Source organism: Lacerta agilis, chromosome 6 (assembly GCF_009819535.1).
Source record: "Lacerta agilis isolate rLacAgi1 chromosome 6, rLacAgi1.pri, whole genome shotgun sequence".
Classification (NCBI taxonomy): Eukaryota; Metazoa; Chordata; class Lepidosauria; order Squamata; family Lacertidae; genus Lacerta; species Lacerta agilis.
In genome coordinates this window covers 56,788,811-56,931,037 of record NC_046317.1, presented here as the reverse complement: position 1 = coordinate 56,931,037, position 142,227 = coordinate 56,788,811, and the positions used below count along the sequence as shown (strand labels likewise).

Here is a 142,227-nt window from a genome sequence, read left to right as displayed (position 1 = left end):
GTACTCTGGTCCATGGGGTCACGAAGAGTCGGACACGACTGAACGACTGAACAACAACAAGTAAATCTTAAAGACGCAATATAGTATTCACCAAATCATATCTTTGTAATTTATAAAGAATATATTGTCACTTTCATTAATAAAAAGACGTTTGGCTGATTTTGTACACGTCTAGCCAATACCTACTGGAATATAAATGTGTTGGTAAAGAGCACAGTGCAGATATTTGGTGGCAGTGGTTAGGAGGTGAATCAGCAGTGATAAATAAAAGCCGGTTCTCCAGTCCACTTCCACATAACCAAGCATAGTGTATATCAAAATATAAAACACTGAGATACGTGGGACTCAATCCTTCCCCTTCCACATGCCCAAATCTGACATGCATAACAACAAATGACTTCCTATACTGATGGCAGGTGTTACTTTAAAGAAAATAAACTTTTACACCCATATTTAATTGCAATCCCACAAGATTGCCAAAGCGGGGGGGACCTTTGCTAGGAGCAAACTGTTTCACCTTCCCATTTGAGTTGAGCACTACTTTGAGTTAAAATAATTTAGTTATAATATGCATTGCATGATTTTTCTTTCCTTTGCTGTAGATCCTCAAACGTGACAGTATCTCATACATTTAGCACAGGTGTATATATAAATCTAATTTATTTCTCCAGCAGTTTCGTTCCTTGTTGAGCTAAATTCAAGGTGAAACTGTGAGGCTGCTTAAACAATACTTCTATTTGCACTTAATAATGACTTATTAATCCTAATTAATAAGTTATTAATCTTAAATGAGTCAAATGTGGCTATGAGGTAATGCAGGGTATACATTTGGAATGACTAGGCCACCCTAATAGGTCTCACAACACAACCTATTCTTTGAAACGTAATGTATTTTGCTTCACTTGCAATTTCTTCTGTAGCATGAAAAACTATTTAATTATTATTATTATTTTGTTAGTGTTGTTTCCTTCATTATATCTTGCCTTAGTAAAGAATGAAAGATCCAAGTAGTTATTAAATGCTATCTTTCAGAAAGTTCTGTTTCTTTTGCTTGGCATAGTCATGTTGGCAAACTTCAAGAAATGGTATAAGATACTTAAATTGCAAAAAATTGATGATCAAAGCAATAAAATCATAGTTTGCTTCATCCGGTCCTTTTTGTGGTAGAAAAAACTGTATTTGTTTCTCAGAAAATCATGCAGCTATGACTCAAAACAAGCTGGAAGGTAGTATAGATTGAGTATGCAATCTTTGTAGTCACGTTCTAACCACAACCACAGACTTTGAAAGTCAGGAGCGATCTTTTACTGTGAGTTCCCATTGCTATCAGAAAAGAGATGTTTAGCTTTTTGCACAAGCTTGGAAGATACAAACAACAGATTGTTCACCTTAAAACTATATTGTAATGGCAAATTTTATTATGTTTATGTAAGTGAAGACACAGGTGTCTTTTAACTTGATTACTTGCAAATGAGTGCTGATTACTCCTCAAATGCTCTGGTTGGGTTGGGAAAAGCACTTATGGGTGGCAACTGCAGACATAAGTCTTGAGTTTTGTAGTAGGTAGGGGCATGTGTTTATAGGCCATGATTTTGGAAGCAATGGGACTGCTTTATAGAAAAGCAGTGATTCTCTGGGTTCTTGTCTGCTCGTCCATGGTCAACATGTATATTTGCTAAATATATAGACATGCTATAAGCCTGCAGCACTCTCTGCTTGCAAGAAATAGCTGCCCCTGTATATATGTAATGAACAGGAAAGTGTGAAGCACTGCTCAATAAAGCAATGCAACTAAATAAAGGATTTCTTCTCCAGACACATTCAGTTGGGGTTTGTTGTTGCTGTTTTGCCCTCTACTCTTCAAGGTGCACCTCAAAATTAGGAACATTGTAAGCCAAATCCAGATTCAACAGTACTGCTGAAATTTAGTCCCACTGAAGGCAGCAAGGAGCTTGTTGTTGATTAAACCAATCCAGAATTTCACTCTAGACCATATGCCATTTGATTGCTGTCCAAGTCATAGGCAATCTGACCCTACAAATTGGCCTTAGCCGATAACTGTATTGCTGCAATTAAAACCATGCCAAATCTAATCCGAGCACTTCAGAGAAGCATCAGTCTTATCTCGCCTTCCGCATCTGACATAACAGAAAAGCAAGCCAAAAACACATTAGTTTTCTGTTATATCAGAAGGCAAAAGCATAGCAGTGGATTGTTAGCAGATGCCATTGCATAATTGGTAGTAGGAGACACTGCATTTTCTCCTAGCTTTGCCTGAATGGTCTTAAGGGTTTGAAACAAGGCCATAGAATTCACTCAAATCATAGCCTTAACTCCGGAAAGCATGGGAAGAAGACGATTAGATTAAATTACCCAAGTTGCTGGGGAAAGCCCAGCCAGATGGCCGGGGCATAAATAATAATTATTATTAATTATTATTATTATTATTATAATATGTTATGCATAAAAATGGAATAAGGCCTACATTGTCTACCCTGTTTTAAAGAGTTCAGTGAACTTCTGCTAGTTTAAGAAATCAGGTGGATATTTCCCCCCCCCCTTGTTCTTTAAAACATTTCACAAGAACATCAAGACAATGTTCTGGGAGTTTTCCAAAGGCTGCAACTGTCATTTTGGGTGCATTTTAAAATTTTGCAACAATTTTTATATAACTTCACTTTTTGCAACATTCTGGTTGAAAGCAGTACAAGTGAGACAGTAATTGAAAGTGATAAAAAAGAAGAGAGGCCTTTGGCTGTGTGCAAAAGTGTTGACTAAACCCATTACCAATATTGTCAATGGTGAGTGCTCCCACAGCAACTACATTTGAGAGCACTGGATTCAAATAACCTCTGTGATATTCTGCAAATGCTTCTGTAAGCAGTAATGGAAGATGTTATGTTATAGCTGGCAGTTCTGCAGCTAATCTCTGCCTTCCACTTGTAAAAATGGAAGAACATCCTTGGATTTAGTTTCACTTTTCTGATACAACATTGTATGTGATATATGCAATAGCTGTGAATAGGCAACACCTTTCATTTGCAGAACAGCACCTTGGTTTCGGTACAACTAAACATATTTCAGCTTTCATAGCTTTTTTATCCTTTTGATATGGTGATTTGATGTTTCAGCAGTAACAATGTACAAAAAACAAATAAAAGTGAGCAAATGTGATTTTTGATCCTTGGAGCAATTGGGGACAGTAAAGCAACACTTTTTCTAGGGTCAACAGAAAAGGACAACGAGGTCCCATGAAAGTGGTTGCAAGTTGGACATTTAAAAAAGGAGTAAAAAGACATTTCTGATTGAGGGTGTGAGGGAAACCAAGACTTAAGTCTCAAGGAAGCAAATGGTATAAAGTACAGAACAGGCTGACTTGTGCAGATGGGACAAGCTCCCTGGCTTGGGGTTACTTGCTTCCACCTTCTAACAGGGCACAGGGCTCTTTCTTAAGCGGTTCAGTGTTGGTGGGTTCCCATGAGGACTGACAGGGTGGAAATCACCGAAGTCAGCAGTAGATAGAGGCGATGAGGGTCACAGCCAATGAGTTCTAGTTTCTTTCCATTTTCCTCTCTGTAGAGCTCTACAATGACAATGCTGAGACTGAGGAGAAAGAAGCTGACAGGTAATGCCACCCCTGGACTGCTTTTAAGTAAGAAGACAGGGCAAAGGGAAGCTGGCAGAGGGCAGACTTCAGTTTGGTTGGGCAGCACCCCATTCACCCTAATGGACCAGACAGTCTCCATGGAAGCAGTCACAAGGAATGTGAGGAAGGGCTGCTTAATATGACCAGCATCTTGATTAGCTGCTTCCTGTAGTATGAGGATGCCTCTTCAATATGGCTAAATCAATAGTTTTCAGGAACAAAACCAAAACCACAAGAAAGAATATTCAAGCCTTTGATTATTTAAGGGCACTTGGCAGACATAGTGGGCTGAATTCAACTAAATAGTTGCACTAGTGGTTTCCAGCGCAATGAGTCCTTCTTAGAGCAATGGGGCTACAGAGTAATACTGGCTTATTATTGCAACAGTGCACATTTCTCTACACACATCCAATGCTGTTTTCAGTTGCTCCGAGAAAGCCCAAGCATAGTTGTAGTTCTTCAGTGAAGACAAATCTTACTTGCAAACAGTTTTCGATTTGCAATATGAATCTTACTCACAAAATGCTTTCAAACAGCTACTTGAGTTCTTAACAATTTGGCTCCTATGAGTGATCATGAGAACGAAAGTCTGCTAGCAAAAATTGGCAGTATGTGTTTGGTAGGCTAGTGATGAATTCCAGAAAGGGCAGCTAAAATGAACTGAAGGAGATATATATTTTCAGGACCTATCCTATTTTTTTGTGACTGCATTTCAGCTGATTCCCTGGTGACCCACTGGAATGCAGAGTTAACCAGGGCTATTGACTGTCTGGCTCTCTCCAATTGCATGGAGCCTGGACAGCCCCATGGTTTTCTCTAGAGCTGAGGGCGATGAAACAATCATTGAGATGGCTAGAGCGCTGGTGGCAGAAAACTCATTCTGAATCTGACCAGACAGGGGTTAGAGCTCAACATCGAGCCTACCAAGTGGTGACAGCGACAGTGAAGAGGACCTTCTTCGCTGCCTCTATTGCTTCTGCAGAAAACAGCAGCAGGAGACTGTTTCAGGTGGTTTGCAATCTAACGGAACCACCTCCACCATTAGGGCCTGGTTAAGACCCCAAGATCTCCTACAATGATTTTGCAAAGTCTTTTTTTTTGCAGATAAAGTCACTCAGATTCGGAAAGAGGTAGACTCTACCATGGTAGTAGGGCCAGGGTGGGAGAGTACTAGAGTCCTGTCTAGTCAAGTTGCATGGGATCAATTCCAATCTGTTACCTCCGAGGATGTGGACAGGCTGCTTGGACGAGTGAAACTGACCACTGTCTCCTTGATCCTTGCCCCTTGCCCCTTAAAGCCCTAAACGGCCTCAGCCCAGTATACCTGAAGGAGTGTCTCCACCCCCACTGTTCAGCCGGACATTGAGGTCCAGTGCCAAGGGCCTTCTGGTGGTTCTGTCACTGCAAGAAGTGAGGTTACATGGAATGCCCACCCATCACATGTCAAGGAAATAATCAAATACTGTATCCGACTTTTAGAAGACATCTGAAGGCAACCTTGTATTGGGGAGTTTTTAATGTCTAGTGTTTTACAATTTTTTATGTGCTGTAAGCTGCTCAGAGTGACTGGGGAAACCCAGCAAGATGGGCAGGGTATAAATTATAAAATTATTATTAGTAGTATTAGTATTATTTTGTAATGCAATTTTTTTTTTTAAAAAAAACTGTTTTCAATGTATTTTAAATTGTAGTAACCCACCCTGTGACCTTAGGGTGAATGCTGGGTAATAAAAATAAAAATAATAATAACTCCTTTTCAGTCTTGTTCTTTTGCACTCAAAAGCTCATCACAAAGAAACTGACTGAAGAAGTGTTCTTAGTGCCCGAAAAATTATTTTTACACAATTCTGAAATACCATCAAATTTTGGTATTTTTGTAAAATGCATCAGAAATCTATGCTGCCACGTTACAGCTGCAAACACCATACCATTAAGTCAACTGCAATGTTTTCATAACATCATAATGCAATACATCATAGATTGGATCCAGGCTTGCTCATGCTCAGAGTAGATCCTTTGAAATTGGTGGGAATTAGGTTAGTCATAGCTAATACAAATCCAATATCATGTGTTTAGTATTACCGGTTGAGATAGAGCTGACTGAAGTTAACAAAGCAATTGTTGCTAGTTGGATGGACAACTAGCAAATCAAGACAGTGCTTGAGAGTGGGGAAATGCTGGTGACCAGCTTGTTCCTCTCCACAAAATACCTTCTATGTGCTTGTATATAAATACTATCTGGAAACTTGACCGAGAGGAAAGAAGAGTAAGAGCAAGGAAGACAATCCATGACAAACGAAGAAGTTGGTTTATAGTAGCAGTGACTTCAATCTTCTTGCAGATACAAGGGCTCTGATGCATACTCAGAATTTCCCCACCTTCAATTTCACTAGAGTGCTGGCTCTAGACTGCAGAGCTGCCCTCTCCATTGAAATAAATGTGCAAACCTGCTAAATGGAAGCTTTATGGGCATATCAAGTTCTGCAATCGTCTTTGAGCTCTAATCTTCATTCTCCTCTGCAATATTTTGCAGCTAAGACATTTCCTAGTTGCATTTGATGATATGGACTCTAGTCTACAGAGTCTATGACAATAAATTTGTGAGTCTTTAAGGGCCAGATGGCTCTTTCTTTTTCTTTTCTTAACCTAACAAATGTGCTGCTGTCTTAAATCCATTAAAACCACTTTTCTGGTACATCAACTTGATTTTCTGAATGATAATTTATCATTGGTTCGTTGTGCATCAAATAATTTGCACAATGTTTTTGCTTGTTGTGAACTTGCAAAAATTGGCATACCAAGCAGTATCATTTTTGTAAATTAAGAATGCTGCTGATATTGTGTGTGTGTGTGTCATTGCAAAAAAGGACAACAAAACAGTTATAGGAATGAATAGACCAAGATAACCATTTAGACTTTTAGGACCTCATTACTCATTTCTATGGCTCCTTCCTACCAGTAAAAGCAAAGTCCAAAACCACAGCATCTCTACCCACATGTCAGCCTCAAAGTACATTAATGATTCAAAACTTGCTCAACAGGCTGACCCCTCATTGTACTAGGCAGACAGAAACCACCTGTTCATTGGTTCCCCCCCCTCTCTTAACGTTTGTAATCTGAATCAAGAATGAATGAATCAGTCTGTTAGCCATTCATAAAGGCAGGCAGCCACCAAAATTGAAACTTATACTTTCAGTAATTGCTTGTGAGTTGTAATTCATCTTTCAAACTGAAGTATTGTTTTCTTCAGAATGTTATCGGCACCTGCACCTGGCATAAGCCAACACTAAGCTAGGAAGCATAGCACATAGGGAAGATAATGTTTTCTGGCTGAGTAGGGATTTGAACCCTGATTTCCCAGCTCCTTGTCCAGCACTTTAACCACCACACCATACCACACAACAACTTCTGAGTAGGTGTACCAAGTAGAATTGCATTGTCCATGTTAGATTGTCATGAGTACCTCCACCTCCTTTCTTTGAGGGAGGAACTCAAAACCCACTGAATTGGGAGGAAAAGATTCAGGTATCAAAGCAACTAGGATAGAGTAAGATACACTTTGTGCCCGTAAAGCTCAGAATTGATTTTTTAAAAAGTTACAATGCTTCAAATCCCAGGCTTTCAAACTTCTCAAGATGGTTTTGAAAGGAAGGCTTATTTGCGAGTACTTGGTGAAAGATTGATTCGTTTAAGACAATGGTTAGTGGTAGAGTAAGAGATATTAAGCCAGAATTAAGATTGCTGGAAGAATATCAACAATCTCAGATATGCTGATGACACAACCTTGATGGCAGAAAGTGAGGAGGAATTAACGAACCTTTTAATGAGAGTGAAAGAGGAGAGCGCAAAATATGGTCTGAAGCTCCACATCAAAAAAACTAAGATCATGGCCACCGGTCCCATCACCTCCTGGCAAATAGAAGGGGAAGTGAAATATACTCGGAGTCGAGTGTGATACATAACATGAAGAAATGGAGGGCAGTGAGAGATTTTACTTTATTGGGTTCCATGATCACTGCAGATGGTGACAGCAGTCATGAAATTAAAAGATGCCCGCTTCCTGGGAGGAAAGCGATGAAAACCCTAGACAGCATCTTAAAAAGCAGAGACATCACCTTGCCAACAAAGGTCTGTATAGTTAAAGCTAAGGTTTTCCCAGTAGTGATGTATGGAAGTGAGAGCTGGACCATAAAGAAGGCTGAATGCCAAAGAATGGATGCTTTTGAATTATGGTGCTGGAGGGGACTCTTGAGAGTCCCGTGGACTGCAAAAAGATCAAATCTATCCATTCTTAAGGAAATCAGCCCTGAGTGCTCACTGGAAGGACAGATCCTGAAGCTGAGGCTCCAATACTTTGGCCACCTCGTGAGAAGAGAAGACTCCCTGGAAAAGACCCTGATGTTGGGAAAGATTGAGGGCACAAGGAGAAGGGGATGACAGAGGGCGAGATGGTTGGACAGTGTTCTGGACGCTACCAACATGAGTCTGACCAAACTGCGGGAGGCAGTGGAAGACAGGAGTGCCTGGCGTGCTCTGGTCCATGGGGTCATGAAGAGTCGGAAATGACTAAACAACAACAACAACAACAACAACAAGAGAGATTATATTCAGGTTCCCCTTGCAAGATATAGGCACCTGACTGCCCACAGTAAAAACAGGATGCTGGAGTAGATGGGCTTTGGCCAGATCCTGCAGGGTTCTTCTGATGTTTTTGTTATACCACAGAGTCAAGTATCAAGCACTAGCTCTAGTTCCACCACCACAGGGACACATCTACCACCAAAGCTCTCCAAAGCTTCAGACTATTATGCTTCAGGGGGTGCCCTTGGGCCACACTTATTGCAGAGAGTGGGGTTCCAGAGCAGCATAGTTTCAACAAGTGTATGTCAGGCAACACTCAAAAGCAGGTATCTTCAACCTTTGCAGACCCAAGACTCACTTTTTAACCAAACATGCATTTGGGGACCCATTTCTTAATCTTTTGCCATATATTCGCATGGTAGTAGTGCTCCTGTTGCGACCTACCTTGAATTAGGTCATGACCCAGTTGTGGGTCCCAACCCACCAGTTGAAGACCTGTGGTCAAAAATCAATTGTACAGCGTGTTCAGGCAATGTACAGCAAGGTGGGTGTCTAAGAAGCCAGAGACCTGTGTTGTTTGCAACAAATGGAAATGCTGTGGCTTCCTAGACAATGCCCTAACAACGTCCACTGGAAGCCAAGCAGTTCCAGAGATTGCTTGCACACAAATAGACATCCTTACTCATGAGCCACACAATGACTTCGGGTCTGTTAACACATGCTATTTCATTGCTCTTCAAGGCTTCTTCGGCTGTCTGTCACTAGAGGGGATCCTCAGTACTGGTTCCAGGAGACCCTGCGTGCTCCATAAGGTCTTCAACCTGTGGAGTGTCTGGCAATAGGTCAGGACTAGGGCATGACAGCCCTACTTGGATATTCCAGGATTGAATCTGTAGCCTTTTGCATGCAAAGCATGTTCTCTTGGACATGCTTTTGTTGTTAACTTTGCAGCTAGCCACTCAGGAAACATGGGGTGGATCTACACAAGGGAGGGCCCTATAAATAAGTCAGAAATTAGATCATTTTCACACACACACACACACACACACACACACACACACACACACACAAAACCCCTATGGAAAAACGTGTATAAAAATTTCCTGCTCTCTGGCGCCATCTAGTGTTGCATGTTTATAGCACATTCAAATCATCGTTTCTTTACTAAGTCCATGGCCTCCCACCCCATGCATCAGCAATGTCACCTGAAAAGAGAGACGAGCTCTCCTTCCCTTCAGTTGGTTAAGTATTTTAAATGCCTATTGGTTTGGTGGGAGAGGTTTAAACGAATGTTTAGCACTCATGCTGTGATCTTAGCAGCCTTAAGAAAAGCTTCACCTGGAATCATGGAGTGTACTCATAGATGCTCAATAGTCATAATAAAAATGTTATGTACCACACTGGAGACAACTATCTTGTTTTGGCAAACTTCAAATGTGCGACGTTGATTTATAATGTTGTATTACATAAAACTAATGATAAGAAATCTGTTAGATACTTGCCAGTAAAGACCATTATCATAGCCTCTCATGTTATACCATCACAGCCTCTCATACCACCTGCAAATCCTTGTACTTAGGTTTGAGCTGGCCCAAAACAAACACGCTTCTGGCTTGCCTGCCTTATGACTCAGTTCATTAGGCAGAGCCTTGGGCAGGCATAAATAACACACCTCTTCTTATAACATGTCATGTGTGTTGAAGCAAATGCAAAAGGTAAGTGCACTTTGGGCAACCCCATAAAATCCCCTCACATCAAACAAGAGGGAGCCCCCTTGTAAATCACATTTGCATGAAATAGCAACACAGTGCATTTAAAAATTATGGGAAGGTCACATGTTGTTACAAGCACTCTCAGAATTACAACATCTGTCAGCCATCTTAAGCCACAGGTGCAGAAGCTGATTACTCAATAGGAACCAGGCCTGAGGGACTGGCGTATTCATTGTGTTCCAGTCAGATGTTTGGGGGAAATCTCTAAGCAGGGCATTAAGGCACTATCTCAGTCCTGTTTCTCCCGGCATGATCTGGATTTCAAGGTATACTTCCTCTGAAAAGCTAGGCTCTGTTTAGCTACCATAGACGGAGGCTGTGCACACATCACCAGCTTAATTTATTTATTTATAGCATTTATTTCCAACTTTTCTCTCTGAGGAGCTCAAGGTGGTGTGCATGGTTCTTCCCTGTCATTTAGTCCCACAAACAACCCTTTCAAGTAAATTAAGCTGAGAGACTATGAATTGCCCACGGTCACCCTTCACGACTGAGTGGAGATTTCAACCCTAGTCTCCCAGGTTCTAGTCTGATGCTCTAACCACCACACCACACTGGCTCTCCTATGCTGCTAGGTTCTTTTTGTCAATTTGGATCAAAGCTGATTTGGGAGAAAGCACATCAAGGTGCAGTATTTCATAGGAAACAACAGGGCATATATGGATTGTGCCTAATGTCATGTGTGCACAGCTTCCCAAACCAGCAGTGGGAGCACACTGGATCCAGATTAAACAGGAGTGTGTACACCACCCCATTCTTCATGAATCTAATGCTTTTTTGAAGTCATTCTCTATACATTCTTGGAGCACTGTTGCTTATGTAGCTAAAAGAACACCATGCAGACACTCAAAGAGTGGATATCAGCAGATCTGTGAGGTCACCAAAGTCTGTAGAAGTGCAAACAAAAAAATATTTTTTTGGGGGGGGACAATTGGGGAAGCATAGAAACTGCCTAGACTGTCCTGGACTGCTTGTATATATTATGGGAACATATGTCTTGCTTATGTGAACAATTTGGGGTTGGCTTTTGCAACCCAACTCCCTATCAGTGTCCTCTAAGTCCATTATTGGTCAGAGAATGGATGGAGGCAGGAACTAGTCAAAGCAAAGCAGATCTTAATTTTTCTGTTGCAACAAAGTTGTGCAGGGCACGGGGGGGGGGGGGGTAGACAACTGTGGGTGTAAATCTGTGGGTCTAAGAAATAAACCCACTGGATAAAGTTTGAGTGTTCACTTGTAGTTTTATGAATCATTTAATGTGCCAACACAAATACAAGTTATTAATATTGCAGTTGCTGTATAAGGGGTTATTATTATGACCGGAATGTAATTGAAATTAATAAGATTTTGGAATGCAGAAATAAAGAAAATCATCAAACCATCAATTCTAGAATTATATAATTCGGTATTTGAATGATTGGTATTAGTGATTGTATTATATTAATTGTGTTACAATGAGGCTTTTATTGGATTGTAATTGAAAACTAATAAAAAATTTATCAAAAAAGAAATAAACCCACCAGAGCTCAAAGATCATATAACAGTGTTTGCATCAGTTATGTTCTTGAGGTCAAATTGATTCTAACGGCTGCTTGTGACCTAATGTTCTCTAAGCCATAGATTCTGGTCAACCTTTTGAAGCAAATGCATGAACTTCTGTTCATGAAGGCATTATGCAAACAAAGATTACTCAATCATATACTCCCCACCCAAACTCCAATGTGAATGTGAACAAGACAGTGAGTGGCATTCAACTAGGTTTTACTCAGAGTATACCCATTGAGATTAATGGCTCTTTATTTGAATGGGTTGTTTAAATAAATAAATGAAATAATAATAATAACAATTTATTTATTTATACCCTGCCCATCTGGCTGAGTTTCCCCCAGCTACTCTGGGCGGCTTCCAACAAAATATTAAAATACAATAAGTTCAATAGGTGAGTAAAACTTAGTTCAATACCACCTAGTACATCTCACCATAGTGGAGAAGACATTGTGTGCCTTGTGTGCTTGCTCAATCTGCTGACCAGGCATTACTACCTGTTGATGGGCAATTTCTCCCATTTTATGGTTCTTTAGCTTTGCACCAGATTTGAACTGGATAACCCTTAAAGAGAAGATCCCTACAAATAGAGGACTGCCTCCATAATGTAGGACACATGGCCACACCACCAAGAAAATGCATGGGGTCTGGCTGTAGTCATTTTCCTCTCCCCCACCCTCTGCATCCCTCACAAGCCTCTCAAATGAGCTCCTAGCATATTGATTTCCTAGTTCTTGTTCAGATTCTAAGGCTGGGTAAGGTGTTGTTTTTTTTTAACAGGTCTCTTGTTCGGCTTGAGATGGTGGGAAGAGCAGGGAATAAAGATGATGTGATGTGATTCCCCCTCTTCTCTTCTGGAGAGAACAACCTAATCACATTTGGTTGGACTGCAACTCCCGGCATCCCTGACCATTGGGTGTACTGACTTCAACTGATGGGACTGTGACCGATAGCTGTGGACACAGCATAATTTTAAATCAACCTGCCCCCCCCCCCCTGAATCCTGAGAGCTGTAGTTTTAGGATACTAGAAATTGTAGCTCTGTGAGGGGTGTACTATAGTTCCCTTTGAGGGGGGGAGGTGATGCTCTTCAAGTGTATGGTATGTCTGGAGCCCTGCAACATCTGAACAGCTGCTGGTTAGCCAACCCTGGTGTATGATGAAGGGAGTGGGGGATAGGATGAAAGTCATACCAAGATGGAGAGGTGGAAAGGGGAGAACCACCTAGAAGGAAAAGGGAGCTCGTACCACCCCCAGAGACTGGAGCAAGTCCACAACTGGTGGACAATGAGTGCCACTTCCTGAGCTCTAAGAGAGATTTCTTCCCCTTCCCATTGAAATTAAAATAAAAACCCCGGAAAGTGCATTTCCAAGCACTGCAGTTCCCTCCCTCTTTGCAGTGGCAGCGTGAATTAGCATTTTGGATTTTAACTGGTAAAATAGTGCTGTATTTTATGCCAACAGGGATCATAGTTTTCACAGTGGATATTGCAGGAAGATTGTCAAAGCAGCATTAAAAACCCTTAGTGTGGAAACAGCTCATGCCTGTCATTGATGCGGGCAAAGCAAGTTGTGTCCTTTGGCTTAGACTGTATAAAAGGTAAAGGTAAGGTAAAGGACCGCTGACGGTTAAGTCCAGTCAAAGGCGACTATGGGGTTGCAGCACTCATCTCGCTTTCAGGACGAGAGAGCCGGCATTTGTCCACAGACAGCTTTCCGGGTCATGTGGCCAGTATGACTAAACCGCTTCTGGTGCAATGGAACACCGCGACGGAAACCAGAGCACATGGAAACGCCGTTTACCTTCCCGCCGCAGCGGTACCTATTTATCTACTTGCACTGGCATGCTTTCTAACTGCTAGGTTGGCAGGAGCTGGGACTGAGCAACAGGAGCGTACCCCGTTGTGTGGATTCAAACCGCCAACCTTCTGATCAGCAAGCCCAAGAGGCTCCGTGGTTTAGACCACAGCGCTACCCGCATCCCTGTATACACATTTACTGGGTTAAAACATCACTAGGTTGCTCTTTTTCTCAATTTGAATAAAAGCTGGTTGTGGGTGGCGGGGAGTGCGTCAAAATGTGGTATTTTGTAAGATATGACAGGACAAACATGGGACAGCTGTGAATTGTGACTAATGTCATGTGTACACTGTTTCCCAGAACAGCAATGGGAATGCACTGAATGCAGAGTAAATGGAAGAGTGTTCATAATCTAACCCTTGAAATCTCTCTGTTCTCTGTTCTTTTGCTCTTATACCAAAGAAGAAGCATACAACCAGGTATGCCAATTTCACACCTGGTCTATACTGATCCTCACATGTCATGCTTTTAATGAAGTGCAATGACATGATCATGAGCTATTTTGTGATACTCTGGCCACTGGGAGGTAGGGTTGCCATATTTCAAAAAGCCAGAGTTAGGGTAGAAGATACTGATCTGGACCAATGGCCTGATTTTGCATGAGGCAGCTTCCTATGCTCTTCATGGACACCTGCACCTGTCAAACTGTTGCTTGTTACACAACTGTTAACATCACAGAGACTTGGTTTTCATGGCACAGTAGGCCAAACTTGAGCTTACTGGGACCATGCAAATGTGTGGGCTCCCAGAGAGCAGCTTGTAGCTGCTTTGCTCTTCCACAGCTGAGCTTAGCCAAGGTTTGGATTAGCATAACATCGAAACTTTGGCTCGTGGTTAAGCTTTCTTCTCTCTAACCAAAAGCCGGAGCCAAGGTTTGTTCACAGTTTGGCTTACTTTATACTTTATACTTTCTGCATAAAGCTATTCTTAGGTCTTTCTTTGCATGCTTCTTTCTGGGAATCAGCGGGTCAGGTTTGTTGGGTTTTTTATAACTAAACAGTCTTTGGGAAATCAAAACCACTCATTCAAATGTGCTATTTGAAAGTATAAGTATGTGTCCATCCCTTTTCTTTTGTTTTACTGTCTGAGTAACACTTTAAAATGCCATTTTGTCTTTACGGAATTTTTCACCAGGAAATAAGAGAGGGAGAACCCCAGTGACACTGTTGAATGCTACCATGAACATTTTACAAACCAAGAATGAGGAAAGTCCCTTGTTAGAAAAGTATTTCTGATATAATAATAATAATAATAATAATAATAATAATAATAAATTGCCCTATACCTGGAGAGCTCAGGGTGGTTCACAGAACAAAATCAAAATATAAAGCCACAAATATATAATCAAAATAAAAAACCCAATAACTACCCCCCCCCAAATCGACTGCTTCCTTCAAACTGGCAGGGACCACAGAGGCATTGTTCACCTCCCTGACCCAGCCAGCTGTTCCCTCCCTGCTGGTTTTCATCAGCCAAGAGGGGCAAGGGTCTAGAGCAGGGGTCGGCAAGGTTTACCGGCCATGGCCCAGGTCACTCCCACGGAGATCGTCCATGGGCTGGGCTGGTGCAGCGCAATGCCAGAAATCGCATCTGCGCATGCCCAGATGCTGAAAATTGCACCTGCACAGAAGTGATTTTCAGCATCTGGACATGTGCAGACTTGATTTCTAGTATCTGCGCGTGCGCAGACGCAATTTCCAGTGCCGCTCGGCGAGTCCCTGTGCTGCGCTGCGCTGGTTTAGTGCAGTGCGCAGGGGACACAACGAACAGGCAGCTCAGTTCAGGGGTGGCTCGTGGGCTGGTAAAACGGTCTTCGTGGGCCGCACATTGCCGACCCCTGGTCTAGAGCACAAGTGGTCACCCTGACTGATGCGAGCACTTTGTCCACATCCTCGAGCCTTACCAACTGAAAGTCATCCAACACAACAGGACTAGACTGTGCTCTGGACACCCCATGAGATTCATCTGCTATAACAGCAGAATCAAGGTTAGGGTGGATGCGAGCCATTTTATCCTCAAAATGCTTTGCAAACAAGTCACAGCGAGCTACTGTTGGTTCTATCACCTCCTTTGGGCCAACCTGCAAAGGGCCCCATACAACCCAGCAAAGCTCTGCTGGATGAGGATGCAATGGAAGCAGCAAAGTATGCCTTCTTTGCTGCCTTCACTGCCACTAGGTAGACTCGATAATGAGCCCTTAACAGTGTTCATTTGCATTCATTCAGATCTTTCCTCCACTTGCGTTCAAGCCGTCTCCCAGCTTGTTTCTATAAATATAAATATTACTGTATGCAAAACCAATGAATTTTGACTATGTTTCTTCGAGCTTTCAGTTTCTCTTAGCTAAATAACACAATATTATGGGGAAATTATTTCAAATACATTACCTGGATATTTATTTAGGGATATACAGACTGAGCATAGGTAGAGGCACAGCTTTAAGACACCCAACAGACAGCCCAGTTCACTGCCCTGCATCTCAGATAGCTCTGATGCAGACAAGGAACATGCATGTATGCAGTGGCTCCATTATTAGGCTCCATGTAGTAATAATTATTGTTTGTTTGTTTGTTTTTACCCCACCCATCTGACTGGGTTTCCCCAGCCACTCTGGGTGGCTCCAAACAGAATTAAAATCACAATAGAACATCAAACATTAAAAACTTCCCTGAACATCCCTTTGCTGCTTATTAAACTGAATGTGGCAGCCAGTCGGTGGAAGAATATCCTGTAAGTAGTATTGGTCTTGGACAGATGTGTGAACTATGTGTTCTCTCTCTCTCTCTCTCTCTCTCTCTCTCTCTCTCTCTCTCTCTCACACACACACACACACACACACACACACACATTACAGCTAACGCTACAATAAATCCTTACGTTGTCCAAATAAACAGGACCTTCTATCGCCCTATTGCTCTGAATCTGGTGAACATGATGATACAGGAAAATCAACATTCCCGTTGAGCAAGAGAGATCGATGTATCCAGTTGATACGGACATGGGTGTATTTGCATCATTCTGCTCATCTGAACCTCATTAAACCAGCTGGATTTAGATGTGGGCAGAAATGTGCATCTCCGTTTAGGGCCACTAGCGGTTGTACCTAGTTAAAGCAGGAGTGGAGCCATTGAGTTGCAGAGTTATTAGAGAGCATTCACCGAGAAAGTCTTTCTACATATTTTTATGGTTTAAACCTGGGAAAGCTTTTGCATACTGAACATTGATCTTCAAGAATGCAGATGGACACAGGAAAGAAAGAGCGTAGTGGCCAAATTGCTCATAGGTCATGATTATGAAAAGGGAGACATCACAGCTTGCCTTTCTAGAGTCACTTGGAATGTACACACAAACATCAATATGAGTCATATTTATTTGCTTGACATACATATACAAAATCCAGTTCCCAGGAAAAACAATTTTTGTGTTTGCTAAGAGAGAAAAAACCCACTGATGGTGTCTAAATGCAAAGGGTACTGCTATTGGAAATTATTAGTCATCGTTAGAGAGGCCAACTCATTTTAAATAGATTGCTTGACATATTACTTAAAGAAGATGAATAATAGGGAATTCTTGTGTCACCTTTCAAGACATGGAATTTGATATACCAAATTTCTAGATATAGATGTCTTAGTAGATAGCAAAGAATGAAAAGGCATGAGAGAAAGAGGCACATTGATATGTTACTCTGGAATTCTAGGGGATTGTTTAAAGCAGTTATATAAAACAAAGAACACTGATGACGAGTTATTTCAAGGAGCATGACAGGCACTGTAAAATCTCCCAGTCTTTTTACACAATAGTCTGTCACCTGTTCACCCTGCAAATATAGGAACCACTAGTTTAATTTTAGCACAATCACCAATTCCCAACTTTACTTGTGGATTTTCAAAGAAATGGTAATATAGGCACCAATCATTCCCTGGTTTTCAATAGGGTAGTTTCCCCTACCTCTTCTTTTGACTTTTCAAAAGTGAGATTGTAGGCATCAAACATGTGCCAAGATTCTTTAGAGCTTCTGGTTTCAAGTTTACATTGTTGCCTGACTTTTAAACACCCTTTATAGCCATGGGGTGATATCCAATTGCAGAGTCCCACACTGCACAGCTGACACCCAGGGCTGGATCTAGACACGTCTAAGAAGCGTTTCAGTTAAACGCGTTGTAAACTTTGTATGAGAAATCAGGTTGGCAAAAACGGAACTCCTCAGCACCATCTGGTGTCACAATGTTACATTGCATATGCAGCACATATAAAATGTGTTTTCTTTACCAATCGAGCTGAGTCCCGGGTCTTAAAATTGGGCATATCCTTCCTCTCTTTCCCTATCCCATTTCATTCAAAATCTGCTCTGGAGGGTTGTGGGATCCTTTGTAGTAGAGGTGGGTAGAGGAAGGAAGGAAAGAAGGGGAAGTCCTATAGTGGTGTTAGATCTTACCCATGGGATGAATCCTGTGCAAGGTTAGTCTGCTGAAATCCCAAACAGATTAATTCTATACAGGAATGCTGCCTCACTTTGCATTCCTAAGCATGTTATGTACATGGACGTATGTCCCATTGAAACCAATCAGATTTTTTCTATTTTCAAGAAAATGAAAATAAATAAAAGTACATGTTGTTTTGTATGTGTACTTTTATATTCCTTTGTCTTAAAACAAAAAACAAAAAAACTCAAACACAAAACCCTAAAATAGCAAAATATGTTGTTGCTGTTATACAAGTGTACATGCCACATAATCAAAAGTTTCTTAAGTGGTGCACACGACAAAATCTTATAAAAGAGTATAAATTTAATTTATAAAATTCTCCCAACAGTAATAGACCGTTTGATGATTAGCGTATTCATATTTACTTCTAATCTTTGTGTGATATGTTTGTGTCAGGGCTGAGGAGGGCTGCACTGAGGAAGAATGGTGGGAGCCACCCCCTCCCCCTGATCCTGAATCTTCCCAGGAGCAGGAGGGCAGCATAGATTTGGAACAGTGGTTTGCAGAGGGGCAGAGTTCAGAAGGCAGAAGCTGGGAAATACTGGATGGGGAACAGCTAGGTAAAGAAACACTAGGAGAGAGTTAACAGATTCACAGTCTCTGGACAGCATTCACCCCTCCTCCTACAAAGACACAGAGAGCTCAGAAAGTGTTAGAACAGAAAGCACAGAGGGTACAAATTCAGATTACAAGCTGTAAGAGTGACATAGATTAATAGGGACGGCAGGGGGAGTGACCCTTAATTGGGAGCACCGCCATTTCTAGGAGACGTGTTCTTTGTTCTTTCACTGTGATTATTAAAGATTCTAACTAGTAAGACTTTCCTTTCGTTTGATCTTCTTATCTACTGCCACGGGGGAGGAAGCCAATTCCCTGAAGCCTGACAATTTGTTTGCTTATAGTTCCGTTTCTTCCTTTTATTCTATCCAATGTTTTTCTTAGCTGTTCCAGAATATATGGTGGAGTCCATTATTCCACACTGGATGTGCACAATCAAAGCTGCTTCTAAAGCAACATAGTCTCTGTTAATATATGTAATAGGGGTCCTGGTGCTCCAAGTTTCACATTGGATCTGTGCTTCTTTCTTTTTTTTAAGGACTTGTTTCTCAGTCCCTCTGTGCTTTGATCTGAGTTTCTGAGTTGCTTCCCATGCTGAAATTAGGCGCAAAAGAAACATTCTATTGGAGCAAGTTTAATACATTGTGGTGTATGCTTAGTTGCATTATGCACATTTGTTCAACACTTTCCTTGGTTTGCTAATATGCCCATGTGTTCCAAAGGGTTGGTGAACCCTGTCTTAAAGTAATGTGAAAATATTGTATTGAAAGGATGTTGATTTGCATAAAAACTGGTGGGAGGACTGAGGTGTTCAGGCCCTCCGAAGTCCCACCCACCGCCTTCTCACACACACAGATTCACACCCTTTGTTGCAAGACCAAACTATGTTCACTCTGTGGAGCCGCCTGAGAACTTTCCACTAGAAGCTTCACAGGAAAGCAGAGTGCGACCTTCCAGGGCACTGCAAGAGGATGGTGAAACTAAGTCATTTTGTATGTTGTAGTTACAATGATTCTTGGGATGTGAAAAGTGAAGCTAAGATGAGTTGCAGTTTGCATCATTCATAGCGCATGAGGCTCATGTTTTGCATAAAGAGTGTCCTTTGTTCGATCCCTGGCATCGCCTATTGTGTTTATTTATTTATTAAATCTATTTTCTGCCCTACATCAAAAGATCACAGGGCGGGCTTGCAACATACAACATAAGTACCAATACATAACACAATATCTATACAATGTAAACATCAAAACAGTTATATAAATACAATAAGTACATAATAAAATACAGATTCCCATAGCAGGGACAGCATACAAAGAATAATGGAGGAGAAAATCAGCAGCTGGATATCTAAAATACAGAACAGTGCACAAATGCAGGATCTTCTCTCTATCCAAAAGTAGCTCTTAATCCCGGCCACCACAGAAAATGACAGACCCTCCCAGCTCTCACCTGGGATCCTTCCTGTCATTTCTCAATCTCTCACCTTGGGAGATATTCATCCTGCAAGTCCAGTTTGCCTATTTCTGTGCCATGGCAGTCAGTTAACACAGTCCTGTGTACCAAACTGAATCAAATCAAATGCAGCTTTGTTGCTCCAATCAGGCCATAAGCCTACACACACCATAAGGCAACCATAATGTGATATCCAAATTAGTACATACATGCTACAATGCCATAATAAGATCCAATTGTAAAGTAGTCCATTACAGTGATTCAGTGTCCTGTGGGAAATGTATTGAAATATACTCAGAGTCACATAGTGATTTCATGCTCTTTATTGCAGCTTGTAAAACAGTGAGTGAATTTCTCCCCCAAACCTTAGGCTTTATATACATTATTTACACAATAGGTTCTGTCTGATTGGCTGATTCTGCTTCACTCCTGGAGCCTGATTGGGCTGCTCCTGCAGGCCAATCAGTTGTTGCATTCTAGGATCCTACCTGCCTGTTCTTCTAGGATCCAAGCTTAGTACATAACACCCCTCCCCTTTAAGTTCCCGTTGCAGCCGGATGGTTAGCATCTGTAGTTGTCGAGGTATGCCAGTCGCCTATGTATGCATTGTGGTCTGGGGTGTCCCTTGGTAGGGGTTCCTGTTTCTGACTCTTGTTCTGGGGCTGCCGGCAGCAATGGGGCTGGTTGGTCTGGCACCATCGGTTAATGCAGTCGTGGCTCTGGTTCTTGTGGCCACTCGGGCTTGGGGGTCACCTCTGGCCTTCCTAGTTCTGCCTCCCTTACCCGCTCCTCATGCTCTACTGGCCTCCTCACTGTCCCCTTGGGATCCCTCTGTCCAGCCCTTCTCCTGGCTTCCCCCCAGGAATTGTCACCATAATTTAGCGCAGTGGTGATGCCAGCCTTGCCCTCCCTCCATTAGCACCTCGTACGACACAAAGCCAGTCGCTCTGGTGACTGTGGCAGGTACCCATGCCGGGCCTGCCCCAAAGTTCTTTGCATACACTGGGTCCCGGGGCTGGAAGGTCCGGGGGTTCGTACATAACATGTATATTATCATCTACAATAAACAACTTCAGCTTCCCCTACAGCCAGTTTGACAAATTTTGCTGTCCCATATGAGGTGTAATAATCAGTGCCAGTCAACAGGAATAGTGTTATATTTGGAGAAGAATTGTTACTGATTTCTGCAGTAAAGGGATTGATATATCAGTTCCTCAAATCTGAGTACAAGGGGCAGTTAAAAAATGTGTACCATGGCCTCTGCCTTCAGCCATCTAGCTGGACAATATTTAGCCATATTTAGCCATAGTTCTCAAACGGTTTAGTTGTCAAACAAATTGGCTCCCAAAAGCAACAAACCCGGAAGTAAGTGTTTCGGTTTGCTAATGTTTTTCAGAAGCCGAGTGTCCAACGCAGCTTCCACTTGAGTGCAGGAAGCTCCTGCAGCCAATCGGAAGGCGTGCCTTGGTTTTCGAACAGTTTCCGGTGTCGAACGGACTCCCAGAATGGATTAAGTTCCAGAACCAAGTTACCACTGTACTGAGAGCCCCACAACATCCCTTCACCTTTATCAGGCAACAGGACTGGGAAATACATTTGCCTGAGATATTGGATAGCAACTGCCTGGCAGACCAGGCTATATTGGGTGAAGTAAATCAACTGCAGAATTGTTTGATCAGTAGTTCTGGTGACTCCTGGGCAGAAGAACTGCTATGTTAGCTTCCTGGCAGGTGGGTTGTTGTTGCTTACCAGGAGAAAAAGGGAAAGAGCCAGGGGGTGAGGAGGACAGCATAGTGCAAACACATGAGCAGGTGCCTCAGATTGACTCTGTTGTTGTTTGCACCATGCTGACTTCCCCACCATCTCATCCTTCCCCTCTTCTTTCTGGTAAGCAACAGTGACAACACCTGCCGGGAAGTTTGTGCAGTGGCTCCTCTCCACTCAATAAACTGCTTCTGCCTCTGGGTTCCTTAACATTCAGTAATGGTGAGAAAGCTTTCCTATGAGATAATTTGCACACCACTCTTCACTTTCCATTTAGCACCTACCCACCCACACTCTTTTAGATCACTAATAAACTCAGTCTTTTGGTTATGATTTGTGTAAATGCCCTCAGAGCCCTTTGCAAGCAGTTAGGCTTCCTTGTGTCATGAGATCCACGTTACTGTCAGCCTTGGACTTGGATTGGCAGGCTTTGACACAGGAGAAGAAAGAAACAGAAGGAGGCTGAATGGTAGAACCTGGGTTGGAGGAGAGGGGGGGGACACTTTGGAAGGGGGAGCAGGGAGGCTGGCTCTCCTCTCTGACCTTCCTGTGGAGCAGACAGCCTCGGAGAAGGAGCGGGTATGGGGGTTGATCAGCCATTGGGGGAGCATGAAGGTGGCAGAGACTGAAATGGAGTCTGAATAGGAGGGTGCAGCCTTGTCTCCTGGAACCAGACGCTTCCTTCACAGATAGGAGCAGACCCACCTGCCCTGACAGAGTGCGCTTGAAAGCTTTACATTCTCACAATACATGAGAGTTTCATGGGTGATCACACCACACTTCGTCTTTAAAAGCTGGTGGGAGAGGAGCTTTTGGAGGACATCTTTGTCTCCTCTGTCCAGTTCTGAACTTCTTGTCCTGCTGAATTGTGCCTCCTGAGCACTGTCTGCTCCTGAGCCTATACCATTACTTGCCTGAGTAAAGATCTCTTACTTATAAATAAGAGTCTCTGCTTGCATGTGTTGGGCAGGAACCGGGACACCTTGACAGATTATTAGGGCTTTTTTGGCAGATGATGGGAAAGGAATGACCCAAAACCAGCCATTTTAAAAACTGTTGCATTGCATCCAGTCGCCTTGGTTTTAATTCAATTATTACATAGTTCATCTGCCCCAGGTGCAACAGAACCTCCAGTTCTGTCTCTCCCGTATCAGCCTCTACAGCCACAGCAGGTGCTGTGACCTTCCAACAGTTTGACTTCACCCTCAAAGGCTCCATTGTCTCCCAAGACAGATGGATATCAACCAGAGCAGAGTTCTAAGTATAGATGTAATGGGATGCCAGGCACATATTTCCTTTGCATGAGCTTTTCCCGAATGCCGCATCATGCTTATTGTGTGCTTTTATTCTGTGAACCACCCTGAGATCTTATGATGAAGGGTGGTGTATATAGTTTAAAATAAAATAAATATATCATCGGGTATTTCCTGTGCTCACAGTAGAAAATAATGACATACCAGATGGTATTATTTTTCATTCTGAAAATGTTTTTGGAAAAAATTAAAAGAGAGAAAGAAGCCATATTATCTAACTTTGTTCTTGATTTCTGTTTCACCAAGTACACAGCAGTTGTCAATTTGAATTGCAAGTATGCCAATAAGCAAAGCTTAAGAATTAAAACTGAAACTGCACTGTTATGATCTACAGAAAATAGTAATGTTTTTCCTATGCATCATACCAACACATCTTATTCCTAAAGAGCATACAGAGAGGTGTGGGTGTATTAAAAAATGCTTTAGGATACAAAGAGTACAGTGCAGGGGTGCCAACTTGAATAAAATATGGGGGGGGAGGTAAGCCCCGCCCCATATAATAGATCACATTACATGGCTCATGCACACCATTGGAATGGCAATATCCATCAACTTGGGGGGGGGTACAGGAGAGTTAGATTGAAGGGGGGTGGAACTGTGGAGAAAGGTTTGCAGCCCCAGAGCCCCAATCTGATAAACACATGTCTACATATATGGTTGTCAAAAGTGGTGCACTTTGATCCATATCTTGTTTAGTTGCTTCCTAAATGAACGTAGTATTATGAGAGGATTATTCCACCACACCCAAAATGCTGAATGACACAAAAGAACTGGGTGTTTTAGAAAACCATGATGCAGGAGAAAAAGTTGAGCGTCATATCAGCATTCTGCGAATACGAAACTAACATGAAACTGCGGCAATCGCACACGAGGCTAGTTTGATTAGTGCTTTCTCTTTCATGAAAACCAGAGCTAGAAATTGTCGCTAATAATATGTTTTTTAATCCAACCACAAAGCAGGAGATAAACAAATACAAAGATTGTGTTATACTAGAAAAATGGAAATGCAAACATGCTGTGTTGGAGAAAATTGTTCAAGTGTTCAGTTCTCACATTTTGGTCACATGTGTTCAGACTTATATATCCAGAACTGAGCAGAATGCTTAAGGTTATTATAAACCTTTCTGCTTCTGAGAAACTTCAATGACCTACAAATGTATGCAATAACCTACAGGTGTTTATAGGAAGGCACTGTCTCAAACAGCTAGGTGCTGGAGATGTAATGCTGGAAATGCCTTGTTGAGACTTATGACAAGGGCATGTGCAGTAATATTCTTTTCGGTCTCACATTGTTGACATATCAATTTTATACTGGTAAAACCCTTGATATTTGCAGGTGCTCATGTATTTTAAAACCATATTCCAAAGGGGATTAAAGGCTGGACAACAAAAGTAGACTTTGTGAGCTATTATGGTGAATAAGAGATTTACATTCGTACCTCGTGTTACTAACGCTGCATGTTGCGTTCGTCATGGATTACGAACCCACCGAACCCGGAAGTACCGGAATGGGTTACTTCCGGGTTCAGCGGTTCGCGCATGCACAGACGCGTCAAATGACATCACAGGCATGCACAGATACGCCAAATCACGCTGCAAGCATGCACAGATACGGTGCTCAGGATGCGCATCCAGAGGTACCAGTGTGTGTATGTGTGTGTGTGTGTGTGTGTGTGTGTGTGTGTGTTTGCTACAAGGAGAAATACCCACTGTCTATTATGACAAACCTAGACAGCATCTTAAAAAGCAGAGACATCACCTTGCCGACAAAGGTCTGTATAGTTAAAGCTATGGTTTCCCCAGTAGTGTTGTATGGAAGTGAGAGCTGGACCATAAAGAAGGCTGACTGCCAAAGAATTGATGCTTTTGAATTATGGTGCTGGAGGAGACTCTTGAGAGTCCCATGGACTGCAAAAAGATCAAACTATCCATTCTTAAGGAAATCAGGCCTGAGTGCTCACTGGAAGAACAGATCCTGAAGCTGAGGCTCCAATACTTTGGCCACCTCATGAGAAGAGAAGACTCCCTGGAAAAGACCCTTGTGTTGGGAAAGATGGAGGGCACAAGGAGAAGGGGATGACAGAGGGCGAAATGGTTTGACCGTGTTCTCAAAGCTACCAACATGAGTCTGACCAAACTGCAGGAAGAAGTGGAAGGCAGGAGTGCCTGGCGTGCTCTGCTCTGGTCCATGGGGTCATGAAGAGTCGGACACGACTAAACGACTAAACAACAACAACATTACACAATGGTCTAATGAACTCACTGCCCTGGCTGCATCCAACGTATTTCACATATATGTCAATTCTGCGTGGATACCTATTTTGGTATATGGCAGGCTTATATTAATTTATATGATTCATTTAATATTCATGAACTTATGGTAACTGTATCTGCAATGTGAATTGATTGTTGTTTACTACTATTAGTAGTATTAACTGTATATTTTCTTTCTTTCTTTCTTTCTTTCTTTCTTTCTTTCTTTCTTTCTTTCTTTCTTTCAATTTCATTTCCCCCTTTCTCTTCTTCTACTTTACTTGTTAAATTTACAAATAAGATTTTTTTTTTAATCATTCAAATAAGAGGCAGCTTTTGGAGTATTCCAATCATCACCAGTCTTTCAACAGTATTTATTTTATGTAAGCACTGGTGATTGACCACAGTGGTGGCTTCCAAAATATTTCAGCAAGCCAACCATGTCACAGACCAGAAAACTGTCACACAAGGCAGTGTGTACAAAGGAAAACATTTATTTGCATCAGCCCTCAGCTATTGCAATATATTTCCAGAGTACATCAAACATAAAAATGCAACTGAACACATAAAATTGCCAGATAAAAAATTATACAAGTTGAGATTCAGAGAGCACCATAGTGGCCTTCATTTTAATGCCAACTGTTAGAAATTTTGCAGCATATGAATTTCCAAAGAGTTGCCAAACTGTGTAGAATAACTGTTGGGAAAGACTTGGTAAATCAGGTCCTCCCTCACAGAGGGTACATGTTGCGGTACGACCTTGCAACCAGACCCTGTGTTGTGGGTGGGGATCGTTTGGATAGCCACAACACCCTATTGGTGGGTCCCTCAATGCTGGGTGCAATCTGGCCAATGGGACGCAAGTAAAGGGCATTGAGGGACCTATTTAAGCCCATGCAGGTGCGCCTGAGCTTCCTCTTGGGGCTGCTGCATTGGAACACCCACGCACCTCTCCCTATATTTAGGGCTTGCGCTTGTCCTTGTTATGCCGTCGTGTGTCGTCTGTCTTTGGGGCAAGGGCACGGCAGGAATTTTCCCCACTTGGCTGATTGACTGTTGCCACTTGGGTTTTGCCTGCCGAGTAGCAAATCGTCACAACTTGTAAGGTTGTGGATAGGCTCTGTTTCAAGTGATAGGGGTGGCAGAACGGTTTGGCCACTCCTATGCGAAGGGTATTCCGGTAGAGGAATCCTAGGGACTCATTGGTTTTATCAACCCTGAAAGGGGTTGTGCCCGTTCCCGAGTCCGGGGGACATCAGGGTGGCTGACTGGCACTCCTGTCCTCATCTGTCCCTGGTGTTAACCCTTGGCTGACCTACGATTGCGCTCTGGGTCAGCGCTGCCTGCAAGAGTGCTGGGAGCTAGTCGAACCAGAGCCTATGCAACCACTCACTTGATTGTAATCAATAAAGTTGTGGCCTAAATTCTGCCAAAAACCAAACCACATGTCTGAGTCCTGTGTGAATTTATTTCTAGGGAATGGTTAAAAGGTCTAAACATGCAAATAGCTTTGAAATCTGCCATTCTCACTGTGTCCAGTATCACATCTTGGCCACACCTACTTTGATATGCATAACCCATAAAAGAGGATAGGTATAATTCAACACATTCCGTTAGATCAAAAACAACGATGGAGAGAAAGAAGTGTGGGACAGAAGCCAGGATAAAAACACTGCACCATTCAAAGATAATGTGAAAAATTCAATTAACTTTTTTTTTCATATTGGGCAAGACTCTAGCAAATATAGAAAGCTGCTTTCTCCCCCCACCCCCGTCTAGCCCAGCGTTGTCCATTCTGAATGGCTGAAGTATTCCATCACATGTTACATGGTCTTTTAAACTTGATGTAGAACCTGGAATCTTCTGCATGCAAAACAGATGTTCTACCTATGGTCCGTCCACCAATATGGAAAGATTAGTGCACATTTTTTGATTTATGAAGTACTGACTTACTCTCTCCTGCAGCCTCTGGCCAGTGGTTGCGAACCTATGGCATGCATGCCAGAGAGGGCACTCAGAGCCTTCTCTGTGGGAACGTGTGTCGTTGCCCCAGCAGTGCCGTAGCTTCCGTGAGAGGGGTGGAGGAGGAGGAGGAGAGGAGGGCTCGCACGCACCGTCCAAAGCATGCGGCACCAGGGCCTGGCGTGCATCGAGGGGCTGAGCAGGCATTGACTTTTGATGTACCAGGGCCTCCCGCCAGTCTGTTTTTCCTACTTGGAAGTAAGTTCAGCAGGGCTTAACTCCCAGGTCAGTAAGCATATAAAGACGGCAACCTAAGAAGGTGCTGCTGGGTTTACATGTTCGCTGGGCTTTCCTGCGGAAGCCAACAAAGAAATTCATTCTGTGGAGGCTGCAATCAAATGGCAGCCAAAGAAGTGGCATATATATATATATATATATATATATATATATATATATATATATATATATATATATTCTATTTATTTATATTCGTATGTGCGCACGCAGACAATCATTATTATCTCATATTAAAAACTGGGAGAGGGTGGCTCTTAGTGCAGCCCTCCGGTGTACACTAGTGGCCAGAATTGTGGAACCTTCTGGGGAAAATGTATTTCTGAGGTTTGATGGCTCATAACACCACTTTGCTTTGGAGAAATACCAGTGCTTTTTTCTGTGGGGACACAGGGGGACGCATATTATTTTTCCCTATTTGAACTGTATTCCCCCCCCCCGGTGGTAATTTTCTTGAGTCAAAATGAGAGTACCCCTAAACATTTTTTTTAAAAAAGCACTGAGTTATACCATAAAATTATATATCAATGGAAAAATAATTTAATGAAGGATTATTTATTACAACAGTGGTCACAAAGAAGAAATGTGAAACACACAGAAAAAATGAGATATACAGGTTAAATTGCCATGTTGGCACTTTGCGATAAATAAGTGGGTTTTGGGTTGCAGTTTGGGCACTCGGTCTCTAAAAGGTTCTCCATCACTGCTCTGGCCCATAGTTTATCAAAGCCCTGGGAATGGATCATGGCCAATCGTACTTTTAAGAATATGACTAGAATGTAGGTATTGTTTATAACTATCTTATTTTGAATTGCTGGGACAAAAAAATAGAAAATGCTAGTGCAGTTGTATCTGAAAAAGAAACCCAGTCATTATAGCAATCAAGATTCCATTTTTGTTGATTAACAGCACATATTTTAAATCTTAAAATATCAAATCTTAAAATCCAGTTTGAATGATTACTAATGCCATTATAACTGCCATTAATAAAGCAAAATATGGAAGAAAGCTTTCCTATAGACCAGTCATACATTTGTATATAATAATACTCCAAGACTAAAGGGCTTGTCCATCATGCATCAGAGTTTAGGCATGCTTAAGACCAGTGAAATCGATAGGTTTAAGTGACAGAAATTTCACATTGAGGCTGCAGTATTTATGGCCCATGGCTGTATCAGAGTTTTATTTATTATATCAATTAGCATCTTGAATTGTAAGTAATGGGAGACCAGCATAAATATTAGAACTTGTGAAGTGAGGTGATGGCAGCAGTAGTAACAGCGCTCCTCTTGCCACTATGGTCCGCTTTCCTGGTTTATATGAGTGTGCAGACTGAATCCCTTTTCCCCTACCCATCTAATTTTCCACCCCTTTTGTTTCTTCATTACACAGTAGTCCACCACTGCAAGTATATAAAATACACAATTCCCTCAAGGGGCTTTAAAAAGACCACTTTAAGATGGAACATGATAGAGAAGCAGTTTTAATGACACATTCTGAGAGGCAATCCAGTTACCCCAGTATAATGCTGTATGTGCTGACATCTAGTAAATGATTCTGGGAAAGAGAGAGAAGCAAAGGAGAACATATGCTATAAGCAAAGCAAAGCAAATCCATGCTGAAATATTACTGGAATCAACCACAAACACAAAAATTCAGATTCTACAAATGTAAATTTCCTCCAACACCCTCTGCAGAAAAGGTTAGAACACACACATTTCATGGAAGAATGTAAGAATTGCCTTACTAAATAAAACTCAGCAGTGACCAGCCAGTGGCCTCTGGAAGCTCACAAGCATGACAGCAAGGTGGTGGTCATCCCTTCTTGGTTGTCGCCAGCATCTACTATGCTAGGTGCATCTGCCTCTAGATATTACAGAGGTCCCATCCAGCTATCACATCTCAAATCTATTGACAGATGTTGACATACTTATGCAAAAACTGTCTGCAAAGCACAATTATAGTCTCCCATTCACTTCAGGAGCACTTTGTACTTGCCTGTGGCATTTGTTCCAAACATAACATTTGAAAGTATGCCAGTAGGAGTTTCTCCTAGCCGTCCAAAGTACATATTGACAGCAGGACAGTGCTGTTTTCCCAAAGTCCTGTGTTTATAATTTTATAATTGTCAGTACATTTAGGATTGCAGCTTCTAAGTCCTACTGAACTACACTGGACCAGCTTCTAAGCAAACATACATAGGATTGTACTGCCTGCACTGTGAGTTTGCGAGGGCCTGGAACAGGGTGTGCATTCCGAGGTGAGGGTGCTTGAAATATGTGGCTGGGAGGGAGACAGAGTAAGGAGGACTCACAGATAATCAAGCATGCCAGTGGTTTGGGTAGGGGGAGAAGAGGACATGGCTGGAGGGGGGTGGGTCAGATGGAGACTTACAGATACGTGCATTATGTTGCTTGCACTAACCACCGTCCCACCTATGGTATCATTGGAAGCTCATCTGCTGTGCCCAATGGACTGTTGTTGTTGTTACTGAATGCTAGGCTGGTTCATAATAAGACCGTGTTGATCCATTTTCTTATTGTGAATAAACAGGCTGATCTAGTCTGTATAATTGAGATGGGCAGGGGATGTCCCTAACCTGACATGGTTGTGCCCACCTGGGCACTCTGCACAGCTTCAGTTCTGACCGGAGGGTTGGGGAATGGGAGGCATTTGCCACGGTGCATAGAAGTTAACTGTGCTTTACTAGGAAACCTCTCTGCATAGGAGCTGCGCTGCATCGGGTGTGGGGTCATTGTCAAGGCAGGAGTCGGGAGCAGGTTAGCAATAACTCAAAGAGTTTCTATGAAGTTAACTGGTGAGCACAGCAACTGTTCCCAGCAGGTCTTGCCCCAATGAGGCAGTTGCGAGGACTGAAGGTCCCCTCCTTCCCACTGCTCTCTAAGACTCCTCCGCCTTCAGGTCCTTCCCAAGCAATCTAAGGCTCCTTCAACTTGTCTTTCTTTGTCCAGGGAGGAGGGGAGCTGGTCACAGCAAGAGGGGGGCACTCCCTGGCTTCTTCAGCAACCACCGCTGGTGTGGTGTAGTGGTTAAGAGTGGTAGACTCGTAATCTGGGGAACCGGGTTCGCGTCTCTGTTCCTCCACATGCAGCTGCTGGGTGACCTTGGGCTAGTGACACTTCTCTGAAGTCTCTCAAACTCACTCACCTCACAGAGTGTTTGTTGTGGGGGAGGAAGGGAAAGGAGAATGTTAGCCGCTTTGAGACTCCTTCGGGTAGTGATAAAGCAGGATATCAAATCCAAACTACTACTACTTCTACTACTCCTCTTCTTCTTCTTCTTCTTCTTCTTCTTCTTCTTCTTCTTCTTCTTCTTCTTCTTCTTCTTCTTCTCCTCCCTCCTCTCCAGCTTCCAATCTGATTCTGACTCTGGATGGCTCTCTGCCACAGCCTCTTCCTGCTCATTAAACCCTGTTACCTCTTCAGCTTCCAGCATCTCCTCCTCCTGGTCTGCTCCCTCTTCTCCCTCTGACCACTCATTGTCATCCCATCACCAATTCCTTGGTCTGAGCCATCTTCCCTTGGGGGTTCCCCAGCTGGTGCCTCCCACTACTTGTTTGCATCCAGCCAGTCCATGACAGTCATGGAGGCAGGCTGGGAATACTCTTGGTGTACCACCTCTCTGTCTGCTCAACAGCCTCCCTTACTGAGCTGGTCTCCAGACTGCCTCCAGTGTGGTTTTGGAAGAACCACCCAGGTCTCTTGTCCTGGGTGACTTCAGCGTGCGTGCTGCACATGCCTCGAGGCCAGCCCAAGATTTCATGGCCTCATGGCAGCCATGGGACTGTCTCATACCGTATGGTTATCTGGCCAATGCACAGAGCAGGTGTAGTCTTTGCTCCCAGTAGAGGGGGGGGGTCTGGATAGAGTGGAGTGCCTTACCATGTTGTTGTGGTGAGACCACTTCCAGGTGAAGTTTGGCCTTTTGGTGGCAGTCTTACCTTGTAGCAGTGGAGCACCAATTCAGATGGTCCACCCCCAGAGACCAGTGGAACCTCGTAGGCTCCTCAGTGTTGAACAGGGATAGTCTGGTCATGGTGAAAACAGCCCAGAGCAGAACTATGCAGTGCTCAACAATACAGAAAAACACACACATATATATTTAGAAAAGTGCAAAAATTTAAAAGTGCCAGGAATAATATTTGCAGTTGAAATGGGTGATATATTAAACCCATGGATATTGTTTTACAATTAATCTCTTGTGTTATTTTTGTCTGTTTAATCCTTATTTGCATTGAGAAGTATATGGGGATTTTACATAGTTGGGGAAAACCTTTACGCTTTTCAGAGATGTGTTTTAAAAATCTGAAATTGATTTGCCTACCAGTTGTGGCAGTTTAACAAGAAAAACAACAATTTAATTGGGTTTTCAGAGATTTAAATAATGAAAGGTCATTTTCTCCCTTACAATAAGGAAATTTACCTAAAATTTAGGAACTAAAGGAACAAAATACCACAATGAATGAGAAAAGCACCTTTTTGTCTTTCCATCATACTGTAATTAACATAGCACAATCTTTCCTTTCTCCTTTACTACATTTAAATTTACAAGAAGGAAATTATGTTAAAAGGAAGGAGGAATGGGTCTCAGCAATTCATGAAAACCTTTTGATGGGAAGAGGTTGACCTTTTGGTTAATTTGAGTACAGTACCATATCCTGCGAAATGAGGAAGGAAGCTGCTTTTTTGGATGGTATAAATTAGGAGCCAATCAAGGTGATGGGCATTCAGATCTGGCTTTTTGCCTCTTGCAAAATTGAGCTGAACCACAAAGGAAATCTGTGAAGGCATGAACTCTCTCAGAGCCTTTACTCTTCTGTCCCTGGTGCTCAACCTCAAGAATGCACAGGGCCATCTCTCTGAAAGCAGCTGTAAGCGTTTTGCAGACATCCTGCCTCACAAGCTCCGAGAGTTGCGGGTCACGTTTCATGAGATTAGAGATTATTTTGTGAGTATGACGATCCTTTCTTCCTCTAGCAGCTTCCATTGCATCCAGAGTTTAGGAAGAGTGGAGGAAAAAGGCTTCGCTTCTTCTTGCATAGCAATCAAAAACACTTAACATAGCTTACTGTGCTATTTGTTTTTCCATGTTTTGAATTTTTTAAAAAATGTTTTCAGTTGACATGTTTTAAGCTGCTTTAAAAAAATCATTGAATTGTTTTATTATTTTGCTGTTTGCCATCCTGGGCACTTTGGGGAAGAAAGGTGAGATAGACATTTAATAAAATAAATAGTTTGCTGATAAGTACAAGAGATGCATTGCTTGGGACACAAACCACCAAGAAGTTCTCCTGTGCAAGCCCCAGCAAAATGAATGGGATTCAGTGAATTTTCTGGTGGATTATGCCTTTCATTTCAAATGCTGTCTAATGAAATTATGTAAACAGTTGTGATTGAAACTGACAAGAAAAACTTTTAAGGTTAACTAATTTTCTGATCTGGGGAAGGGGAGAAAGCTTATTAGGAACCAAATGTTTCTGAGGGGGTTTGGAGTAACGTTTATGTTATTCTATGTTACCATGAATGTCCAGATATTTGGAGAAAATTGATATGCATGTGTGAAAGACAACAATAACAGATGAAATGTATGAATAGCTGAAACTCTATATCCATTGCCCCATTTTTTAGACATGCATGAGAGAAGGCTGCTGATTACATTTAAGTGTATGTTGCTTTCACTGGTGTATTTCTGAGCTTTTAGATAGCCATACATTTGAAATCTGAATTTAATCATTCACAAAAGTTTAGGCATATACGATACTATTGTGTGTGTGTGTGTGTGTGTGTGTGTGTGTATTAAAAGCTTGCTGCAACAATATTTGTCATAGCTATTATCTACCAGTGGATGCAGTAGAGAGGGAAGACCCTCAGATAAGAAGTTGCATCAAATCTGAATGCTCACATGTAAAAGACACTGGGTGATACTAGATGCTCTAAACTCTTTGCTGATAAGTGGGGTCAAACTTACCTGAGTCTTCTTCATTGCATACTCTTACAGCAAGCCAGAGATGATGAGCTAGAGATCATGCTGTTGAAAGAGGATCTACTGGAAGATTTCAAGGTGAGATTTCAATTGTCTTCACGCTATTTGGAAATACCATAAGTCCATGCTGATCTATGGGGTCATGGAAAGATGTTTCTTGGCAGAAATAAACTATGAGACCAATGTTTTAGACATCATGTCAGGCAGGAGGGTCTTTCTTATATTGTAAACCATCCTGTGATCTTCGGATGAAGGGTTGTATAGAAAACAAGAACAACAACAACAACAATTCACAATAATATGAATCTGCCCGTGTATGTGTGTTGAGAGCTAGAGGACGCTGTTTTGAAATGCATGTTATTATACGCATTTGTGTTCTAAGTCTATACTGATAAAATTCTTCTCTGCACATCATCTCCCTTAACTCCCACTTTCCATTTCCACATACTTACTTGTGAGGAACTTGTAGGGGAAATTGCAACAGTGCCAACCCTACAACAGTCAGCATTACTGTATAATATTTAGGTTGTTAGAAGCCTGATTAAGAAAAGCAGTATTCGGTATACCTTTGCCTGAAAAAACAGTTCTGAACAAAATATCCCAATAAGTCATTCCCTTTAAAAAGTGTTGAGGCTACATGGGGCTTTGTTCAGTTTATGCATAGTATGGTCTAATGAACAGACAGTAGAAGCCAGAAATATCTACTAGGAATGGCCAAAGTCCAGCATAACTCAGAGGAGTCATTCTCTCACTTATAGCAGCACTTCTTCTTTTGATCTTAAAGAGCAGGCAAGTTCAGGTCTCTTGTCAACTGGGAGTAATCAAGCAATCAGGAGCTAAGTAAGGCTTTCTCTGTGTTGTTATATTTTCAGGGATAATAGGAGTTTTAATGATGTTATAGTTAATTTACATGTATCAATAAGGTTTTTTTTATTGCCATGCGCTATGATGGAGCAATGGAAAGACGTTAAAGAAAATTTGCTTAAATAAATAAGTTGGCAGTCTATGGAGTCACAATTTTTATTTGTATTATTATTTTATTATTTTTTACATCAGTTTCCAAGTATGTAATGTGTGTGTTTGGGGAGAGTTTATCTAGGCTTATCAAGTAGCACAAGGAAACTCTGAAGTAAGAAAACATTGTTTACAGTGACAGAATTGTCATATGTGTACATCATAATGAGCCATCTTATTTCTGAAATGCCTTATTCATGCGCTCTTACCATTATTATTGTCTCCTCTACCTTTAGGGGTACTTGGGCTGTCAGTCAGTGGCAGAAATGATACAGTTTTATCTGGAAGTTGTTTTGCCCAACGTAACCACTGGCAGCACCATTCAGCGGACTGTAGACTTTCTTGGAAATAGGCTGCTGGATCTCAGACAGACAATCAAGCGCTGTGTAAGTCGGCCCCTGTTTCCTTTCCTAGGCCACCTGCCATGCTCCCAAGCAAAACTGCAGTTTCCTGCCTCTGTGGAACTGTTCAAGAGGAGTAAAATATGGCATCCAATGGTGCTTAGACCCTAGAAACAAACATTATGTTCATTATGCAAAGTTAGTGCTCTACAAAATGGGACTAAAGTGCAATATATTATTTTGAAAGAGAAGAGAATAGTTTCCACTTCTATTTGTAAAAAGTGTTGTGGGGACAGCAAATATATCCCAAAACATGGGTCTCCAGCTGATTTTGGGCCTTCAGTTCCCATCATCCCTGAGCACTGGTCCTGCTAGCTAGGGAGTGGGAGGCCCAAGTTTGGGAAACCCTGTATTAGAGATTTTTAAAATGTAGGCATTGCCAAGGTGCCTTCGCCATTTCTTCAGGTGTCAGAGTCAGTGTTATGTATATTCTGGGCTACAAAAAAGATACAAATGTCTCCTCCCAGGTAATCACAATTTTGTCCCAAGAAAAGCTTAATCCATAATATGTATAAATTATGCATCGTAAGCATACTATGTGCATAACTTTGCTTATTTTGCCAAATTAATTTTGTTTCTATTTAAGCAAATGTAAAAAGTCATTCAGGGCACGTCAGAGACTGGAAATCCAGCACAGCCTGTCCTCTAGATTTAAAGTTTCACTATGCATGACTTACACCTTTTCAAACAGATCTTCACAACCTTCAGGTCTAGAAACTAGCTTTAAAACAAAATTAAATTCAAGATTCTTTCTGTACTCAATTCTGCACCCAGTAACAATTTCTGCACACAACTGTAGGATGCACATGGTCTTTGACATAGCTGTATTCATTAAGAAGTGCAGTGTTGTAGTTCCTTCAGGAATGAGGTTAACTTCTCTATAATGGTGACCTCATGACAAGATTAATAAAGCACAGAGATAGATGATTATTATGTATGGGACTGCACAAACTGACTATTTTATCATACAGCCTATGGAAAAATATGTAAGTTAAGTGCTGATGTCTTCCTTCATAAACCTTACGTAAAATTCTTACCTAATAGCTGCTGCTTCTACAAAGGCATAACTGCAGATGACAGAGCTATTCAGTGCCACATCCTAACATTACCGGTACTTTGCTGTGGTGTCCTCACTGTGTCATCTGGTCACAGTATGACTCAGAAAACAAGCACACAAGGCCACAAGGAAACCCTCTGTGCTTAGCAGAGTTGCAAGAGGAAACTCTCAAAGCTCTTCTCTAGGACTAAGGGATATTCGTGAACTTACTCATCAGAGTTTGCCAAGTAGGGAAAGACATTTGCACTGAAACAAAGCAGAAGTTACCCTCCTTCCTCTCTGATTTTGTGTTCTGTGGTGCACATCCGCACCAGGCCAAAGATGTATCCAGCTTGTTCCATGTTGCCTGGATGAGCATCACCAGTGGAACACATCTGTAGCCCTAGTATAGACAGCATGGATGGCTCTTCTTCACACTGATGACTTCCTTGCTGAATTAGGTCAATGCGCAGTAGAGCTCTTAGAATTTTCAAGGATAACCAGAAGAAAGCCACTGAATTCATGGTTCCTCTGCTTCCTCATTTCAGCATAGGTTCTTCATCTGTGAAAAGGAAAGCAAAACAATAACGAACATCAAAGAAACCTATGCAAAGGTAGGTTCCTATATCACATTGCTAAACACCCTTGTTTAGAGGCTTTGCACAGTACATCAAAGAGCCAAAACAATTAGTGTGTGAGAGTCATGCATCCTTTTGCCATTCTTCTGGATTAATACATACACTGTAGATTGGATCCTTCCAAATAGCTCAGCGGCTTGCCAGTTTAAAAACATTTAAAAGCTGAGAAGACTAGCACTGTCAAGTGGAGGTTAAGGAGAGGGAACTTTGTGGTGCAGGCAATGCAACTTTGTATTTGCACCAAGGCTTTTAGGTGTCCTTCTGGGCATGCAATGTACACCCTTGGGCAGGTTGCCACTGACTACAATAAACACACATATAAACCAGTTGTAGGTGGTACTTAATGTTTTATTTTCCAACTCAATCAGCAAAGCTGATTCTTCAGTCTGGAATGAGCATTCAGTTTCAAACAACCTTCTTTCATTTTCTTTACCATCCGAGTAATGTCCAAGTGATGCATATGCTGTGTACTGTTACAAATGAGGACTTGCTTCCTATTATGTTAAGAATGCTGCTAAAAAGTGTCCTGAAGTCCAATTTGTAGTTTCAAAGCAGATTCCTTCTGTGACCTATATCCTACACTGATCCAGTAATGTCTGTAAAGAGGAATTGTGTAGGTTGCTTGATTGAGATAGATTCTTCTTACACTAGCAATTTGTGTTAATTGTCCCAAATGATGCACTCAGAAAACTTTAAATATCAGTGGTTTTTCATCTATTACTCCATTTGTTCAAGTGGCATGTTTACTTAGTCTTTTGTTTCACTGGAGACCCTCGTTTAAAAACAATTCTTCTCCTTTGTTCCCTTCTTCAAGCCGGAATGGAATAAAGACAGGGAAATGAAGGCTAAGCTTCACACAATGGTGCCGAGCTGTGTTGTCACAGGGAGGGCTTAGCAGTCTTGCTCTGCCAGCCCATCACTTTCCCAGTCCTGTTCCCCATGCTTTCCTTTAATCCTGGTCAACAGTGTTCAAAATTCTGTCACATGCCAAAACTTCAGAGTAGAATAAAGATGATGGAAAAATGCATGCATATTTATCTTGCAATAACTATTATTCCTTCAGTTTGTAATTAATTATCCCTCCTCTTCCTTCCCAGCTGCAAGGCAAAGGCATCTATAAAGCAATGGGAGAGTTTGACATTTTCATTAACTACATTGAAGAATACCTGGCAATGAAGATGAAAAAATGAAACTGTTTTTTCCACTCAGGAAAACTAACTTCTGTAACTGTAACTGGAATATACTTCGCAAAGTTGTTACAAGAAATCAGTATTATACAATACTATATATTTTTAACTTAAATTTATTTATTAACACAGATACCTCAGTTTTTGTCAGTGTTTTATACATTTTTATAAAGGAAAAGCTATAACGTAATTTATTGACCTGTTTTTTGCTTCTCCTTCTCCTTTTTACATAGCGTGTTTTTGTCCTTTTAGTTTTCTCTTAGCTTAGGAATGCTCCAAATTGTAGCACTCAAGGAAATGCTTTTTAGGAAGTGAGAAATAGTGAGAAGTGGATTCTAAATCTGTATTACATTTGAGTCAGCATTTTGGATTTAAATGTGAGCTCCGTGATCCAAAGACTTCAAACAGGTTGCTAATTTCAGCAAGGGGACTGTCTGCTGGAACAATATTAAGTACATCTGAGCGTGTCAGTTTCCATTTCAGGTCAGATGTTAACAACTGATAGTTTGAAAGTACAGCCACCAGGCTGCTAGCTCCAATCAGTCAAAGGGAACACATCCCAACAGGGCTTAAAGACCCTCACCAGCTCGAAGCACAATTCAAAGTGTTGGTGCTTACCTTTAAAGCAAGGGTAGTTAACCTGTAGCTTTCCAGATGTTTTAGACTACAACTCCTACAGCATGCACAATCATTGGAGATGATGGGATTTGGAAGGGTACAGGTTGGCAGCCCCTACTTGCCCAAGCACTGGGACCGGTTTTGGAGTATCTCTTCAAGGTGCCCCAACATCTGAGGCAAGATGGGTAGCAATTGCAAAGAAAGCTTTCTTGGTTGAAAGCATCCAAGTTACAGAGTTCTCAGCTCAGGGAATCTAATTCATTGCCTAGACTTGTGTTTGGTGTTTTTTTACTTCCAGAGATTGGGTCAAAACTTTTTTTAATTACCTCAGGTTTTTTCATCACTGGTATATTTTTATTTCTGCTGAATTGCTTTTAATGCTGCCTTTGTTTTGTTTTTAATAATTCATTGTTTTTATTGGACTTTTCACAGTATTTTGATGGCAATGCCCTTCTGAATGTGATTTTTAAAAAAACAACAACCATTGAAGGATAGGGTGGGGGAAGCTTGTAAATAAATAAATAGGTCAAACAAGGGCAAACATGCACTTAAAATATTTTAAAATTTAATATCATTGGTTTTTTTGCTCATGCAAAAATAATATCTGCGTCTGTGAGCACTAGTGCATGACTTCTTGTACATTTTAGTGCCTATGCTAGCAATGCATCAAATCACAATATGTTTGTGCATTTCTGTGGAACTGGGTTACAGTTGCCTTGACAAATGTGAGACTGTTACTGCCTCTGGTTTTGCATTTGTTTTTTTAAACAGGAACTAAATGTTTTTTTTCCTGCATCAGAACGATTTTTAACCTCAAAGTAGATGATCAAGCACGTTTGCCTTTTTTGTTATGTAAGCTTATAAGGAAATGTGAAAGCTCTTGTTTACGTCCAACACACTCTGATGTCATCAGGCACCCCATGATGAACAATAAAAATAAAGAGAAACAAAAAACCTCATCTCCTGATACGTATTCATTCTTAATTTGCTGCTATATGGAAAGGTTAGGAAGAGTGAAACTTGGAATAAGAATATTAAAAGGTTGCTTTTCCAATCTCATCTTCTGAGTCATGGTTCCTTCTGCTGGGGGTTTGCTGGGATGTGATTCACTCAATTGGGCTCTCTGGCCTTCTCCCCCTTCTTTTTGCGTTGCTGTGTTAGCTAAGCTGTATCCTCCTTGCTGGCTACTCCATCCCACTCAGCACCTTGGGGGGGGGGGGGGTCCTCAGGTTTTTCCAGCTTTAACGTTGCTAACATCACCACGGCTTCCTGCAGTGTTGCAACTGCCACTTATGCGAGAGTTTGGTTCTGGTGGTTCACAGAGAAAGGTGGCGCTGACCTTTAAAGCCCTAAACGGCTTCAGCCCTGTATACCTGAAGGAGTGCCTCCACCCCTATTGTCGGACACTGAGGTCCAGCAAAATTTCACAAAGTCAGGAACCCCCAAAACTCCCCCGTCCCCAATGAGGCAGAGGGCTGCTTGCTAGGCTCTGAGAAGGAGGCACAAAGGTTTTGAGAGCTTCCCAGAGCCCTCCCACAATCTATCCAGAGCCCGGTAAGCAAGGGAACCCCATTGGGTGCATGGGTAGGGAAAAAAATTAAAGAAGTAGAGAGCAGGTAATGGCGATATCCTCCCACTCTCCATTTAATTATTCTTTCCCCTGCACCCATGTAAAGTTGCAATCGTGTATGCAAAGTAAACATAGGTTGGAGGCCGGCTGTACTGGAGACCTGCTTCTTGTTAGGTCTCTGTGATCGGATTGATGCATCTGAGACGTTTTAAGGTTTCTGGGCATATGTCCTGGTAGACTTGAATGGGAAACATTTCAAGCAGCGAAAGCTTTGGAGTAAGAGGTTTTATCTTCTCTTTCATTTCGTGTGACATAAACAAAGTTGTGCTGCTGAGCCATGGGAGACCGCTAACAGTGACTTCCACAAAGACCTCCGTGATCAAGCAGGGCTAAAAGGGATCAGGCAGTCCTGGGCCCTAATTGTTGTTGTGAGCCTCGAAAATTAAAGCGAATCGGCAGCCAGTGAAAGCTTTTGTGCGCTTGAGTTTAGTGCTGGTGATAGCCTGTTCTTATCAACAGTCTAGCACCGGATTTAAGGTGCTGCGGGCAGTTTCCCTGCACAGGGTACCAAGTCGAAGGAGAACAAAACTAAGAAGATCCATAACTGAGAAGATCCATTTGGGGATGCAAATGTTGACTGTGCATAGGGTGCCATATTACAAAAGATCACCAAAGTCCTCCCTTGATTTAGCCACACCAGCTGGGTATCCAGACCAGACCTAATAGTAGCCTCATATAGAATGCACTGCAATAATCAAGTCTTGAGGTTACCAATTCATTAATAACTGTGTCCAGGCTAAATAAAACAAAGGCAGATCAAGTTGCCATATAACATCTTCCACTAGCTTTAACATGAAACATGGAAAGCAGGAAAGGTTTTGGTTTTTCCCTTTCCTTTGAGAGTGAAAAATGAGAAAGCGCTATCAAGCACACAGCGGGAAACTTCCCCGCTTGAGGACGCAGAGGATGTCATGCGGTTTTCAGGAAACAGGTAACCAGGAAAGCTGTGGAATGCAGACAACTGAAGAGATGGTTTGCAGAATGAAAAGACACACACTAATAACCCTTGGCAACCTTAAAAGTAAGGGAAGCACCAGAAACACGGGCAACATATGCAAACAGAATTAACAAGAAGAGAAGTCTGAATCACAAGAGTTTATTGTACAAGGGAATCTCCATGTAAATAGTGGTGGGTTGATCTTTAAAATAAAGCTCTCCACCCAAACTTCCCCGAGTTTGAAAATAAACTACAATGCAGTGAAAGTCATATTCTGTTCTTATGCATGAGGAACAACAGCATCAAAAATAACCCAGGAGAAAGGAAGTATAAAGGTGAGGTATAGGTAACTGATAAGTATAGGTAACAGGTTCAAGGATTTAGATTTGGTGGATAGAGTACCTGAAGAACTGTGGATGGAGGCTCGTAACATTATACAGGAGACAGCAACGAAAACCATCCCAATGAAAAAGAAATGCAAGAAAGCAAAGTGGCTGTCCAATGAGGCCTTACAAATAGCGGGGGAGAGAAGACAAGCAAAATGCGAAGGAGATCGTGAAAGATACAGGAAATTGAATGCAGATTTCCAAAGAATAGCAAGGAGAGACAAGAGGGCCTTTCTAAACGAGCAATGCAAAGAAATAGAGGAAAATAACAGAATGGGAAAAACCAGAGATTTATTCAAGAAAATTGGAGATATGAAAGGAACATTTCGTACAAAGATTACCACAATTAAGGACAAAAGTGGAAAGGACCTAACAGAAGCAGAAGACATCAAGAAGAGGTGGCAAGAATACACAGAGGAATTATACCAGAAAGATATGGAGGTCTCATACACCCCAGGTAATGTGGTTGCTGACCTTGAGCCAGACATCCTGGAGAGTGAAGTCAAATGGGCCTTAGAAAGCCTTGCTAACAACAAGGCCAGTGGAAGTGATGATATTCCAGCTGAACTATTTAAAATTTTAAAAGAGGATGCTGTTAAGGTGCTGCACTCAATATGCCAGCAAGTTTGGAAAACTCAGCAGTGGCCAGAGGATTGGAGAAGATCAGTCAACATCCCAATCCCAAAGAAGGGCAGTGCCAAAGAATGTTCCAACTACCGCACAATTGCACTCATTTCACACGCTAGCAAGGTTATGCTTAAAATTCTACAAGGCAGGCTTAAGCAGTATGTGGACCGAGAACTCCCAGAAGTGCAAGCTGGATTTCGAAGGGGCAGAGGAACCAGAGACCAAATTGCAAACATGCGCTGGATTATGGAGAAAGCCAGAGAGTTCCAGAAAAACATCTACTTCTGCTTCATTGATTATGCAAAAGCATTTGACTGTGTCAACCACAGCAAACTATGGCAAGTTCTTAAAGAAATGGGAGTGCCGGATCACCTCATGTGCCTCCTGAGAAATCTCTATGTGGGACAAGAAGCTACAGTTAGAACTGGATATGGAACAACTGATTGGTTCAAAATTGGGAAAGGAGTACGACAAGGCTGTATATTGTCTCCCTGCTTATTTAACTTATATGCAGAATTCATCATGCGAAAGGCTGGACTGGATGAATCTCCAACCGGAATTAAGATTGCCGGAAAAAATATCAACAACCTCAGATATGCTGATGATACTACCTTGATGGCAGAAAGTGAGGAAGAATTAAAGAACCTTTTAATGAGGGTGAAAGAAGAGAGCGCAAAATATGGTCTGAAGCTCAACATCAAGAAAACTAAGATCATGGCCACTGGTCCCATCACCTCCTGGCAAATAGAAGGGGAAGAAATGGAGGCAGTGAGAGATTTTACTTTCTTGGGTTCCATGATCACTGCAGATGGTGACAGCAGTCACGAAATTAGAAGACGCCTGCTTCTTGGGAGAAAAGCAATGACAAACCTAGACAGCATCTTAAAAAGCAAAGACATCACCTTGCCGACAAAGGTCCGTATAGTTAAAGCTATGGTTTTCCCAGTAGTAATGTACGGAAGTGAGAGCTGGACCATCAAGAAGGCTGATCGCCGTAGAATTGATGCTTTTGAATTATGGTGCTGGAGGAGACTCTTGAGAGTCCCATGGACTGCAAGAAGATCAAACCTATCCATTCTCAAAGAAATCAGCCCTGAGTACTCACTAGAAGGACAGATCCTGAAGCTGAGGCTCCAGTACTTTGGCCACCTCATGAGAAGAGAAGAATCCCTAGAAAAGACCCTGATGTTGGGAAAGATGGAGGGGACAAGGAGAAGGGGACGACAGAGGATGAGATGGTTGGACAGTGTTCTTGAAGCTACTAACATGAGTTTGGCCAAACTGCGAGAGGCAGTGAAGGATAGGCGTGCCTGGCGTGCTCTGGTCCATGGGGTCACGAAGAGTCGGACACGACTGAACGACTGAACAACAACATAGGTAACTGATAGCGCCTGTTCTGGCTATTATTTTGGGGGGGGGGAAGTTTTTTTTAAAAATAAATAAATGAAAAAGAGCATGTTTCTGGCACCTCTTTATCAGCATACAGAAATAGTGCACAAAGGAAACATTTTAAAATGCATTGCTAACAGTTATACATGTGACCCCCCAGCACCTACATCAAACTACAAACAGAGTTAAGTCCAGTCGCGGACGACTCTGGGGTTGCGGTGCTCATTTCGCTTTACTGGCCGAGGGAGCCAGCTTACAACTTCCGGGTCATGTGGCCAGCATGACAAAGCCGCTTCTGGTGAACCAGAGCAGCACATGGAAATGCCGTTTACCTTCCCGCCTATTTATCTACTTGCACTTTGACATGCTTTCGAACTGCTAGGTTGGCAGGAGCAGGGACCAAGCAACGGAAGCTCACCCGATCACGGGGATTTTAACCGCCAACCTTCTGATCAGCAAGCTCTAGGCTCTGTGGTTTAACCCACAGCGCCACCCGCGTACCAAGTTTTAACTTCCTTGCCTTGCCTTATCATTTGTTTAAATCTGAAACTTGCCCACATAAGGTTTTCTGTTGCATGCTGCTTTTTATCATCACATGTTCACATAATTTAAATTTAGTTATTTGAATGATAGTAGATCCCTTTGCCACAACAGTGGCAGAATTCAGCAGATACCCTAGTCAAGGCATTGGCAAACTTGGTCCTCCAGATATTTTGGGACTACAATTCCCATCATCCCTTACCACTGGTCCTGTTAGCTAAGGATAATGGGAGTTGTAGTCCCAAAACATCTGGGGGGCCAAGTTTGGCCATGCCTGCCCTAGTCCATGTGACCCTGCCATGCATTTAAGGCAAAAGTCTATGCATAATGGTGAAAAGCAAATTGAAAAATATGCCTCATTCAAGTACGTCTTCATTATTTTAAGATTAAGGAAGAGCAAGAGACCAACCCCCTCCCACCCTCAAAAATATGAAACTAATATAATTTTGAAGTTTTAATTGGCCTAATGAACATATTGCTCTAACATGAATTATGGAGGAAAGTCAATCACTTTTACTTCCCCCACAAAAGACCCTGGAGGGGGTTCCATGCATGCAAATTATGTTGGCATCTGATTCTGTTAAAAGGGGAAAGGTTTTCGCTGATTTTATATTCCCCATAAGAGTGAATGGGGAACACAGAGCTTCTTTTTACACAGAACAGACAGACAGAACCCAAATCATGAACAGAAGCTGAATGAACACAAATACAGATACAAAGTGAAGGGCTGTGTGTGTGTGTGTGTGTGTGGAGGCATAGTCGTTGTACCAGAGTGTCACACATAATGCAACCCAGCAACATAGACTGGATTGCCATTCATCATTTGGTTTCTCTGCTGCCTAAACTGTCTTTCAGATTTAGTTATAATACTGACAGCATGAGCATATTTTCATTATCAGTACTCTAATCAGCCTTTCAGTTAGTGTTAAGGTGAGTGGAATTTCCTGATTTTTTAAAATGCATTATCAGCGTCCGGGGGGAATCGGCAAAATGACAACTTTTTGTGTCTGGATTTTTACTTCTTGGAATATGGCAATCCTACATTATTATGTATGAAATGGGGAATGAAATTCTACTTTGCTTGTACAGTGGAACCCCGGGTTACGTCACCCCCGTGTTGCGGACGTCCGAGTTGCGAACACCCGCAACCTGGAAGTGTTTCCGGAGCGCGTGGATGCGCAGAAACATCTGCGCACTTCGCGCATGTGCAGAAGCGCTCAAATCGTGCTTCTTCCGGGGGTTTTTCTTTTTTTTTTTGTGCGTTCGTGATACGCACGCCCGCATTACGTACCGCGACCCGAAACGGATCGCTTACGTAACCCAGGGTATCACTGTAATGATCTGTCTGCAAAATGAGTCCTGCTTTTACAGGAGAATATGTATCCATTGTTCCTGCACTTTATGGAAGAGCTCACGTCTGGCTTATGGAAAGGGACCTCATGGGATTATGGCCCACCAATCCTGGCTGCAGTTTCCTTTTGCTAGGGAAATTGCTGGCTAGTTACTCAGATTGGGCAGTCTCCAGTGATCTCTCCTCCAAAAAGGAACTCAAATTTGAGTAATGCTGACCCTGGAGTTCCTCACTAGTTGGGAAGATGGAGGGGAGCACAACAAGAACATTGCATTTATTTTCCAGAGATGATTATGTGATCAAAAACTGATAACAGGTTCAGAAAATATCCCATAGACCTTTAAAGCCCTAAATGGCCTCGGTCCTGTATTCCTGAAGGAGCGTCTCCACCCCCATCAATCAGCCCGGACACTGAGATCCAGCGCCGAGGGCCTTCTGTCGGTTCCCTCACTGCGAGAAGCAAAACTACAGGGAACCAGGCAGAGGGCCTTCTCGGTAGTGGCGCCCGCCCTGTGGAACGCCCTCCCATCAGAAGTCAAGGGAATAAACAACTACCTGACATTCAGAAAATACCTGAAGGCAGCCCTGTTTAGGGAAGTTTTTAAACTGTGATATTTTAAATGTATTTTAATGTTTGGTGGAAGCCGCCCAGAGTGGCTGGGGAGACCCAGCCAGATGGGCGGGGTACAAATAAGTTGTTGTTGTTGTTGTTGTTGTTGTTGTTGTTGTTATTATTATTATTATTATTATTATTATTATTATTATACACATTTGGAAAAACCACAACAACAGGATGAGGAGAAGAATAAAAACCCTACAGACAATCTCCAAGTCCTTGAGACAGATGGCATAGCTGATGGTAATGTGATATACTTCCTGTGCCTTTAATACAGAAAAGAGTCACAGGCAGAGACCGCAATATGGGGCCCAGAAGAGGGGATCTATCTATGACAAAAACTAACAATAGACAAAATCCAAACTTGCATAATTCTGGAGGCTGTACTTTTCATGATTAACCCATGAGCTAGGGTGATATCCAATGTGAATCACTATCACTTTGTAAGAGTTTAGGTTAGCTCTTTCTGGAAGAGCATCCTGGCGAGAAGGATAAAAGTAGAGTAGTGTCAGGGTTACTCTAAATAGGGAAAAAAACATTAATAGATAACACAAACTGGGAATAAAGACAACTGGTGACTAACACGAATCATGTGGGTGGGTGACCAGCACAAGAATCAGTGGGTTGTTGATGACAAAAGATGTTGGTGGCCCATCGAAGAGGAATCTTGGGCCTGGGCAGACAGAAGTTGCTATGCTGATGGTGTATATGCTTGAGGTGAGAGGAAAACAGTGTATTTAGCAAGTGGTACTTGGAAGAAGAACGGAGAACAAAGATGGAGATCCATCTTGGGCTGGCTGGCTGAAGGCTGGCTGGGAGAGATGCCTTGCACTGCTGGGGGGACAAGCCCTTCTTGAGATGACAATGCTGTAAGATCTCTAGTCTCTCCATGCAGACTGAACGGGTAAATGTGTGAATAAATAATATTTCTTAAAGCTACAACAGTCTCTGCTACATCTTCAGTTCTCCAAAGGAGTGCAGACCCTGGGTGAGCGCCTGGAACCTCCTGGGATTTTTTCACCCCCTGGCAAAGAGTGGTAGTGGAGCCCAACTTTATTAACAGCATTTTGTTGGGTGTTGGTGGCATTAAAGAGCATATAGGAAATTTAGGTTTGTTGAATTAAAGTGAATTAAAATGCTCCTTTACAACAAAACCATTCTCTAAAATGACTTTTTATGGTTGGGAAAGAGGTGAGGAAATGCACTGAAAAGTCTATGGTTATTATTAAGAAGAATTTATTATCATTGTTATCAGCCTTTGCATGGCAAGGCAATTTACAAACATAATAAAAACAATTAAAATGTTTTTAAAAACAGTGCAAAATAACAACGGAAAACAGATTTTAAAGCAGTGCAAAATGAATTCCCAAAACAGAGACCTTTTCATCCAGCTGGAAATGCTTATTGAAATTGAAATGTTTTCCATAAAGGACAGATAGTGGGCATTGTGAACAGGAATGGTGTTCCAAGGAACAGGGAAAGCCACCCTGAAAAGCCCTGCTTCTGATACCCCACATGCAAATCAAGATGAATTCAGGATGAAAGTTCATTGTGGTATAACCACCCCACAAACAAACCAGAATTAATGCTGATTAAATACCAGACATACTCTAATATCTGTGCAAGCAGGATAAATGCTCACTAAACAGTTCATCTGGAGGTGCCCTTTGTCTCGCTCACTTAACCACAGAAATGCAATTAGGGACAGTATCATCCCCTGTACTGGATATTTTCTTCCTGGCACATCAAGGAACACATGTGTTAATCATCTCTTTGTCACATCCTTGTTGACAAATCCTGGAAATATCTGGGGACCAAAAGAGGGGGATGGTGCATAAGAACATTGTTGGGTAGGTAGCAACTTCTTCAAATTAATATGAAAGATTAAAGGAAAGTCACGTTCACTTGTTTGGAGAGAAAAGGGGGAAGGTGCTGCCCTGATTTGAGTACTCTTCCATTTGTGCAATGTTCTAAAAAGAGGAGAGATGATCCTGCCTTGCCCCACTCTGCTTTCAGGCCACAAGAGCAAATAATGGGGGAAGTTGGAGAGCTGCCACTAACACAACACCATGGAAAAGCATTGCAAGGTAGGCTGCTCTCAGACCTTCTCCTCAGCCTTCTAATCAATCCACAAGTCATGAATGGGAGCTAGTATTAGTTGGCCTACTCCTCCTCTAGGTGATCATGCTCCATCTCTGAAACCACAGCAGCAGAAGACATAATGCGCTCTTGTGTGCACACTTTCCCTAGTGTGAATGGTCCTTCCTAGCCCTCTACAGCAGACATGACAAACCTGTGGCCCTCTAGATATTTTTGGATTCTAACACCCAAGAGCTCTAGCCAGCATGGCCATTAATCAGGGTTGATGGGACTTGTAGTCTAGCAACATCTGGAGGTCAAAGATTAGCCACCTCTGCCATACAGGAAAGGGCACCTCCAGACATTCTTTTTTATTGTGCATTCATGATTATATGTATTCTTGTTGCTATCGGGACAACCATACACAATCACATTTTCAATATTTTAAAAATGTTGTAGACTCTCCTTCATCGGAGGTTTTCAAGCAGAAGCTGGATGGTCAACTGTCATGGGTGCTTTAGTTGCGATTCCTTCATTGAAAGGGGTTGGACTAGATGACCCTTGGAGTCTCTTCCAACTCAACAATTCTATTATTCTATTATTCTATGCTGCTTCATTTCCAATCAGTGCATATCCAGTAAGTAACTTCTGAAATCCTGTAACCTTTTCTACCACAAATGTTCTGACTTTGGTTGCACGATAGCACTCTCAGCAGTGATAGTGTGGTAATGAGGTAAAAGCACTGCAGAATAATCTGAAGCAGAATAAATCTACCTCTAACGTACTGTTGTGTCAAGCAGATGGTGCAAAATACACGTGTGATAAAACACAAGCCTGGAAGCGTCCAAGGAGATACCTGTGCAAGCTTCTCTCTGTGTTTCTTGCTTCTCTCTCTCTTTCTTGCATTCACACGCACACACACAAAGCAATGAGGCCATAGCTGTGTGCCTGTACGTAATAAATTGAGATACCTGATTTATACAGGTGGCAACATTTTGCTTTCCATAGCAAATAAACTGTGCAGAATGTGAAGGGAGTGGATTAATGTAGCAACCACACGGTCTTGAATTTAATTATCGTAATTTGTTACATCTTTTTATGGTGTTCAAAAGAATCTGTGCAAGCAGGTGACCACAGACTATCTTTGATCTGTGTTCCAGACATCACAGACCTCTGCAGAGAGTCTGAGGTTTGCATAAAATAGGTCAAATTATGCCATTGCCTTTCATATGGGCTTGACACATGTGCTGTTGTAACAAAGGTTGATAGAGGAAGAGGCCTCAGTCCATGACTTCCCTCTGCACATTAATATACTCTTTCTTACCCCTGCCCAGCCTCCAAGTCACTGGCCCAACTAAAATCAATTGCTTATTAAAGTTAAAATTGCTCGGGTTACAAACTTTAAATTCTCAGAATGATTGAAGAATCCAGTAACAGTAATACCATCCAAAGAATGCGACAGATGATGGTGAAATTCACCACCTTTGCACACTTTATTAGTGGGGTGACAGAATGAAAGTCTGCCGGTGCAGCTTCTCAAAACATGAAATCGCAGTGAAAGCAAGAAAAGCAATAATTGCTTATATCCTGAAGAAAGCCTCTGTTAGGAAAAAGAAGATTGCATTGCTACCATGGATGACATGCTACAATTCTTTTTGTTTCATGAAGAGGAGCAGCACAGGCTCAGGCCATTTTCACACTATCCCACTTGCAGCACAATAATATAGTTTTTCTCAATTCGGAATTGTTCTCATCCTCAAAATGCTGCTTTCCATCTAGGTCGATTCTAGCTCTTGCCATATACAAGGGTGGGTATGGTTCTGAAATACACATTTCTACAACTTGGTCAACTATCATGAATATTTTCTTTGTCATCATAGCAACAGAGTGACAGTTAATATATTCTGTGCAGAAAACGTTTACTCTTGTTTTATCTCATTTAGAGATAAAACAAGAGTAAAAGAAGAGTAAAAGCCAACCGAGAGTTGCTTGGCCAAAACTGGGCTGCTGTCTTTGGTGCACTTTCTCAGTTTTGTAATGATAAAGAAAACCACACCTCTGGACCTTTGAGACAGATGCTTTTTTCTCCCTATGAAATATTGCAACTCTACCCTTAACGCATTTTATTGCTCGGGAGTATATTACTGTCCTTAGGCATCTTTGTGCAGTGTCTGCTGCTTGTATTGGGATGTGGGCAGCCTTGAACTTCATGAATCTGGGGGCAAGAGGCTATGCATTAATGCAGACACAACAGCAGCAGGTTGGTCACCAACAGGCTCCAGAGCTCTTGATTTGTATCGTTCAGCTCTGCTGTCCCTGTTTCTTAGGGTCAGCCGCTATTACCAGACAGCCATCCTTACTGTCTGTAGCCATTACTGTCCATACTTCACCTGCAGGAATACTGCTTTTAAAATGCTAGGGTTCACTCATTTTCTTCCATTCCCACATAATGCAAACACTGCAATTAGTCTGAGCTGCAACTCTGGCTACTTTATCATCTCTTCAGTCCTTACCTGCACATTTCATCGTACGTGTCACGCTCCTCTCAGTGTGAAAAGCATTCTGCATTTGTCACCAGAGAGGCTGGTGAAAAGGCAGAGAGAGGTACAAGCAGATGGGAATTCACACACCTTTGAAAAATGCCTTTCTTAATGAACAACTATTGTGATGTTGTATCAGAGCAAAGTAGGAATATGCATGGCTGGGTTGGTGTACTCAGGGGAAATCCTGGAGAGAAATTTCCTAAGCCTCCCTTAAGGTGAGGAGTGAGTTCATTCTCGTCCACCTGTGAGGGTCTGATTAGGGATTAATGTGGCCTGTAGCTATCAGGCTACAAATGAGGGGGGGGGTGTTGTGTTGTGATCCCAGCTGCATAAGGCTCTCACTTCAGGAAGGAAGGCCAGTAGGAAGAAGTCATGGTTGCTGGTATGCATCTACTCTTTCTCTAAAATTATTGGAGGCATAGCAGGTAAGGGAAGGCCACTGACATTTTGCTGTCAGTTTTCCTGTTGCCTTTATCAGCTACTATGCCTTTTTTCCCTTTATTATATACAGGCCACTGGGGGCCCAGAAGTAGAGGGATGGTTATCTCATTCTGCTTGTGGGAAGACAGTATGTCTTATATAAGGGAAGTGGTTGTATGGGGGAAATCTGTTCTGGGTGACAACTGCAGGGAAAGGAAGCTAAGCTTGGTAGCAGCACACTGCTACGTAAAGTTTGTTCCACCTAATGCAGTCCCCATGCATGATTTGTAATCTTGCAAATACTATAGGTAGAATGTGCTGTTTCATTCTTAAACCAACCAAACCAAATTAAAACATCATTTTTTCAGCCAGAAGCTTCTCTGCTCCACCTTCATCTTTGGACAGGGAACACGTTGTTGCGTCATTAGATAGCATGAAGGAGCATGACAACAGTCAATGAGGGAATCTGTCCAGACTAGTATGACCAGCATGTAATTATCCTGACACTGAGGTGCAATGATCAGAAAAGTATTTTTGGTTTCTGCACAAATTATGTTGTGGTTTCCCCCACATGCCTTTAGTCATTTTCTCATAACCAGGATCATCCCCACTAACCCTTGCTTTCATATAAGTCCTCAACCATTATATCCTTATTAGTTATTTAGTGAACTAAAGAAGTAGTTGTTGAGTTGTCAGTATTGTAAAGCAGGGTAGTGGAGCATTTTGAGGGCTTCCGTTTGGTTCCATGAGTCAGATAAATTGTGCTGGCTACTGTGTGGTACATGAGGTCAGGGCTACACACATGCATAGTCAATAGGCAGCTTCCCAGAAACAAAGCTGGCTTCAATTAAATAATTTGAAAAGAAATGTCTCGACACAAATTGGTTTACCAAAGGGTCATGTGCCTTACTCAGCTATTCACGTGTGAATTAAAGTTAGAACACAATTTGGGTGAGTGTCCCCTGACCAAAAGAAGTCTGAGTGGGAATGCCAGCAGTATAGTAACCAGTGAGGGGTCTCTGAGGTTTTTTGTTAACAGATACAGAAACTTTTTCCGTCAGAGATAAAAAGAAACTTCACTGATGGGTATCCGCTTTCTCACAATTTGGAAATTGTCTCTAAGCCTTGGTTAATGAAAGGATGCAGTGGGCCTCCCACAGTTACCTCTTCCAGTCAGGTGATAAGCACTTTCCCATGTTACCAATGTACAGTAAGTAGGAAGACAATGGCTGAGAAACAATTTTACGGCAGCAACTCTCAAACCGCACATGTAAAACAGTGCGATACAATTTTAACAGGCATGGCTCCCCTGCCCCAGATCCTGGGGGCTGTAGTTTGTTAAGAGTGTTGTTAGGAGACTTCTACTCCCCTCACAGAGCTGCAATCCCCAGAGCTCCGCAGGAAGATGAATATATGGTGAAACCAATTTGGTATTTGTAGCACCGTGACAGGAATAAAAGTCCCCTAACAACTCTGTGGGTTAAACCACAGAGCCTAGGACTTGCCGATCAGAAGGTCGGTGGTTCGAATCCCCGCGACGGGGTGAGCTCCCGTTGCTCGGTCCCTGCTCCTGCCCACCTAGCAGTTCAAAAGCACGTCAAAGTGCAAGTAGATAAATAGGTACCGCTCCAGCGGGAAGGTAAACGGCATTTCCGTGTGCTGCTCTGGTTTCGCCAGAAGCGGCTTAGTCATGCTGGCCACATGACCCAGAAGCTGTACACCGGCTCCCTCGGCCAGTAAAGTGAGATGAGCGCCACAACCCCAGAGTTGTCCACGACTGGACCTAATGGTCAGGGGTCCCTTTACCTTTTACAGTGATACCTCAGGTTACAGGCGCTTCAGGTTACAGACTCTGCTAACCCAGAAATAGTCAGAACAAACAGCAATTGGGCTTTCAGTGGATTGCTATTTGCTCTGAATCAGTGGTAAAGCATGGGTTTTCCAATTATTCTCCACAGTGTCTTCGACTGCTCAGAGGTTTGCTAGATATTCACCAAACATTTGCTTATGGTATCCTTAACTTGCATATCCATATCCAGTTGATATTTCATTTCAACATTTGATATTTGACAGTGTTTCATACTTGTACAAGCTGACATGGGCAGCTAACATGGACAAGCAGCATGCAATGTTTGTTGACATTAAATTATATTTAGCAGCTGGCCACACTTGTATGTTATATAATCCCTAGTGTAGCAGGATAAGACCTTTGGAGCAGGCATTTAAAAAAGTTTTTTATGAACCGCCCTAGTAGGGCAGTAATTGTTCCTTGATAATTTGTCACCCCCCTCCATGATGGAAAATTGCACAAACCACCCTCCCCGCCCCCCACTTCCTATGCCCCTGGGCCAAGGAACGAGAGCTAAGGTGCAGTATTGTAATGTATACAAGCTTTTAGTCACATATCTTTTAACTGTCTCTTTCTGCCAACTTACGGTTAGCAACTCATTATTTGTCTTGGCATATTGGTGCTGGTAAATGTTCCTGGAACAGTGTTGTACTGATGTTGTTAGATAAAGCAGTAAGCAAGTGCCATCGTGGTCACATCGGCTAGCAGAGCAATTTTTAGGCTAGGCCCATTGTGTTTAAATGGCATCTTTCCATACACAGGTGGTGACCATTTCATGTAGGGGTTCTGTTCCGTGTTACACGCTCTTCTGGGTCCAAAAGGACCTGCACGTTGGTGATCACGTGTCATGCCTAAATTGCTCATCACCTGTAACTAATCTAGATCAACATCCAAATAGCTTTGGCAAACATTTCAAGATTAGAAAATCTGTAGTAATTAGTGAGCCCCATTGCCATTATATAAGAGAACAAGGGAGATGTTCGTGATGAGTTATGGCACCTCTTTTTCTTGAAAAATAGCACTGGTGCTATGTATTAAATCACTTAGTCACCTTTCTCAAAAACTATGCAACGTGATTTACCGTACATTAGATAGCATCAGACAAAATTTGACAACCATCTGCCATTATAGCAACAAGCTAAGGTACTGCTTATAGTCAAAATGTGTTTGCAACAATTTTACCTGGAATTGCATCAGCCATATGCAAACAAGAAACTGGCGCAAGTACTGAGAATTTAGAGGATTCTGTTGAAAACTAAAGTTGTTAATCTAATAAACATTTATTGATGTACCGTATTTTTCCGTCTATAAGACTAGGTTTTTTAAAGCAAAAATTTAGGTTTAAAATTGGGGCTCGTGTTATACACGGGTAGTGCTGAGGGGTGTTTTCTTAATTTGGAGTCCCCCCAAATAGGGGGCGTCTTATACATGGGGGCATCTTATACACGGAAAAATAGGGTAGATTCTTCCATAAGCCCTCTGGTTAGGAGTTTAGGGTGGGGGAAACTGCCGCCACTATACATGTATGATGGGGAAGCATTTGATTTTACTTCCCAATATCACATGCTATTGTGGTTTGGAATTTAAAATGTGAGTTGGCCTGAGTGAGTCTATAGGACAGTGTTAGTTATATAACACCATAAATGGCATTAGAGAAGACTTCTCTCATCAAACTAGCTGGCTACCACTTCTGCCTTTCATGGGGAATATTTTTAACTGGGATAGAATTTAGGCCAAATAAAAATATGCTGATTATGGATGACAACTTTATTTGTCATCCATCCTTTTGATTGTAAGCCTGAGGGCAATGGCCATCTTACTACTGCGTTTGTTTGTTTTTGTACACCACTTTGAGGTCTTTTTTGGCTAAAAATTAGGTTATCAGTCTACGGCCACACGCTCAATCTCATCTGATCTCGGAAGCTAAGAAGGATTAGGCCTGGTTAGCACTTGGATGGTGAAAAGCACGTTATGAATAGGAAGCATAGGAAGCTACATTATTCTGAGCCCAGCCATTGGTCCATCTAGGTCAGCAATGTCGGAACTTGACTGGCAATAGTTTCTCTAGGGTTTTCAGGTAGGGATCGCTGGGCCTTACCTGAAGATGCCAGGAATTGACCTTCAGGATGCAAAGCGGATGCTGTGCCACTGAGCTATGGCTCTTCCCCATGGTTTCAATCAATTATTCTAAAGTGGAATCAGTGAGAATTTTTTTTTCCTGCTCAGTGCGAAGCAGTGGTCTCTTTATGCTACCTTGAGCACTGGAAAGACAGCTTATACTTTTTAAAACTATAGTTATGGTGCAAACGAAGAACTCATTGCGCATTATCAAATAAGTAGGTTTGTTAAGAATTGGAAATCCAGTGATGGAATTAGTATTATTTATTAAATTTGTATACTGCCCTTCATCTGAAGATCACAGGGGCAGTTTACAACATAAAAAACACAAAATGAAGATACAAAATGCTTGAAAAAACAAAAGCCAAGCAAACCAATAACCTCCCCTCCCACAGACACATTTTAAAGCTCATAGAATGTTAATCAGCCCAATGCTTGGTAGAAGAGTTTTCGCCTGTCACCTAAAGATGTGTAATGAAGGCGCCAGGAATGTAGGAAGGAAGGTGAAAGGGTAGAGAAAAGAAGTGTTGGGTTGCATTAATACTCTAGTAGAGAAGTGGCCTCCATTTATGGTACCTTATTTTGGGATACATTTGTATGTATCCAAATGACGTTGAAAAACCAGAAGTGTTTATGTCTGCTAAACATGTGCTTGCTGGTTGGGGTATACTTTCATTACAAAATAGAACACAGGGAATGGGAGTAAACCTGGCACCTGCACTCTCCTCTCCACTTTGAGGACTTTATTCCCAGTAGACTCACTTCTGCTACTGGAGATAGACTGGGGGCGGGGAATTAAAGTGTGCAGCACAGCGGAAAAAGCAGTGGGGGGGGGGAGTATTTTACTCCTGGCTCCTATCCATTTAGGCTGTGGTCCTAACCCCCACTTATACAAGAGTAAGGTCCATTGAATTCATGTCTGCTTCTGAGTAGGCATGGTTAGGATTACGCTGTGAGTGATAAATAAAATAATAATAGACTCACAGGCTATTTTTTTAGCCAGACAGTGAGTGTGTGTTTAGCAAACATACTTATGTGTCATTTGGTCCTATGCATTTTAGTTCCAGAGTGATTTAATATTTGTTGTGCTGTACTATCTAAACTTTACTTATTATCACTTTGTTTAAAAATGTCTAAACTTACCCACCAATCCAAGTAATCTGATAACACAATAAACCATAAAACATCATAAAACAGTGAATACTAAAAGGCAGCAGCTTAAAACCCTTTAAAATGACACTGAAAACATTGGAATGCCAATTCAGCCCCGCTAGGGTGGGAATTTCAAAACCAGGGTGCTACCACAGAAAAGGCACCTTTGTGCAAGTATAACTCACTTCAGCAAGTGGCGGCATTCAGAGAAAGACCTCAGTCAGCAATCCTAATAATCATAACACTATGTTAAGTTGTCTCTATACTTATCAGCCTTTCTAGGGGGGAAAGGGTGATGATGTAAAACAAACAAACCCTGAACATAGTTATTTATAGACATATGTACCATCTGATAAAACTCATTATCAGTGTTCTAATAAATATTCCTTCCTCCCCACCTACAGAAGGTTGTTGTGTCCGTAATCATTGTCATTAGGTGAAAATAAAGCATCCTCTTTGCTCAACTTGTTCCAAACACAGTCATAAAATGATATATTTATCGCACAGCTAGCCGTGACTTCCAGTTATACTTATGATGCAGCAAAATGGCATCACGCCTTCATTTTATCTTGGAACATATTGTTTGGAAATTACCTCCGGTTTTCAGTAGAAATTTTAAACCAGTACCTTTTAATACAGTGAATTAAAGGTCAACATGAACCCAATAACTTAACGAAGGTAATTAACACACTGTAACATCTGTCAAGCATTTGTAAACACTGTTTATAAACACAGTTTTATACCGTTTCCTGTTCTGAGGTCAGTTCAGTGCAAATTGCATGCAGACAGGGGCTTGGATGCAAAAAGCCCCACGTGCCAGCGGAAGGCAAATCCCTCCATGTATTGCAAGACAGTGAGGCTGCTTATTTTCCATCCCAGACTGCATACACTTTTGCAGTGTTAAAGCTGGTGTCAATGTCTTTCCATACTTTAATAGGATCCCTGCTTGTAATTCAAAATTCTTAATTCTGACAAGCAACCAATTAGATAGCTTACCTAAAACCTGGGGTGCAGAACCTTTTTGGCCTGGTGGGCTAACTCTTCATCTACCCCCTCCAGACAGGCACAGTTGCACAGGTGGCTAGGGCCACCAACCTCTCCCTCATCTGATGTCATGATGATATTAGGTGATTGATAGGTGGGTGGTTTCAACCGCTTGCCAAAGTTGGCCTGTGGTTTGGAAGAAAGGGTCTGCTTCATCTGCACATTCCCCACAGAATGCATTGGAAAAGCAGGATGGCTAGGAACATTTGCTCGAGAACTTTGATTCTCATTCAACTGGACTCTGAACCTCCTGAACAAGTTCACTTCTACATTCAAATTCTCACCACCTCCCACTCATTGACAAAACAGTTCCTTTGAACAGTGATGCCTTCACAGAAATGAGTGCCATTTCATGTGCTTGCTACCTCTTCATACATATTTGTTTTACTATCATCTAGGAGCAAAGCGTGAGAAAAAGGGTGTGTTGCTACTTCCATCAACAGAATTGCAACCCCCAAGGATGCCACCATTCTAACTCATGAGACCAAATTCAACTAAATAGCTGCACTAGTAGGATCTAGCACCATGACTTCCAGTAGCACAATGGGGTTTCCCCCTCTCCTCCCCCTGGGATCCTTGCTATAGGCAAGAATGTGCCCAGAGAAACATTTGACTATTTTCTGCATTGGTACCTGTTTTCTTACAAGCCACTTTTGATATTATGCGGGGAGCGGGTACAGCCACTGACTGAAACTTAGTCAAGGAAGCCAAGAAACACCAGACTCTCTTTATGCCAACTTGGCACTCTTCAATAGAATTCACATAGAAACAGATTTCTACAAGATTACCCACAATTCATGCATGGTATATCTAGCAAAATAAATGACTGTTAACTCGAATTCTTGGATGAACTGCATGCAGTCTTCTTTGCACGAGTTGAAATGCAGTAAGGCCATAACAGTTGTAGCTACTCTGGTGGAAGTGAGCAAAAGTGTGCATTTTTGTTTTGTTTGCTTCATTCTTATGCTGTTGTTATAATCTGTTGTGTTGATAAAATACCTCTGTAATAATATATATACTGAGAAAAGGCAATGAAAGTGTTGAAAAAAATAATAAGTGGAGTTTACCAGCTCAAAAATAATGTATAAATTGGCCTCTGCTTGTAAACCGCCTTGAGTATCAGATAGAAAGGCAATATACAAATTATTATTATTATTATTATTATTATTATTATTATTATTATTATTATTTAAGGGAATGAAGGTCCAAGCAACAAAAAATAGGCTGATGTAGGGTGCATCAACTGCCATTAAATTTATATTGAAGCAATATACTTTAGCATGTCAAAAAAAGAAAAAATCCATGACATGACATTTTAGCATGTTTCTTAAATTATGTCTGTCACTGAATGTGTACAGTTATGCACATTCAGCCACCACAAACCTGTGTGGTGTACACAACTGATGAGGGAACATGCACACATCCTTGCACAAATTGCCATGTGTTCCTATAGCTCTGTGGGTAGCTTTTTTTTTTTTTTTTTACAAGGCAACAAAGCTGCTGGAAGTTACAAATCTGCCTATACAATTAACTATAACGCTGACTTTTCAACAGCAAGAAAGAGGTTTCTCTGGTTTCCTTCTGCGTCACATTGAGGTAGTTGAGCTGTTTCATCCCTCTGTTCAACTCATGGCTTCCAACTCTACAATTCGCCCCCAATGACAAATGCTGATTTCAGTGCTGTTTGCTCAGAAAATGATACTGGCAAGCCACGGTCTTTTCCAATGGCAGCCATACATGAGCTTTCACAACATTTTGTGTGTATACCGATAAGTGTTGCAAAGGCCAAACTACAATGCGTGTGCTGGAAAAAGCCTAAATATGTCTGGTACCTTTGCCCTTCCATTTGTGTGCTCGCAAGTTAAAATCTCTTGGCCAGATTTTAAAAGCTGCATGTGACATCGGCATTACTGAAGCAGTGTCACAAAATCCAGGAAGTACTCTCTTCGAAACCCAGAATGCTAACTTAAAGCCAGTTTAAGGGCAATGGATTCACCAGAGCTAGACAACTGGCTCTGTCTAGTGGAGGCTTCCTGTCAATATAGAGCAGATCCACACCATACATTTAAAATACAGAACTTCTCCCAAAGAATCATGGGAATTGTAGTTCCCACTCACAAACCTACAAATCCCAGCACCCTTAACAAAATAGTTTCTATAAATCTTTTTTTTCTGACACCAGTGTAGCACACCACTCCAATCTCTGGTGTGAGATTCCAGAGGTTCCAGGTACTTACCCTAGGGTACATGTTTCCTTTTGGAAATGAGGCATAGCAGAGACTTCACAATATACGGTTTATTTACACATATATACAGCCTGTGCCTACAATGGAGGGGCAGACTGAAGTTAGTGGCACATTGTTCCACCACTAGGTCTGCCTGGGAATTAAGAAGAAGAGAAGAAGAGTTTGGATTTGATATCCTGTTTTATCACTACCCGAAGGAGTCTCAAAGCGGCTAACATTCTCCTTTCCCTTCCTCCCCCACAACAAACACTCTGTGAGGTGAGTGGGGCTGAGAGACTTCAAAGAAGTGTGACTCGCCCAAGGTCACCCAGCAGCTGCATGTGGAGGAGTGGAGGTGCGAACCCGGTTCCCCAGATTACGAGTCCCCTGCTCTTAACCACTACACCACAATGTCAGAGGCCTTGCTCTCTCAATGCCATCTCAGGAGGTTCTCATTGGCAGCATCATATACGCTCCCCAACTGAATATTGTAGTAGATATCTGAAATATATATTATTGGCTGAAGTGTAATGTATATGATGCCGGATCCTTTTCATGTGGCTCTTCCATGCCAATATTCTCCAAGTAGCCATTGCTGCTATATGTCTGAAACTCCCTGCTTGTGTGCCATCTTTAGTACAATCCACAACTCATTGTATGTGGAAAGCTGATCTGTATTAAAATCATAACTGCTAGAAAACTCTTTGATCACACTTCTGTCTACAGATATTATTATAATAATAATTTATTATTTATACCCCGCCCATCTGGCTGGGTCTCCCCGGCCACTCTGGGCGGCCTCCAACAAATATTAAAATACAATACAAAGTATTGTATAGCCAGCCCTTCCTGAGCCAAAGCCTGTTTTGGCTGCTCCCACCCCCCACCATGGATTACACAAACACAAACTCTGATGTATTGGGTGTCTTTAATCCAAAATGGGAAAAAGCAGAGCAAATAATTTTTTTTTCAGCAATGAGACACCACCAACAACAAAAATTAAAACATTTTTTTTTACAAATTAAAATTTCATACAGTGTCTAAAATGTCACCTAAAAGCTAAACCTTTCTTTTTTTAAAAAGGGAAAGAGTGTGTTTTTAAAACACTAGTATGCCAGTGAAACAAACGTGGCAAAAGATATTCATTCATCGACTAAAGATATACAGAAAGAGGCAGAAAAAGAGATTGACCGCCAGCATAATGAGGCAAAAGTTTATGTGAAGGGATACTTTCCTGCTTTTCTTCCCTAAGGTACAGGTAGAGTAAGACTCAAAGAGAGCTTTACTTTAGACAAATGTGCCCAAGTCTGCAGCACATGTCAATTCCCTCCTTCAAACTTCAGTTGAGACCTTTTTGATTTTCTAGGCAGAATTCCCATCATCATATTCCCATACTATTAACATTTGTGCCATCTGGCTATTCAACACCCAAAGATGCTAAGGAATCCATCTAATAAAGCCTCATTTTTATGGTACTGTTTCTGTTTTTTCTTCACATCAGAGCATAGCTGTCAACTTTCCATATTTTTGAGGGAAATTCACTTATTACAGCGCCGTTTCCCATTGCAAAAAAAGGAAGGTTGACAGCTCTGCATCAGTGTGTGAATGTGGCAGGTTCTGTCCCACATGAGCTCCAAGTTATATTCCAATGAGTTGCAAATCTCAGATTTTAGCCTTTTTGCTATGTGCTGCAAATAGTTGCAGTTTCCTGGTAAAGTAAAAGATCAGGATGGCTAGCAACACAGAACAATGATGCAACACAACAAATGATGCCACAACAAAACAGCTGGGGTGGAGGATATGAGCCTGCAACCTTACAGCATGAGATCTTTAGAACTGCATCAAGGTCTTAAGCTTTAACACTGCACGAGATGGTGATGGAAACTGGGCAACGGGACATATTCTGATGTAGTGCTCCAGGAAGGCTGCATCAGTTATTGAAACAGTTCAGCCATGAATGTCTCCACTCAACAAACACCTACTTTCCATCCCACCCACCCACCCACCCAAATAACCCTGAGATCATAACTGAATTCTGGGTGCTTCATGGACCCTCCCCACACACTATCCCTCAAAAATTCAAGGTAGAATACAGAAGGGGGTGGGCCTTCCTGCCTATACTTACAATATCCATCCTATCACATAATTACATACAATCCACAAACGCACAAGTGAGAGGAAGTCAATCCTGTGATTGCACAGTTAGAGGCAGAAGGCTTTCAGTTTAAGGAGCCCTATTGTACTTGGGACAATAACTTCCCAAACTGAATTTAAGGTCCATCAGCCAAGGAACAGTTCCTGGTGTTAAATGAAAACCCCAGTATCGTCAGTGCCTTTGTTTTCAGGTGGAATTCTTCAACAGCCCTGGCCTTTTGTTGTTGTCGACACACACTGAAAGCCTTTAACTCTAAAACAACAACCGCTGTACTCAGCACAGGACTCCTATCTTGATTTCAGCTCTACAGTAGTTTTAAAAATATAGATTATATATATTTTATTTATATTATTAACCTTTAAATGGTGATCACAGGAATTTCAGTGTCTCTGAAGGAGAAAAAAAACCAAGAGGGGGATGTTACTAAACAAATAATAATAATAATCTGATTACCAGAAATATTTCCCTACAGGACCAGGGGCTGAGAAATAACATAAAAGTATGTTTTGTACATAGAGCAGCTGTCTCCTGCTGGACCTCAGAAAGGTTAGAACCATGAGAGGCAGCTAAAAAAAAACACTAGTCTGGTATAAAGATCTGAATTCCATGTGTTTGATATGACAGTCTTTATCTCCAATTTGTTTTAAAAATATATAGATATAGTTATTGCTTTCACAACCACCAGGTTTGGCTCTACTGAATCCTCAATGGGGGAGTGCTGTAGGTTCAGCAGGGTTTGCTTTCTTCCGCCTCTTCATAAGCAATGGGTTGGATGAGTCTTCAATTTTCTTAATCTTGATTTGTTCATAATCCACTCTCATGGTGGCCAAGGCACTTGTCATCTCCTCCTACAAATGTGATGTAGAGGAAACAAATTAACATCTGGCTAGCCAAATTATTCTAGCTTCAGGCATTACTGTCATCCAGAGGAAAGATCCTATTTGTAACTTTACAATGGGCACAAAAGCCAACTTCCAAGTTCAGATTGTGGTAGAGTTAGGAGGGCCTTTAAGTCTGCACATCTGGCATTACCTACTACAGTGGAACCTCAGTTTTCAAATGTAATCCATTCCGGAAGAGCGTTCAACTTCCGAAATGTTTGAAAACCGAGGATCAATGGGCAGTTGGCAAAATCCATTGGGGAAAAAGAAAAAAACACACAGCAGAAGCCGTTCAACTTCCGGGTTTTTTGGCATTCGGGTTGTGAATCGTTCGGCTTCCGAGATGCTCGAAAACCGAGGTTCCACTGTACAGGCTAGTAGTGGCTTGCAACACTGATGAACAGGCTCACAATCACTTACACCTGGAGTTGCGTAACCTTCATCCATGCTGCTTAGCAGTGCGTGAGATGAAACTTGCAGACAACTTACCTTAACGTCCTCCCAAAGATCTTTCTCTTCTTTCAAAACTCTGCTAGTGTGCAGCGGGGTCTGTGGCACTTGCATTGATTGCTGCAGAGGGAAGACAAATGGTGCTTTAGTCTAGGGGTTGGGGAGCCTCCGGCCTGGGAAACTCCATGCTTCTCTTTCCAGCCCTTGGGACTTGCCAAGAGTTCTTCTGTCCTTTTTTTGACTGGTTGGGTGGTGATCGTGCCTCTTGCTTAACTGGATGTAGCGGTGCATACACTGTAGAAGCCTTTGACTTCTGCATGGCTGGAATACAGCCTACACCCTGTGCTCTGCCCACTTTCCCCTCTGGCCCCATCCACTTTTGCCTCTCTTCTCCTCCGCCCCCCATCCCCTTACTGGCATGCAGCTGCAGGAGTTTTCTCACAATGGAACTGGCGATTGAGCTGAAAAATGTTTTTCCCCCCCCTGTCTATAAAGCTACCTCAGACTCCCTGCTCTCATGTTTCTCAGCCTAGGCTTCTGCACCCGTTTTTCTTCCTGAGAAATGACAGGTGGATTCTTTTTTTTTTTTTCTCTACCCAACAGAAAGAAATTATAGCTGAGTTGACTGGAAGTCATGCACAGGGTGGGGTGTGGGGTGTTGGAAGGTGGTGGGATGACAGGTGGATTCTTACCATGATCCAAGGGTGATTCATGAACTCCATTATAGTCATTCGCTGGGTTGGATCTGTCTTCAGCAAATTCCGGATCAGCTGCTTAACTGAAGGTGGAGGAAAGGCAACAGCATTAACAACAACAACAACAACAACACACTGTGTCTCGCCACCTCATTCCAAAGCTCTCTTCAGATGTTGCAGAAATCCTGAAGCTTGCACGGCAAAAGGGGAGACAATGTACACAAAGGGATGGGTCTATTTTAAGGAGAACATGCTTTGGCTTATATAAAAACCTGAAGGAACTTCTCCTGAGCAAATACGTTGCTTATGGAGATAACACATGAAAAGCACTCTGAGGACTCTTAATACTAATTAATGTTAGTACATATGATGAGTAATGTACTTGAAAGAATTGTCATGTGTGACATTGTGGGGCCTAGCCTTTTTGGGGGCGGGGGGCGTGTTTATTTTTATTCATTTTCCCACTCTCCATGTTGCATCCTTTTTATATCATGCATGCACAACATAACAAAGGCAGTGAGGAGAGTCAATCTGGCCACGGACTCTTAGGGTGTGGAGGTCCAGGGGGAACCCTCACCTTGCCACAGCCTCCAAACACAGGAGCAGAATCCCCCTAGGGGAAGGAAGGAAAAGGAAGAAGAGAAAGGCAGGGCAAAGGAAAAGCAGAAGCCATGCTATGGGGGCAGCAGGCACCTATTCTTCCCTGGCAGCAAGACACTCCAGGTATGGTGGCCCAGAACAATTTCTCTGAACCAGAGCAAGGGCTCCTCTTGAGCCATAGCTTAGTCACAAGTAAAAAGGCCACTCATGAAAGGCAAGATAGCCAAGGAATGAATAAGGTTAGTGCAGGGGTGGGTAATGTTGGGGGTTGTATTCCAACAACATCTGGAAGGCCACAGGTTAGCCATCCCTAAACCAGAGAATCACATTTTTTTCAGGTTTTGAAATCCCCTTTTTCCTTTCAGAGGAGAATAGCAGCTTCTGTTCACAAACATTTACCTTCCTCAGATACTTCTGACCACTCTGGGTTGGGAAATTCGTACTGACCCATCCGGATCCGTTTCTTCATGCCCGGGGAAATGGCCAGACCATGGTTGGAATAGAAAGGGGGGTACCCGCACAATCTGGGCGAAAGAGAAAAATAGAGAAATGACATGTAGAAGAGAAGTCCATTTTGAATGCCAAACTGATTTAATGTGCTTCTCCCCCCAAAAAAGGTATCATTTTTATTGTTTGTACTATAAAAGGCCGTCAAGTAAGAGAGTTGACTACAGCAGTGGGGAATGTCTAGCCTAAGGCTCTAGTTAGGTTTGCTAGACCTCTCTCTGCCTTAGGCCTGTGAGGCCATTTTTGGCAAACCACGCCTATCTGTCAGTCACTTGGCATCTGTTATCTCCAATCTAAACAATACAGTGCTAAGATGAGAGATAACTCTGTCTCTGAACAGGAAGTTGTCAAAGGGCTGGCAGCATTTTCCTGATCTTCCACCTTAGCGCTGTGAGACCACAGTCCTAACTTCCTAACAGTCCTGCTCCTGCTGTTTACTATCAAAGAGCAAACAGAGACTTATCTCTGGTCTTCATGCTTATTGGGCCTGGGGAATCATCTCCGTAGTTCCACTGTACTTCCAGGCACAGTACAACACTATCCCTGACCCACAGCTCATAGAGAAAGGCTGAGGTCCCTCTTGCCACACTTGACAGAAAGTGATGGAACACTCCCCATGGCAAACATGTAAAGCTGAATTGTGAACTTTTGTGAACCTGGGTGATGAAGGGCCCAGGGGAGACAGGTTAAGGGCACAGTTGTGCTATACAGGGAGCAGCAAGAAAGCATCAGTGGTCACTATTGTGTCAATACTAGGGCACTGCCCTAGCAATGGCATAAGGAAACACGTCATCTTGTACACATTTGTTTAGCATGTTTCCTGCCCTTCTCTTCAGCACAAATGCACTCCAAGCAGCAAACTAACTAAAAGGACATTAGGAAAAACAGGTTCCAAGGTACTTTAAATGTTAAAACCACTTTGAGGTGTGCCATGCTGCAAACCTTCTGCTTAAATCAGGGGTGCCCAAACTTTTTTCAAAGAGGGCCAGATTTGATGAAGTGAACATGTGTGAGGGCCGACTAAAGTTGTTGAGCTTGTTGCTGCCACGGGGACCAGATTAAATCGACCAGCGGGCCAGATTAGGCACCCAAAACGGACTTTGGATATGCCTGGCCTAAATCCTATGAGCCATTGTGTCAGTGCATTAGTAGCTCATCAACTGGGACAAACATTTTAGCAATGACTCAGCATATAAAACAAGCAGTACTCCAAGTTCAGCTTAATCATCCCACATGTGCATGTTTCTTGCATGCACGAATTCAATTACAAAAGCTTGGCTCCAGCAGCAATAGCCTTGCTAGCACAGTTGCAGGAAGGACTAAGGCAGAAGGGAAGAGGGAGGCAGACAGAGAGAGATGCAGACAGAAGAAAATGGCTGGAATGGAACTGCAGCTTCTGCCTGCCTCTCCTCCTTTCTGCAGGCAAGTGAACTGGATTTCTTCTTCCTCTGCCTCCACTGCTTTGCTGCTAGTCTTGCAGCCAAGGGAGCCAGGGTATCTTCTTCCTCTGGCAGCAGCCTTGGAAAAGATTCCCAATTTCATCTTCCCACAATCAATGCATCCAATTTTATTTCTACCGCCCAGGGCTTGTTCGTAAAGTGTGTTGAATCAGCCAGCGTAATCTGTGCATTTTCCCTCGATATCGACAAAGGATCTTCCTCAATGACTCAATAAACAGAACATGCTGGAAGCACAGCCCTTCCCAGTTAACTGGCTCAAGGATATCCCAGGAGCAGACTGAACATCCCTAACTTTGGAACTTTCTGGAATCCTACCAGGAGCAAGTACACACAGAGGAGAATGTACAAAGCAACTAACTGTGCCATGCAGTACAGTGCAGAAGAACAGACTTACAAAATATACATGATGACACCAAGGGACCACATATCACAGGACTTATCATATTTCTCTGGGCCTAGTACTTCTGGAGCTAAAGGAGATGAAAAGAAAACACAAAGTCAACTTTGTCACATGCTATCAGTACAATTTTCAGACATTTACACTTCAAGAGGACAGGCTGTCCCCCTCTCTGGGGAGCTTATTACCCTTGGAACTGTGCCTGGAGTACACTTGCAAAATAATTTGCTGTTTGCCAGTTTACCTGGCACTTGATATTAGTTCTCAGTTCATGGGAAAACCTCTGACACCAAGGCTGTTTGACATAGAACATTTATAAGAGTGCCAGCAAAGGACATTAAAGGGTCCCACAAAAGTACCGTATTGGCCCAAATATAAGCCACACATTTAAAATTGGGGGGGGGAGAGAAAAGAAAAAGAAAAACTACCCAAATATAAGCCGCTCCCTTCCTCGCTGCTTCTGGCTGCATACTGGGGGGGGGGCACGCTGCATTGCTGGTGGCCTTTCCCCTTCCTCACTCTCTCCCTTCCCAGCCTTGGGGGAGAGAACAGGGGACTACATGTGGGGCAGGTGCTGCTCCTGGCTGCATACAGTAAGGTCGCAAATATAAACCGCACTTTAACTTTTCACGGTTGGAAATTTGCGGGGAAAGTGAGGCTTATATTCAGGCCAATACGGTGTTTAAAAGTGACCAGAGGTCTTAGCCTTTGAAACTGAATGATGCATTGCTTTTCTCTCTTCCATTTAAAAATGGACCAGAACTAAATCCCCAAACTAATAATAATAATAATAATTTCCCACCTTTTTCCCAGGCCAGAAACTGTTATAGGATGAGGGGGAGCACCTGCACAACTTCAATCTGGTCGCCACATGATAGTGACACCTGTGTTGGCTGCTTTTGTTAAAGGTTTCACCCTGTGCCAATCCTTTTACTTTCCCGAATACTAAGTAGGCAGCACCAGCAATCTATTGGAAGCACGGAGACCAGCTTTTGAATCATGCTCACCTGTTTGCCCAATCAGCTGCAGCCCAGTGCTGAGGTTTTAAACTAGAGAGATATGCCATGTAGTTTAAATGATGTAGCAAATGCAATAAAATGATGAGGCTGCTTGCTTGAAAATCTTGAAAACCCACCCCTGCTCTTATTACAAAACACAACAGCAGTGCACATGTGCCCTGAAGCTCACCACCACTATTTCTATGAAAAAGAGAGGTGTTGGAGGTTGCAATTCTTATGTCTCAGAAGTGGGTGGTGCTCTCCAATGGTTTACTTACCCACATAGTATGGTGTGTAGCATGGTGTAGCTAGGGAGTTATGTGTGGTGGTTTCTTTAGCAAATCCAAAGTCGGTGAGTTTTAATACAGAGTTCGGCCTTTTTGAGGTGTATAAGAGGTTTTCTGGCTGCAAGACATAATAAGCAAAACCAGCTTAAGAGAAAACTATATTTGGCACCACCCTGCAGAGCCTAGGCTGGGCACATGGTAAGAACTAATGCACCAGGAGTCCATTAACCTTTGCTTATTGATTTATACGATTTCCTCATGCATCTGCAGTAAAAATTACTCCCAAGGAAGCCTGACAGTCATTTCAAAGACATTTAAAACAGTAGAAAATGAAGCACAACTATGAATAACCATTGAATAAAAAACAGGAACAGACTAAAACACAACAGCATTACCAAATGAATTTTTTTAAAGACCTGGGGGAATGAAAACAGTCTTTGCCTGGTGCTAGAAAGGCATGCTAGTGATAGACAAGCATCCCCAACTGAAAAGGCCCTCTTAATAGCTGCAATTATGCAGATGCCATTACACATCAGTGTACATTAGGTATATGATCCAGATTATATTGACAATTCCCCAGAATGCTTATGCTACTGAGTTTATCTGCAGTCCTCAAGGCATGATGCATTTTATATTTGCAAGGTCAAAGCTTCAGAGAGTCTTTTATGGCAGACACCAGGACACTAGTGGAATTTATAGAGGAACAGAGGAATTAAACACATATTTACAGGGGAAATAGTGGTATTGCCAATTTACCCTCCAAAATTAAATAAATACCTAAAGCAAACATAGTCTCTGAACTCTTTATAAGTGTTGTCCACGAGGCTCTTGACCAGTTTATTGAAATGCACTGTTCCTTATTGTGTAATGTTATGTCATGTTTATTAGCACAAGGCTTAAGGTTGTGAACTTTTGCTGGGCAGGAGTTCAGCCACGCAGGGAGTAGGCAGCATTACATAGAGTGGTCAGTATTAATACCTAACCACGTTTTAGTGTTAAATGGATGAGCCTCAATGAAAAACTGCCACACATACCTGTTGAAGTCATCCAGTTGCTTCCCTGTGGCTCATTCAGGCTCAGCCACAGACTGCTAAACTATGGTTTTGCCTTAGGTGGGAACATGGTCTGTATGTGAAAATCTTTGGGACTATACAAGTGGCATGTTAATGGTGTGTGTGTGTGTGTAGTAGTAGTAGTAGTAGTAGTAGTAGTAATAGTAATAGTAGTAGTAGCAGCAGCAGCAGCAGCAGCAGCAGCAAGAGTAAACCAGAATGTGAATGGCTTAGATTGAGAAGATATATGGGGGAGGGAACCTAAAACTACCCTTCACACTTGAGAGTGTACACCCACCCACACCTCAACTTCTATCAGTGTATGCAAGTATATATGTCGTTTCAGAAAGCATAAAATGATCAACATATACTTTGCACCTTCAATATTATTAATAATATAGACCAAGATCCACAACAGGCATGTGTGTCCATTGGAGAGAGCCAATATGTATCTAGAGCTCTGTTTTCACTATTCACAGCTGCAGATTATGCTGCCAAAACAACCAGATCCCTGTTCAGTGGGGGGCAGGGGGAATAGTTTTTAGATGTTTCAGCAGTGGTGCAGTGAAAGCAAGGCTCAAGTTGTCCACAGGGTCCTCTTCCTTACATGAATACCCCCTTCTTGATATTCTTTATCTAAATAACATGCGCTTGTTCCTGTGTCTCCATAAAAGAGAAGAGCCAAAACAACAAGACTGAAAATCCGGTTCCATAGCCTTTGAGGACTTGAAATTTCGTCACCAGGAAACACACTTAGGAGAGAAAGAATGTTCTGGCAGGTGATGTGGAATTATGTAACAGGCAGCGAAAGGGAAACATTTTCAAGCCCATCCTATTGCCTCATGGGCAGTGGATTATAATTACAGCAATTGGATTTTTCCCAGCCTCGTTCTAAATCTAACAAAGAATCTACCTTTTATTTATTTATTTTTTTAAAAAACATGTTTGGGAGCCCCTTCTGTTAAGAAGGTTTCTTAGTCCGAATATCCTGGGGGGTAGGTTCTAGACAAAAGGAACCACCTAACCTAATCAGCATTCTTCCAGGAATTCACTAGCTTTTCCTGACCATGCTGAGCTGCACAATTGCTATTCCTTAGTGTGGTTGCATTCTAGACTTTGTTCACATGTCCCTGCTTAGCTGAAAACCGCAGCCAGAGAAGATTCTTCCAGAGCACCTGCCTACATGAACCTAGTACAGTTACGCTGGAGTTATTAATTTTACCCACAATCACTTCAGGAATTAAATTGGGATTGCTCTGATTTAAATATGCTACCCTTGCTTTGCCCTCTCTGTTAACATGACAAGTGAGCAAGGGCTGCCTATTTAAACCAGCACAGACAAACATGTGCCCTCACCATCCACTCATAAAGCATGGGTGGTGCTGTGGTCTAAACCACTGAGCCTCTTGGGCTTGCCGATCAGAAGGTTGGCGGTTCGAATCCCTGTGATGGGGTGAGCTCCTGTTGCTCTGGCCCAGCTGCTGCCAACCTAGAAGTTAGAAAAGCATGCCAGTGCAAGTAGATAAATAGGTACCATTGCGGTGGGAAGGTAAATGGCATTTCCATGTACTCTGGTTTCCGTCACAGTATCCCGTTGCACCAGAAGCGGTTTAGTCATGCTGGCCACATGACCCAGAAAGCTGTCTGCAGACAAACGTCAGCTCCCTTGGCCTGAAAGTGAGATGAGTGCTGCAACCCCATAGTCGCCTTTGACTGGACTTAACCATCCAGGGGTCCTTTACCTTATGCATAGTCACAAGAAGTCCCTTTTGATAGAGCATCTAGGTGCAGCCCTCCATGAGTTAGCATGAAAGGGGATTGTGTAGACATTCAATTAAGTTCCATTAACTTTCACAGTTCATGTTGGGTTGAGGTGCAGCAGGGCAGATCTCTCTTGACCAGAACAGTTGAGTAGGGCAAGGGGATAAGAGAGTTCTGCAGCACTCTCTACCAATGGCTGCCATTACTAGTCAGTGAGAGGATGAAGGGGGTCCTCTTTCAGAGACCAACACAGGTGGAAGGGCAGGTGGGTTTGAATCTACATCTTCTCAGTAGCTTTCAAATCATGAAAATAAAGGAATATTTCCTCCTTTGCTGGCAGACACTACTGATATCAGAGGTAAGTAGTATTTGTTTTGTGCCACTGTTCGGTTCAATTAAATTTTAGACCTCCTAAATCAAATTGAGTACTATTCCAGAAGCCATCTGCTGCTGGTATTTTATTGCTGGTACCACATGAATTGCACTCATCGCATGAAGTGTAAGGATTAGATGCAATGAAATAATTCAATCCTACTCCCACCAAACATGCATAACCCCAGATTTTTAGGGTCAAACTGGACATGAAATTATTTGAAATAACAAATTAGACATGACATTTGGCTTTCCAGAGTTTCCACCTAATAAATAGCCAGTGTACTTGGGGGGGGGGGAGCCAGACCGGGCTCAAGGCATGTGAGGAAAAGGGGAATTAACTCTTTGCTTCTGCCATGGTGCAAGTCCCAATCTCCCAGTCCCCCAGTGCCTTCTATTTGCAACCAGAAGAAAGCTCACATTGGCATAACAATGAATTTCAGGAGCTGAGAGGCTAGAGCAATTTGAATAAGAACCATGGCAGGGGCAAATAGTTAAATCCTCCTCCTTACCGGACTTCCGGCGGCGACGCCATTGCGGGTGGTCGTGGGCTGCTTCGGCTGCGAAGCGCCCAGTCCATCCCGGGGGTTAGGAGCCCCGCCACCGCAAAGCGGGGCTCCGGTTGGGGTGCGGGAAGAGCGTCCCGCACCCTGGGCTCCCCGGCTGTGCCCGTTGTGGCTCCGAACCCTTCCCCCGCTCCCCCTGTAAAGGGGGAGTGGGGGTGAAGGGACGACGGAGCCGGGCTATAGGGGACATGCCCCAACCGGGATGTAAATGCGGCGACAAAGCCTGTGATGAGCGTCTAAGTTCTACCTGTCTTTAACGAGCTGATAAGAACCCAGTGGTTGTGAGTACTTGACTGACTTTTTTTAATCTTGGAACGATCTGGGGGAAAGAGGAAAGGCAGCCTGCCTCCCTTCCCTTCGGGAGATGAAAGAGACTAACCAGTTTAAGTGACTGCTGCTACAATAATTGATAGAAAGTATCTGGAATTTGAAAACTGAGACTGCTGAGATTTCCCTTTGGGGATTAATTGGGGAAAAAATATCTCCATTTGAAGTTTTGGTCTTTACACTCCGGCTTCGGAAAAATGGCGACGATTTGGACTGTCGTGGGAAAAAATTGAAACAAAGAAAGGAAGAGACAGGAGCTGAAATTTGATACCCACCCTCCCTTTCAAAATGCTGGACTTTGTGCTCGCACTGGTATTGAACTCTGGTTTAAAAGATGAGGAAATGCTCACTGTCTTGAAGCTGGAACTGCTTGATCGGAAATTACAAGTCTTGTGTGGGATTTTAAAGAAAATGGATTTAACTTCCACAGAGGAGGCTTTTCAAAAGTTTTATACAATGGAATCGAACCTTGGCAAAGAGCTGGGAGGGGTGCTTGAAGGATGGTTTGAAATGGCTGGGCAACTCCGGGAAAAGGAACCGATTCCTGGGGGTGGCAGCCCCGGAACGGGAAAATTTATAATATCCAGACCCCGAGGTGGGAGCTCGGGGGCAAGGGACATGGAATTAAGATTTCTACAAGAAGAAGAAATATGGTACAAAGAAACGGAGGAGCCCAAAAAAGAAGTGATGGACACCCTGAAGCCTGATGCAAGGTCTGTTGTGAATGTTGCCTGGATCTGTGGACATTTAGAAGAAGAGAATTGGAGATCCGGTTCTGGTGAAAGACAGAGAAAGACAATGGACAGAGGGGGAGTGGGTTGAAGTATTAAATGTATATCCCAAACGGTCTGTCATGGTATCTGAAATCGGAGAGTGAAGTCTGTTAATTATAAGTTTATTTTAAACAAGTAGGGAGATATTGAATTTTAAGTTAAAAGCAGCATGATAAAGGATAGAAGAAATAAGTTTAGTCTTTATAAGAATATTTGGTTAAGATTTTTGTTATAATAGAAAGATCAAGATAATTGTGTTATTTTTAATTAAAGTTAAAGTTTCTTTTTCTTTTTTTTTTCTTTTTTTATATAGAGAAAAGATGTTAGGAAAGTAGTATATCGATGTAAAACCGAAGGTGAAAAGGCGGGGGAAGTCAAAAGTCAAGATTCAGAACTAGAATTTTTTTTTTATGTAAGGTATACAAACAAGAAGAAGAATCCTGGCATTATGTGTATTTGTATTTGTATTTGTTTTTGTATTTGTAGGTGTGGGTTTGGGTTTGTGTTATATTATGAAAACGCTAATAAACTCTGATAAAAAAAAAATCCTCCTCCTTACCATGGTCCTTTTGCCATGCACCACCACACAAGGGCAAGTGTTCATATGAACAGCATTGTGTCTGGACCTTAGGGACACCTTCATTTGGTCAGAGTCTTTGGAAATAGTTAGTAGTCTTGTGTGGACCACATCCAGGAAGTTAGAAAACCATCAGTCGAGGTTGATGGAAGTCCTAGGCTGTGATGGCCAAAGGTTTCTTATGTTGTTTAAAATGGGATGTTATGTTTGGAAAACATGTGTAAAAACCAATAAAAATTATATTAAAAAGAAGAAGAGTACCTTAACATCCCGGTGTGCAATGTTGATTGAGTGTAAATACTGAATGGCTTCTCCGATGCTCTTCATTATTTCAGAAGCCTCTGGGGAAGATAAGAAAACAATAGCGGGTCATTTTACTCTGCAGCCAAAGAGGCAACCGCCACCTAATACCCAGATTACAAGGAGTTAGAGGGAACAACATTACTGGTCAGGTTTCAGAGCAGAAACAAATGTGACGAAGAACATGAAGCTGATGCTGTTCTATGGTGTGGTCCTCCTTTTCGCCACCATAACATCTACATAACTTACCCCACCCACCCTTGATGTTTCCTTACCTTTCTTCCACATCACTGGGTGCTGTTGGCAAGAGAACATGGCACCACGTTCCTTACCACAGACTTAATTCAGGTGCTCAGAAACAAAAGTATGAGCTCATGGTTTCCTATCCATGTAATTTCTAGCCATACGTTGTCATGACATCCAAACTGGCAAACTGAACACTAGTCCAGAATCGGAAATCCACTTCAACCCTTTACTTGCAGGTTCCAGTTTGTTTGTCCTTTGACATACAGAGGGCCAGTGGTCCCCATTCTCTGCCTTAAAAGCTTAGCAGTTGTGCCGGAAGTCTTAAGACTTTAATTGTCAATGCTTGTTAAGAAATCTATTGTAACCCTTCATACCTCTTTCTGTGAAAGCCTGGTCTCCTCTGTCTTGAATTCGACTGAAGAGTTCCCCACCATCCAAGCTGAAAGTCATAAACAAGTGCAGTTACAAAAATGGAGGCAACAAGAACTATTGCCTAAGCAAAACCACCACCAGGCTATGAGTACATTTCCATGCATACACACTTCACTTTCCCAAAGCCTCTGGGTGAAACTCAGATCCATTTGGAATTAATCTGAGCCTTGAAAAGCACATACAGAGTTGAAAAAGAGAGTAGGAAAGAGCATCACTCTTCCTCCTTCAGCTCTATGTAGTTTTCCAAGGAGAAAAAGGTAACTACCATCACCACAATCATGACCAAGGGACCTGGAGCTCAGAGGGTTTGTGGGCACCAGGGAAAGACATCAATAAAGTTACTTGGGTCAGCACCCATCCCAAGAAGCTTGCAACGGCCACAGTGCAGTTAATAAGCATGGAACGATATATCTGCTCAAATGTCTCTGAACAAAAAGAAGAACAAGGCAAGCTCTAAAAGACTGAAGATCCTTTAAAGATGTAATGCATGGAGATTAAAAGAAAGAAACATATTAAACTGGCCTACAATTTGACTTTAACTATCTTGATGAGAATCTCTCATATATGGGGCAGAATGGGACGCACAAAAGAGCAAATTCCTAATAAAGTAATAGTTCTATTAGCATCTAATGTAGATTCAAACTTTGCTTAGAAGTTTTACATTGTTCAAGATGTTTTGCCACATAAAACACTGAAGAGCTTTCTTCTGTCTGTCTGTTTCTGGAGCTACCTAGGACTTTGACTTGCCCTGTACAATCGCCTATTGCAGCCAATGGTTACAGAAGCACCAAGCAGTTCACACAACCTGTATCACTCCACCCTGCAGCCCCTCGTAACTCAATAATCTTCTCCAATCAGTAGGGCTTTGTCACAGGGTGTAAGGTGGGAGTCTGTGGAGCTGGGTGGCCATCAGGTGGAGCACTTTTTTGCTAGCAGAGCTCCCCCTGGTGGAAGCTCCCTCAGCTCACATTCAGGCACTTCCCCCACCCCTGCTTTTAAAAGTCCAGCAGCGGGACAGGATTCCTAGTGTTCAATCTCTTCCCTTCTTGGATAGGAATGACCTTGCCATGATCTAATCATGTCAGGATTAGATTGCTGCAGTGCACTGCACGCTGCAGTTCCTTTGAAGACCACTCAGGACATTCAAGTTGGTTCAGAATGCAGCGGGAGGTCTGCTAATGTCAACAGCCAGAAATCCATGCATTGCATTCATCTTTCAATATATTTATTGTGTTTCCAATTTAAAATGCTCGTTTTGATCTATAAAGCCTTAAATGGCCTAGGTCCAAGGAATCTGGAAAAACTGCTTCCTTCCATAGGAGCCTGCCTACTTGCTTAAATCTACATTAGATTAGGTGTTTGTGTCTTTTCCACTGTGCCGCCATACTGTATCCCACAAAACATCCAGGGATGTTCTTCTGTGTTACTATACATCTAAAAGCGTTTCACAAAAGAAATCCACAGCTAGTATTTAGACACTCAATAAAAGACCTGATGATTTGCCCCAGTTTCTATCTTGCTACTTCCCTGCTTGGTGCTGCATTCTTTCTCACTGCGTTGCACTTCCTTACTATGGTTTTGTTGTTTTGAATCCGGTTCCCGCCCCCCCCCCTTGAATTTGTAAGCCACTCTGGGCATCTCTCTGCAAAAAGCAGGGCGTACAGATGTTAAGCAAATAAAAGCACCCACCCCATCCCTGGATTTAAGCAAGAGTAGCCATCGTTAATTTATTTTTTAAAAGTAAATTACAGCAGCAGCAACAACAACAAAAATCATCTGGAGCACTTTACCCAAGAGAAAAGTTTAGAAAGCAGGAAATGAGCTAAAAACAAAACAAAACACCCCACCTCTATCATCTCTCCCTGATTCACACCCTGCCCACCCACCCACAACTCTGCCAGTTTCAGCACCAATTTACCCAAGCAGAAACACTTAAAATCTGTATAATAAATAAGACATTTTTATTTGTACCCCGCCCTCCCCGGCCGGAGCTGTGCTCAGGGCAGCTAACATCATAAAACTAACACAGTATACAAAGAAAACAAGAACATAAAAACAGGCAACCAATTAATTAAAATACATCTTAAAATTAGTTCAGAGCAAATTAAAATCTGGACAGATGGCAGTCCATGGGTGAAATTGAGAGTGGTTAATACTCTCCAGGGCCAACTGTTACCACTGGTCTTATAAAGGACCTGTGAGCAGACTAGGAGGCCTCTTTAATGCGTGTTCTTATACAGAAAGGAAAGAATCAGACTGAACCCCGACCAAAAGCCTGGCGGAACAGCTCCGTCTTGCAGGCCCTGCGGAAAGATGTCAAATCCCGCAAGGCCCTGGCTCTGGTTGAGGCCAGTCTAATCTCCCTGGGGCCTGGGATCTTCAGGGTGTTGTTATTTGCAGACCTTAAGGTCCTCCGTGGGGTATACCAGGAGTGGCGGTCCCGTAGGTATCAGGGCATCTTCCTTGCAAAGAGTTAGCTATCTTTATGGGACTACCCATAAAGGTGGGTCATATCCACATTTAGGGAATGTAGTGAAAAAACAGCATTTCTGACTACAAAGCTCTGTGTGGTGTGTAGCTGTGAGCAGTGGTTAAGCATGGCAAATGGCATGGCTCGCTTTGTCCCATCAAACCACAACACTCACCATTCCATGACTATCAGGAGACATTTTCGACCCTGGTAAAGATTTTCATAGACGTCTATAATCTTCACGATATGAGCACACTGAGAGGCCCTCCAGTGCAGCTCCACCTCCCTGCGAGCTTTCGGACAGTCTTGCAGCATCTGGAAAAGGAAAGAGAAAAAGGAAGTATGAGCATTCTTTTCTCCCTTGCTTTGATTAGCATGCTAGTCGATATCATCTTTGCCTAACAATTAACATCTTACCAGCAATCTTTACCCCAGTGTACAGTAGGATAAAGTTTGCGTCATGAACCACATGTGGGACTCAGATTTCACACAATCCCCCAAAAGAACGCAATCTCTCTCTCTCTCTCTCTCTCTCTCTCTCTCTCACTCCTTTTTTCAAGTAGTTTGCTTCACAAATCTTTGCATCTGTCATGTTCACAACAGCTAGGCAGATCCTAAGTCCCATTTTACAGACTGGGAACTAAGTGACCTCCCATAATCAAGTCAGGAGTGGCTGGGGTGGTAAGTGCAAGGTGGGAGCTACACCGTGGGGTTTTCTTGGTGTGCCCACAAAGTCCTGACCGCACTGTTATCTTGTCCCTATACCATCCTGGCAAGTGGCAGAGACACTGTTTTCTGTAGAATGACATAGCACCATTCCACTATGCCAGCCACTCTTGGCTTAAGTGACAAACATGAAGTGCATTAACAGGACCCAATTCAATAATTTGCTGAACATTTTGTCCCCCCAATTTCTTCCAAGAACTTTAGGATGCTACTGTATACTTTCTCTCTTATTTTTCCCCAAGAAACCCACCAAAATGGGATGAAAGATGGACAAGGCCATCTTGAAAACTTCACAAGCAGGGGGTTGAACCAGACTAAAACCATGAAGTCTGATGTAACGTTCAGAAGAAGTTGTATTTGAATCCCTTACAAATCTTCTCAGCCAGCAAAACAAATAAAATATCAAGGTATACACTGCCAGCTTGTGGTGAATACTGTAACTGCAACTCACGGCCCTTGGCTGGAGCAACCAATTGTGGATGTTAGCAAACCGTCTCCTAACTATATCCCAGGCTATCCTTCCTGAATCCCAGGATGGTTTTTGACCTTCTAAGGGGAAAGTGGATATGATTTTCACTGTGTGACGGCATCAAGAAAAATGCAGGGAGAAAAATCAACCTCTATATACAGTTGTTTATTGACCTGACTAAGACCTTCAACATTGTAAATCACACTGCCCTGTGGACTGTCCTTCTGAAAACTGGCTGCTCAAATAAATGTGTGAACATCCTTGGGCTCCTCCACAATAATATGATGGCAACAATTCAAACCTGGAAATAAGTGTTCCAGTTTGCGAACGTTTTTCGGAAGCCAAACATCCGATGCTGCTTCCGCTTGAGTGCAAAAAGCTCCTGCAGCCAACTGGAAGCCGCGCCTTGGTTCTCAAACTGTTTCGGGAGTCATACGGACTCCTGGAACAGATTATGTTCAAGAACCAAGGTACCACTGTATTTTTATCACCATGATCCTACACATTGTCGAAGGGAAACTCCCCATTGGGGTAGAAATCGTATATCAAGCAGATGGAAAGCTCTTTAACCTGAGTAGGCTGAAAGCAAAGAGTAAGGTTACCACAACTTCCATCGTACAGCTTCAATATGCTGATGACAATGTAGCGTGTGCACACTCAAAGGATGACCTCCAAACCATCCTAAATATCTTCACAGGAGCTTACGGAAAGCTTGGCCTATCACTCAATATCCCAAAAAACAAAGTGCTGCACCAACAAGCACAAAACAACCCCTCCGCGCCACAAATTCAACTTAATGGTGTAACGTTGGAAAGTGTCAATCACTTCTCCTACCTGGGCAGTTATCTTTCCACGGGGGTCAACATCGATGCCGAAATCGAGCATCGCCTGAGTTCTGTGAGTGCAGCTTTCTCCCAAGTGAAGCGCAGAGTGTTTAAGGACTGGGAGATTCTCAGGGAAACCAAAATGCTTGTTTATAAAGCTATTGTACTACCAACCTTACTGCATGCTTGTGAAACATGGACCACTTATGAATGCCATCTCAAACTCCTCGAAATATTCCACCAACAATGTCTCTCAAAATTTTTATACATCACTTGGGAAGACAGTTGAACTAATGCCAGTGTACTGGAAGAAGCAAAGATCACCAGTGTCAAAGCAATGATTCTTAATCATAAACTTCGTTGGACTGTTCATGTTGTTTGGATGCCTGGTTATCATCTTCCAAAGCAACTACTCTATTCAGAACTTTAAAATGGAAAGCGTAATGCTGGTAGACAACAAATGAAGCTTAAAGATGCTCTCAAGGCAAATCTGTAAAAATGCCGTATAAGCATGGAAAATTGGGAAACCTCGGCCTGTGAGTACACCAATTGGAGAAGAGCCTTTACCAAAGGTGTCATGGGTTTTGAAGAAGCACGAACTCAGGGCAAACGAACTCAAGGGAGAAATGAGCTACAAGGAAGTCACATTTGGCAAACCCTCACCATTATCAACTCCCGCCTGGAAACCTTTTTCCACACTGTGGAAGGACGTGTGGATCCAGAATCGGCCTCCACAGTCACTTATGGACTCACTGTTAAGACCCTGTTCATGGAAGACAATCTTACTCGGCTACAAGTGATCGCCGAAGAAGCAGCAGCAGCTGGGTCAGATATGCAAATTCCATCTTGGATACAATACTAGAAATTAATGTGCTTAATTTAGTCCAGCAAATAGCAATTATATATGCAGTTAGAGAAACATTTAACAATCAGAAACTCTTTAAGTATTTAATTGAAATAATGGGGGGATTAAACCTATTAACAACCAAACAGATCAGGGGAAAACCATACCGCAACTAGAGAATAGCTTCATTTGCACTGCAAAAATGAAAATAGCGGCAGAAAATAACATGATCTGATACTCCCACTGGGTACTTTAGGTTCTATCCGCATTAAGTTCCCAAAGCCTTTATTTGCCAGTCAAAATAGAGAATTAGGTAGTGCCAGGTGCTACTCAGCCTGTTTCTTGGTAATGAGCACTACTGATACCCATGTGTAGTGCTAAGCTGCTCCACTCTTGTCAATGATGCTGCATCCCCCAAGCCACGGCTCTCCAATTCATTTAACTTAAGCTACAATTGAATGATGCTGCAAGAATCTTAAAGATGCCTTTGTGAACTGACTATGCTGTACTGCATATTAGATAGGTGGAAGACAGCAAGCAGGAGAGGCTGCTGTGGTGGGGAGAAGCTATGGAACTGGCATCAGGACAGGCAAGGAGAAGGCAGCAGTGGTCAGGTTGGGGCTGTACAGATGCATCAGAGGAGACCACCTGGTGCTTCTGAGACACTTTGGTACTTCTACCAATGCATACATGTAGTCCCGGCCTCACCACCCCCCCTGTCGCACCCAGGTAAGTTCCAGCGATGCCAGTGGCAGGAGGCCAACTCCACAGCTCTGCTCCACCACACCAGCCGCTACTGGGAGCAGTTATGTTCATTCTTCAGTCTGCACTGCTCCTTTAAATCTAGACCTCAAATGACAACAGGCTTCCTCAACCTTGGCGCTCCAGATGTTTTGAGACTACAATTCCCATCATCCCTGACCACTGGTCCTGCTAGCTAGGGATCATGGGAGCTGTAGGCCAAAAACATCTGGAGGGCCGAGGTTGAGGAAGCCTGAATTACAAGGATTGGAGTGGCCACAGTCGTTTTGGCTTCTAGTTTAGAAATCTAGCAAGTTGAGCATGATTTGGCTACTTGGGGGTTGGGGGGTTGAGAGAGATGCTTTTAAGATCTCCCCCAACATTTCTCTCCTAATTCAAGCACCCCACCCACCCAAGGATTGCACTAAAGCCAGAAGGCAGAGCTCAGGCCCTTCCAAGAAGAGGATTCAATCCTGCAAAGTTAAAGCAAGCAAGAAAGTATTTTGTCATAGCAGTGCTCTCTAGTGCAGATCAACAATTCACAACACACAATGATAAAATAACAGCCCATTGAAATCTATACCTATCTAGCTATCTATCATCTATATAAAGGGTCAGCAAGGTTTATCTTGCCTGGGCCAGATCGGTCCTGTGGAGATCCCTCTATGGGCCAGATTTTTGGTGTCTGCGCATGCACAAACACAATTTCCAGAGCCGCAGAAGTGAGTCCCCACTCCGCGTTGCAGCAGATTAGCCCCGTGCGCAAGCAGGCAACTCAGTTGCAGCTTGTGGGCCGGTCAAACGACCTCTGCAGACCGCTTCCGGCCCATGGGCTTTAGGTTGCTGACCCCTGATCTATATCTATCAACAGCAGCAAGGAAAGAGCAATGCATTGAAAACTACCTCTTCTGAAAAACATGATTATGTGGCCTGTGGTGCCACCTAGTGGCTGAGATTATTCAAAATTGTTTCACTCCTAGAATTGCAACATAAGACAGACCTCCCCTCAGCCCAGTAAGTCCAGGGAGGACCAGGTTGAATCCGCCACATTAGGTTACAGTGACATGAGGTTACAGTGACCTTGGACCAGTCACTCTCTCTCAAGCCAACAGTTTGGAGCTGTGCTGCTGCCTTCCTAACAGTCATTGTTGCTGCCTCTTACTGTGAGGTAGCAGGGCAGGGCAGCAGTGGAGACGGAGGTTATACACCAGCAGAGCCAATCCAGCGCTCTCACACATCCCTGACTGCACCACTGCCCAGCCCTAGTAAGTGCAAGCAGCATCACTATTGAAAGGGTAGCGGTACAGCTTTCTTGCTGAGCCCCTGCCAGCTCAGATGATATTGATGATGATGGTGATGATTCAGGGTGGAAAATCAATGGGTTTTTTTTATTTAAAAAAAATCGGATTTTTAAAATTTAAATCAGATTTTTTAAAATTTAAATCAGAGTTTTTAAAATTTAAATCAGATTTTTAAAATAAAATGCTTTTGGAGGAAAAATAGTTTTAAAGATAGGATTTGTTTTAAGTTTTTCAAGTGTGCTAAAATTCAATCTAAGGTTTTGGTTTTTTTTTTAATTTAACCACATCAGTTAACAAACATGGATACATATGCTACAATATTATTGTTTTAGTTAAATAAATTGTTTAAATTGTTATTAAGAAAATGATTATATTTCTCCTTCCAATAAAGTACAGCAGACAAGTTGTCCAGATAAAAACAGTTAACTTATTAAACCTACAATAATTTCATAATTATCTGTCAATGTATTTCTAATAGTATAACCAAATCAGTAATTTTTGATATAACTGTAAAAACTACTCTGAAAATTTATTATTCCAAAAATGAAACCTTTATCTGGTTGTACATATTAAGATTATACCAGCAAGAATGAGTCTTTCTGTAAAAAAAATGATTTAAATCAATCTTACTGACTCGTGATTGAAATTGATTTGATTTAAACCAAATCCACTCTGTTACTATTATTAATAATAATTTCCACCTTTCCTCCCAAAGAAGCCCTGTGCAGAAACCAACAAAGCAAAACAACAACCACTTTTTTAAAACAAACATTGAAAAAATATATAAAACAGATGAAATATCCTTACAAGTGTTAATAATATTTCAAGGTTGCTGAAAAGTTCTATCTAAACATCAATAACAAGGGAGATAAAGGGGCCTCACTGGAGACTGTATGCTATTTATATATTTGTTTATTTAACAAATTTCATCTAGTTCTGTCAAGAACATTTTTCTTTAAATTATAGTCCTTTGGTAACTCCCCCATTATATTCATTGAGAAGACTTCTAATGCTTTGGGAAATGTTTCAGATCTCAACCGAAGTGACGTGTTTGCTGAAAGTTCTGAACTGAAGGGACCCCACTATCTGAACTGTGCTCTGAAGGGTTTTTCTTTCCTTTTCTGAGCACTACTCTAAGTATATATGTGAAGCTAAGGTTTCCTTTTTGCCCCAACATGCATCACTTTACTCTAAGGACCCATTTGCTCTGCATACATTTAAAGCATCATCATATCACCTTAAGCATTCATGGCTTTCCCACAAAGTATCCTGGAAACTGTAGTTTGTAAAGGGTATTGGGAGTTGTTAGGAGATCCCTATGATGCTTCTTTAAATGTATAATTCAGATGGGACCTTAATACAGTGGTACCTCGGGTTAAGAACTTAATTCGTTCCGGAGGTCCGTTCTTAACCTGAAAATGTTCTTAACCTGAGGTACCACTTAAGCTAATGAGACCTCCTGCTGCCACTGCACTGCCGCCGTGCGATTTCTGTTCTCATCCTGAGGTAAAGTTCTTAACCTGAAGTACTATTTCTGGGTTAGCGGAGTCTGTAACCTGAAGCATCTGTAACCCGAGGTACCACTGTAATTAAATTTGTAAATTCACCTGAAGAACACACAACAGTACACAACATAAAAATGAATAATAAAAAAGGAGTAAAAACAAAAACTAACCAATAACTCCATTCCTACAAACACATTTAAAAGGACATAGAATGTTTCATTAGCCCAACACCTCACTAAAGAGAAACATTTTTGCCTGGCACCTAAATATATGTAATGAAGGCACCAGGTGAGCCTCCCTGGGGAGCGCATTCCACAAGTGGGGAGCCACCGCAAAAAAGGCCCATTCTTGTGTTGCCACCTTCTGGACCTCTTGTGGAGGAGGCAGATGAAGACAGGGCTCTGAGGATGATTGCTGGGTCTGGGTTGGTTCATATGGGGAGAGGCAGTCCTTGAGGCACTGCGGTCCTGAGCCATTTTACACTGAACTGAAACTGTCATTATGTAGCGTATTCACCCAGTCTATTTTATAAATTCATTTTATAATCTATTCATAATCTAATCTATTTTATTTGAAAAGATTCAATTTGAAAAGACCATTTTGGAGCTCCTTTTTTTTCTTTTCTTTTTTTAAATAAGAATTTATTGGATTTTAATAAAAAACATACACAAAATACAAATACAAACAATACAAAAACTACAAAACAAAATACACACAAACAAAACACTTATTTATCCATACTTATCCTCTTTATAATCATAAATTTGGGACTTCCTCACGTCCTCTCTTCTGCGTTCATTTCTAATCTTCTTTAGTAACTTTGTAACATTGTAAATCTACTTTCTAACACCTAATCTTAATCTTACAATTATCATCAACATATCTTAAATCTTATTCTTATCAAAATCTTATTCTTATCCTTTTTTTCACCACCGGAAACAATCTGGTGTTGACAGAAAACCTGGCCACCCCATTGCTCACCCCAACCCTAGAACCATTTCATATTCTGCCACAGAATACTTATTTGTCATTTTACTAGGCTGCAGCAGGATACATTTCCCAACTTCTCCAGCAGGAGGAGCCCATTGCTTTAAACAACACCACTTTGTTTCTTTTTCAAAGGAATTGTTTCTCAGCCCAGCACCCCCTCCTCCTTGCATCAGTTGTGTGTAGCTAACAGTTTATTGCCCTTCGGGAGCATAAACAAGGCAGTATTAATTATGCCCTGCATGTTTGCAAATACAGAGCATCAAGGTGTCTACATCTGATGCTGCTGACGTGTGTCCAATGGAGCCCAGACTAGATGTCTGGGCTCCATTGGACAAATGCTTTGCAATTGCACCCAGACTCTCAAGTGTATTTTGCCTTTTAATTTTTTTAATCAAAAACTTCAGAGGGACAGTTTTACACAGCCTGTCATAAGACAGGAAACCCCTCCCCGCTTAAAGAGGAAAGGTCCCTTTCATACATACATTTTTAATTAAAATCCTTGACCTAATATCAACATTTCACATGTGATATTGTCAGAAATTAGCAGCTAGCAACCAGAGTTTTCATTTCTGCATGGAATACAGTGTTAAAATGGAGAGAGCTGTGGTAATAGAACAGGGGTATACCACACACTTTCAATACACAAATGTCTCAGGTTAAATCGGAAAGACTGTGAAAAGTTGTTGCCAGTTGGAAGAGGCTAAACAAGGCTAGATGAACCAGTGGCTATATATGAGATTTCATATGTAAATTATCCAGTATTCTCAGATTGAAGGGTTTGTTTGAAATACTGATGCATAATGAATTCCCCTACTGTTACTTTGTGAGCCCAAAACAGGAGTGCTACCAGCCAGCATCTCTTTGTTTATGATTTTACAAATCTGTAAAAGGTGGATTTAATTAAATTCCAGGATTTCATTAAGCATGTATTTTGACACCCTAGTCAGAAATGCAATGGGGTAGTGCTTGCCTTAGATTCTCAAGATGCAAAATAATAAAGCCTGTACTTCAAAAGCAAAAACAGCTAGAATATTAGATAAAATATTAGATACGTCAGCACAGTGCTATAGCAGCATGGAGCAGAAACCCATACAGATGAAAGGGCAATTTTTTTTAATTTTTTTTTTAAAAAGCTTCTTGCATGCCATCTCTGCTCTCTGGTTTATGTTAGTAGATGCAATGAAAAGATCGCTCCCCCACCCCCAAATCCACGAACACATGTGGACAATTTTTATTTTATTTAGCAAGAATTACATGCCACATAATTTAAAAAGATCTCTAAGAGAGTGACATAAAATAGTATAAAATGTTTGCTTAATTCCCTGTTGAGAGCCATTCTTAAGGAACTGCATCATCTCTGACACTAGGACTTGCATACTGCCGAAAGAGATTTTCTGTTCATGCCTTGGTTTTAGCCAGAAAAGGGATGTTGTTCACCTGGCAACAAATGCCGACTTATCACTGAGGTAGCAAACCTGTTGCTGGGCTGTACCACTTAAGACTGTATGGGGGGGGCCCTCACAGGGCTGAATGCTTCTCCATACCCCTCCATACAGAAAACTAACATGTCAAGGAAGAACAGTTGTGGCTTAAGCTAGTTTTCAATAGGGATCTTTGACACACACTCTCTCTCTCTCTCTTTCTCTCTCTCTTGGGAGGGGGGAGTATGGAGAAGCATTAGATTATGTGATTTTTCAACTAAAGTCTGAAGTGGTAGGGTCCAGACACAGGTTTACTACCTGGATGAGAATTAGGCCAAAGTTGCAGCAACAGAAATAGAAGATTACTCACCCTACATTGTTTGTGGAGCATTTGAAAGAGACAGAGGGGGATGCACATATAAGGAAATGTTGCCTTATCTTCAGATCTCTAAGCATTTGTTTATGGCTTTGAAGGGGGAAATTCACCATGCTCTACTGCACATACAAACATGCATAAGGTAGTAGTATGTAAATAGCACATAAATCACTTCTGTTAATCATGGCAACCAAGTCGCTCACATCTTATAGGAATCAGTTCATAACAGCAAATCATAGTTTGTGACACAAGTAGTATCATGGTCCAATATGCCTGCCAATAGCATCATTTCATGTGTGACAGCTGACAAAGGCAAGGTAACTTTGAAATGTTCCTCTGTTACCTCATGGCAAGCTGTTCCAACTACGTATATTGAAGGTTGCCAGGTGATGCCCCAAATAATCCATGCCAACATAAAAAGCAACTCATCACATGGGAATAGCTGCCACACAATTAAATGTAAAGACTTTACATTGGTTTTACTCAAGGGCTATTTTGAGGAGAATAAGCCAGGTCTCCACTCCCAGTCCCCAGGCCACTCCATAGAGGAGGAGGAGGAGGAGGAGACGAAGAAGAAGAAGGAGGAGAAGAAGGAGAAGAAGAAGAGGAGGAGGAGGAGGAGGAGGAGGAGGAGGAGGAGGAGGAGGAGGAGGAGTAGTAGTAGTTTGGATTTGATATTCCGCTTTATCACTACCTGAAGGAGTCTCAAAGCGGCTATCATTCTCCTTTCCCCTCCTCCCCCACAACAAACACTCTGTGAGGTGAGTGGGGCTGAGAGACTTCAGAGAAGTGTGACTAGCCCAAGGTCACCCAGCAGCTGCATGTGGAGGAGCAGAGATGCGAACCCGGTTCCCCGGATTACAAGGGGAACCGCTCTTAACCACTACAGCACACCTTTAGGACAGCTGGTTCCAGACAGAGGCGGATTTTGGGAGCATGACCGGTTCACCTGCATGGGGTGCTGAGCCAAGAGAACGCTGAAGGGGGCGCTGCAACAGTGATGGAAGGTGAAAGGCAGGGGGGAAAGCTGAATTTTGGCGTTGCACAGGGCACTACTGAAATATTAAAGCCCAAAGTCTGCCATTGGTTCCAGAGGAGACTATGCTCTTGAGGGGGAAGTGGATTTAGCCAAGGGACCACCAGGAGAAAGGGAATGGATATGAAAAACAGTTCACTCCCCAACAGACAGCAAGCAACTGTTATAGTAAGCTTTTCCTTGGCTTAGGGAGATTCGGGCCAAGTTCAGCTGTCACTTCCAAGCCTGCAACCGTGCCGTGGATTGGTCTATTTCACACTTTTAGTTATTTATGCATAACTTCCCACAAACCATATCAAAGCGATTTCACAATAAAATCATAAATAAAAACAACTACAGAATTCCATATTTAAAGCAATTATAACAATGTTTTTTTTAAAAAAATGGGGGGGGGGGTCAAATTAAAAACAATTTCAAATCCAATACAGATATATATACTGGGATAGTCTCTCCTCCATTTCTGGATTTCTTCTAACCACAATTTTTGGCAGATTTTGTGAGTTGTTCTATGTTCATTAGTTCCTATGAGATTTCTTTGGGATCACGTATGCTGGTGCCTTGAGAAGTCCCACAAAGCCACTACTACTACACTTTCCATACCATTATTTCCCGTCAAAGACTCCCGAATAATTTCCCCCTCAAAAATGCAGGTCCCCCAACATTCCCCTCAGCATATGCCTACTTTGCCCAAAGAACGACTGGAAGCAAACCCTAAAAACCATTTTAATGCTTGTGTCACCACACTTCAGCCAGCATTTTCCCAAAAAGAAAAAAAGCTTTAAAAAAAATTGTTCGTGCACAGGAAAATAGATTTTTCATCTCCCTCTCCCATCCTGGCCCATGAGGCTTGGTACAAGTTACTGTATAAACATTCACAATGTTAAGTTCATAAGTAAAGATGGCGGGGGAAGGGAGAATGAAAAAAGGGCAACTGCATTCTCTTGTTGACCACAGGACACTGCCGCTTTTTTTTTTGGTGCTACTGTTAAAACCCCAAAGGTTTTGTTTAAAATCCCTGCCTGAAGGCAGATAAAGAGGCTTCCCTGGAATCCAAGCTGCAACCAGCAATGCCAGACCAACAAGTCTATGACGGCTTGTGGAAAGAATGCAGCACATGGCCAGCCGAGTATGCATGAGATAGAGTCAGCCACCAGGCATACAATCCGCAGAGGGTCAAGAGAGGAAGAAAGGAGGGTGTCGGTTGAGGCAAAGCATTGGCACCACACACTGGGAGAGAGGTGCACACCGACAGACACTGAGACTTCAGGATACTTCATGGGCAAGCAAGGCAGAGAGGTCTTTGCTACAAATTAAAAAGGGAGAACGAAAGAAAGAGTTACTCTGGATCAAAAGGTTATCAAGACAATCAGTGAATGCATGCTCAAATAGCCTTTAATAACCCCCCATTCAGATACAGTAGTGTGATGCTCCATTCCAGAAATTATCCCTCCAACTCGAAAAGGGGGGGGGGGGACAGAGCTAGTGTGCTCATACCCATCCTCCTTCACTGACCTGGTTCACATGTAACACTAAGCCAAACCATGGCTTACTCTGAATGTGCAGGCTCCTGGAAAGAAGATAGCAGCAGCTCTGGTTCTCCTCCTATCCTGCTGCTTTGAGCTAAAGCCTGTATTGTTTATCTTAGTGCTACGGTCACACCCAGGTTTGCAGTTTACCTTGCTCCAAGACATACCATAAGCTGTAGCTTATTGCTTGTGGTTTGTCTGAGGGAGACAAACTGCACACCTGAGTGCAGATGTCACACTACAGGTAAGTAAAATCTCACAGGAGCAGCAGCATGCCCACCAAGATCTTCTCTCTGGGAGCCTGCATATTTCCTCGTTTATGCTAAACCATGGTTTAGCATTATGAGTGAATTGGGTCATTGTGTGAGAGATGGGAACATGAATATAGGACTGATGGTTAAGATTTATAAACCTGACATTATATTTGTTTCCCCATCAGTGGTGACAACAACCGTCCAGCATGGGAGCAACAGAGAAGCAGATTGTAGCTTCTCGATGCTACCATGGACGTAATTTCTTAAGACAGAAAATCACAGGAAAGCACTATGACAGCTGCACCAAAGACTCTTGTTCAAACCCCCTGGCCTCCTTAGCAACACTGACTTCACTCATTGGGAAAACACAGCAGCACTACAGTAACTAACTACCTGTTTCATTGGGAGTCAAAGGCTTCTATAAGCTGTCATTGCACAGCATCTGTGGAGAGGGAACCAGGATGAGCAGAACCGAAAATGATTTTGTTCAAGGAAATACATCCACGAGGTGTGTTTTTATGGGTGGTCCCATTTTATCTAACTCTGCCATTTGAGGACCTTTGTGTCATATGTTGTATTAAAGAACCTTAATAAAGCACATTTGCTCTCAAGCAGCCCCTGTAAATAAGATAAACATGGTGTTCCCTCAAAGCAGTTCAAAACATTAACACTATAAACAGAGAAGGAAACAATAAAGCCCTAAGAGGCTGGAGACAGTCATTTCATAGTCCTGTAACAGCCTGCGAAACGGGGAGATCCCCACCTGAAAAGTATGACCTTTGAAGTGGAAGCCCACGCTGTCAGAATAGTTCCCTGGCTATTAATAGTGTACAAGGCAAAGTCATAACAGTCATTTGAGGGGGTAAAGAGGGAGTGGGAGCCCTAGACCTTATTATAAAGGACAAAGTTTACTCAAAGGAGAAGTTTTTCAACCATATTCATAGCATTTCCCCCAAACCAAATACTGTAGTAGAGCAGCCAAACACTCCAGTCTCCCAAACCCGGTGAAGCTCTTTTCAGCATGCTATCACTGGATAACTCTATTAAGCCTAGGTACCTTGTACTGCTAAAACATGGGGGGAATGCTTTATATTGTATGGGGCTGAACAGAATAATCAGCCAGCAGCACTTCTATACAGTGTCTTGGGTTGGAAGCAATTAACATTTAAACAGTATAACACTTGAACCAACTGGCTGCAGCCACACAGGATTGCCAGCTCTTTGCTGTTTTCTGAAGCTTTGTCAGGCTTAAATTCTAAAATGGAACAAAATGGGAACTGAACAAGTTCTCCCAAAGGGTCCCTTTTAGAAAGGGAACTTGCTAATTTTTTTATTCAAATGCTCATGCATGTTTTCCATTGTTTTATTTCAAGGGTAAGACAGTTCCATAAAGAAAAATGTTGCTTCTTAAGAGCAAAAAAGCTCTGTGACATTTTCTACCAGGGTCTATTCCAGGCCTAGATCAAGGAGGGTGAGAGGGAGTACATGCCCCCGGTGGCAGGTAGTGGGGTGGCAAAACAGCAACCTGCATGAGAGAGAGGGGAGAGATGTGCTGGGGCCACAGCACACATTTGGGTGGAATCTACACACACATAAAAAACGCTTTGAAAATGCTTTTTTTTTTTAAGTGTTGGAAAGTACATAGAATTTTGCATAGCTCACTTTCACCATCTGGTGTCACATTTGTATATTGCACTTTACAACACATTTAAAACTTTTTATTTTATTTTATTTTTGCAGCTGTGCAGCTGAGTCCTTGGTGCCTCCTTACATTCCAGAGACCAGGAATGTAAGGAGTCACCAAGTGTGTGCTTGCTAGCCTGCAGTGCATCTTTCTTCTCTTTCTCCCACACTGCGTCATTGTCAGGGGGTGGGTGCTAACTCCTCCTCTACGTTCATGCTGAACCTTTGCTTACCCCCTGCTGCCATGACTCTCAGCAGCAGCAGGGGAGTGTAGTGTGGGAGGCAATGCAGACCTAAGGGTAAAATTTACAGATTGGTCACTGGTTTATCTTTCTCCACTAAAATTTTGCAACGCATGGCAAGCAGGGCAGCCAAAATTTTGGTCCTTAACTCTCAGGTGACTGATGTGGAGTGTTTCATACTTCCCTTCTGAAGGAAAAGACAGAAAACAGGCATTTGCCCAGTTAAATCCAGAAACAACAGATAGCTCACTTGTTGGGGGAGAAGAGATGCTGGCTTGTCTTAAAAGTCTGCAGAGATACCTTTACTCAGGTATCAGGAGAGAAAATACTGTTAAGGAAACAGAGTGGACTTACACTGCAAACAGTTCCACTACAGTCAGATTCAGCAGAGAGATGGTTTTGACAATGCTGTCATAGGCAATTAATAAGCAGTTAGGCTCAAAGAAAAAGATTTCAGGGAACCTGTTTTCAAAATGCTGCATCAGGTAGACTAACCACAGCTAATCTCTCCCTTGGGAGCTGCCAGCATTAGTGCCTTTAATTCAGTACTGCAGGCCATTAATTAAATATGCTACAGGTCACTATGCATAAAAGCCACTCTTTGAAATCACTTAAGAGCTTAAACTACAGGACAAAATGTAGTTCGGCAGACACAAAAGAATCTGAAAGTCTGAAGAAATCATTCCTGCCCTCCTTTTTATTTAGATTTCTTTCCCATTCGAACTAAAGGGTTGAAGGGCCCAAATTAATACTCTTACTCAGACTATGCCTGGCATACCTTTTGGCCAAAATTCTCATCAACCCCAACCAACAGTTGGGCAACCTTACATAAGTCACCCAAGGGCCAGTTTCTTTTCACAGGTTTTGTTCTCTCTCCCAATCTTTCTGGTTGGGCATGTGGTCACATAGGCAAGTCATGTAGACAAGTGGACTGGGTGGTCGAGGATATGGCCAACAGCCACTCACATTGTCACAGTGGCATGCCTGACACCCACAGATCAAATATAGTGTTGTCAGGCAGGTGTGCAACAATCTGGCTTAAATATCATTGCCTCATGAAGTTCAGGTGTCACCTTTCAAATAATCTTTTGCCAGCTACTCTAGTAAAGCCTTTATGTATTCTGGGAAGCTTTTGCCCTGCTGGGCACATGATCATTTTATCTAAAGTTTGTACTTACCCATTGTATGTTATATTATGATATTGTAGTTTTAGTTGCTTTAAGCCTCCCTGAATGTTACACATGCAGGTTAGAAAACACCCTATGAGTAAGAGCTGAGGAACATTTATCAACTCAAGGGCCACATTCTCTCCTGGCTAACATTCCAGGGGCCACATAGCAATGGTTGACAGGGCCAGAGGTAACAATTGGGCACAGCAACATCCATGGTTCTTAACCGTTGTTCAGTAGACTATATTCCAGCCACACAATTTTAGAGGCTTCTTTCTGTACATACATGCCCTACACAACCCTCCCTTCTTCCAAGTAAGAGGCATTGTCAGAACCTTCATACACCGGTTGTTGTTGTTGTTTAGTCATGTCCAACTCTTCATGACCCCGTGGACCAGAGCACGCCAGGCACTCCTGTCTTACACTGCCTCCCGCAGTTTGGTCAGACTCAGGTTGGTAGCTTCGAGAACACTGTCCAACCATCTCGTCCTCTGTCGTCCCCTTCTCCTTGTGCCCTCAATTGTTCCCAACATCAGGGTCTTTTCCATGGTGTCTTCTCTTCTCATGAGGTGGCCAAAGTATTGGAGCCTCAGCTTCAGGATCTGTCCTTCCAGTGAGCACTCAGGGCTGATTGCCTTCAGAATGGATAGGTTTGATCTTCTTGCAGTCCATGGGACTCTCAAGAGTCTCCTCCAGCACCATAATTCAAAAGCATCAATTCTTTGGCGATCAACCTTCTTTATGGTCCAGCTCTCACATACATCATACATACTGATGTACAATAAATATATGTAGTGTAAAATGTCTCTTCATAGCCATATTTATTTTCCCTGGTGATTTAAAGCACTACATTTCCTTTCATCGGTACGGCATTTGTGTGGGCCTACATGTCAAGAGCTTAATTAATACCACTAGTTCTTTTCAAAAGGGGGTGGAGAGAGAACAAAGGAACTACCCAGGGCAGGCAAACAAATCAACATTTCCCAGCTAGAAAAATCAAAAGGCAGGAAACAATCTAATTACCTTCCTCCATAAAGAGGATAAAATAAGAACATACATCTGCTTTCAAGAGGTTTCTCGGTATTAGCACAGAGGTTCTTTTGAATTAGCACAGTGAGTTACTAATGACACTGAAAGACATAGGCCAGGTGGAGCAAGACGTCTTTATGGAAGGATGCTCAAACATCAACACCTCTTCCAAACATGTACGGAGAGCACGTTTAGAGCATGTACATGCTGCAGGGCTTCAGCCTCAGCCCCTCCCTTTGCAGAAAACAACAAGTTCCCACAACTAGTTCTTAAAAGTCTGCAATTGAGATAAAACAAATACTTATACCTCTCCTCCAATTTCCTGCCTCGCCGGGGAAATGAGGAACAATCCAGCCCAAAAAGGAGGGAACCAGATATAAATCATCAATAGCAACCTTGTGACAATGTTTGCTGTTCTTGAGGAGAATGCCCTCGGCCCATAACTCAAACTGAGTAATAACATCAGGATCTGGGAAACTGTAATGTGTATTTCAAACAAACAAACAAACAAACTAGTTTTGATTGTAGACATGTGTGTGTGTGTGTGTGTGTGTGTCTCTGTGTGTGTGTTTTGCTTATATTGAAACTCAATAAAAATTATATACTAAACAATAAAAACAACGGGATCTTAAATTCCGAGGCACATTGATGCCATTATCTTTCAGTCAATGTTTTTATTGTGGTAGTGGATGGTAGCCCAGCTGGAAACCCTTGGAAGTGAAAGAAACAGCTCCCATTTTGAGACTAATTGGCTTTGAAGCACAGAAAATTAGCTTTCTCCCTAATGACAAACATAAGAGCATTTTGTAAAACAAAAAAAAACAAAAAAGGTAAATTGTTACGAACAAGCCAGAACCAGAAAAGAGTGTGGTCTAATTATAAGGCCATTTTGTAACCACAATGTGGCCAAGACTTGCTAGATGGACATTTGGAGGGTCACTTCGGCTATTACTACACTACAAATGCATATTGGTTTTATAATGAGTTAATTGCTATGGTTTCCCTAAAAAAAATTCCTGGAAATAGTAGTTTGTGATAGTGCTGATAGAGCCAAACTCAGAATTCCTTGAGAAGAAGAAATAACTATTAAACTAGCTTAAATCTGCACCAGACTTATGTCCCTCTCCCCTCCCTCTCATGTTTTGGTTGCCTATTTGTAAAAGTGTTGCATTACCTAAGGAAATGGCATGCAGAACTGGCTCTTCATTACTTAGGTATTACAGAAACTGAGGCATCTTGTGTCCAGTCTCTCTGTCGCACAATCTGTTTTCATCAACACTTCTGGATTCTATCACAGCACTAGCACACTCATTATCTCAAAGGCCTCCGGATGTAACTGAACTCCAAAAAGGATAGCAATCTTGCTAGCAAGTTTCCTGCCATTCTTGTTCCTATTCTTAGATGCTCTCCTAATGCCTCTGCCACAGGTCAGCCATTCTCTGCATACTCCTATCCTCAACCTCAGTGCACTTTGAACACATCAGGTCACAAATCAGCAAAAGTCAAACGGGGATTTTTCAGGAGGCTTCCTACAGAAAAACCTCAGACCACATCCTTGACAACAAATGCGCAGAGGCAGGCAGCCTTCAACTGATTCACCATGTTTCCTGCTCCAAACCACTCCTTCCCAACCTTCACAAAACTTCCCACTCTACCGGAGGTCAGGGGCAGAGAGCACAGGAGCCAAAGTGTATGTGGCCCTTTTGCGTGTTTAGACCTTTAACCTTCCCCAAAATAAATTCACACATGACTCAGATATTTGGTTTGGTTTTTGGCAGAATTTAGGCCACAACTTTATTGATTACAACCAAGTGAGTGATTGCATAGGTTCTGGTTTGACTATCTCCCTGCACCCGTGCAGGCAGCCCTGTCCCAGAGCCACGTTCGTAGGAGAGACAAGGATGAACACCAGGGACAGCTGATGGAAGGTTCACCAATCAGCCGTTCTGATGTCCCCAGGACTCGCCCACTGGCCGGACCCCTTTCGGGGACCGACAAACCATTGAGTCTCTAGATTCTTGTACCGGAATATCCTGCATTTCCATAGGCGTGGCCACATCACGTGCCACACCTATCACCTGAACCAGAGCCTATCCGCAACTTACAAGTTGTGACTTGTTGCTACGCGGCAGGCGAAACCCAAATGGCACCAGCCAATCAGCCAAGTGGGGAAAATTCCTACCGTGCCCCTGTCCCAACGACAGACAACACACGACAGCATAGCAAGGTCTACGCAAGCCCTAAATATAGGGAGTGGTGGGTGGGTGTTCCGATGTGTTAGGCCCCAAAGAGGAAGCTCAGCAGCCTCGCATGGGCTTAAATAGGTCTCACGTTGCTGCATTTTACGACACCCCATTGGCCAGATTTCACCCCAGCAACCTGGGACCGACCTATCAGGGGTTGTAGCCTTGATTTCCAATTACCCCCACAACACTGGGTCGGGTTGCAGGTCGCACCGCAACACATGCCCTCTTTTAATGGAGGACCCGATTTGCCCAACTTATGTCTACAGTCACCTGAACAGGGCTAGTCACTCTGCTAATTCCTCTGAAGTTTCATGGGAGACATAAAAGATAAGAACATTTCTGCCTATGCCGAAAGCTATGAGGCTTACTGGCTTCACAGGCCCTTTCTGAAGTACCGTGGTACATCGGGTTACGAACTTAAATCATTCTGGAGGTCCGTTCTTAACCCGAAACCGTTCTTAACCTGAGGTGCGCTTTCGCTAATGGGGCCTCCCGCTGCCAGTGCGCCACCAGTGTACGATTTCCGTTTTCATCCTGGGGCAAAGTTCTCAACCTGAGGTACTACTTCCGGGTTAGCAGAGTTTGTAACCCCAAGTGTTTGTAGCCCGAAGCGTTTGTAATCCGAGGTACAACTGTACAGTAAAGTATAGGAAAGTGACAGTTACTCTTTGTCACTTTGGACCAATCTTTTCTCACCCTCAGTCTTGTGTCTCTAAAGCATGGACACCCTTCTTGCTTTGGATGCTAACACAATAAGCTCCAATAGCAATAAATGAAGCTGAAAATAAGACGCTGAGCAAATAAAGTGTCTGGGCCATGCAACGTGGCTGTATTACCTCTGGTTCCTTCTGAGCTCTCAAGGCTCGTGGCATCTTTCTATGTATACTATGGGGATCCATATAGTTTCATACATGATCTAATAACATAAGAATGTTGGTTTGCCTGCTTGAGGTTTATAGGCCATCTTTAAGAGTGAACTCTCCCAAGGCAGTTTACATCCTCAAATATCAAAACATAGCATAATACTTCATATGCTGGACTACATAACCTCAATACACAACTTCACATCTTCACCTCCCCCCCTTTTAAAGACTGCACAACATACTTTTTCTCACAAGATGATGGTAACATGCTAACAGCCTAGCCCACTAATGATCAACATGTTCCATAAGATATGTTGTATCTTATACATGCAGGTCCTTCTCTATCAACATTCACTAAATTCATTAATCCAAACATGAGGAATTAGTATGCAAACCATACTATACACACAGCAGATTCAGATATCTGAACAGAGAGCATTTTTTACTTCCATGTTTGCCTTTCATGGGTTTCCCAAAGGGTTTTTGGGGTGTGTGTGTGTGTGTCAAAATTCCATGCTCAGGAATGCATTAGAAATTTCCCCATAGAATTCACTGGAAATCGTGGACTCGTTATGTGAACACTCGCCTAACCAACAATTTCCAGGGAATGCATTGTGTTTGGTGAGTGAGACCTATGTTTGAAATTTTCAGAGTGCTTCACACACATTCTTTCAGCAAAACCATACAACAAAGCAGTCATGTCAGTCAGCATTTCAATTCCTATGTTGTAGATTGGGAGGAGGGGTGCAGTAATTTATTTTAAACTACAGTTTACTGTAATATGGAAACTGGACCACTCTTTCTTGCTACACTATATCAGCTCTCATAACACCTCACATTTGGTACTAGAAATGAGGCACTCTAGGTGTGTATATACACAAATGATCCAGCATCAAAGTGGAATGTAGAGAAAACCACTGAATGTCATAAATAACCTCCTGCTCCTGAGCTAAGGGTAGAGAGACAGGACAGGGAAGAAAAATTACAAATATGAAGATAGATGGTTTGCACTAAAATACAAGGAAGCAGCTGTTCAAGGTTCAGCATTTTCCATTTGGGGAAGGGTCACAGCTCAGTGGTAAAGCAACTGCTTTGCATGCAGGTCACAGGTTCAGTTCCTGGTATCTCCAAGAACAGTTGGGAAAGACCCCTGCCTGAAACCTTGGAGAACAGCTGCCAGTCAGTGTAGACAATACTGAGCAAGCTGGAGCAGCAGGTTGTCTTCCTATCTTCCGACACCAAGGCCACCACTTTGCCCTTGTCCAAGTGGAACATCTGCACAGGCAGCTTGAGCACATTCTGGCTTGCTGTGACTTCATCAGGTGCCGTAAATTGGTCCAACAGCTGTTTACAGGGCTCTGTGCTATTGTTTGCTTTTCTCCCGTTAAAAAAAGGTTATGATTTAACCACTGCTGATGGAAAGAACACCTCACATCTCAGGAAGAAGAACTCAGCACTCAGACCATTTCTCATTCAAAATGTGCTCCTAGACAGAAATAGGTATTTGAGGGAGGAATCATGTACACTGTTCACTTCTGAAGGAAGGTGCGTGTTTTTATTTGCTCATATTATAGAATCGGGGAATCACTATGTACAATTTGACTTTCATGTGGTAAGTGGCCCTCAGATTACTGGAAACGCTGTCACAGTCTGAGAGTATGCATCTCGAGAGCAGCTTCCCTTTGATGCTAGAAATGGCTGAGAATACTCGCGTGCCCTGTATAAGTGCTAGGTATTTTTATTAGTAAATGCAATATACACTCTTAAGGTAGCATGTAGACTAGCTGTATGGGAGGCTGCTTAAGTTTGGTGCCTTGATATATCCCCATCTGTAATGTCATATTATCACTCCATGTGAGTAGTGCATGGCTCCAGGGACATATATGATGCTAGCCTCTGGAAGAGCATCCAAAGGAACCTCTCCAAGAAATTGGAAGAATCCAACCTGCACCAGATTTTCCTCATATGTTCACAGATGTTTGGGTGTTCACTACAGCAAACCTCTGATTGGAAGATACAGGTTTTGTAAACATGCAGTGGACAGAAATGCAACAAGGATCTGCAGCCAATTGTGGCTTCCAGAGAGAAAGAGAGGGGAGTAGGTAGGTAGGTAGGTAGGTGTGTCCACCATGGACACTCTACAATGGTCACCATCATAAAGACTGAGCTGCATTCAATAAAAACAATGGCTGGGTAAGTGTGAACCAGCTTGCAAAAGTCTGCAGTTAAAGGATTCTCCAGAATCTCTATGTAAGATTGGATATGGGGGGGGGGAGAGAGACCGGGCTTTTTTTTGTTTTTTGCATAAAAACCTATGCAGTCACAGTTGCTGACCTAACCTTGGTCTCACCACAACCAAGCTGTGAGTTTGCAACACTTCACCAAGTTTAATCCCATACTCTACTAACATGTTACCATAAATGGTTGTGACATTTCACAAAGAGATGAAGGGTAGCTGAGACACTGAGGTTGCCTGGAAGTACAGGGCTTTAAGAGGAAGCAGCCTCATATGGCAACACTTGTGCAATGGTTTGATAATGTTAAGACTGGACTTCTTGGTGCATCCAATAACAGGCAGATAAAGGGCTTTCTGGGGGTAGCTGTGCCCACATCTGCAAGATAGATAGATATCATCTTGAGCGACACAAACAAAAATCAGACTTCAACATCTGTTTCAACACCACAAAACAACTTCAACACAAGTATATGATTAATTAAGCTGATGTCAACACCAGGCTTGATAAGATCTATCAGGAAGGGCTTAGCAGCATAAAAAGCACCCATGGGAATTTCCTTTTAAAAGATTATATGTTCAGAAGGTGACAGGCTGATGTGAGCATAGGTAAAAAGCAGCAGAAATATTCAGCAGCACAGATGGGCAGGCAATAAGTACAGTGGTACTTCGGGTTACAAACACTTCAGGTTACATACTCCGCTAACCCAGAAATAATGCTTCAGGTTAAGAACTTTGCTTCAGGATGAGAACAGAAATCGTGCTCTGGCGGCGCACCGGCAGTGGGAGGCCCCATTAGCTAAAGTGGTACCTCAGGTTAAGAATGGTTTCAGGTTAAGAACAGACCTCCGAAACAAATTAAGTTCATGACCAGAGGTACCACTGTACTGCAAAAGTAGCTTTGCCAACACCCAACTAATATTTTCAGAGCTCACAGCAGAGTCTGTACAAGCCTGATCCTACCATGTATCAACTCACAGCATCCCCCATCTCTCTCTTACACACAGCTCTTTGGTAAAGGCAAGTGGGTTCTACCACACGTAAATGTTTTCGCCCGCTCCAGCTATAATCCTATTTATGTCACACAAGACAGAGATTTTAAATCACTGGCCCATAAACCAGTAGTAGCTTGCAGACCACATTCAGGAAAAGAGACCTAATGCTTGACTACAAGATTTGTCAGTTGGAAGCAGAACTCAGCCTTCCAACTTGGGTCAAAGCATGATTGATGGAGCTGAACACCTCTCCCATAATGCTCAGAAAAGTAAAGTCTGACTCTTTTTGCTTTTTGGTTGAATTTTAAGTGGGACCCCTCTCCTACATATGCTATCTGCTTTCCACACTGTTATCTTCTGAACTGATATAGTACAGGACAGCGGGAAAGTGTGTATCATAGTGATTTGGGGATGTAGGCTCTCTGGTTGAAACCTTATCTCAACCACAAACAACCCACGGTGTGCCAGGTTCAGTAGCACCATTGTGTGTTATGTGGGATCACTACTAGTACTTTCGGATATCTGTGGAGCATTTAGGAGAAGCTTAGTTTTTTATAAAGTATTATTATTAGCAGCAAGAGGCTGATAGCCAGACCAGTGTGGCTATTGTGATGAATATTGTCAAATGCATACAGAGCAAGATTTCAGCTCAGCCTACCGCCCACTGCCCAATGTTTACTGAAAGTAAATGCTGTTGGGAAATTTCTAGGCTGATAGATTCATAGTCAGGGAGTCATGGTTCCATTATCAGCTCTGCTGCTTATCTGTCTTGTATAAGTCATTTCTCAGTTATCTTTCTTTCATAGCTTTGGGTGTCTTGTCTATTTTGTGCAGTGCATAGAAGCACTCACACCCACCCCATCCACAGTTTTCACTCAAGGTCAGCTAACAATGTCAAGGGTTGCAACCTAGATATACATACCCATGTCTTGGAATACACTATTCACTGGTTATTTGGGGGCATAGCTGTCAACCCTTCCTGCTGTTCCCCACTGCTATATACATAGCTGTCAACCCTCCCTGCTGTTTCCCAATGCTATAATAAGGGAATTTCCCGCAAAAAAGGGAAAGGTTGACAGCTATGTTTGAGGAGCACAGTAACAATTCCACGGGTTGTTTTTTTTTTTACTTTAGGTATCTGTGATTACATAATTGCCAACAAAATACATTTTAGCTACAGTTTTTCCTTAAAATATGTATGTCTGTCTCATCAGTGATAATTTCCAAATTCCTTTCCTTATACAGGCCTCCAAAGGTCTATTTAAGTATTGCATTTGTGTTCCACCTTTCCTTCAGTGTTTCTCTTATATTTGCAACCATCTGCAACTCTTGTGTCCAGGTTAGGAAGAGAGATGCATTTACCAGGACCACCTAGCAAGCTGGAATGCTGCATGAGATAAGAACCGAGGTCCAACACTGCATCCTAGGTCAGTCCTGCCTTTTTTCAATACGTCAATTTGCCTGCAAACTCCCCAATATTATGTGAAGTAACATGAACAAGCAGAGGGCAATGAACATGCTTATTCCACCCCTCACTCCAAACAGTTCATTTTTCGCTTGCAGCAATGAATAATTTGCAGTTACATTGAAATCTGCATTATATGTTTTTGCACTTGCTCTTCAAATCAGGATTGCAAACCAGCTTTAAAACATCGCTTGAGATCCGGGTTTGGAGGGCCATTGCCAGTTTGTATGGAATGGCAGCCTATGTTTCCCTTGGAATTATGAAGTACAGTAGGTAATTAATCAATTTGGGGAGAAACCTTAACCATGTACATCTGAACTGTGTAGAGCTGGGTGGCCAATGTATTGCCCTCCAGATGTTGTTGGACTCCAAATCCAATCAGCCCCAGTCAGCATGGCCAATGCTCAGGGGGGATGGGAATTGTAATCCAGCAACATCTGGAGGGCATCATGTTGGCTACCCTTGGTTTAGGACCACAGCAATATCCATGGTATAGCATAGGGTAAGTCAGCCTAATACAAATTATTTAATGTGCAGCTATTTTCAACTTCATGTAGATGTGCCCAGAATCAGCACACTCTGTGAGAGGTACGTGAAGTATATTATAGGCTTCGTAAAGGGGCAGAGATGCATACACAGTATTGATAAGGGCACAATATTAAGCTCTGGCACTCCTGCATCCACACTGTGAAGCATACACTCCCCAAGGTGCACATGGAACGCAGGGAATTTGGAGGCCCTCAGCCAAGTATGGCATCTGCTGTGTATTTATTCAAACAAGTGCAAATGGTCACTCTTCCAGAATGACAGCTGTGGCAGCTATTCAGGCTTTTCAGCTGGGAACAAAAGCCCCCTCCAGAAGCACAAAGGCAGAAAGTGAGTTGTGCTTAAATAGGAGCCACCTGCCAGGGGCCCCTTGCTTGCCCCCCCTTCATTTGGGTGGGGGAACCCAGCATCCCTGCATTGAAAACAGCTTGTGTAAACAAGGCACTGCTTCCGTCCAAGCTGTGCTTCAGTACAAAACTCATTAGTCATATTTTTAAAACATACAAAGATCATCCTGTATTGGTTTCTGCCCCCTCCAACCAAAATCTTAAAAGTGAATGCAAACAAACTACACGTCATAATTCCAAAAAGGTTAGCAAGAACATTTTGTGGGAGGCGAGAAAAGAGGACACAATCATTGAAGGAACATTATGACATCTACTTTCACCCAAAGGAAAAGGAAGTAGGTGGGTAGGGCTGAAAACTGTAGTGTTAAAATGACAAGGTCAAAATGCTTGACTCAAAAGGGTGGCAAAAACAGAGCTCCAAAATTATCTCTCTGAAATGGATGAAGGGGTATTAAGAATGTTATTCAGTGTCGGTAAGTGTAAAGCGATGTAGACTAAGGGCAAAAATAAAATAAAATCCTACCATCACCTATATGATGTTAGATGGGGTCTAAGCTGGCAGTGACTGACCTAGGAATGAGATCTTGGGGTCATAGTGGAAAGCTCAGTGAAAACACTGCAGCTGTGAAAAGGCAAATTCTATGTTGGAGATCGGAAGTAAAACTGCCCCTATCATGATGCCACTAGACAAATCTGTAGTGAGACCACATCTGTACTACCACAACTCAGGGTAGTCCAGTGGAGCTGAATGGTGAGAGATTCAGGGCAAATAAAAGAAAGCATTTGTTCACCCAGTGCATAGTTAGACTATGGAATATGTTTCTACAATATGTTGCAATGGCCTCCAACATAGACAGACTTAAAAGGGGATTGTATTAATTTACAGAGGATAAGGCTGTCACTGGCTGCAAATCGTGATGGCTCTGTACTATTTCCATGATCCATGGCTCTGTACTATTTTCTTGCCTCTGAATACTATTTACTGGGGAACTACAGTAGGAGAGGGCTATAGCACACATGTCCTGGCTGTGGACTTCCCAGAGGCATCTGGCTGGCCTCTGTGGGGATGACTAGCCAGGCCTTTGATCTGAGCCAGAAGAACTTCTCCTATGTTCGTAACATGGAAATGCTACTGACAACCTCCATTTATGCAGTACTGTATTTCTCTGCGAATTAGTGCAAACAAACAGGCGACAACAAAATAAAATGCATTTACACAGCTCCATCAGTACAGGGAAGGGAACTCTCCAAAACAGACAACTCTCACCACCCTTAAGCACTTCCTACTATCAAAAGCCTATTCTGAATTGAGCCAAAGCCAGTTCACCCATCACTACCTATTACATTTTCATGTCTGAGTCTTCAAACAGGATTGCCTAAAATATTTTCAAGCTGTTTGGGCACAATTATTGTTGTTCTTATTTATTAAATGTCTATACTGCCCTTCATCCGAAGATCACAGGATGGCTTGCAATATAAAAACACAAAAATACATACCAAAACAACAATCCGCCCCACACAGTTTAAAAGGCCATGGATTGTTTAATTAGCCAAAGGCCTGAGAGAAGAGGAATGTTTATGCCTGGCAGCAAAAGATATATAAAGAAGGTACCAGGCAAGCCTTCTTGGGGAGAGCACTCCACATGTAGGGAGCCACTACAGAAAAGGCTCGCTCTCATATTGCTGTTTAAGGCTTTATAGGTCAAAACCAGCACTTTTAATTGGGCCTGGAAACTAATTGGCAGCCAGTGCAGTTGGGCCAGAATTGGCGTTATATGCTCCAACTGTCTTGCCCTGGTGAGCAACCTGGCTGCCAAATTCTGCACCAGCTGAAGTTTCCAAACCATCTTCAGAGGCAGCCCCATTTACAACACATTGCAGTAATCTAATCTAGAGGTTACCAGAGCATAGATGACAAAAGTTAGACTATTCTTATCCAACTGATGGAAGGGACAATAATCAAGAACTTGCACTTTTGAAAGCAAAGTTAAAACGAAATTCTCAAGTTTCTGACAAGGGCTCTACCAGATTACATGATGTTTTTATAGACAGGTTTATATTTATAGATAGAGGTTTGTTTGTTTATTGATTGATTGATTGATTGATATTTATAGGTTTATTTATAGATTTCCCAGCACCACAACACACACAAAAGTAACATACTACAATAAAATTTCCACTTTTCCGTACAGACAAGTGTGTAGATTACATTGTTGCCTTTTCACATTAGGTAGGGTAGAAGATGAGGATTTGCTTTCAATGGTTTGTTCATTCAGAAATGGATTTGTTGGGAATCATTCCAGTTTAGAGAATCCTCCTAGTTACATCTCCTCAAAAGGCTAAACAAAGCCTAGTTCAATGCAGCAGATTAAACTCCATGCGCCTCTTTACTCATTCTGGGCTGGGGGAAAGATTACTTTATCAATCATGTGATATAAAACCAAGTTACAGTACTGGTTACTGACTAGCTGGAAGGCAGACAGTCCTCTGGGAAAAAAAAGTTTTTTTCAATTAAAAAAAAGTTACAGCACTTTTACCTAAATTTAAGTAAGGATGGAAAGCTTCCTGTTTAGTATCTGTCTGACTTACAGTACTGTGGAGCATTAGAACTGCTGCAGGCTTATTTGCACATGTGCCTGTGAGAGAAAGACAGAAGAATGTAGGTGTTTCTATGTCAGTAATGCTGCAGCCACTTGCCCCCGATAAACTCTCACTTCCACCACCTCCACTTAGGGGGAAAATATACATAGGGTTCGACAGATCAGTCTCTTATCATTCTGTGTCCATTTTGTTCTTGCAAAAATCTGATTTAAAAATAAATAAATCCTTATGGACATTCTTTTTTAAGCATTTAAATAGTATTTAAAAATGCATTTCATCAAATCTATCCTTTTAAACACATTTATAAATGCAATTTATCCATTATCCTATTTGTCATGCATTTAGGTAAATTTTTTGATCTGAAAAGAAGTGCAACAATCTGAAGGATAATTATATTCCAATCCATGTATCAGTGGACATGGTCCGTTCAGTGAAAAATGAAGACCAAATGTAATTCTCCTCCATCCCTAACTAAACATGACATCAGTGATGCAATTAGCAGCTGCACGAATAATAAGTTCAACTATCAGCTACAGTGTGGGAAGGATGATCTGGATTAGGGCCCTGGTGGTTAGAGAAGGGGGCTCTAACCTTTCTACCTATAGTCCTAATTCAGATTGGTGTCCCTGTTTTTTGCATTGGAAGGAAAGCTTCTGCTGCCATGATTCTTTGGCTTAAAGAGACAGCGTGCACTCGACTCCATTCATTACCGGTAACTTTCCTCCAGCTTAGCTCCTGCTCCTCCCCAGTCACGTGAATGCAACAGAGATGCACCCTGCCTTCTTGGGCAAGTTACTTAAGCAGGTGGTGCTTGCACAATTTCAGCTGCTCTTGGATGAAATGGACAATATCCAGATCTATTTCCATGCAGTTTCAGGCCTGGTTTTGGTTCAGAGACTGCCTTGGCTGCCCTGTAGGATAGAGAGTGAGTCTTTCTTAATTCTCTGGGACCTCTCAGTGACTTTCAATACCCTTGTCTATTACTCCTTTCTGGATAGCTTCTCTGGATTGGAAGATGGAGGCACAGTGAGGGCTAATTCCAGAAGGTGGGGCTGGAGGACTACTGTTGGGCCCCATGGCATTTTATACTGTGGGGTGCTTATCTTGCCCTCTGTGCTTTTTAAGAATTATGTGAGGTCACTTAGGGATTTGGACGGAGGTGCCACTCAGGCGCTGATGGCATTTCTGTTCCTCATTTTAATTGTATTCAGGCGAGGCAGTGGAAATGCTGAACCTGTATCTGAAATCAGCAAGTAGATGTTTGATGAACCATGAAACCATCCTTGTTTTTGGACTTTCGGCCATCTCTTAAAGACCTTTTTATGCTGACAAACCTTTGCAGTTGCTTAATTTTTACTTTTGTTGGCCAGTCACCTATCTATCTTTTGGTTTGTATTTTAAATGGTATTTTGTGTTTTCACATTGTAAACTGCCCCAATGTTTTAGGATATGGTATTACAGAAAAACTTTCACAAACATATAAACAAACAAACAAACTGGAATTCGGTCCTGGAAAGACTGAGGTTCTATGAGTAAGTGATTTGCCTAGTGGGAGGGATGGTGCTAAACCTGTTCTGGACAAAAGAGTCAAGTTCATAATCTGAGAGAAAACCTCTATCCAGTTTTTCACTGGAAGCTTAATGAGCTTGCATAGCAAGGAGTACCTTTCATCAGCTTTGGCTGGTGCACCAGCTGTGCTCTTTCATGGACAGATATTATTTGCCCACAGCCATCCATGCTCACACCTAAGATTGGCTACTGTAATGTGTTCCACATGGGGCTTCCTTTGAAAACTGTTTATGCATTTCCATTCCTTCAAAACACAGCTGCCAGAAAGTTGACTGGGACCAGTCAGTGGGAACATATATTGCTGGTAATGGAAGACATTCACTGCAGGCAACAGTATAATATTGCTTTGGGAAGCAGTAGTGGGGCAGTTTGAAGGATCTTTGAGATGTACACACAGATATACTCAAAGTATTGTAAGTTGTAACTAAGCCACAGATTGCTATAAAAAGGTAAAATGTGGAAGAGGACAAAGAGTTCATCACTCTTCCCTGGAAGAAGCAGGCAGCCACAATATAAGTGGATTTTACGTAGGAAGGCTTTGAGCACACAAAAACAAGGTGGCTATGAGTCAACAAAATTTCAGAGAAATAGTACAGGACGCAGTGGGCACGGAAAACAAATAGATCAGAGCAAATTGGGGCCATCAAAGGAAAGGAAGAGGAACTGTCTCAATCAAAGGCAGAATAATTGAATTGCTGTTGTCAGCTGGTAACTTAGTGAGTGAGTGGCAATCAAAAATGGAGAGGAGCAAGAGCATATATTTTAGAAAGGCATATTCACCTGAAAAATGGAACACTTGTACCAACACACACTGAAGAAGCAATGTCAGAGCCAAATGTGAACACTGGGGGAGGCATCTGAGCCTCCTTTGCCAGTTTCCTCCTTCAGAAAGTACTCTTTTCTTTTAAAATCAAGTTTTATTAAGAATTTTCAACATAGAATAAAAGCCAAACCAATCTAAAGAAGATAAATAGGTAAGAAGCAAGAATGGAAAAAAGGGGAGAAGAAAGAAAAATGGAAGAAAAGAAGGGAGAGAGAATAAACACCACGCCCTCTATCACAATTTTATCTTAATCTTTATTCCACGCAGAGAAAAGTGAACCCTCACCTGCGGGGGAGCTTCTCTCTCTTTCCTCAGCATCCCACCCTGGTAGACCCTCTCTACCCTGCCTCTCACTCAGGACACTTCACCTTCCGTCCACCACCCTCCTGTGTGTATCTTCATTAATAGGAAACTTCAAAAAGCAAACCATAAATACAGATAAAATTAATAGGGAGAAAACAAAGATTACAGATAATAGAAAAGGAAGATAAGAAAAAGATCTTCCGATTATCTATCTGCCAATTATGTACATGACAATCATTTGAAGTATTAAAGGTATGCACTCCAGATAACCTCTAGCTGTGCTAGTGTGCATTTATCAGACAGATAAAAAATATCCTGACTATAAACAAAAGCCCAGCTATATCAAACCAAAGGCCCAGTAATTTCAGCATTGTTTCCAGCAGTTGTAAACCAGTCACAAACAGCCATCTCTTGTCATTTGCCCCCAAGCATATGGTATTCAGAGGCACGTGCCCTTGAAAGATGAGAAGCAAAATTTAGCTACCATGGCTAACAGCAGGGGGCCCAGCTTGTGGTCCTCTGAATCTAGGTGTTGTCACTGATCATTGGCTATGCTGGCTGTGGCTGTTGGAAGCAGGAGTCCAACAACACCTGGAGGGGCCTCAGTTTGTCATTCCTGGCTGACAGCTTTGGGCACGGTTGCTCCCCACTGGTTTTTAAATCCAGATCTTCAAGAGGCTTGAGGAAAGCAAGAAGCATCAGCTAACTTCGAATTACAGCTCACCCAACTCCTCTCTTCTATCTGTAGAAAAGAAGAGCAGAAGCCTAGCTTACAGGATCTTGTTTGCCAGTCTAAAATGAGGAAATAATAAACCTAAGTTACTAAGGTGATATGATAAGAGCACATACAGCCGCAGGCACAGCAGTGAGGTGTTCCTTCCAATCCCAATATCACAATTCTTTGGGAACCCAATGACTTCCTCAGCTATCATAATAGCTTCAAGAAGCAGACAATGGCACTGCAAAGCAGATCTTGTGAATTGTGTGGCAATTATGACGTTCCAAGCACTACATGTCGTCCCTAGGAATAAAGGGTTTGGGAGAAGAAATCTGAACAAAGGATCAAACGAGAGATCACAAATAAGTGTAAAATCAGTTTCCCCCCTAAAAGCCCCAAATGTTGTAACCTTTCCTTATACAACTGTTGTTCCAGCACCTTGATAATTTTGGTTGCCCTTCTCCCAGGTTCTACAATATCCTTTTTTGAGGCAAGGCAACAAGAGGAACTGTCAGAAGACCATTCTGCCTAGTTATACAGAGCTGAGGAAAGTGGGGTGAAAAGCAAAGAGAAAGTCGCAGCACATAGAGTCAAAGTGATCTGCGCTGCATCCAAACAAAAGATTGTTCACATTACAGAAATAACCTACAATCTAGTCTAGATTCTGACGCTAGAACTTGGTTGAATTTTACAACAGAATTCTACAACAGGATTAAGAATGAGAGTCTTTTATTTCCAATTTTTGTGCTAGCCCCCTTTTAATCTGCACAACTATCAAAAGGATCCTTAAACTGTCAGAGGGAGGGAGAGGAAAAAAGAATCAGTAGAAACTATGGGTTTCCCCTATACTAGGAACTTGTCTCAAAGCAAAATTTCCTCTAATTTATCCCATGTCAAGTCTACAATCCTTTGAGGCTCATCTCTGTTTATTCTTCTCCTTATTTGTCTGAAGCAAATTGAAAATGTTCGTGTCTGAGAGCTGCATGTGCTTTCTTTGGAGGATTTGGATTTACATGTCACTAACTAGCCTAAATTTAAGTAAGGAGCACAATAAGCATCACTTTGCAGGGGTCTAAAACACAGCTTGTTACATTGGCACTGTCCCTAACTCCATTCTGGCAACCTCTGATGCCATGGATGTACAAAGATCCCTCTCCTTCTCCCACTTTCCCACACAGGATAGAGAGCATAAATAGGATCTTTGAACTGGACACAAGAACAAGGACAGCACCATAACAGAGCCCTGGGGAAGGCACCCTGGTGGATCCCTCATCACAAGACAAGAGGGAACAAGCAGTGTCAAACAGCACAGCTCTAGCTGCCCTAATACAGTGTTACCTCGGGTTACATATGCTTCAGGTTACATACGCTTCAGGTTACATACTCCGCTAACCCAGAAATAATGCTTCAGGTTAAGAACTTTGCTTCAGGATAAGAACAGAAATTGTGCTCTTGTGGCGCAGCAGCAGCGGGAGGTCCCATTAGCTAAAGTGGTGCTTCAGGTTAAGAACAGTTTCAGGTTAAGAACGGACCTCCGGAACAAATTAAGTTCATAACCAGAGGTACCACTGTACTCCCTCTGCCTGGTGCTGTAAATTGAGGAGTGGGAAACCTCTGGCCTTCCAGATGTTGATGGACTATGACTATAACTCCCACAATCCCTGACCATTGGGGAGCTGGAGTCCAACAACATCTGGAAGGCCGCAAGTTCCCCCACACTTGCTCTAAAGTTAACCGCTGTAAGAGACCAGCTCCATCGCTCTCAGAGTCATCTGGTTTGTGCACAGGACTGGGGTCTTCTCACTCTCTTTGTACTGGACCTTGGAAACAAGAAGCAGCACAAGTTCCCTCTTATAGTTTCTCATTCTTACTAATGCCTGGTGCAAACAGAGAGACCAATTTCACCATATGCCGGAGTGGAGAAGGGAAGGGGGGGAAATAGTGGTTATTAAACCAAGCCAAAATGAATCCAGCCATATGGCTAATACATATGCACTTTTAAATAATTTGAAAACATTAAGTAACTCCACAGACTGGATTAAAAGTAGCCCTCCCCGTGCTTCTACAAGTAGGCGTTGTTTCCTGCTGTTCTTGGAATTATTTTGTTGCAATTTCCCTTGTCCCTTCAGATAATGTGCAGAACCAGTTTTTAGCCTGGCACAATAAAGAATTGTACAAGATCGTCTGCCTTGTCACAGTAGCCTTAAGCTGCTTAAAAAGAAGTCACTTTTGTACCTGCACAAGTCAGAAATACACAGCATGTCTGGAGAGTGCAAAATGAGATGCAAAAGCATAAACATTTCTTGGCTTTAAATATATGTAACATATGGGTTCTTATTTCTTACAGCCTAGACATAGGCCTGTACTTTGGTAGCATCCCGGATCAGTCTTGGTTAATGTCATAATGTAGAAACAATATGGGAATGGCATGATTTGGAAATAACACTGCCACCAGTATCACCAATATCACCTCCACCTTCTCAGAAATACACAAGTGGTTTCTTCATTATCTGGAATGGTGTGGGATGGCGCTAAGGAGAAGTGGGAAATCTCTATGTTAGAAGGCTTTCCTGGGTCCTGGAACCTTGCACAATTGGGGTTCTGCACAAGTAAGCTTCCCAGACTTAGACATCCACACTAATGCATGGAGCATAGCTGTCAACCTTCCCTTTTTTTGCAGTGGGAAATGGCACTGGAAAAAGGGAATTTCCCGCAAAAAAAGGGGGAAGTTGACAGCTACGGCATGGAGAGCAGCAATGGGGTCGGGGATGGACAGACACACAGAAGGTATGGCCAGGGGCAGGAGCAGAGATGCGGCCTTGCAGCTCCTTTCTACTCACATTAGCTCTTCACACAAGGAATGTCTGACAGAGGTATTGAAATATAATGAGGTGGGCTCCTAAGAGGCAGCACAACTCCTATTCTTACAGTGAGGCGGCTTATGTAAAGGTAAAGATATCGCTCTCTCTATCTCTCTCTATCACACACACACACACACACACACACACACACACACACACGTGGGATATTCTTCAGCGACACAGAATGGTGCAGATTCACAGAGCAAGGCTATACCTAACTGGGGCACATTCTCTTTCACTGTAATGATACCTCAAGTTATAAAAATCAGTCTTCTCAGCAGGAATATAATACAATATTATAACAGGCTAGGCATGTGAACAGGTATGTGAATGGTTTATGTACTGAGCATGTATTGTATTTTAATACGCTGAACACTTTAATAATGTATGCATGGAATGATAGCTTTGTAGGGATAATTTATGAGTATATATTGCAATTTCACCTGGTGTTACAAGATTATATTATTGTTGTTGCTCTAAAGTGCTTTATTCAAGATTTTCTTTTTTATCCCTTTAGCATTAACAAGAAGTCTGTGCAAAGCTATCAGGTAACAGCCATTACTAGCTGCAGCAAACCTTAGCAACATGGTGTCCAAACCTGTTAATTACTGGAAATCCCAGCCGTGTTATTAGTAACCCCCAGGCTGCTAGGGAGATAGAAGTGTTTGGGGATTCTTCCTCACATACTGCTTTGAAGAAAATCTGTCTGCCATTTTACACTAAGACCCTCACCTGCAACTAGTATTTCACTGACATGCCTTAACAGCTGTATTAGGCAGAGGAAGAAGACCTTACTTAGCTAAAACATCAAAACTGGGGAATACATTCAAAGACACCAACTGTCAAGCATTTGTATACTTATTTCAGGGTTACATTCGCTGTGGGGCTGAAGGGGTGGTTTTGGATTTTACGTGAGAAGGCATGAGAATGACTGGATGATACCCAAATTGCAGAGTGTCTCATCCCACAATTTATAACTATCATCTATCAGGCATTTAAAGTCAAAGACTTGTGCATGTTACATCATATGAAAGGTCCTGCTTGAATACCAAGCCAAATTAAGTCAATCATTCCATGTTGTGACCCTATGCATCCTTGGGTGGAAGTTCTGTTCCTATAAGTGTTCCTCACACTTGCTTTCAAGTAAATATGTGATTTCCGATAAACTTACAGTTTCAAGTCAGTTTAGTACATACAGTTTGCTACATCACTGGTCTTAAGAGTCCCATGCTTTTTAAGGCTTGGAGATACCTGCCCATATGCAAGTGGGCCTAAACTCAGACCTGCAATGCAAGTTTCTTTCCCAAAGTGGCAAGGCATTTAATGCCAAAGAACCTGACTTTAATGTTCAAGCAAAATGGACAACTGAGCAAACGGGTATTTCAAGATGACTTAACACAATTGTCCAACTTCGATTCATGCAGACTGCAAACTAACTGGAGCAAAGGCTACATCTTTCCTCAATCCAGCATGCCACACTTGTTGCTCCCATGGCAACTTTCTCAACTGAACAATCTCTTTTACGTACATTACAGCAAGGCACTGTGTTTTTCTTCTGCCCAACCCCTGCCCCCACCTGCTACTTTTACAGCTGGGGACAGGGAAGCACAGAGTAGTGGGAATCACTCACCCATGGCTACTGCTGATTGGAGCAGCTGACGCAACTTAGATCTCATGATTTTGTACATGTTTTATGAATCACAGACTAGTTCCTTCCAAATAGCACAAAAAGGACAGCAGACTCCTGGTGATTTGTAACTGTGTTGGACAATTTATGCTCCACCACCTGCACCCAACACATAGTGAACACCTAAGAATCCAAGAAAGAATGTTCTCAAAACCAGAGACTTTTATAGCATTTTAAACTACCTAAATTTTGTGGTAGTGAATGCCAACCCTCTCCATGTGGCCTCAGCCAAGTTGAGTACAGCCTAATTTAAATGAGCCATATGGTACAACTGGCAGCTGATCTCTCCAACACCGGTTTGGTTCAACCACCAGCACATGGGCTGTGTAGACAATACATTTGCAACCCATGTTTTTGCTTGATGGATATACCGGTAGATTCACACAACCTATGACTGGCTGTGTGCATGTCTATTCATTCTCTCTTTAACCTATACACAAGCTCAAGTATGGAACGGGATGCTAGTACTGCATGGGGATTAGTGAAAATACAGAATAAAAACAGTCCCAGAGAGTAAAACCTGCTTAAAGCAAAGACAAAAAATTTAATGCTTGGAGAATAAAAGGGTAGTTTACCTGGAACCAAAATAATGCTAAATCAACTAGCCCAGTTAACAGTCTTGCAGCAATATTCTGGACTATTTTTCAGACTATTTTCAAAGGCAGCCTCATGTAAAACACAGCAGTGGGAGGTTACCAGGGAACGGACAACTAAAGCAAGGCTATATCTGTCCAGGTTGGGTCAGAGCTGACATATCAGTCTAAGCTGGTAAAAGGGATATAGAGGCTACTTGTATCTGACAAAGTGACAAAAATGTTTCAGTGAGCACTCCCAGACTATAAACCTGATCCTTTAGCAGGAGGGCAGTCCCTTCTGCAAGAGGTTGAACATCACTTACCCAAACAGACAAGCCACCCACTTATCTTGTCTGAACTGAACTTCAGTTTATTGGCCCTCATCCAGTCCATTGCTGGCACTGATTGAGTTCGCCCACTACCTCATCTACAAAGATATAAAGAAGAAACAGAGTGGGGTGTCACCCTCAAATTGATGACACCTCACTCAAAATCCCCAGGTGACCTCATTCAGTGGTTTTATGTAAAAATTAAAGGGCATGGGGAGTAAAATAAAACCCTGTGAGACATTGATGCCAAGGAGCCAAGCCAAGACCCAAAGTACCACCTTCAGGAAATGGTGATCCAGGTTTGAGCCACTGGAGAGCGGCACCCCCCTCGGTCAGTTTGGATGGTCTCTCCAGAAAATAACCATGGCTAATTGTATCAAAAGCCACTGTTGCTTTTTCTTGGTAGAGGTCTTCCCACAGAGCAACTCTAAGGCAGTTTCTATGCCAAAACAAGCCCTAAAACCCAAATGAAATGGGTGAGGGGAAAAGGTTTAATCTAAGAGAGCTTTCACTTGGTCATCAACCACACACCCAAGCACTTTGCTCTAGAAGGGAATGTTAAGACACTGGCTGACACTTGTTCACATCCTACTCTAGCCTCACAGGGTATGATCAGCACTATGGAAATGCTACCATAATGGGGATAGGATAGGAAGACCAGCACTTAGACTAAGAAGAAGGATCAACACCTCTGTGAACAGAATTCAGCCTTATAAGAAACTATTTTAAAGTGACAAACACAGGCATCACGGGTTTCATAGTGAAATACAAATATGGCTTCTTTCTCCCTCTTTCTGCATAAAGGGGATGAAAAGTCATTTAAAGATTCCAAAGCAGCCTTTTGTCACCATTGCTTTTCAGACAAACTAAGCCAAAAATGTACACATGAAAAGTCATGTACACAAAAGCTGTTCAAAGCAGGGGCAATCCATGTCTCTTCACTAAAAAGTAGAAGAAAGCACCCCAAGCCTATATCACTCTTATAAGAACATTTTGCTTTGATGCAAACTTTCTCTGCCTCAGGGCCTGCTTTTGAAAGGTAACTTTTCAACAGGAAAGCAAGAAAAGCAAAAGAATCTAACTGGGTACTTTGCAATAATTCACCTGGCTCCGATCCAAATATTATGAAGAGATTATTTGTAACCCAGGCATACAATCCCCAAAGAAGGACAGGCTCAACATTACATGCAATACTTGCATGACTAATGAGATGCTCATCACCACCACACCTTCCCCTCAGTGATGCTATGTTAGTCATATCTGCAACCAGTCAGGTATACAGTGAAAGGATACATGAGTCAGGAAGTCAGCTGTATCAGTTCTGCCTCTCTAAACTGAATAACAAAGCTATACATCTACAACACTTTGGGAGATAGAGGTAGCTGTCACGTATACCACAAATGTGTAATGTGTGGGTATACCTTGGAGCAAATCATATTAATAATTCCAGCTAGTTAGGCTGAAGATTTAACACAACCATTTTTTAAGCCCATTGAGCTTTTCTTCTAAAATTTTAAATGCTGAACCACAGGTCTGCAGCAAATGAATCCCCTTTCATTTGTATTTCTGTTGAAGATTTCTTGCTTGAAGAGTGGTAGCTCTGATATGAATGCAAGGCGTTAACCTTGGTCTCACGTATCGGAGATATAAATGTCCAAACACCTTTGATAAGGGAGTCATATTTTTGTTCACACCATGCATAAAAAGTTTTAAAGTGATCACTTGTAAAATGCAGAAACTCAGAAATTTGATCCAACTTGAGAAGCCCTGTTTGCCGTGCAATCTGACTCAAGAAAGCCTCATCTGAATCAACACAAGCTGCTTTGTAACTCTGGAAGTACACAAAGCTGATGCCAAGCCCTGGTAAACACCATTCTCCCATTCAGAAATCAGCACAAGTTGTGTTGTTACTGTTCATCCATTTGGGACTAGCCCCATAAAAAATTGTGTACTGGAGTGCTTTATTACATACATACATACATACATACATACATACATACTATATATAATCTTGTTCATGTTGTAAGTGAAGGGTTGATCACTGTAAAGTACAGTACAAAGATTAATTGGGGAATACCAGTAAGAAAGCTATTAATTCCTCATAGTCAGATTTCCTAAATTTGAAGAAAGTTTCTGGTTCACTCCTATCTCCTATGGAAATGAAACCTTACAGCTAGGACACATTCCAATGCCTATTGCTAAGCAAAGCCGCAATGAGCTCCGCAAGATTTGACCCAATCAACTTTTGGGTTCTATGGATTACACAAACTACTTTTGTTTCTGCTGAGTTTTCTGTATTGTTCTTAAAACAGATTTTTATACTCTGTGGATTTGATACAAAGTAAGCTGGTTGACCACAGCAAACTATGGCAAGTTCTTAAAGAAATGGGAGTGCCAGATCACCTCATTTGTCTCCTGAGAAATCTCTATGTGGGACAAGAAGCTACAGTTAGAACTGGATATGGAACAACTGATTGGTTCAAAATTGGGAAAGGAGTACGACAAGGCTGTATATTGTCTCCCTGCTTATTTAACTTATATGCAGAATTCATCATGCGAAAGGCTGGACTGGATGAATCCCAAACCGGAATTAAGATTGCCGGAAAAAATATCAACAACCTCAGTTATGCTGATGACACAACCTTGATGGCAGAAAGTGAGGAGGAATATTATTATTATTATTATTATTATTATTATTATTATTATTATTATTATCATCATTATTTTATTTATACCCTGCCCATCTGGCTAGGTCCCCCAAGCCACTCTGGGCGGCTTCCAACAAATATTAAAATACATTAAATAATTAAAGAACCTTTTAATGAGGGTGAAAGAGGAGAGCGCAAAATATGGTCTGAAGCTCAACATCAAAAAAACTAAGATCATGGCTACTAGTCCCATCACCTCCTGGCAAATAGAAGGGGAAGAAATGGAGGCAGTGAGAAATTTTACTTTCTTGGGTTCCATGATCACTACAGATGGTGAGAGCAGTCACAAAATTAGAAGATGCCTGCTTCTTGGGAGAAAAGCAATGACAAACCTAGATAGCATCTTAAAAAGCAGAGACATTACCTTGCCGACAAAGGTCCGTATAGTTAAAGCTATGGTTTTCCCAGTAGTAATGTATGGAAGTGAGAGCTGGACCATAAAGAAGGCTGATCGCCAAAGAATTGATGCTTTTGAATTATGGTGCTGGAGGAGACTCTTGAGAGTCCCATGGACTGCAAGAAGATCAAACCTATCCATTCTGAAGGAAATCAGCCCAGAGTGCTCACTGGAAGGACAGATCCTGAAGCTGAGGCTCCAATACTTTGGCTACCTCATGAGAAGAGAAGACCCCCTGGAAAAGACCCTGTTGTTGGGAAAGATGGAGGGCACAAGGAGAAGGGGACGACAGAGGACAAGATGGTTGGACAGTGTTCTCGAAGCTACCAACATGAGTCTGACCAAACTGCAGGAGGCAGTGGAAGACAGGAGTGCCTGGCGTGCTCTGGTCCATGGGGTCATGAAGAGTCGGACACAACTAAACGACTGAACAACAAAAAGCTGTTTGAACTTAATTTCATTTATTTCAGGGGGACCTAACCTTAACTAATGGATCCAGGTCTGAGTTTTTATATTTCTAAGTGGCTTTGAGAGCCCATGCTTGGCTAGTCTAGAGGGATATAAGCTTTAAAAGTAAAAATAGAAACAACTGGCAAGGTTAAAATCAGGACAGTTTTGTTTTGTTCTCAGGCAGCCATAAGGCTCTGTAACTCAGCTGCATAATATTTATACAGTAATCACTTGTAATAAGCTGTTCCCTCCATTCCCATGGTGATATTTTCCGGTGGTTGGCTCTACATTTTGTGTACTGATCTAACAAAGCATAATATAAATATAATAAATCTTCAGCAGCTTCACAGGAAATGTCCTCCGCACATGCAAGAGGTGTGTGTGCAAGGAACACACACAAATTCCCTAAAGAACATGTGCCATACATTTGCCAGGGGAGAAACTGCCCAATACCTCCACCATGTGATGATCCCTGGGAGATCCCGGCTACACATCAACTACTTATAACATAGAGTGCCGCCACCATGCTGAAATGGAAAGTTGGCCTTACCATGAAGTGTCCTTCTGGTCAGCAGAGAATGGAGCATACAGCCCTGAGCTGTCCCTGAAGTTGAACCTAAATGGAGGAGGTGAGGTATTCTTCTGTGAACTCTCCCAGCATTTTGGGTTTGTGTAGTAACCAGGTCAGAGTGGAGAGGGCAGTTATGGCACCTTTACCCTTCCACTGGGCTGGAAAGTGCAGTACAGTGCTATTATGGCTGCACGCACCTCCCCTCCCAAACTTCCAGCACCACCAGGAGTAAATAATAATAAAAACAAAATAAAAAATCCCTTCCAGTAGCACCTTAGCGACCAACTAAGTTTGCTCATACCAAGCTCATACCAAGAACGAACTTAGTTGGTCTCTAAGGTGCTACTCGAAGGATTTTTTTTTATTTTTTATTTTGTTTTGACTATGGCAGACTAACACGGCTACCAACCTGTAAATAATAATAATAAATCACTCCACTTTCACTACTGTCTCTCTCTATCAGGGGAAGCAGTTCAGATAGTCACCATTAAGCTCTTTCCAAACTCAGTAGGAAGTTTCAGGAACTTTGAATGGAAGTGACAAAAGGCAGGGAAGCAGGGAGAAGATCCAAAGAAGGTGAAGAGAAGCAAAGGTGGTGGACTTTGAAACTAGTGTTGCCCGTGGACATTGGCCAACAGGTTCCTTTTAAATTTTGAGTCTATGCACTATTAATCCCCCTGTGAACCCAACCAAAAGAAACATAAAGGACTTTAAGAAATCACCAGATCATCCAAGGTGTGTGGCAGGTTGACATTTGTAATTCTTAAACTTTGAATATTCTTTAAATTGAAAGGCATTACAGTGGTACCTCTGGATATGAATTTAATTTGCATCCAGAGGTGCCTGTTATGCGCATGTACACACGGCGGTAACCCGCTTCTGCGCATGCACGGGCAGCAGAAACCTTTCCATTACTTCCAGGTTTGCCTCATGCGTAGCCCGAAGCATTTGTATTCAGAGGTGTTCGTAACTATAGGTACCACTGTATCAGCATGACTCGAAATATTCCACTCAAACAACTAAGATCATATGGGCACCATTTTTGTAGCAGTTCTTACTGATGGCACACCATTCAGCTGTACTACATGGACAAGTTTATGTGACCCAGCCTTGGAGTGTTATTAGCTATACAAGCTATGATACATTTCCCTGACCCTGATAGCTTGTATTCAATAGCAGTGTTTCATTTTATGCAACCCACAGGATTTCATTATCATCAGTTATATAAAATCTCTTGAGATTCCACATGAATATTCAGGGTTTAAAACCCCCCAGGGCACCTTGAATTGTGTGTGGAAGTCTGCAGGAATCTAAACACAATGTATTTTTTATACATTGCCAAATATTCCTAGAATATTTTTTCCCCTCCCGACTGTAACATCTATTCCTGAATAGTTTGTTTTATGCTTCTGAGACCAAAAACAATATGCTACCTTCCAAATACAAGTCAAGGTGCAGATTTTAATGGGCAGGTTTCTGAACCAAAGATGGTTTCTCAGCTGAAATCAGTGTGTGTGTGTGTTTTACTTTATATGAGAGAAGCAGTCCACAGTGAGAGTAAGTGAAGGGAGAAGAATATGGGGAAACCAGTTGAGTTAGTACAGGCTTTCTCAACCTCGGCCCTCCAAATGTTTTTGGCCTACAACTCCCATGATCCCTAGCTAGCAGGACCAGTGGTCAGGGATGATGGGAACTGTAGTCTCAAAACACCTGGAGGGCCAAGGTTGTGGAAGCCTGAGTTAGTACCACTAGATCAGAGCGGGGCGGGGGGCCTATGGTCCTCCAGGTGTTGTTGGACTTCACCTGCTCTCAGTCCCCAGTCAGCATGGCCAGTGTTCAGAGTTGTGATCCAGCGACATCCAAATGGTAACAGGTCCCGCATCCCTGGCACAAGAAGTTACTGGTGGGCATTTCCTGTGAGACATACCCAATGCAAAGATTTGGTAGACTATGGAGGCCAGTTGTAAAGATGGCAGTGCCAAAGCAGCAATTCATTCAGAGATGCAGTGGGCAGCCTTATCCTAAGTGTGACCAGGTGCTCTTGGCTCACAGCAGCCTTACATTATATTATTTAATTCATTCTTTGTAGAAACGCTAGAAGCCAGGAAGCAATATTATATCAGTTTAGGCTATTTGTCCATTCAGCTGACTCTTCTCTACTCTGACTTGTCTTGGCTCTTCAGGGTCTTGGGCAAAGGTGTTTCTCATTAGCTGTTGCCTGGTGTGTGGGTGTTTAATTTGACAGGCCAGGAATTGAACCTAAGGCCCTAATGCATGATCTACTACTGAGCAGTGTTCCCTTCCCAAACCTTTCCAGCAGCACTCTAATGTGTTCCTGCACCTGGTCAGTGAGCTACTATGACAGGTATGTAGTCAACTGAACTTCTTATGTGTGTCAATTATTTAAAAGGAATGTGTTCAAATGCATGCTACTAATTGGTTCGTGCCATCATAAGCCTATCTTCTTTGCTGCTGGCTAAGGTTAACTACATGTCTTTGTGGGTACACATGAAATCTTTTATTTTTAATGATATGCCGCAAAACTCCACGTCCGCCCCTGCCACCCAGCAGACCAGATTGCTGACAACAACATCTAGCAACTAGAGACCAAGTCTCAGAAATACCAATAAGTAACCTTTAAAAATATTTTTTTTAAAAAAAACCCTGACAGATGGCCTTATGACACCCAATTAATTATTTGCATTTGCACTAGCATTTAACTAGACAAAGTTGTCCCAGGAGGTTTCAAACAGCAACACAGCCTGTCTCACAGCATCAGGGCACAACCTAAATGCCTCCCTGGCTGACAAGAGAGAAATCCCAGGTCTTGCACTGTAAGAATTTAAGCTTCTCCAATCCCAGTTATACAATAAGTGTTATGAAAAGAGCTTAGGGCCTGAGGAATGTTGGACCCAGCCAACCTTCAAACAATCCATCTTCTGTGAGCTTCTGGGCTTAGTCTACCCTTTTCAGGAGGCTAGGTGACATTTATCACAAGGCCAATGTGACTAGTAGGGGCTAGTCCCCCCTAGTGACTAGCTAACCCTCAGTACATAATGGGCAAAGGAAGCCCACACAACATGGCATCTAGCAAGGGTATCTCAGGATCCCCTGAGATATCACAGACAATACCATGGAAAAACAAAACCTGACACTGCTTCACTAATGTTTGCTGTGTGTAAGCCTAGTATCTTATACCACCCAGGAAGAGTCCCTAGTATACACCTCTCTGGCAACGCACTGTAGATCTAGGAAAACAACATGTTTTGGGGAGATGCTGGGAGCATAAACCACTCCTGCAAATGTCACATTGTAAAAGCAGTGCATTGCTCTTATTCTGCTCATGCTGGATTCCAATTTATCCCATCTAGCTTAATTCAATTGCCACTGTAGTGAGAGGAACGCATTCGTCACATGCTGCCTCATTAGCCCTGATTTCTGAAGTCTGGCCAGCTTCCATTTTTATTAGGGCTCAAATTCCAATTTAAAGTTTGCAAAGCAGTGTGCGTGTGTGCGCTGCACTTCCTTCATGTGCTGCTCATTGCCAAAAACCATCCAGGGCTGTTACATTTCTTTCCCTGAGCAGAACTTTCCAGGAAGATGTTTGTGTATGTGCATCCCCTAGGAGACTAGAAACCTGTTCTGCTGGAATTCCCTCATACAAATGTCAATCAACCTTGTTGCTATGGGAGTTTGAGGCCACACTGACCTGGAAGTGATAATTCATTTTCCTCCTGCTGGGAAATCCTATTTGCAGAAAGCTCCCTAATTGGCTTCTTTCACCATAATTGGCCAAAGGACCTGGAGAGGGGTCTGATCATGTGGAACTCTGGGCCTGGATTTGTTATCTTCCTCACTGATTGTTACTCAAGCTTTGGTGGAAGAACACTGATTACACTTATTGGGTTTGAATTCCATTGGTATGCTGAAGATACTTAAGAACATTATCACTGCACAAAAAAGTCTTGATTGTTATGATTTAATTGGCTTCCCACCATCACCAATATGAGCGGCATGTGGGCATCACTGTCAGCACTTGTCCCTGAATGTTGAGGTTTCCAGGATGTCAATGGATATGCCAGCCATTTTTCCGGAGTTTCTGAATCCCCTCGCCTCCCTGGCTGAGCATGTATAGGTCACTCAGTGGTATTTCTTCTCCCACCCTAGTGTACCTGAGGCATACCACTGCTCTGCCCAAAGACTTTTCTACAATCAAAGAGCCAAATATGGCAGCTGGAACAGTTGTGAGGACTAACCCTCATCTAACAGATTGTAGTGGAATGTCACCTGGGCTTGCCAAAGTTTGTCTGCATACTGGCGACGTGCTAAGCAGAGATTTCAAAAGGGCCTTCTCACCCTCCTTGCTGCAGCTCTTGTGTGTTTTGATGCAAAGCTTTATTCTCAGTCAAATGCTTCAGGGATTTAGAAGAAGCAAAGACCTTTTCAAAAGGGTATATGAACCTTAAAAAGCATTACTCAGTGCTGACTTAGATCTGCAACAAGTGACTTCAAGAACCCAGCACTTTCTGCACAGTATTTGAAGTGTTAGATCTGGCATGGTGGGTGAGGAAACAAGATACAAATTACCTTTTTAAAGCTCACCCCAGAGTGGTGGTGGTAATCTGCTGTGCAGGTACTGCAACTTTGCTTCATAACCAACAGGTGTGTGAAAAACCAGACATGAATGCATTCTTACTCCAGCTGCACAACTGTTGCTGCTGACTAGCTCGATAATGTGTTTCTATCCCCCCTTACTGGTAGGGAGCCAAGCTACCCAGGAAGACTCTCCTGCTGAGCGCCTGAGGGCCCCAGTCCTGCCACTCACCACCTGGGCTAGGGCGGGGCCTGATGGGCTCAATAAAGAACTGCTGCCGCTGCTGCTGAGCAGAGAGGGCTCTGTTTGTTTGTTTGTTTGTTTGTTTGTTTGTTTGTTTTGCTGTTATTTTTTTACCTGTCATTTTAAACTGTGATATTAATGATGTATTCTTAGTTTTAGATTTTGATTTATGTGCAAAATTGTTTTCCATTTGGTTGTGTATTTTTATGTGGTTTATTTATTGTTTATGACTTTTGTAATTATGTAAATTTTGTCATGTTGTAAGCCACCTTGAGCATTGTTTTTAACTGTGGAAAGGCGGCATACAAATAAAACGATGATGATGATGACCTAGCTAGCTGTATGAAAAGAGCCATGAAGATTAATAATTTGGAGACTATAAGACACCTGTACTTCTGTATATTGAGAGGGCAGCCAGAAAATTGTGACTCCTAAATCCTGGACAGTAGTCACATGCAGCTAACCAGAGCCTTACAATTTATGGGAAGAACTAATATATTTGAGCTACCTGTGCATCAGAAAGAACCACAGTCACTCTCCCAAAATAAGACAGACAAGTGAGCGCCAGCTCCAATTCCTGATTCCTTATTTCCATTGGTAGGATTTGTTAAGTTTACACCAAAACAAGTGGTGGACTCTAAGCAGCATTAGGATTACTGAAACAAATATACTTTGCTATGGGTAATTCCGATAATGAATGGATTAGGACAGTTGCAAAATCTGTATACTTAGTACATACTGTGTCATAATGCTTGTGTTGACTCACTTCATGGGAAGACATTCATAAATAAACATATGGTAATACTAGGGGGGGCTATGCATTTTTAATTAGTTGGGTATGTGGGTCTCTATAGTATTGAAGTGTTGTGCTTGCAAAAGCATACAAATTTAAAGGCTAGTTATGTTTCAGTTCTAATACTGTATGAACCACCAATTCAATCCACATTTGATTTATTAAGAGATATTAGCTGGTAACATTCTGTAACACCAAAAATCTAAAATATACTGCAGCTTTATCTGGGTCTCCTTCCTTGCAAATCCAGGTAATAGAAGATGGTATTTTTTAAGAGCAAGCTACAGGTGTTCAGCTTGCTGATCAAAATGAGATTCTAATATGACCTGACAGACTTGCAACCTGTTGTCATCCGACAGACTCTCTCAAGGGCATCCTTTGTCAAACATGGGATACAGCAGGATTTCACAGCTGTGTGACACAAAATAGAAACAGAACACATGCCTTCCTCCTGCCAGATAATACTAGGAGGGCTCTCTCAAGATAAAAGTACATAGAACAGATAAGTGTGCATGAAAATCTACCACCTCTCACAGAAAGCACTCCAAGACCAGAACTACCATTTCATTTCACCACCTTTGTTAATGATAAAAGTAATGACTTATCTTCAGATTATATGAGGGTTTGGACATCTTGCTCTTTTGGAAGATTTAATATATTTTGGTATGCGTTATGATTTACATGTAAATTGTTTGTTTGTTTCCTGTTTGTTTTTGCTACACTTACCTGCTGAGGAGTAAGGGAAGTAGAACAAACAACACAAACCAACACCAGGCAACAGTAGCCTAGAACTGATACAACAAGCAAGGGCTTTTAATGAAACAGATTTGTCTGAATAGTCTGATGAAACAAAACAAAAAATGAAAATGAAAAAAAATGAAAGAGAAAGTTTCTGCATTCATTCCACTAATGCTACCGAGAATCATCTGGTCTGTGTGGAACATCAATAGTGGACACTCTGCTCATATTCAAAGGCTGGTCACCATTTGTGCTGAAATTGGCAAGAGAAGCAGAGAAACTTTCTGATTGCTAGAGTGGAAGAACTTTGCTGAATATACAAGCAGCAAGTAGCATGTACTATACTGCTCAGTTCTGGCTAAGAAAGCCACAAAGAATACAACCCAGGGTCCTGTACAGCAACACCCTGACCTTCAAAATGAACCCTTACTAAACCAATTAGCAGTAAGACAGCCGGCTCAGATCATCCAGCAGTCACTCTCATTTTACTCACTTCATGTGAGGAGGGGGGCATATAGGTCATCTGATAGTATATTGGCAGACCCAAGAATAGAATCTAGGCTGCTCCAGTCTCAGATTCCATGGATCTGGAAGATCAAAGTACTGCTGTCAGTAATGGAAACGCCACTCTCAACCACAAAGCAAGCCCTTCTGAAGGAAATCCAAATGTGTGTTACTGCTGCTGCAACATAGGCACTGTGTATAGGCTCTTATCCACAATGCAGAGCCAGTCCAATATTCTGGATTCCTTGAGCACGATGAAGGCAGGCAAGCCCATCAGCAAAAAGCTGCTGAGTCACAATTTCACTATGATGATGATGTCATTTGGATAATTACACAGCTGCTGATGCTGGCAAGCCTTGCTGGAAACCCACATGGCTCACGCCGACAGACAGACTTTGGCATTTGCCTTACTCATCTGAAAAAAGAAAGCTGGCTGCATTGTCCCAAGGATTTAAAAGAGGCATCCCAATCTGATTATTTCCGGCAACTCTTCTTTCCAAGCAAAATGAAAATCTGATGGATGCCAGCAACTGCGGCAAAGACCAAGTACGTGAAGCAAAATCTGATGGAGGAAATGCAGTGGAGGAGGAACAAAGGATAAGGACAAGTTCAGCTCATTGTTTGAACAAGCAGGATCCTGCCATCGATTGTTGTAAGGCAAGCAACCAAAACATAAGCAGGTATTAAGTGAAGAACAGGTCTCCAGCTATTTGAATATATGTGTCTTTTGGCAAGCCATAATGAAATGTGTGTGTCTCCTATCCTATCCTATCCTATGCTGTTTTAAACACTGTATCTGAAGAAGTGTGCATGCACACGAAAGCTCATACCAAGAACAAACTCAGTTGGTCTCTAAGGTGCTACTGGAAAGAATTTCCTATTTCCTATTTTGTTTTAAACACTGTATTTTAAGGTCCCAGGGAGTTTAGGGTGAAGGGCAGAAACAACACCAGGATTATATATCTATCTAGCACCAAAAAGTAGACTTGTGTGAAACTTGCTGGAGCAATTCTGTGGCATTGTGGTAATGTGACATTACCATTCAGCTACTGATTCTTTCCCCAAATCAGTGGAGGAAATCATGCTTGGCCCAGCCAGATTGCCTTTAATTATCAGCTACCCACTGACATCACTGGCATGCACAAGCACCAATGAAAACCTCTAATAGGTAAGGCAATACAGAAGAGACACTGAGAACTGGAACGTCTGTGCTGGCGGGTGCCTCTGCAGCTCACTTGAAGACCATCCCAATAACTAAAAATCTTAATTTTCAGTGTTGCTCCAAAGTATTTCATTTTGTTAAGATTAACAAGACTGCTGAACTACTTGCTTAATAATCCACATTTTAAAAAGAAAAAAAGAAAACTTAACAGAGAGGAAGAGAGATCGATTTTGCTAGACTATGCAAATGCCACTTGCTAGGTTTCTAAAGCAATATCGCTACATCCCAGTTTGAGATGAGGGCTCTGTCAGAATCTTGGATCCACCCAGTCAATCTATTGATAGACCCTATTTTTAAAATGGATCTAAATAGAGATACTGTTAGACTTCCATAGTGGAGTTTTATCACTGAATTTCCCTGAAATCACATTTAGAAGTAGTTCTATGAATATTGTGGATGATTATTCTGAATACACAGAAGGATCTTTTAAAATGTCCCTATTGTGATTAAACTCATTTCAACTGTAGCCTGCTTAAAGAAATTGTCACTCTGTGAAAAGGCACTGTCTATTGAGAATTTGGGCATGGGTCGCCAGCCTTTTTGGGCCCATGAGCACATTTGCAAACAGGAGAAACAAATGTAAGCACCCCACACAACAGCTTCGTTAAGCAAAATGGCAGCAGGGGGAGGGGACCCTTTGGGTACCAGGAAAGACTCCCATGGGTGCATGTGCATCTGCTTTTCCTCTGTGATTGACAGGTGCATAGCTTTGAGGTTCTCCAAGTCTTATGACAAAACTCTTTTAGAAAGTAGCTGGAAAGAGACTCACAGCCTGAGCAAGCTTTTAGTCTTTAGAGTCATAAACATAGAAGAGGAAATAATTGTTTAACGAAGCACCCAGCTTGGTCCATTCTGTTTACAGATCAACCATACACTGTGCAATTGCCATCAACTCATTGCTTTCTATTTGTGCATACAGAAAACATACAAAGTGGCGCTCCATCCCTTCCTTCAGTTCTGTCTATTTTCTATGCCAGATAGTCATTATCAACATCAGGGGTCAGCAAACTTTTTCAGCAGGGGGCCGGTCCACCATCCCTCAGAGCTTGTGGGGGGCTGAACTATATTTTTGGGGGGAATTCCTATGCCCCACAAATAACCCAGAAATGCATTTTAAATAAAAGGAGACATTCAACTCATGTAAAAACATGCTGATTCCCGGACCGTCCAGGGGCCGGATTTAGAAGGCAATTGGGCTGGATCCCTGGGCCTTAATTTGCCTACCCATGATCAACATTGTTGTGTTTTGTGCACTCTTAGCAAAACTAATTTACAGCAGCTCTCAGGTATTCAGTTTCACATATTTTGGTGGTCCTAATGGTGGGGTCTCTCAGAGGTGCAGTGATAAGTGTAGTTATATTAGGGCTTTCCAAACACCCACCTTTTAACATGACATCATGACTTTGCCCAAATGATGCCACCCAGGAGGTTTTCCTGTTGTCTGCGAATAGTGGTTTCTCAGCAATCAGATCAGCAAGTGTTGGTGCAATAATTCCATCTTCCCAGCAAGTATGACTGTTTCACATGATTTATTGCTAGAGAACTAGATGCAATATTATCACGGGACACGTTTAAAGCATTCTTAAACCACGGCAACACTAATGGCTTGCCCCCAAAGAATCCTGGGAACTGTAGATCATTAAGAGTGCTGGAAACTGTTAGGAAACACCACAAAAATATACAACTGCCAGCAACATTAACAACTACCGGTCCTCAGGATGCTTTGTGGGAAGCCATGAAAATTAAAGCGGTGTAGGAATGCTTTAAATATATGGTGTGGATGTAAACATGGTTTAATGGGGGCAAAGGACAACATTACGAGGCATGTTAAGAGTCCCTGCCCCCTGTCTGCTGATGTCTTTCTGGAACATTGTCTAAATTGAGGGCATGTGGGGTGCCATAGCAATTGTGCTGCAATGGGCAATTATGGCTCCATCTGCACTGTAGGCTGCTATTCCCCTCACATGGCTGCAATTCCCAGAGTTCCTTGGGAAGAGGAACTGATTGCGAAACCATCTAGGATTGTAATTCTGAGGGGGGGTAGGGGTTTTCTAACAACTCTCAGCACCCTTTAAAAGCCACAGTTCCCAGGATACTTTTTTTTGGGGGGGGTCATAACTGTTTAAAGTGGTTTGATAACTGCTTTAATTGTATAGTGCAGATGGGGCCTAAAACACAGGCTTCAGGGTTGCTACTATGTGTGAATACAATGTAAGGCACTGTTCACGTTTGATTCTACCATAAACGAATTACAAATTCAGAACAGCAGCTGCCTGTTGCGCCTTCCAGATTTTAAAACTACAGTGGACGCTCGGGTTGCGAACGCGATCCGTGTGGGAGGTGCGTCTGCAACCCACAGCACCGCGTCTGCACATGTGTGGGTCGCGATTCGACGCTTCTGCACATGCATGAGCGCGATTTAGTGTTTCTGTGCATGTGCAAGTGCTGAAACCCAGAAGTAACCCGTTCCGGTATTTCCAGGTTCGGCACGGAGCGCATCCCGAAAACACGTAACCTGAGGTATGACTGTATTCACCTGTAAGGTAATTGTTCCAAATCTCTGGCATACAAAAGTAAATGAATTACATTACCTAACACCCCTAGCTGTTAAGTCAGGAGAGTCGACATCGGAACATTGAGTTCAACTGCTCCAAGGCATTAGTGGGCATGCATTTTTTTCCAGGGAAATAAGTATACTGAAATGCGTAACCAAATTCTGATACGGTTAAGTAACTACATACCTTGGAATATCAATATCTGCAGGTGGAATCTCAATGGAGACAAAGGGCTCCCCAGTGCAACAGTCACATTCCAACTCGTATAAGACAACAACAAAAAAGACATGAGGCAGAGGAAGAGCTAGGATGATGGTCCCCATTGCCTCACCCCTCCATGACGGCTTACACATTTTGACAATGTCCGAATAGGTCTTATGAAAAGCTCCTATCTAAGATTGTTGCTTGGTTGTTGTTGCTTAAAAAAATAAAAATCAAAGCCGTTTACAAAAGATAAAAGAAAAATTCACAACCCTACTTTAAAACATACAAAAGTTAAACTAAAACAAATTCAAATTACCTTGTTCATATTACCCTTTCAGACCGTCCTTCACTAGAATAAGATACACGTCAGGCAGGAAAGTTATTCTGGGAAGTCTGAAGGTGACCTCATGCAACAGGACTTCCCACCTTTCTTCCTCCTGCACTTTCCCAAATCTGCTCTGAAGGGTTTTGGGGAAAACCCAGGACAGATTTAATGGGATCGTGGGGGGAGGAAGGGGGCAGTAAGACCTATGGCACAAGTGCAAAACCTTGCGCTAACAGGATAATTAACTTCCACTACTTAGGATACAAACCCCAGTCACTTCTTTGATACACTAGTCCAAAGTAGCCATTTTACGCATGCCAAATAAAATGAATGAAATTTAAAATCCTGGTCAACCTTATACATTGCTCTAAAACAGGTTCATAGCTGCTTGCCAGCAATCTCAAACCACAATGCAACATTTCTGTTCATATGTTAATGCTACTCTAGGATAATCTCCTACTCACAGATTTACCACATTCTTAAAGCCAGTGTTTACTAAGGCTTTCCAAACAGAACATTTTTTAAAAAAGAAAAAAGTAGACACTATTTCCAAGATTCCTTGGCTAGAATAAGTGACTGGAATCATAGCAAGTCATCACTGCAGCTTGTAAACAAATAGATAAATAAAGAGGGTCTCTGAGATGCCAAGGAAAGGAGACCTTGCTTAGGGCTATTTTTGGAACCACAGCTGAAGACATTTAGCAGGAAATACTGCTGTAGTCCAAACTGTCAAATATAGAAGTAAAAAAAAGTCAACCAACTCTACAGCTCTCTTTCCCTCTTCCGCATTGGCTATTTTTCTGCTAGAGCTATAATCAGTGTCTAATTCAAACAACAGGCTGATTATCTACCAGCAGTAGCAGCAAAAATGCCCCCTCCCAAAAAATAAAAAAAGTACAGAAGCTCAATTGGCCTAAAGCAGAAGCCAGGCATTTAGTGTTGCTGGTCCCATGCTGTGAAACACTCTTCCAGCCCAGGATCAGCTGGCATCCTCACTTTTGACTTTCAGGTGCCTCTTTAATCCTTTTTTTATGCCAACAGGCCTAGGCAACTGTTTGAAGCTCTCTTTTTTTTACTTTTCTTTTTTGACTGGTCAGTAATGTCATGATGGTTTGTACTGTTTTATGTTACATTTCATTGTTTCACAACGCTCTGGGACTGCAGTATATAAATGGCAGCAAATAAATAATTTAACCTCTTTCTCTCTGCCTTCGAAGTCTCCCCTCAATATCGACTTCTTCCACAAAGTCTTTCCTGACCCACTACACTACAGTTCACCTGTGCTGCAGCCTTTGCTAAAGCCTTCCCTGCCTGCTATCCACTGTGTCACTGTCTCAGACTCCCTGCACTGTTACCTTGTGCCACTAGGACCACAGTCAACTGGATCTCCCTGGCAAATACAAACACACAAACATTATCATTCTGATGCATTTCCCACATCATTCTTGAATGATTATAGCAGGCTTCCTCAACCTCGGCCCTCCAGATGTTTTGAGGCTACAATTCGCATCATCCCTGCTAGCTATGGATCATGGGAGTTGCAGGCCAAAAACATCTGGAGGGCCGAGGTTGAGGAAGCCTGGATTATAGCCTATGCACCATATCTGTGTCCTCAACTACAGTGCTTACTTCCCCATATTTATTTGCCTACTTAATTTATATAGCTGTGTCATAGCAGAAGAACTCTAGGAAGCCACTGCGTTATGAAGGGCTGAGTGCGTAGCTAAGAATTCTATGTGCATTTACTAGGGAGTAATTCCACTGAATCGATGGGACTTGCTTCTGACTAAAGATGCATGGGGTGGAGAGGACAGTCCTTTGCGGCATTGGCAAGGCCTCACTATGCACTTGTGTGAAGAAGGCTCATTACATGAAGCGAAGTGCTACAAGCATGAATGTCAACAGCACATGTTCTAGAAAGCTTGATGCTCTCTGAAGCATTTGAGGTTCACAGGTGGGAAACACTATACAGAAGCCCTGTATTATTACACAATAAACAGGGAAATTATGCATGAACCAACTGACGGAACAACAGGGACACTCAATCTAGGACTTGACTCAGCCTAGAAGCCTCTTTTAGAACTCATGGGATCTGCATTGATATCATTTTTTTCCAATAATGAAGACCTTAGATGCTTAAAATGCAGGGAATTTTTATTCTAAACCAGTTACAGACAGAAACAAACACTGTGCCAATTAAAAAATGTGTCCTTTGGAGGGGGTGGGGGGAAATAAAGCCAGCAAGGAAAGTCTCCTTGGTAACATTTTGCTTCGATGTTTTAACTGCTGAATAAGGACCCACTTTAGACTTCTCGGGGGAAATTGTGACTGAAGATAAAATGAAGAGTCCATGTAGCCACAGAAAGCATTTAAGACAAAGGCTGTATACATAACCAACAGGCAACAGAAAGAGAGTTATCTGAAGAACTGACAGTGTCACTATAGTGAAATATGCATAAATCCAGGCAAACACTTAGGTGGGTAGAGTTGAACACTTCAGTTGGAGTTACTGCAAGAGAGAATAACACACTTTTTTTCCTGACGGTAGTTTGAACATAGGTGTACACCCCCAAGGTCTACATTAGGTTTTTAGCTAAAGTCATAGGAAGCTGCCCTATACAGAGTCAGACCATTTGTCCATTTGTCATGGTATCAAGCACAACAGCCAGCATTTATGGGGAACAAGAGAAAAGAAAGTAGCAGCAACATTTCCTGCCCCGACCAAGATTGCTTTTGACCCAGATAATTCTGACTGAAGATCAAAACAACACAAGTCAAAGCCCATAGCCCAGGGGTCCCCAAACTAAGGCCCGGGGACCGGATGCAGCCCAATTGCCTTCTAAATGTGGCCCGCAAACGGTCCGGGAATCAGCATGTTTTTACATGAGTAGAATGTGTCCTTTTATTCAAAATGCATCTCTGGGTTATTTTGGGGGCATAGGAATTCGTTCTTCAAAATATAGTCCGGACCCCCCACAAGGTCTGAGGGACAGTGGACTGGCCCCCTGCTGAAAAAGTTTGCTGACCCCTGCCATAGCCCTTCCCATTTGCAATCTCTGATCAGAGCCAAGAGCAGAAGCTTCAGTATATTAGGCAGAAGTCTTCATGGGATCTAATCACACACCCTAATTAATGATTAACTTGAGCCCTAAATCTGGTGGTTCTCCCTGCCTGAAAGCACTAATACTAGAAAGCTCATGCTTGGATATTATTCCCAGAGAAGATATAAACAACAACCAGAGGTGGCCCCTCATGTTAGCATTCCACATACTGTATAACAGCTAAAAAAAGGACCCAAGTCCTGAAAACTAATTGTGGTTGCAAGGGAATGACCTGATCATATTTCACAATGCTTCTTTTATCCAAGCACATGATTGGGAGAGGGGCATACAGAGAATAAATATAGATGATGAAGGGATGAGAAGTTGAACCTATTCCATGTTCTCAAACTGGATACAAAGCAGACATCCAGATAATTTCCTAAATAAATGACCAAACAGGCTCCAAAGTAGGCTCAGGAATATTGGGCGGCAGGGGGTGGGGGAAGGGAGGGAAATCTGAATAATGAACTCTAGTTCTTTTTACTTAAGGAGAAGACAGGAGCAGCCCATCCCATTGCACTGCCTAAACTGAGTTCAGGTGTGAAGTTCCAAATCTCTGAACACTAAACCATGGTTACAACAAAATGTGGAGAGAGGGGTGTTTGCATGAGTGAGGAGAGGTGGGAGTATATAAGCCTTAAATAAATTTGTGATATTTAAACAATGATTTGAACTTTGGTCCAGTTCAAATGTAAACTTCCCAATCAAATAAATCAGAAGCAGTTCAATCCAAATCCCAGCATAGCCAAAATAGTGTCATCATTTTTGCAGGTGACATCTAAAGCAGGGTTTTGTTTTGTTTTTTGCATTTCCTCAATGTCAAAATCAAGTAAGAAACCTGCACTGTTATAATTCAAAATGGCTTGCCTCACATTAGACAACATTTGTGACCTATTCCAGACCAAAAACACAGTCCTTGCTTCTTTTGTGAAGATGCCCTGAGATTTAAACGGATTGAATCCCCTTTGAAGCAAACCAGCATAAATCAGAGCTTTGAAATAGATTGGGCTGGCTGCCATTATGATGTGCATTAAATAGGCTGATCAATAGCAACTGAGTTAACCACACCAGTGAAAATCTTTTCAGCTGCACTAAATGAGATTCTCTTAAGTTAAGGAATAATAAACATGCATAGACCCATCACTGTGAACAATGCAATTATTCTCTCAGGCTGTCAAAATGGGGGTGGAGGGTAAAAATCTGCACTCATACTGTAATGGCCAGGTTTTGTTTTTCCACATTCATTTTTTTTAAGGAATTTATTGGTATTTAAGCAAAATACATTGTTTTTCCACATTCAAAGGAACACATATGATGCCTGTTCTGTATAGGACTGCACTCCCTCTGAAAAAGCAGGTACATAGCTTTGGGGTATGAATGGATATACATTGTCATTAGAGACCCATGTTTAGTTGAGATTCCTACAATGCGGGGGGGGGGCTGGACTAGATTACCCTTGAGTTCCCTTTCAACTCTACGATTCTATGATTCTAAGTGACTCCTAAGGATATGAGTGCTTTTTACAAGCCATATCTGGATGACAACTGTGGTCCATGCATTTAGTAACCTCATGATTGGATTGCTGCATATGCTCTAGGTGGGGTGACCCCTGGCTAGTACACTCCAGCCAGTACAGAATGGACCAGGTAGATTGCTGATCAAGATGAAAAAGCTCTGCTAAAACATCTGCACTGGCTGCCCCTATGCCACCGAGTTGTGTTAAGAATCAAGGCCCTGAACTTGGCTATGATGCCTTAAGGACCCCCTGAGCCCTTATATTCCAACTCAGTTACCGAGATCATTCAGAACGGGGCTGTTAGTTGTTCCTCTTTCAGAAACCTGACTGGCTTCAAGAAGAAGTCAGACATTAGTGTCACTGGTCCCATTCTGCGGAATATTTTGCCAGCAGAGATTCGGCAGGCATCCTCGCTGCCAACTTTCAGACATCTATTGAAGGCTTTTTGATGACAACAGTTCATCAGTTGTTTCAAAAAAATTTTTTTTACAATATCTCTTTATTTAATAAAATGTATACACTGCTTGATTGTAAAAAAACAACACCAAAAACCTCAAAGCGGTTTACAAAAAGATAAAACAAGAAAAAATTACAACCACACTTTAAACATACAAAAGTTAAAATACAGTACTAAACAGATTAAAAGTACCTCATTTTCTAAGCATCTGGGTAGACTTGTCTAGACCAGAATGTTTGTAAGCAGGTGCTGAAAAGAGTACAGTGAGAGCACCTGCCTGATGTCAATAGGCAGGGAGTTCCAAAGTGTAGGCGCTGCCACGAATAAAGTCAAACCTTTGGAGAGTTACAGAGCATGCTGTGGCTGTAGAAGCCAATATGGGAGAGACATGTTTTGTTGCAGCTTAGGCAGATAAAAGGTCAGAACATTGCCCAAACTCAACACATCAATACTGGTGACCACACACTTGAGGTGGTAGACGATTCTGTCTACCTGGGTTCCATCAGAACTAGCAACCTCTCCATCCACACTGAGCTGGACAAGCGTATTGGCAGCTACAGCAATGGCTCACCTCTCCAAAAGGGTATGGGAGAATGTGATGCTAACAACCAATACCAAGATGAAGGCCACCTGGTCTTTTTTTTTTTTAATAAAAATTTGAATTAAGGAAGCCAGTCACACCATGTCCCTGGATCTCATATAAAGCTGTAAACACCATCAGGTTTGAATTTTCGGTCTGAGGTGTTGTTTTCCCAGTTCTGCAATCTGTGTCACATAATGCCTGGACCTCATTAACAATAAACAGATCCAGGTAAAGTCAGCAGTGATTTACATACTCCAGATTTCCCATCGTTCGTACACTTTATTCCTGTCTGTCAAGATGTTTCAGCAGCTTGAGGAGGAAGAAATCATTTCCGCAAATAACTGGCCACAAACATTGACCTTCAAGCTGCCATTTGGTGAGGACAGTATAGTACAAATCTTGCCAAAGTGCTTCTCCTGAGCTACTTGCCATTGTCAATGGAAAGTTTCCTTCCACTTTACAGAATTGCTTTCTAGAGGAAAAAGTCTCCAGGTCTGAACGGATCCAGAGACAACTTGCTGTTTTCAACCTGCCAGGGTTTAATTACTACTGAGTGCTTTTCCAATTTCATTTTGTATAGCAGAAATCAGTGACCAGCCATCATCTTTTAAAGGAAGTCACCTGCAAGATTTTATCATGCTGCTGAGTTTTAGCTCTTTAATGAATGGCTGCTGCAATCCTCTTCACACTTACTTAGGAGTAAGCCCAACTTAACTCCATAGACCTTACTTCTATGTAGACCTGCATTGTTTTGTGCTCTAAATCTATTCCATAGACAAGATTGTCCTATATACCATGGCTACTTGAAACACTTTGCTGGGAAACTTATGATTTAATCAGCTAAAACATACATGGACTTAATACAATTTCCAAAACATGGAGTTCCCGGGGTGGTGATATGTCAAGCAGCCTCATTATGGTTGTTTCTATCATGTGCTAAAGATGCACCTCTCACCTTTGACAGTTAAGATTTTTGTGTTTTTTGTGAAAACACCTCTATTGTTTGATGTACACCCTTCAATTTGCTTTGAATTGCTTAATTGGGTTTTAATGTTATATGATATGTCTGTAGTAACCCATGCTCTTAAATAAATGAAACCATTTCCCCCTCTTTATATCATGGAGATAAGAAAATCATCAAATCATAATGTAAGAGCGCCTGAAATGAGGGCAGATTTAGCAACAGGCATTTTCAAGGGAATTCCCAACAGGACCAGGCATAACCAGATGCAGTACTCTAATATTCATGAGGTTTACAATTGTCTTCCCCTTTGAGCCAAGTTTGCATTAATGCCCCATGACCGCTGGAAACAAGAAACAGCAATGGGAAGAGTCAAATGGGCAGAATTGCAGGGAAAGTTTCAGCTTTAGCTCCTGGCAACAACTCAGTCCTATCCTTTGTAACCTTACCGGAAGCAAGACAAGCTCTGTTGCAATTCTTTCCAGATACTGTATCTGGTTTGTTCAGTTATTGTTTTTTTTTTTTTTTTTGGTGTTGACATTGCTAAATAGTCGCCTTTAGTTTATATACAGATATGGGTAACAACCAAACAAAAGCAATATATTTCTAATGTACTGCATATACCGGTATGCCCCACTTCAGCCCCTGTTAGGCAAATGATGAGTTTGGAAGAAAACTCCAGGAGTCAGAAAACAACCAGGTAGCTCTACCTGCTCAAACTCTCAAACAATTAATTCAACAGTTCAAATGAAACTGGAAAGGGTCACAGACCCTGTACTTTGCACTGAAATTGACGCATTTGATAAATGGTTTAAGCTCATTCACAAGGAGAGGGAGGGGAGAGTAAGAGTTCCCCCCTAGAGAGAAGTGCAAACAGAATGTCATGTCTACAAACAGTGAAAGCCAGGATTTTACAAAACATTTGCCCCAACTTAGATCAGAGCTTCCTGTGCTAAGTACAAGTGTGTTTGTTTTAACCCTAATCAGTCCTAGCAACAGTAGATCACTCTGGCTGGTATGAGTGACATGTGTCTACCCAAGCCCCCCAATTTAATCTCATCCCTGCCATGACCTCGCCAGTTAGGAAAAGACCATCTAACTCAGTGGCACAACACATGCCTGAATAAGGCCCCAGGTTCAATCCCTGGCATCTCCAGGTTGGACTGAGAGAGACCCCTGCCTAAAACCCTTAAAAGTCACTGCTAGTTGACGTAGTCAATACCGATGCACCACTGGTCTGACTTAGTATAAGGCAGCTTCCTATGTAAATTGGATTACCAAAATAATACAAGTGTATATCTTTGAACCCTCAAAGATAGATGCCATTATTTATTTTTGTCCAGTGGAAAGAAAAGGAAACAGACATGAGGTGAACTAATCTGCAGAAGGCCAATACTAGAGCTACATTCACACACACACACCCCAAGTCTCTGGTCTAGTTCTCTAACCACTGGTCAACACCGGCAATATCACATTTGGCCACATACATCCCATCTGTACAGGTCTCATACGGATAAATAACAAAAGACCTAGGTTCTAAGAACAAAGTTTAATATTGTGTGACGTATTATTCACCACTAACGTATTACTCCCAGCCAATAAACTTCACTTTAATTGGTTCCAGTTTATTAAAAAAGTCAAAGTGAAATACAGCGCATGACTGTGGCATTGTGCTTTGCTGTCAGCAAGATAAATGGTGCTTAGAGACCTGCATGCCTTATCTCAACCCATGTTTTCAATGCAGAGTGGTCATGGAGATACTGGAGTGTACGCCTTCTCTTCCGCCCCAACCCTCGTTCCTCCTGCTTCGCACAGGGGGGTGTTAGAAACTTACAATTTAGAGTAGTTGTGGCAACTGCTGAACTGATTAAGAGTGTTCTGTCAAAATAGAAGCTGAGACTATTCATTTACAGCTTAGATGCGGGGGGGGAAAGAATTAGTGTGTCTCAGGCATAATAATAGTGATAAATGTGCATGTTCTCTGGCAAAATGCAGGAATCTGCCATTCAGCTGATTAGGTAAAAGAGCATTTTCCACAGGCTCTTTTTAAGCTCAGCATTTATAGCTACACAGAGACATTTGCTGTGCATGAGAATTGCCCGGGTTTTTTCTTTCCAGTTGCTTGTAAAACGGATGTTTCAAAAAAAGGGGAAATAAGATTTAATTGCAACAGAAGGAGACTTCTTGTTTTTCCATCTTTACAATTAACAAGATAATGTATAGCATTTCTGAACAGCTAATGTGTGGGAGCAAATTTATGTCTAAGACACAGGCTGCTCCAAGTTTGTGGAATAGGCAGCAGAGATGTATCCATCTCACCTAAGAGTTCACCACTTCCAAGGTCGTTTAGAAAAGGGTTCATGCTCCAAACACATATGCACCACCTATGTCACAATGAACAATACACCACAATGCTGTCTAACATAATTATTGAATCAGCCTTATTGAATTAAGCCCAAGGGGTCTCTAGAAATGAGAATGGTCAGGGTAATTAGCAGTCTACAGTTTAACTTTTAGATAATTGTTATTATATGAACAACCACATGAAGGAATATCAATGAAGGTTAGTGCCATTTTCTTACTGGCAGAATCTATGGAATCGCCCACTCCATTCTTTAAACTTTATCTCACAAGGCTGTGGGTTTGAGTCTTGTTAAGCCTTTTGTTCATGGTTGGTTTAGATTAGATTTGTGTTCATCATAAAGGAGATTTATAAAGGCACACCCTGGTTATATGCAACAGCCACACAAGCCAGCACCTTTCGGCAGTAGTGCTGTAAATGGCATACTGTCCTCATGCAACCAAATATTTCTGAAGTGAGAAGGCAGCGACAGCTGACGCAGAAATATTGCACAAATACTAGTGATGAGAAGGTATGTTTCGAAACAAAGAACAAAACAAACATTGACTGTATGCAAAGTATTATGAGATCATTCAGACCCATGTGAAGAGTTTTACTTCTAAAAAGTTTCCATTGGAGGAGGTCAGCCAGTCACACAGAATGTAAATTATTCAAACCAATGTCAGGAGGGAGCTCAAGAAGATGCAGAATACTAGTCACCACACTTAATACAGTGCTTTACACTCCTTTCTTATGCCCTTACAATACACCTGCAAGGTAGGTTTGCATTATTTCCATTTCATGGATGGAAAAACAGCAGTCTCCCTTGGCATTCCAGTGAGGGCTGGTCTTTATACGCAACAGAATGAAGCAGTAGAAACCTGAGGTTGTACGATTTTAAGTGCATGGGGGGGAAATGGAGGTTTTGAGGGATCCACCTGTTGAAACTCATTACAGGCAAAATACAATCTTTCGGGTTAGGGGGAACGATCAGAGAAACAATATATATTCCAGCTGCATCTTTTTTTCACTTAAGGGAAGATTCAGAACAGATGCTGCTGCCCAAGGTCATTTGACCACTTCAGGGTAGTAGATTCTACCACTTCAGGATTCTATTGCTCATTCTCACCTCATTCTTCCAGGCTTCAGTTCACAAAAACCAGAGACACAATGACCACGCACTCACAATAAATCAGTATTCAGCCACTATCTGAATTTTTTTTCTCTTAGCTCAAGCTGGTTAAAAAAAGGAAAAAACCACACTCCTGGATAATTGTAGCCTAATAACTTCTGTAGTCTTAGTTGCAAAGCTATTTTGGCTGTTACCATCCAGTATTCTTGTTTATTAATTGGTATTAAGGTTAGGCTGAGACAGACAGCCTCAAGGCCAGCCAGTCAACTTCATGGCTGAGCAGGGATTTAAATGTAGGTCTTCCAAGTCCAAGTCTGACACTCTATACCACCACGTGGACCTCCCAGAACAGCCACTGCCAGCCTGATGTCGTAGATGAATGGGTGGATGTGGAACAGGGAGTCCCAGGTCCAGTAGCTAGGTAGTCATGCTTCTCCCATCTAGGTAGAAAAGTCGCTCTCTCACACACACACAGCCTCATTTCCCACCTGTAAAATGAACTCACATTTAAACTCAAAATGAGATTCCCAACAAAAAGTTTGGACATAAACTGTATTAGGAACGCCCACAACCGTAGCACGCTTTCACAAATGATGCTGCTCTCTGTAACTAATATAACAGAAGGATTTTTACACATAACACTATAAATATCTTTTAGCCTCTCACCTGCTATATATGTGGAAATCTGAATGTTGAGAATGCAGGACAGAAAGAATAGGGGGGGCTTCACCCCTTTTTTACACAGAGCACACATTCTAACAAAGCTGGATTTTTTTACATTCACTTTATAGGAAATACAAAGGGCACTTCAATTGTAGTGCATATGGTCTCGCACTCGTACACTGGGGTTTTTGTTATCTTCTGTGTTTTACCCCTACACAAATACCAAGAACAAACTTAGCTGGTCTCTAAGGTGCTACTGGAAGGAATTTGTTTATTTTTTATTTTGTTTTGACAAATTGACATGTCCTTAAAAATAACCCAGGAGAGGCTCAAAGTGGTGTGTGAGGGGGTGTTTACAGCAGAAGCCCAACTTACTCGGAAGTAATCCCCACTGAACTAAAGTAGGGCTTGCTCCCTGGTGAGTGGGGTTAAGATTGCGGCCTTAGTGCCTGAAAATGACTCCAAGAGCATTTACCAGAAAAGGACCCCCCCACACACACACACACAAACACACACACTCAGGGGACAGCCAAGGAAGTCCAACAGCCCTGTGCTCTCTTTTCATTGTCAAAGCTGAGGAAACATGTGAGCTGTCAACATATATGTTAAGATGACCACTGGCGAGTCTCCATTTTGCTCACCAAGAGGTCTGCTGCTCATGGTGGGCGTCTTGTTTTTTTTTCCTTTTTTTAGAAGCCTTGTCGTGACTAGACGACAAGCCTGAGGGGAAGACTCCCCACGGAAGCCCCTCCTCCCCGACGCGGTCGCCTTCCTTTCACTGCCGAGCAGAGATCGGCGGAGGGTCCATTTCGCCTCGTCCCTCCCTCCTCCTCATCTTACTCAGACCTGCGGGGAAAGAGGGGGAGGGACCGGCGATGTCGAAACTAACAGTTTCCCTAAAGACCAGGAAATGCCTCCTCCCGAACCACTTTGGGAGGCTTTTACAGAAGCGGGACTTTAAATAAAAGCGGGGGAGGGGTGCGAGAAAAGAAAACCCCTCGCAGGACCCAAAATTAATGGCTCGTGAGTGCGGGTGGCGTGTCCACCTCCGAGTCGTTACGGAGTCCCCCTCCCCCTCCTTTACACTTCTACCCGGTGGGCTGCGGTCTGCGGCGGCCCCACGTGAGGTGCAGCAGCTGTCCACGCCACGCTTTCGTTTCTCTTGTTTGTCCCCCCCCCCCCGCCTCCCGCGGAGACAAGAGCTAAGCCCTTCTCAAAGTCCTAGGACACGACCGGTCACAAAACACATTGCAACCCCCTGCAGAGGGTAGGGTAGGGTGGGGGGCAGAGAGAGAGAGAGAAGGGTCAAATGCCATGCCTATATTGACAACACTGGGCACAGGGGTGCCAACTTGAATAAAATAACCGGGGTCCCAGGGAAGCCCCGCCCCGAATAATCGATCACATGACACGGTGCACGCACAGTATTTGAATGGCAATACCCATCAAATTAGGGGGGCAGCCCCTTAAAATGTTTTATTGGGAGGGGCGGAAGACCTCTCGGACCCTAGGAGTTTGCTCCAAGGCTGGACAGCGTGAGCTTTCCTGTACCTACTCAGAAGCAAGCGCCTACCCCCCATGAGTTCAGTGGGGTTTACACCCAGGTAAGTGGGGCTAGGATTACCCACCCCCGGCATTCTCCCCTCGGGGAACTCCTCGCAGTTCATTCAAACGCGGGATCCGATTGAAAAAGGCGGCGTTGGTAAGGAGGAGTAGAAGTTAAGAGTAAACCAAACAAACCCCGCCACGTGATTACATCATCAGCTGCCCCCCACCCCTTAATAAAAAAGGGGGCAGAACTTTCCATTGGTGAGTAAGTGCGGGACTCCTGTCTAGGCCGTAAAGCGCGGCGCCTCCATTGCAACTTCGCCAGCCTGTGGGTTTACACTACTGTAGACACAATACCCGCGCCACCCCCACCCCCGATCAGCCGCCCCCGATAGACACACGTCACCCACCAAAATGGAGCAAGTTTTATTGTTCTACGCCGCTACGGATCGATCTTCTGCCACAGGCAGGGGCCCCAAAAACCTGGTCCTAATGGTGTTTACTCGGAAACAAGTCCACTATTCATTTCGGAGGTTGCTTTCATGGGGATGACAACACCACAGGAATTTAAAACTTCTAACAGAGGGCAGGGAAAACTTTTAAATCAAGAAAAGGATCAGAATTGGCCTCCTGGGACCTCGACCCGATTCGCTCCGTTCCCACCGCCGGCACCCGCCTTACCTTCAGAGCGAATTTGTCTCCAGTTTTCTTGTTGAAGATTTCCAAAACTTTCCCATTAATCCCCAGCCCTAGGACTTGCGTGGTGACCTTGTAATCATCCGTGATGGCGTTTTTCTTGATCGGGAGGACGGACTTGATGTGGAACTGGGGGAATTGTTGTTGCGGGGCCAGTTGCTGCTGCTGCTGCTGCTGCTGCTGTTGGGGCGGCTGGATCGGCGGCGGGGGCGGCGGCGGCGGGTTGGGGAAAAGTATTTGGGGGTTCTGGTTCTGGGAGTTGGACAGCATCGTGCCGTCGGGGGAGCCGAGGCCACCAGCAGCGCTTCCCTCCCGGGCCGCCTCGCCTCGCCCCTCCTTCTCGTCCTCCTCCCTCTCCCCCAACAGTATGAAGTTTTGCGCGCGGCAGCCGGGTCGGAAATTCAGGGGTCTTCCCGATCCTCCTCGGCGCTGGCGAAAGGCGCGATCCCTCCTTTGTTGCGACCCGCTCCCGGCCGGAAGAAGCGGGCGCCCCCCCTTCTCTCGCGGCTCCCCTCCCGACCCAGCTTGGCCCCAGCGCCCGGCTGCTCGCGGAACGTCTCTCGAGCGCCGAGACAGGAAAAGGAATCGCTACAATGTATCCACCTCGCTCCTTTCCCCAATCGGCTTCCCTGCGCTGATGTCACAGCCTCGCGTTGACTGGCTGCGCCACGAGGGGTGGGAGGAGCCGGAGGCGGGGCCTGTCCAGGGAGGCGGGGCCTGGAGTTCGTGTTTGAGATAGTGAAGGAGAGGCGAGGCGGCTGAAGGCTGAGGGAAAGTTGCCACACTTTTGGATGTGGCGACTCCTGGAAGGCGACTCCTCTCTCTCTCTCCCCCAGAGTCGTTCCCGGTTTGCAGGCTTTGCTGGGTGGAAAGTGAGCCTGGCAGAGCAGCTGTTCCTTTCCTGTGGACACCAGGCCTGAAGAAGAGTTCTGTGTGTCCGGGAAGTTTGCTTACCAGCGTTTTAAACACTTGGCGGGTCCCCAGTTAAATGAGGGCCTTGCATGGTGACCAAGGTGTGTGGATTCACGCTGGGCA

The 142,227-nt window shown here is 42.5% G+C and overlaps 2 protein-coding genes across 2 annotated transcripts; one reads left to right on the top strand and one right to left on the bottom strand.

Moving 5' to 3' along the window:
- The first annotated feature begins 32,158 nt into the window (after positions 1 to 32,158).
- On the top strand, positions 32,159 to 38,346 carry IL10 (interleukin 10). The gene is made up of 5 exons (XM_033152889.1): positions 32,159 to 32,452; positions 33,503 to 33,565; positions 34,738 to 34,887; positions 36,487 to 36,552; positions 37,674 to 38,346. Exons 1-5 carry the CDS (start codon positions 32,294 to 32,296, stop codon positions 37,764 to 37,766), a joined length of 531 nt encoding a protein of 176 aa, XP_033008780.1. The 5' UTR covers positions 32,159 to 32,293; the 3' UTR covers positions 37,767 to 38,346.
- A 23,800-nt stretch (positions 38,347 to 62,146) lies between these two features.
- MAPKAPK2 (MAPK activated protein kinase 2) lies at positions 62,147 to 141,687 on the bottom strand. The gene is made up of 10 exons (XM_033152888.1): positions 141,178 to 141,687; positions 76,769 to 76,908; positions 74,066 to 74,130; positions 73,407 to 73,486; positions 67,709 to 67,835; positions 66,430 to 66,505; positions 64,468 to 64,592; positions 63,466 to 63,551; positions 62,813 to 62,893; positions 62,147 to 62,290 (listed from the first exon to the last, which is right to left on the bottom strand). The coding sequence occupies exons 1-10, from the start codon at positions 141,460 to 141,462 to the stop codon at positions 62,147 to 62,149; spliced, it is 1,209 nt and encodes a 402-aa protein (XP_033008779.1). The 5' UTR covers positions 141,463 to 141,687.
- Positions 141,688 to 142,227: the final 540 nt, after the last annotated feature.

Excerpts from the sequence above, each read along its gene's own strand:
- IL10 (XM_033152889.1), top strand. The coding sequence starts at position 32,294 with ATGAACTCTCTCAGAGCCTTTACTCTTCTGTCCCTGGTGCTCAACCTC. Across the intron at positions 32,453-33,502 it reads ATGAGATTAGAGATTATTTT|CAAGCCAGAGATGATGAGCT; the intron begins GTGAGTATGACG and ends ATACTCTTACAG. Across the intron at positions 34,888-36,486 it reads GACAGACAATCAAGCGCTGT|CATAGGTTCTTCATCTGTGA; the intron begins GTAAGTCGGCCC and ends TCCTCATTTCAG.
- MAPKAPK2 (XM_033152888.1), bottom strand. The coding sequence starts at position 141,462 with ATGCTGTCCAACTCCCAGAACCAGAACCCCCAAATACTTTTCCCCAAC. Across the intron at positions 74,131-76,768 it reads CTCCTGATAGTCATGGAATG|CTTGGATGGTGGGGAACTCT; the intron begins GTGAGTGTTGTG and ends TATGACTTTCAG. Across the intron at positions 62,894-63,465 it reads TGAATCACCCTTGGATCATG|CAATCAATGCAAGTGCCACA; the intron begins GTAAGAATCCAC and ends TTCCCTCTGCAG.